Here is a 125,621-nt window from a genome sequence, read left to right as displayed (position 1 = left end):
GCCACGCCTGGGCCCCCGACGAGCTCGTTATCCGACCCGGTCCACAGCGTGGCCTCCCCGGGCCCGGGCTGGGCCGACCCATGCGCGCCGGGGCCGCGGGAGCGCCCGGCCAAGAGCGGATGGAACGGGCGTCGGGGCGACCTCGAGGGGCGTGCTCCCTGCTGGCGACGACACTGGGGCCCCTGCGCTGCCCTCGAGATGGACCCCGAGACCTCTGGCCTCGCGCCAGGTTCGCTGTGGTGCCCGCCTCGCAGCCGTGCTCCTTCCCGACCCAAGTCTTACCTTGCCCCCGACGCGGAGCTGAGGGCAGCGGTGAGTCCCAAGTTCAAGCAGCGAAACTAAGCCTCCGAAGTGCGAAAGAGGAACTTTATAAAGCTTAAAAGCCCCGCTTGGGGCGGGGCCTGGGGCGGGGCGGGGCGAACCGGGGGCGCCTCCTGGCGGGACTAGGGGGCTGCGGGCGCAAAGCTGGGCGCGCGGGGCCGCGCTGGGGACGCACCTCGAGTCGGGCGCACGGGAACCTCAGTCGGGCGGTTTCCTGCCAAGGGCAAGGCGCGAATGGGGACTTGGCCTGCGCGCAGGGACTGCGGGAGGCCCGCCGGTAACTAACGAAAGTCACGCTACAGCGGCGCTGTAAGAGCGGGTAGCAGGGCCTGTGCAGGAGCGGCAGTCCGGCGCGAAGGGGGCTTGGCGTAACCAAAGACGGAGGGCTGTCCACATCGAAGACCTGCGGGTAGCTGGGGGCCACCCTTGGCTCGGCCGCTGTCACCGAGAGCCCCGCCCCTCCGCGGTGTTTAGAGAACGTCACACTCATTGAAAAGAAAAAAGGAAATGTCCCAGATCCCTTGAGCTATGAACTGCGGCTCACCCACTGGCCGCATGTTTGAAACGCTCACATACTCGTGCGTCTCTTAAACTGGTGAATTGCAGTGACTCAGACAATGCACAGCCCCCGACGTCTGACGTTTTAATTATGGCAACAGGAAAGAACGGGAAGGATCCCCAAGCATCCAAGCGCTTAACTGCTTCTGGGCTTCAGAGTGACATAGCTTTAAGCTTAGCCTGGTAAGAAACAATTCACAAGTGGGGTTTTAAATGTCCAGAATAGGAACAATATTTAAGCGGAGTGATTTTACTTAATTTTCCAGGATCTCCTTAATATCGAAATAAACTCCCTGAGCACCTGCCCACTGAACTCCCCCAGAGCATCCTGGATGCTTCAGCATGTTTGTGTAGTTAACAATTTCAGGTAAACCGTCAGATCACTGGTTTCTATATGATTTTAGACCACCACCATCCCAGGTCAGCTCGCAACTTTTGAGAAGCTTCTGATTTCTCAGTTTTTCTTTTAATCTTACATATTGGGCCATTGTCTCCTACCCAAAGAACAAACTAAGTTCAGGTTAGAGCAAAACAGGCATGAGGTGCAGAGTGGGGATGCTCTTCCTCAAACCAATGACTTTCTCAGAAATTAACAGGATGCCATGTTTTTATTCACTTAAGTAAGTTTTCCATTATCAGAATCTATGTAATAAACAACAGGTTTTTTTTTTTCAAAGAAAATTATGGTCACAGCGGTTTTTCTTCTTCTTTCATGGATTCATTCATTCAACAAATATTTTTCGAACACCTCTGCTTATTACGAACCGTTCTTGGCGCCTGGGATACCTCAGTGAACAAAGGGCACATCTTTACACTTTAATCAGTGCTCACCAGCAACAGACGGGAGATTGCTAAGAACAAAAATGGCACACGAGCTTTTTGCACTTTCGCACACGTGTCCTCTGCCCAGACTTAGCTGTTTCAGCATTCTCCTCACTCATCCGCTTTCAGACGTTGAAAACCACGTTTACCTTGTTTTAAAATGTGATTGCAAACCTTCAACGCCATCTTCTGGTTTACTCATTTGTCATATAGATCTACCAGAAGTGGTATTTTCTCTCGTATCATGAGGCGGATACAAAGAATAGTGTATTTTAATCACTGAAACTCTTGGTGTCCTCACTGGCCCTGGGAAGTGGTGGGTGACAGGCAGGCCCCGCTGGCTGCTCACAGAAGACTTTTCCATCGTAGTCACAGTTGAAAGGGAAATGACAGAAGTTTTAAAGTTGGCCCTCCGCCCCCAACACTTGAGGAGATCAAAGTGCCCCTCAGTGAAAGACTAGACATTATCTTCAAACGTCACAGCTTGTAAAAAAGTGAAAACAAGTAAGGACGCAGGTCATTGAATGTCTCTCCAAAACAGGGCCGATCATCGTATTCTGTGAGGAGGTGACTTACTGCCGTGAATTGTCCAGACGTGGAAGTGCTGCTGTGGGTGCAGCCCAGTCTGAACGCCGAGGCTCAATTTTCCTTTCATATTTGTTGTAAAGAAACCGTAAGAGAAGCTTAATTTACGTAAATGCAATATTTTACAAATCAATCTTTTAAAATTATACATTCGTATGCAAGAAAAGTAGTTTAGAAAAACCCATACTAGACACAAAAAATAAATTATTGAAACCCTTGTTGTGGATAAACCTATTTTCTCACTAATTATTCTTTCAGAAGGAGGGAACTAAATGTATTAAAAACAGTGCAATGATATCATTGAAAACATTTAAAGGGCAGTGATTTTTAGTTACTTGTGAAAAAACAGGAAAATACTAAAAATGGTGCAGTTCGTATAAGATAAAGAGCTCCTCTAATGCTCTCTGGCTGTATGTGTATGCAATGCTAATTATTGCCTTTGACCGTGGCATCCTATATAGCAGTACTATTATATTATTATTGTATTATTATGTCTTCATATAAATAGTAATATATACTATGTAATAGCACAGTAATGTACAGCAATAATCAGTAATATAGTAATATGCTATGGTATATACCATACAATATACTCGATGCCACAGTGATATGGTGCTCGTGCATCACAGTACTAGTGAAGTAGAGCAGCGTCATATCGTGACATAATGTTGTAGTGTGTGATATGGTATTCTTACTGCATGACATTATTAATAATTAAATGCTCGGGTGTGGGACAGCTGCTTCAAGCTCCTGAGGCCTTGATGGACTATTTAAGGGAAGTCTCACCTTCCCGCGTGCAGCGGAGGTGACAGCTTTCTCGCCTCCCAGCGTGCTGTGATAACGAGACGGTGCTGAGCCCATGCCTGGCACATCCTGTGTTCAACAAGGCAAGACTATTATCACTTACATTGTGCTTCAGCATTTAGGGAAGTTTCATAGACTCTATCTCACTTGATCTCCAACCAAAGCTGCCCCAGGGGGCAGGGCAGGCAGTGCTCAGGCCCGGGTACAGATAAGAAAAGAGATTCAAAGGGGGTCTGCTGAGTTCCACATGGCTTACCCTAAGACCCATTCTGTCCTCTGCCGGGGTCTACAGGTCCTTGGCTGCCTGTCGCGATACTCTTTCAAAAGCAGCCTCTGAGCGCAGGCCTGTCAGCCTGGTGGCACTTGCACGGCAGCCTGGCTCCCTCCCGTGAGCGGGCAAGGCGCAGTCTTCCCCACCTCTTCTCCAGCCTCCGCTGAGGCTGGAAGCAGCAACCACTGAAACTTCTTCCAACCCTAAACAATTGTTTTCTTCTTTCGGCTCTTAGAACCAGTGGCCTTTCTGGTTACGGTAAGTTCAGAGTAAGAAAAACTGCCTTTTTTTGTTTTAAAGCCACTGACCTGTCTGGTCTCCACTTCATTCTTCTCCATGAAGCTATATTCACTCTGAGGAAACAGGTCCTGCTTTCAAATATTTAATCCTCTGGGAAAATCTAACCTTATAAGCTACTTATACAGGACAGCAGTTAGGGTGGAATGCTCTGGAAAAGAAGTTGTATGTTAAATGCTGTCATCACAGCGCACCCAGTTTATAGGAATTGAGTTGAACTTGGTAATGTGATGAACTCCTTGGCAATACCAACAGGGCACCTAAACCTGGATCTTTTTTCATGCAGAACTGTATACACTTTCCTAATTTAATTTGCTAAGTGCCCTGCATCTCTTCAATGAATGGGCTCTGCAGAACAGCCTCGAGCATTGGCTCTGGGACCCTGTAGCCCCTTGGCAAGAGGACAGCCCACTGCCAGGCATATAGGACACTGGACTTGTGATTAATGAGTTATGTAGTAAAAAGTCACAGAGTCAAATACACTGTGCAAGCAGCTGTTGCCTTTTGCCTCCTCTTCTTGCCAGTGTTCTGAGAAGTCTCCTATGACGCATCCTTTCTATGACTCTACATAAGCAGTGACGTGGCTTTAACAAGGGACCTTACGATTCTGCCAGCTCCCTTCACCAAGCCAACAAAGGGGCAAACGGTTTGCAAAGACTTTGGGCAATTTTCTGAAAATTGAAGCAATAGGTGAAAAGCCAGTCCCTCCCATTTGCAGCAGTTCACAGGCTGGGCTGTTCTCCAGCTCAACCCTCCTTCCAGCTGGACGCTGTGAGGCACACTGTCACTTGTCACATAAGAGGTGTCACTTCTGAGACTTGAGGGTCCTCTCGGTGGCAGTTTGTGACAGCCGGTTATGCCCCGGTACCCAGTCCCCCAACCTCAGGGGCTTGGAACCACGCAGGGCTGCGTCTTGCTCACGCGAGTCATTTGTCCTGCTCGTCACCGCTCTGAGAACTCAGGCCAACAAAGCCGCGTGCGTCCAGAACCTTCCTGGCCACAGGGCAAAGAGACGGGGTCAGAAAGGGCCAGTGCTGTTCTCTGAGCTTTCCTCTCCCCGTGACTCCTGCACCCCTGGTGGAAGGAAGGAGGGCCTGGTGTGGCCTGGCTGAGGCAGGAGCCCTGGGGGAGCCCAGGGAGAGCGACGGCCTCTCGGACCAGGGTGCGTGGAGGGTGGTCAGAGGAAGGCGGCAGCGCGCAGGGGGCGCGGGTGCATGTGCGTTGAGCTCGAGCTAACGTCACTGGAGTTTCCAGGATCAAAGATAGCGGGTGAGGGGCTTCCCTGGTGGCGCAGTGGTTGAGAGTCCGCCTGCCGATGCAGGGGACGCGGGTTCGTGCCCCGGTCCGGGAAGATCCCACATGCCGCGGAGCGGCTGGGCCCGTGAGCCATGGCCGCTGAGCCTGTGCGTCCGGAGCCTGTGCTCCGCAACGGGAGAGGCCGCAACAGTGAGAGGCCCGTGTACCACCCCCCCCCCACAAACACACAAAAGATGGGGTGTGAGGAGCAGGTTGGAGGGGGACCCGACGGGACGCGGGGGCACCCCTCCCTGACGGGTCTCTGTGAGTGACGACACTGCTGGGCCTAACCGCCCCCCCCCCCACCTCTCCAGGCTCCCTGAGCCACGTGCGCGGCTGCAGAGACTCCGGAGTATGCAGGTCCCGCCCCTTCTCCCACCACCCTCCCTGCCCGAGGCTTTCCTGCCCTCCTTGGCGCGGCCGTCGCTCTCTCCTTCCTGCGTGTGTCCGGCATCTCCGTGCTGGGTGTTCAGTCCTGTCTGTCTTCCCTGAAGGTCCCCCGCAGCGGCCAGGGGACCATCCCAGGTCCAGGAGCACCACCCCGCGTTCCGCTGGTCCACCCCCGCACACCCCCGCCAGGCTGTCTGGCAGTCTGACCCCAGCGGCCAGCCAGGAGGAGCAATGGGGCCGAGCCTGAGTGGGCACGTGTTGTCTGGCAGAAGAGGGGCCTCTGCATCGTTTCCAAATAAGGGGAGCAGTAGCCTTCGTAGGAGGGGGCACTCCTGCCAGCTCAGAGAGTCCAGGGCAGTCAGGCGGGTCGGGACTCTGCCGCGGGGCGCAGTGCATGTCTCCTCTGGACCTCCGTCCTTATCTGTGCAATCCGCCGACGGGATGCACCAGGCCAGTTCCCCTCGGTCTGGTGGAGGGCATGGCACCTCTCCCTGAGGTGGGAGCAGAAAAGCCCACACTGATCCCGGCTTCCAGCAGGGGAATCGAGGCCTGGTGTGGGAACTGAGGGGCGGTTGGCACGAGCAGGGCCACGATCCATCGGGAAGGGGAGAGGCTGGCCAGGAAGGAGCATCGTCCCTCTGCTGCTTGGGGAGATTCACAGATGGTATTTTCGGCTGGAAATCATTGGTTCCTCCTTTGCTCTGTGCTTTACATGTCAGACAGCCTCTGACACACAGCCGTTTAAGTGCTTTATACACATTAACTGATTTTAGCAAGAGTCGCTAACTTTACTTTAACCTGGATGTTAAGCAACTCAAAAAATTCTCTTTCAACTACTCTCCACATGTGGTTAGCTTAAAAAATCTGAGCGTATTTTCTTTTTAATGTTGTAAGGCTTCATTTATGAATGCAAATGGTTAGCTCTGTTGGAGAAGTGTGAGGGGGCTACCAGGCCAAGTCAGACGCGATCTGATTTAGGGGCTCAGCTACACGTCCCCCACCGATCCTGCCAAGCCACCCGCAGCTGCGGAAGCGGACACCCTGGGAAATGTGATGTGGAATTCCTGCTTCCGAGCTCTGAATGAAACAAAGCCTGGCACTGCGAAAGTGGGGTCTCCTCCAGGAGGGTGCATGGCACCTGACACTTTCCCTGGGACACTGAGGGCGAAGCGAGGCCTGCCCCATCTGGTTAGAAAGCCCAGCCCGGCCCCCAGACGTGGTCTGCCCTTTCTGAGCTCAGGGACGTGCCCTGGCGCTCCCCCCTCCCCACGCCCAGCAACGGCCTGACACGTCAGACAGGCTCTGTGACGTGGTCAAGGGTAGTTTCCCTGGTCAGTGGGGAAGTGAGGCGAGTGCTATCATTCCATGTGAGAGGTGAACACTTGTGATCGAGGGGTAATTAGAGGCACAGATGTCAGCAGAACAAGCTGGTCACTGAGGCCACCCACCTTGCGGATGCCCGCAGCCCCCTGGCCTCGGACCTTTCACCCGGCCTTCCTGCCAGGCCCCCCAGGACCAGCACCTCCACACCTCCACTTGCCCCTCCCTCGCTCAGCTGGCCCTAACTGAGGAGCAAAGCCACCGGCCCTCGGCCACCTCCTTCACATGGAGCCGAGGTGCTTCCTCTATCAGCGGGGTTCCTGCCCCACTTGCACTTGCCCACAGGCCACAGGAGTGTATGGAGGGGTGGCTGGAGGGGCCCACGCAGAGTCAGGTCCTAGTGACCCGACTGGCCGATCTGCCTCCAATCTTCAGAGTTCTGAAAGGTCCATGTGGCCAAGGTACTCATGGCCCCTGGGGAGTGACGGGGACAATCTGGACAGTGACAGATGTTTGGCTTTGTTGAAAGGCGTACGTCGTGGTAGGCTGATTTGCATGAGGCTCGGACCGCACCAGTAACAGCCCTGACGTGAGCGGCTGGGATGGCTCTGCCGAGACATGGCTGAGGTCTCTGGCAGGCGGCGAGCTGTCCTCCCTGCTGACCTTGTGGGACCGTCCTCCCCTTCTGCCCCTCTGGCCCTTTATGTTTGGCCTCGCAGCGCGCTGGAAACTGTCTGACCCCTGCAGCTCCTCCTGGGCCCCCAGCACCCCGGAGGCTCTCAGTGGTTACTGAACGAGCCTGTGTCCTTCGTCTCATTTACACTGAAATTTCTGTTTTGAAACTCCCTTCAGAAATTCCCTCTCTCTTCTAAACGTTGTGCTTTTTCTTTCAACTCTTTGCAGAATCATCATTCAAAGCCAGTAGGCAGTGCATTTTGAATAAACCCATGAACTTGAGTGTTCCTTTCTGCATACTGAATTCAGTTCTCTGTTTTTATTTGGTATCGTCTGTCAAATGTAGGAAAGAACCAACTTGGGAGATAAGGCCTCAGTGGAGCGGCACCGTGAATACCCTGATTCCGTTTCTTCGGTAGATGCTCTTTGCTTTTATCTTGAACTAAGTGTCGCCGGCATCCCTGATGGTCACAGGTTGTAAATGGATTCTTACAAGTACTCGGGGGTGCTCATCCTGGGTGACCTACATAGAACTTTCGGGAGCCTTAAAATTTGTGACTTATATAAACTTTTTATTTTATAAATTAACATGCCATCTTTTTGGGGGGTGAATTTTTGCTATTTCTTGACTTCTTTTTGTAGCATCTATAACAAAAGTCCTAATCCATTCATCGCTGCCTCCATCTTTATAAATTAAAAATCAATATTCCTTTTTAAAAGTTCATTGAAACTTCCCAATTCCTTCGAAATTTCTTCCTTTTGAAAATCAAATTCAGGTTCCATCAGCAAAGTTCCTGTTTATTTTGATTCTCAAGTTAAAGCACCCAGGTGGCGAGCAAATATTTAGTGGGTGCTGTTTTTTTGCATTAGCTTACTGAATAATGTTCAGGGAAAAAGCTTATTCCTGAAACACTGAAAATCACGCGCAGGTCTCAGTAATGTGGGCGCTTCAGTGCTTTGTGAGGAGACTCCATGAGCTCGCTGGCGTCTGTCCTTCAGTGCGTCCCCAGCTTTCCGTTCTGTCGTCCAGGTGTCTCAACCTGCAGCAGCAGAGCCTCAGGGCCCCAGCTTTGCCTCAGGCTGCGACCCCCACTTTGTGGCCAGGTCTCAGTATGAGCAGGTGCCCTGCCCGTGATCTGGCCCCCGTGCCCGCCCTGCGGGTCCCAGATGGGGTCAGGGGCTGGCCTCCCCACGTGGTAATGAACGCTCCTGTGACATCCTGAGACCCCTCTCCAGCCTGGCGCAGACGCTCCCTCAGTAAGATTCTGCTGCAGGCCCCCCTGTTCCAGGAAGGTGGGGCTTTGGAAAGCAGAGTCCCGAAATTGGAAGCAAGGACCCTGATTTCCCTCGCACGCGTTTCGGGCTGGAATTACACCCTGAATCTCAGCAAAGGTTTTCTTCTGAGATTCTGGGAGGCCTGGCACCAGGCACCTAGGAAGCCAGGAGGATGGCCTGCCTGGAGTCCCCCCAGCTGTGCCCTCCCCTGCCCCCTCCTGCTGTGCACATGTCCCGCCCTCCCCCCCAGAAGAAAATCTGATCAGACAGACAGAAAGGGGGCGGCCACGAGGGAACTCAGAGCGTCGTGAAGATGGTGTTTGACCTGAAACTTGAAGGCTTCAATGTCACAGAAGAGGCGAAGGACGTTAGAGGCTGGGATGCCATGGGGGAAGGTGCTCCGGAAGGAGGAGGACTCAGGGTAAAAGGCCAGGGAGGGGGCTCAGTGCTCCCCAGGAGGACCACGGGAGCCTCACGAACAGCCGAGGGACCTGCACTGCATGGACGGGACACTGGCCCTTCAGCGTCACTGTGAGTGCAGGGGTTCAGACTCAGCCGCTGGGCCCAGGAGCCTGCCTTTCCATCAGAGGGTGGGAGTTTGGCTCCAGGGTCCCAGCACCACTCACTTTGAACACAGCTGGGAGAAAGGGGGGCCATGGGGGGCACACTGACTGTTTTAGAGCAGAAAGTGACACAGCCCAGCTCGAGCTTCAGGAAGACCGCTTTGCGGCGGGGGTGAGGTGGGCCAGGAGGTGCGGCGCTGGTGGGCCTGGGGGCCCAGGAGGTCCCAGCGAGGGCGGCGTGGGTGCCAGGTGGGCCAGGGTGCGCCGAGGACCAGCACAGAGGGTGACCACGTGTAGGACGGAGGGTGGCAAGTCTGACCCGGGAACCGGACGTGGGCCGTCAGAGGGACGTTTGGGCGGGTGGGCCTGTAAAGAGGAGTGGAATCCGCTGCGGAGGGTGGCCCGCAGGGCACAGGCTGGCGGTGGGCGGATAGGGCCCTGGCGGTAAAGGAGGATCCTGCGGTTGGTGGCCGGTGAGCTTCTCTGTTTGTCCGCCCAGGACACTCAGGCTGGGGGCAGGGGGTGGTCAGGAGGCACTCAGCTTCCCCTGACCTTGGTGCCACACTTCCCTCCCAGGAGGTTTCACTGGCACGGCTTTGGGGTGTCCCTGGTGTGAGCCGCCCAAGATGACTTCCTTGAAGACTCCCCGGCCCTGGAAGGAGACGCCGCACCGGCCGCTCAGCGCAGACGCGGCAAGGGGAGGAGGGAAAAGGATCGGAGAGAAGAAGGGCAAACACGGCGGGGGGCGCCCTGTGGGCACAGCAACTCTGTGGAGGGTTCCCCCAAGCACACTCAGCCAGGAAGCTGCTCAGCCCGCCTGGAAGTGGGCAGCAGGGCCGTGTGCACTCAGGGGCTGGTTCCCACGGCCATGACCGTTCCCACAACTGCGGGGAGGTCAGAGGTCTCCACCAGGCTTCCCTTTGGGTCAGGGTTCGGGGCAATTGCAGAGCCCCAACCTTGTGTCTGGTCTGCGGCTGCCATGCGGGGCTCCCTTCTCTGCCTCCTTGTAGCCCACGGAGAGCTGGCGGGGAAGGGGGCAGGTGTTGTGATTACCCTTAGGGATGAACCCCTGAGATCAGACAAGCTGGGCACAGAGGCCCCTCGGCCACCCGCCTCCTCTGAGCTGAGCCCAAAGTGACCAACACTGAAAACTGCGGCTCAGGAGCAGCCCTGGATCGGACAGTCCTTCAGGTCCCACGCAGGGCGGCCTCTGCTGCCCTTCACCGTCCACGCCTGTCACCTCCGCTCTCCAAAGCGTGGCCCCGTGAGGGCAGGGCTGTGTCCGCACACATTAGATGGTCCGTGAACGAGTACATGAGTGAGTGATCATTGCAAAGGGATAGCAAGTTCACACCCATTTAAACGAGACCACGTGAGACAAGTGTGGCTGGACATCCTTGTTCAAAATGCTCACCTCAGCATTTGTTACTGTAACACTTGGAATTTAGTTAAATATCTAATTATTGGAAACAATTAAATACACGTTAGTACATCCACACAGTTGGGAAATTACAGTTCTGAAAATTTTTGTTAATTTTTGGAAAATGCTTATGATATGAAGTTAAAGGAGAAGAGTGGGGTGCAAATCACATGCACAGTGTGGCCTTAACAGAAAACACGCCAGAGTTAGGGACCCCATGGTGGGAGCTCTTGCGTTGCTCATATGAATTGTCCTTTCCTCCACGTTCTTTCTGAAGTTTACAGTTTTTTAGGGATAAAATATGGTATAACCAAAACCATAAAAACATGTTCTAAGGACAGAAAATCCACACACACTAAGACTGATTGCCCACGTTGGTTTATGTCAAACGCGATGATACCACCTCTTGACCTGCACGTTTCTGCAGCCCTCAGTCTGTGCCAGGCTTGCATTCTCTTCTTTCTTGCTGTACAATTCCTTCCTCAAACGTTTTTGGTTCAAGTTACTCCTGTTTTCACGCTGGTGTCTTTTTCTAGATTGCTTGAAGTCTGGCTTGGTTTGAAGCTCTCGGCAGGGAAACGCAGAACTCCACTGTCAAAGTTCAAAGATGGTCTCTGGGCAAGAGAGGTGCTTTGGGAAAATACAAAGATATATTAGAGTATGCTTCCTGCCCTCAATAAATTTTCAGTTGAATACCTCTGGTTCTCTGGTCTTTACCTTGGAGGAACTACTTTTATTAACAAACCACCAATGACATACTTGTGGCAAAAATCCAATGGCCTCATCCCTTTTCTGAGCTCTCAGCTCCTCTGCAGAGGCCCACCAGCCCCTTCTCAACGATGTGCTCGGGTCTGGTCTTCAGGGGCCTCCTGCTCTGTAATCATCTCTCTCATATTCTGTTGGTGTCGAACCGAATTCATTTCCTGCTTTTCAGCATCTCCAGGCCTCACAGTGCTCTGGAACCAACCATGATTATCTGACCAAATACTTCAGAGATGTTTATCTTCCTGACACCAGTTACCCTCATCACCTTGGGCCCGGTGGCCTATTCTGCTCTCTTCAACCAGAAAAGCAAACCCCACTGCTGCCTCTCACCTCTACCAGCTCCTCGTGATTCAGTGCTGTGTCTTCAGCAGAAAAAGGTAGGTCTCTCTCCATCCCAGAATATTCTCCTCGCAGCCTGAATTCAAGGATTCAACCACAGCTTTGACTTCCTCTTCCTGGGCTGGTCCCATCTGTCCCACTCACCTTTAATGGGCTGTCCCTTTGCTTAGCAGAAGTTCTACATCAGAGTATGTGTAATACCTATGGGCATGGCTTTTAAAATTAATTAATTATGTATTTAAATTTTAACCTGCTTTACTGAGGTATGTTTGACATGGAAAAAGCTGTACATACTTAATGTATGTAACTTGAGCTTGGGGATAAATAGAACCTGTGAAACCATCACCACCATCAAGGCCAGAAACATACCCGTCACCTCCCAAAGGCTCCTCCCATATCCCCTTTTATTACTACTGTTACTGCTACTATCGCTGCTGTTATTCTGGGGTAAGAACACTTAACATAAGGTCAGTACTCTCAGCAGCAGGCACCAGGCTGTACACAGGCTTCCAGGACTTGTCTGTCCTGCACAAGCGCAACTGTGCCGTTTGGCCATCACTTACCTCTCCCCTCCTCCTCCAGCCCCTGGCAGCCACTCTTGTCCCCTCTTCTGTGTGACTGAGATTCCACGTTACAAGTGAGGCCACAAAGGATCTGCCCTGTGTCTGCCTACCTCACTGAGTACAATGTCCTCCAGCGAGTTCTGTCCGTGTTGTCGCAAATGGCAGGATGTCCTTGTTTTAAGACCAAACAATATCCCATGTCTGTATACACGACATTTCTTTATCCATTCGTTATAAGCATTTTTAAACTTGTAAGACATTTTATTCACACAGCAAACATTTCTGAGTGCCTTTTACAGCATGCAAGGCACTCCCTAGGCTGTGAGAGGAGCCATGGATAGACTGACAACTGTCCTCAAACTATTGCAATTTAGAGGCAAAGATCAGACTGGTAGCTAACACTGAAGTTGAGGGAAGTGTGTGGTTAGTGCTTGGAGGCATATTTTAATCTTTGATTTGTGTATTTCTCTTGTAATATCTTATTTCCCCCCCAGTTCTAAAGGTTAAGTATCACATTTTCTAATTCTTTTATTTTTCGCAGGACTTAGACTAGCGCTCTGTACGAAGTAAGCTCTCTGGCAGCCAACGTGAAGTCAAGAATTCAGGTAATTTTTCAAATGAAGCTAATTTTTTTAAAATAAGAAATTTGAGTTTGCATTATCCTACCTGTCCATCTACGTCGGCCACATTCAGGTGCTTTTCTCTCATACTTCATTTCATCCCTGCAGAGACCTCAGGGCCACATTTCACTGGACTCTCAAGCCTTCCAGGCGACGCCCAGCTCCGGCTAGGGCTTACGGGCAGCTCTCCATCTCAACCCTCATCTCTCTCTTTTTTTTTTTCCCCATCTCTTTGTTTTTTTAGGTGAGCAGACAGATCACTGGATTTTTTTTTACGGTTTCTCAATCTTTTCTTGTCTTTCACACCCTTGACCCTTGATGGTTCTAGTCAGTGAGCTTTGCAGAAAGCCTCAGAGTGAGGACTTGTCTGATGTTCTCTCAGTATTGATTGGTTGAGTTGATGCATTTTGGCAGGAATCCCATGGAGATGGTACTTGGTCCTCCTCGGAGCATCACACCAGGGCTGCATCTTCTTCCTGGAGATGTTACTTTCCGCACCTGGTTACGATGCCTGCAGATGTTCTCCATGGGAAAGACTGTAAAGTGATTATTTTTCTCTTTCTAGTTGATCATCAATCCTTGTTTTTTGTCAGAGCTTAGCCCAGTGATCTTTGTATCCGTCAGTAGATCCTTCCTGCAGCGACTTTTACCGTAATGTTTGCCTATTGGTGATTTGGTGCTTTCCTCCTTTCTTCCACATTTGTTAACTTGAGTTCTGTAAGGAAGGGCTGCCCGTCTCTGCCGCTTGCTTATCTATTTATTTGTTTATTTACATCACCGTGGACTCATGAATACTTATTTTGTTCTGTGGATTAGGATCCAACTCTTGTAATTGATGTTTTAGGCGCCACTGTCCACTTGGCTGCTCACATCAGGCCGGTTTTGACCCTAGGGGGCTCCTTCGGGGGGCTGTCTGCGCCCTCGTGGCACCTCCCTCTGTTTTTCAAACCCATCCCAGTTTTCTAGCCCCACACGTCTCAGGCTCACAACCGGACCCCACGGCAAGGTCGCCTTGTTCGGAACAGACTGCAGGGCGGCCTCGCTGGAACCTCGCCCCGGTTTCTGAGTCTCCGGTTCACAGTCACAGTTGCAGCCAAACACCACCTTCCGGGGGAGACTCGGCCCGGAGCCAGGCCTTCTCGTCTGCTCAGCCCGAGCCGCGGGCGGTCCGGGCAGGGAGCAGAGGTGCCACCCCGCCGACCCCGGACTCGCATCGCTCAGGAGCGGCCGCTGGCAAGTGGGCCGCAGGCGTCGGGCTTGGAAACAGCTCCAGCTTCCGCCAGCCTGGGGCGCCGGAAACTAGGAACCAAGCGTCTGTCCTCATTTTTCTAAAAGTAGCTCCTAAGGAAACAGAATCCAGGAGAGTGTAAGTCACCTCCGCAGAACTGAGTGCCGTTCCAGCAGCCAGGAAAGAGGCACACGTGTGTCACAGGACCTCAGGGAGCTCGGCCTTTAACGCGCACACGCACGCGGATCCGAAAAGCTCCTTTGCCCACACGTGCCGGACGCAGGAGCCCACAGGAGAGCGGGGGCACCAGAGCCCCGGGGGTGGGGGGCGCGGGGCGGGGGCGGGGGTCCAGAGCCCCGGGGGCTGTGGGGGCGGCCCCAGGAGAAAGGGGGAGGCGCTGCCGCTGAGCATGGCTGTTGAATTCATCTACAATGAAGCACTTTAACATGTACCTTTATTATTGTGAGACACTCTGACGTCGAACTTTTCGAAAATAAGGTCTGAGTGAAGGTCTGAGTGACACGAGTGAGACTAAACCCCTCTCTTGGTTTGCCCATGATGCCCCGGGGCCCGGCGGACTCCCGGGTTCGCAGCGTCGGGAGCTGGGTCAACTCACAGGGACGCACAAGCTGTTCAGTGTCAGCCTGGCTCCCGACTCACTTTGAGAGGTGACAGCACAAAAGGCAGAGCCTAAAGACGGACACCCCCGAGTTCGCATCCCAGGCCCCGCCGTTACTCCCTGCACTTCCCGAGGCATCGTTTGCCCGCTCAGACTCCATGGGGCGCATGCGTGGAAGTCTGGCGAGCCTCCTGAGGGCCCCCAGGCCAGAGCGAGCTCCAGTCCCGAGACGACAGGCACTGAGGCTTAGCTCCACCTGACCGTTTATCACCTGCCACCACGTCAGTCTTTGATTCGTGAAGGTGACTTTGGTCCTAATTCCTACTCTCCTTCAACTAGCCTGTGTCGTGTACCTGCCACGTGCCCCGCGCTATTCTAGGGGCTGGGGTACCGCAGGTCCAAGTGAGTGCCTCCTTAGTCAGCAGAGCACAAAAGCATCTCCAAAAGGATATATCAGAACTTCTGTTTCTATTTGTTTTAATATAAAATTTAAAAAATGAGCCGAGGGCTTCCCTGGTGGCGCAGTGGTTGAGAGTCCGCCTGCCGATGCGGGGGACACGGGTTCGTGCCCTGGTCTGGGAAGATCCCACACGCCGCGGAGCGGCTGGGCCCGTGAGCCATGGCCGCTGAGCCTGTGCGTCCGGAGCCTGTGCTCCGCAACGGGAGAGGCCATAGCAGTGAGAGGCCCGAGTACGGCAAAAAAAAAAAAAAAAAAAAAAAAAAGAGCCGACCTCATGCTTAGCCTAGAGAGTGACAGTGGCCCCTCCACGGGGAGGGCCGTAGTGGTGACCGCCACCGGGCCCTGCGGGGCCCCTTAGGTGGATTTGCAGGTAGCATCTTCTGGTGTTGAGCAGACAGCCCCCAAAAGAACTATTAGCAAGAAACTGTGAATGAAAGATGGCGGTAATAAAGAGCAAGCAAACAGCAACCCAGAGCCTCCTTCACTCTGAGAACAAGCTCTTTGTCAGCTGTTTCCAGGTTAAAGACATGCAGTACTAATCTAACAGGAAATCAGTCCCCAACATTTGCGATTCTCAGAATGGCTATATGAAATGTAGGTGCTATAGACTGAATGTGTCCCCACGAAATTCACGTGTGAAACCCTAACCCCAAGGTGATGGTGTGAGGAGGTAGGAGGTGATCAGGTCCTGAGGATGGAGCCTCATGAATGGGATCAGTGTCCCTTCAGAAGGGACCCCAGAGGGCTCCCTCGCCCCTTCTGCCACGGGAGGACACAGCAGGAACACAGCCGTCTGTGAACCGGGAAGGGGGCCTCACCAGACACCATATCTGCCGACACCTTGATCCTGGTGTCACAGCCTCTGGAACTGTGGGAAATACACGCTTGTTGAAGCTGCCTGTGGTAGTTTGTACCTCAGTCCAGTCAAACTAATACGGTGGATTTCCGCCTTCTGTCACTAACATCAAACCTCACACCAGACATCCGCTTTACCCTAAAGTATCAGCTACTGATCTATCCCAGTGATCATGTAAAAGTCTTGCGTACACTGGCTTAGAATCACCCAAACGCCACACTCACTGAATGAATGACTCGTTTAATAACCTATACCAGACAGCATGTAAGAAGCTGGTGCTGAGCTAAGACACTGCCCTGGCTTAACGGAGCTCCCTCTCCACACACACACATGCACACGCGTACAGTGTGATAAGTGATATAGGACGAGGTTCTGTGGGCGCAGCAAGGGACGCACCTGGGGGAAGCAGGGAGGGCTCAGGGGGGGAGGGGCCGAGTCCTGGGGGAGAGGGAGCTCGGCGTCTTCCCCCCGAGACAGGCCCCCACGAGAGGGAGCAGGCCAGCCTGAGTGGTCAGCTGTGCAGAAGCAAGGATGCCTTAGGGTGCGTGGCACCCCAAGGGACAGCAAAGCAGCCTGGGAGGGAAGCGCCCAGGAGGCTCTTGGGAGAGGCGTGTTCATGCCACCAGTCTCTGCCACGTCATGCCCTCCACAGCCCGTTGCCTCACAGCCTCTCCCAGGGAGCTGAAGGCCTGTACCGAAGGCCAGGCGGACCTTCCGGAAGACCTTGTGATTTCAAGTGAATCTCTCTGTCCTGGGGGGGCAGGGGAGGTCACCCGCTCTGTATGGATGTTCCTGGCTTTGCAGTTTCCGCCCCGGTCCTGCCCCAGGCTCTCCCCAGAGGCACCACGACAGCAATTTGGGCCCATTATCTCCCCACCTATTTCTAGCCTTTATATGTACATCTGTGAATAGTATATGCTATTTTTTGCTTGTTTTTATAAAGGTTCTAGAAATTATATTTGTAGCGTTTTATAGAAAAGTAAACATGACAAACTATTAAGTACCAATACTTATAGTGGAAACCTGGCTGTTCGTTATATTGTACTTTGTATATTTTGGATTTCTTTTTTAGAAAAGCCAGCAAAGCTTGGGAACCCAGGTGGCTGACAGCCCTGCTCCATTCACGGTTCCTAATCCAGAACTTTCTCTTCAACTCCTCTGGGAGGCTTACCCGACAGCTCCCCAAGGGCAAGGGCGGGGCAAGAACTCGCCTGAAGCTGCCTGTGAGGTCCTGCCTGCAGGTCACCTGTGTGATCAGGACCCAAGTTCTCCACACTCCTGTGGGCCTCGTCCCTGGCCTGGGGCAGGGCAAGAGCTCATGGGGGCATTTCTGCCTCGGACCCAGCGCACAGCGGGGTCAAGGCCATGCTCGTCTGGGTCCTGGAGACACCGCTTCCAACTATGTGACCAACAGTCTGCCAGCGGAAGGGTCAGACCTACCCGACGCCAAGCGACGTGACGCGGGGCAGTGAAGCCCTCGGCAAGCGGGGCTGGAGGAGGGAGCTGGCACCACCCTCTGCTCTCCGGGAGGCAGCCAACAGGAAACGGCTCTCTCCCGGCAGGACCAATGAAAGGCACCTCTGCTTCCTAAGAGCAGTAGCGTGAGGGCTAAAAATCTCCTTAGAGAGCCGCGTGCTCTTTGTCAGAGGAGATGGTGTGTGAATCTGGAAACCAGGGGGCTCAGCATATAGAAGTGCCGTCAGCTAAAAACAGCAGTGATTGAAATCCTCTTTACAAAAGAAAAGGTCTCAAAGAAGACCTTAGAAGGAGAAGGAGGTCACAGAAGGGAGGCTTGAAAAGCGGAGGCAGGTACTGGGGAGGAGGCCGCGGTCAGGACAGAGCAGCTTTGTCCCGGGAACGCAGGTTTGGGGGTAAAGTTCCGAAGGGGAACAGTTTCCTACTGAACTGAGAATGCCCTGCACTCAGAGATTTGTGGTTTGTGCTGGCAGTGAGCATTTCCCAGGGGTCAGAGTATCACCATAATGGAAGAACAGACACATTCTTACAGGGGAGATGGTAAAAAGGACAAACACCTGCTTCTCTCTGAGGTTCTGGGAGCTTCATCCGTTAATCAATCGTGGAGCCAAGATGAACACAAAGGAAATTCTCAGAACACTTCCCCTCCGCCAGCGAACATCAAAATGCTTATGTCTACAATAGTTTGTTTTTCAGTGAGAGTGGGAAGGAGACCTTCACCTAGATCTCCTTCTTTTAATTACCTGTCTATACTCTAGTATCACTTATGTAAAACTCTACCCGCTTTCTCTGTCATCTATCTATCTAATCTGCCTAGAGAGACTGCAGGAGAGCTATGTGGATGTGTTCACATTGCTTATCTCTAGGTGAAGAGGTGGAGATAATTTTTACTTTTAAAAAATATTTCATATACATGTATACTACTTCAGTAATTAGCATATGTCATTTTTATCTTCCGGAAAAAAGCTACGTTTATTTTAAGAGAGACACAGACAGACCAAGGTTGATCATATTCCAGAGTTTTAGATTCAGGCATTTGATCAAGCAAGTTGAATCTTCTGTAAAGGGTGTTGAAACAACTGAGCTGGAGCCCAAGTGTGGAGTTATAGCTTTTTTTTTTTACAGACTTTCTTTATTTAGAGCAGTTTTAGGTTCACAACAAAATTGAAAGGTACAGAGATCTCCCATGTACCCCGCCCCTCCCCCCCACAGAGACACACACACACACACACACACACACACACACAGACACACACAGAGACACACACAGAGACACACACACACAGACACACAGACATACAGACACACACAGACACACACACAGACACACACACACACACAGACACACACAGAGACACACACAGACACAGATACACACAGAGACACAGACACACACACAGACACATACACACAGAGACACAGACACAGACACACACACACAGAGCCTCCCCTGCTATCAGCATCCCCACCAGATGATGCAGGTGTTACAATCGATGAACCTATATGGGCACCCAGTCACCCAGTTACGACATCAGCACCACCCATAGTTCGTATCAGGGTCCACTCGCGGTGCTGTGCGTTCTGCAGGTTTGGACAGATGTATAATGATATGTATCCACATTATAACATCATACACAGTATTTGCACTGTCTACTCATCTCCTTCCACTGCCACAACCACTGGTATTTTTATGTTGGGGTTACAGCTTTTTTTTTTTTTTTAATATTTATTTATTTATTTGGCTGCCTCGGGTCTTAGCTGCGGCACGCAGGGTATTTCATTGCAGCGTGCGGGCTTCTCTCTGGTTGTGTTGGGCAGGCTCCAGAGCCTGTGGGCTTAGTTGCCCCATGCATGTGGGATCTTAGTTCCCTGATCTGGGATTGAACCCACATCCCCTGCATTGGAAGGTGGACTCGTAACCACTGGATCGCCAGGGAAGTCCCTGGGTTACAGCTTTTTAAAGGCCAGATCTCCTTTTGTACTGCTTCTTTCTTTGGAATTTGGATTTACAGAAAACTCCGTTCTAATTTCTAAACTCTACTGCTTATCAGCTGTGTGGCCCTGATCAAATTGCTCAACCTCTCTGAGCCTAAGCATCCTCAACTGTAACACAGACACAAAACAACTATCTGGCAGCGATGAACAAATGTGTACAAAGTGCTTACGGTCATTCTGAGGAATGTGCGTGTGCATATGTGCCGTGCACACATGTTGTGTGTATGTGTATATGTGTTGTGTGCTGTGTGTGCACGTAGGACTGTACAGGCATATACTGCATATGCCCATCTGGATACATGTATGTTATATGTGTACACACGTGTGCATGTACATTTGCATTTTGCCCTCATTTTACTGCCGCTGTGTATTTCTAGCAGGCGGTGCTGATGAGACACAGAGGTGGTACAGGAGGTCAGATGCAGGGGAGCCTGCAGGAGACCCAGCTCTGCCGGCCCCTGCCAACCAGCACTCCTGCCCGGCACCCCCTCCCCCGGGGCTGAGGCAGAGCTGCCCACTGGGACCCCAGAGTGGTCGGAGTGAGAAGTTACCCAGGTCAGTTGAAATGCACTGTTTACTTGTTAAATTCCCAAAGGTAACCCTGCCCAGGATGGTTTACCGACTCACAGCACTTGGGTCTCCTCTTACATTATTAAGCTCCAGAGAACTGTGTTTCTTATTCATCATCACACAAAACTCAAAAGAACCAAGACAGAATCCCGCCTCCTGGCACCTCAACAACCCCAGAGGAAAAATCGAGCAGTCCGAGGTCCCTGGTCTCAGATAAAACAAAGTATTTAAATTCTGACTGATTTCTTCTTTTTCCCAAGAGGGGTTTTATGCTGGGTGATAAGAACTTCTTTAGTTTTTGATTTTTGGATCTGTTTCTTTTAATCCCTGGCCCCTGTAAACTTTATTCATTAATGTTAAGAATAACATAGTAGAGTCAAAATTCTGGAGCTGAAGTGGAAAAATATAACCAGAGTACGTAACATTGGACCCTAAGCCACAAAAATTATAGCACAATTTGTTGCTAAACAAACTTAATGTCCTTTATTAAATTCCTCTATTATAAGCCTCCCAAAGATTCCTGCAGTTCCTGGAACTTAAAGCTGTACAAGCCACACCATTTGCTACTTTTCTGTCGCTAAGTTTCCAAAACCAAGCAACGCTGAGATCTCAGCCAGGAAACAAGAATTGTACACTCTCTTTCCTCACCTTTCTCTCTGGTGGACAGTGCAACCCAATGAATAATATTTTAGGAGATTCCAAAATTTTCCCAAATGGTAAAAAAAATTACATTTAACAAATGAGTTTATATTTTAAACATACATATAAATTAGACAAACGGAATCCCAATTCAATGATATGCAGTGCAATCAAAGGGAAGGCTCCCGTCAGGCAACACTTGGCTTTAGACGTGTACCCTGAGGATAAGAGGGAATTTTGAGAAGCCCACCAGGGATTCTCAGTCTCAGCACCGCTGACGTTTTGGGAAAGGTCATTATTCGCGTGCGGGTGTTTAGCAGCATCACTGGCCTTCGTCCACCAGATGCCAGGAGCAGCCCCCACCCACGTGTGACAGTCACGGTGCCTCCGGACATCACACAGGCAGGCCCCATGGAGACCCTCAACTCCAATTTAAAAAAATCCAGGCTGTTCAATAAAAAGGAAAGAAACACCAACACAAGGTACACCGTGGATGACTCTCAAAAACTTTATACCAGGAAGGACGCCAGACCCAAAGACCACACACTGTATGGTCCCATTTATATGAACTAGCCTGCGAGGCAGCTCTACAGAGAAAGAAAGTGCATCTGTGGGCGGGTGTCAGTGTGGGAAGGAGGGGTGATGACACTGCTCTGCATCTGGTTATGGTGACAGCTGCACAACTGGGTCGGTGTTCTTAACCTCACTGAATAGCACACGGTAGATGTGTACTATTTACATATAGCATGTAAATTTGACCTCAATAAAGCTGTTTTTAAAAAAACATGAAAAAAACAATAGGAGGGTAAACGTATCGCCCAAGGAAGAATCAAAACAGGGGCCACCCTGATCCCAGCGACTTGCTTTGACTCCGGACAGCAGTCTCCCCAAACAGAGGTCAGAGCCCCGCCTTCTCCTGGCCCGAGCGACCGTTAGAACAAGCCTGAGGTGTTTTTGCCAAACAGCTGCATCGTCTGTTAGCACCTGATGCCATCCAACGGGCTGTGTAGTCAGTGCTGGTCTGTGTCTTTCTATGGAAAACATTGTGTATGCATGGTCACCCATGTCCAACCTGGCCAGGAAGAAGACGGGCAATCAGCAGGGGTCTGCCCTATAAGACCATCTCCGTCTTCTGTTAGCATGTGAAATAGTTCATGGTGAAGCATGCCTAGCGTGACATAAAATGCAAAGGGGAAAAAGGTTTGAAAGCCCCCAGAATCCCCCATGGCCGACTCAAACCTCTGTCACAGTAAAAAAAAAAAAACCAAGTCTATCTCCTTTGGTGTGCGTTAAATAACAGCTGTTGTTGCTATTCAAAGAAATTCTGGGGTCTCTTTTATTGTAAATGGGACAGCACATGCCTTCTTAGGGAACGGAAATATCTTCTTACCTGGAGGGCTAGTCGTTTCCAGGGGTTGGTAACCTGTCTCAGGCAGGAGAGCTTTCCCTGGTCAAGTTATAAATACCTACTGGACCCAATACACATACAGCCCTAAGTGTGTGTATTGAAATTTTTAGAATCTTCAGGTCTGATGTACCCAAGAAAATCGAGAAATGGGTTAGAAATTGAGGCTGTTGGGTAAGTTATCCCAAGACCTCATTGTGGCGAAGTTTTGGGTAAAGGAAGGTGTTGATAGTAAATTCACCCCTATCTCCTTTAGCTGGAAGCTGTGCGGCCTTGGAAGAGATAATTTCAACAATTTACATTTTCCCCAAAGGCCACGCACACAAAAAGATACTTTTCTCTTTTAATGACTCTACATCTGATTCGAGACAAAACACTGAAATTCTGAGAAATTCTGTATTTTAAGACCCGGTAAACTGAGGACAGGAGAACTCACACTGGCCCTGACGGATATGGCAGCTAGGAAGGTGGGTGACGCCTGCCAACATTTCAGGAAAAATAACTGAACGATAAATAATTCTGATTAGGCCCAACTTCCGAAGTGGGCTGAGGGCAGGAAGGATGATGATCTACCCAGTTAAATCCCACTGGTTTCCTAGAAAATTGTTTGTCTCACGCGTATTCTGGGAAATGTGCACAATTTTACAGCGACGTTTTGCTGAACAGGGTCCAGGCAACAAACACATGTTAAAAATAAGCATCTCCTAAAACATGGGAATAAGAAAAAGGTGACATTGCTAGAGAAGACCCAAAGTCATGGTTTTCTGCCTACCTCTTCTTGAAAAATACATAAATATAAGCTTCAGAAGTAATTTTGCAAGTTTTCTTTCCAGATCTTGGCAGTTGTCAAGTGCCAGGATCGGAGCGAGAGGCATATGGCTGGGGTAAAGCCCTCACTACCTAAGTGGCGCAGGTTAGGCGATTTTCCAAAATACGAAGTTGTCTTTTACTTCCAGAGGGCATGATGGTTCCCTGCTTTCTTAGCTTTGAGTTTTAAACTTATAGAAACCAAAGGGGGGGGGGTGGGGTTACTGATTCAACAACCCAACTGGGTTTATTCTAGCTAAGGAAGTCAGAGATGTATTCACCACTATACTTAACCATCGTCTGTTAAAATATTTACTCATTGCCTTTTTATAATGGTTGTTATAACTACTTTTCAACTGCCCCATTGTTTCCTTTCCTACACAAAGTTTTCTTTTGAAAAAGTTAATTCTTTTCCATGGACTTGAGAGCTTTTGTTTTGTCTTGTTTTGTTTGTTTTTGTTTTGTTTTGGGGCAAAACAATTCTCGACAAGAGGAGACTGATTCTTTGGTCTTAAAAGTATGTTAAGATATGTCTGACAATTTGGTGTTAGACGGAACAGCTGTCATTGGTCCAGGGTTGTGTTTGTGAGACCGTGTGACTTGGTGCCGGCCTATGCGGTGTAGACAGCAGCATCCCTCACTCCGCCTGGCAGGTCCCCAGGACCGCAGGGTCCATCCCAACCTGGCCCAATGTCCCTCCTTCCTGTCTGCTCAGTTCTTGGGCCACCTGCCCCACTGCTTCTCCCGGGCAGCTTCTGCCCTGCCTCTGGCTTATATTGTGCACCTTTGTCTTGGTTCTTCCAGCAGGTCCCTCCTAGACAGACACCATCTCTACCTGCTGCCCCTTCTAACCGAGATGCCACCCACTGGCATGTCTAGACCTGTTTAGTGGATCTCAGACACAACCAATTCAAGTCTACAAGCCTCAAGATGATTTCAGATCCACAGTCCTTGAGGAAAGACACTTCCCTGTGTAAATGTATCATGTGGAGACATGACCTGGTCTCTCGTGGACCAGGTAACTGTGGCCTCTTCTGCGATTCAATTCCACTTTATTAATTCATAAATCAATCCACTGGGACCCGACTATGTCACATGATAACGTTGCCTCAACCTTTGTTTCTAAATCATTTTGGCAGGTTATCTTTGATTTGCTCACATGGAGAGCTCATTGCTCATTGGTTCCAACATGGTATAGAGCAAAGAGCAATGGATTATGAGTCAGACCTGAGTTCTAGGTCCTGTTCTGCTACTGAGCAGCTGAACGTGGGTGCTGGTGATTCCACAGCTTTGCTGGGAAAATGAATTAATGTACGTGAAGGTGCTCTCTATATGGAAACACTTTATGAAGCGTTATAGGATTTACAAAATAAAAGTAATTTTCTGAATGGCACTGTAGACTTCTTTCATTTTGTGAGGGAAAACAAATTTTCATAATCTGAGGAAGAAGCTACTGAACAGAAAATCTAGAGAGTCTGGACTTTTCCCAGAGAAACCTGAAGAAAAGAGGGGTAAAATAGAACAGATACGTCTGGACACTGTAATACAGTAAAGCACTTCAGATCCGATCGAGAGGCTGCACAGGAGCCTTGCCGCCAGCAGGCTGGCTTACGGTGCAACATCCCGGTCGCCCGACGTCAGCTCGTGTCTTTTCCAAAGAGGTGTGTGCTTCTAGCACCAGAAGTTGTGCTTCTCTAGAGAGAAGAAAAGTGGCTTTAAGCAACCGTTTCAACTGGTACCGTGAACTTTGTCCAGAGCTAGTTTCACAGTAAACAATCAGCATCAAAACTCTTCTGAGAAATGAATGTAAATTGTGAGAAAGGCAGTGAATGAAGAAATCCAGGAAACAGAACAAGGCTATCAGATAGCAAGTGCATGGATTGGAGTGAAAGGTAACAAGAATAAGGTCCACGGTATTGTAAGAAATATGTAAGAGTTTAAAGATCCAAGCCACAGGAAGGTAGCTGAAGCCAGAAACGTGTGGCTGGGCTCTGGTTGGGGCTGCAGAAGGGAGCCGCAGAGGAGACCCCGGAACAGGCCTCTCCTCTGCACCAGAGGCACCCTGCACCCTGGGGGGACACATGGGCTCGGCTGGGCGGGGACCTGGCCCAGGGCTGTGAGCACAGCGGGGCCACCAATAGTTTTGACTGATTGACTTAAATACAGAAAAAGGAAATAAACATGTCAGCGGAATTATTTTTTTAGCTTAAGAAGCAAAATAAAATAAGATTAGGGTCCTAGTGGTGAGGCCTTGATAAAAAGAATGTTTAAGAGGCTAAGATTCATTTCCCAGAACATTTGACTTTTATGTATTTATTTTTTAAAGAAAGGCTCAGAAACAAATGATGTCAGCACACAGGGGAGGTTACGAAACTCCAGGTGGGCTGAACCGGGTCCTGCCTGGTCCACAGTGGGCTCAGATTCCTAGTTTCCAAGGTGCTAACTGTATGAGGGCAAACGAGGTCCTGAGCGCGTTTCTGAAAACTGGGTGGGTGGGTAGGCAGGACCCGGTGAGCAGAGGGGCTCCTGTCCTCCGTCGGATGGCTCAGCCCACCCTCTCGCGAGCCAGAAAGTGAAGATGGGGGGCTCCCACAGCGCAGTCGTGAGGGGCCAGGAGGGAAGCACAGACCGGAGCCTGGGGTCTGGGGAGCGAGCAGGGCAGAGCTGGGGCCTCTGAGGCGCCCTGCTCAGGGCAGGACAGCCTGATGGGAGCAAGACTCCGGGAGCTATGACCAGGAGACTCAGGCACCTGCCGCGAGCCAGGCCCCGCCCCCAGGCCCCGCCCCCAGGGAGCTGAGGGCCCGCTGCCGAGGCTGGCACTCCCACCTTAGAAATGCATTTGGTGAGCGACAAGGATTTACTGTGCAGCACAGGGAGCTCTACTCAGTATCCTGTAATAGCTTACAATGGAAAAGAATGTGGAAAAAGTACGTAAAACTGAGTCATTTTGCTGTACACTTGAAGCTAACACAATATTGTAAATCAACTAAACTTCAGTAGAAAAAAAAAGAAAGAAATGCACTTGGTGATTTTTGGCACAGGAGAAGGGCGTGCTTTATGACTGGGATTCATCAAAATCTCACAAACACTTAAATTAGGTCCCTCACCAAATAGAGGAACATCGTGATTTTTGCAATAGAGGAGACAGTCTTAATAAGTTGTATGTTTGTAGAATTATTATATATCTGAGTCTCTGAAATGCACTAGGAGAGAAGGCAATTTAAAGACACATTGACACTCGCGAGGGGGGATGCTTCAGCCTCTGCTCACGTCTTGTGAAGTGCAGATTCTCATATGTGAGCCTCTTAATGGAAGGGACACCCACAGGAGAACACTGCACAGGAAACATAGAGCAGCTTTCTCACCGAGGGTCCCCCCAAATAACAATAATAATCTTCAATTATCTTTGAAGAAAGGACCAGAAAAAATGAACATTTGAAAAATCAGAGAATTTTCATTATCTTTTCACTTGTGCCTCTACAGAGAATGAAACAGAAACAGATTAGTGAAGTCTCGGGTATTAGGAAACGTGAAAAAACCAAATCAGAATGGGGTCGGGAGACCCACGCACATAGGCTGCAGTAAAACCAGTGGGCTTCAGGGCCTCAGTGTTTCCTAGGGAGCTTGTGAGCACAGGTCCACACAGCATACATGACACCAGGGTCCTCTGTGTGACAGCCAGTAATGGTCACGGAATTAAACAAAAAAGAGTACGGGACAGAACATAAACACATGCTGTTAAAAATGTTCTTGTTGAATTTTATACTTATCGCTCCAATAAATAAATGAGAACAAAAATAAAATAAATATCACAGTAAAAAGAAGAAAAAAGTCGACTAATACTTTTCAATTGCAATAAAGTATATTTTGAAAATTGGGGAAATACATATGTACCTATACGTTGGTCTGTCACATTAATGAATAATTACAATTTGTTTTAAAGCCTTAACTTTTGTAAATTTGTTGCAAAAGTTAACAAATAAACATAAGGAGAACCGAACTTCTCTTTATGTCAGATTTGTCCATCCATCTTCTCTCATCATTGATCACAGACCTCTTTTGCTTTATTTTAATTTTGAAAAATTCCTTTCATGTTAAGCAACAGGTATATCGATACAAATAGTTAGGAAAAGTTTTAAAAGCATAAGATTGCGAAACATTTATAGAAAACCCATTTCACATCAAATTCCATAAATAGCATGTCTATGCGTCTTTGGGACCAATTCTGGTAGCTTTCAAATATCTCTCCAGCCCCAAAATTGTAAAGGCAAGTAAATGTTCAGGTGGTTACACAGGGGCTGCCCTTGGTTATTTCAAATCTACTCTGCAGGCTGGAGACCAAACTGCCCCCGTGGGGCTCAGATTCCAAGTCTTTCTGAATTTAGTGAAAAAGAAAAAGGCAAAGCTAAGCCTAGCTGATTCCCTCTGTGCCAGTGCTGCCTGTTAACTGGGATTCTCTACATTCACATCGTGTAGAAAACATCGTTAATTAAAGATGATGTAATAAAAACACCCACATCTAAAGGTGATGTAATATTATTAAGACTCTACAGCAGACACAGCCGTTATTTAGACTTGGGTCAACCAAAGAAATTTTGGGGGAGGAGTATTTTAGCACTGGAATGGTTTAGGATTGCTGGCTCTTGGTAGACAGATCAACGTTTAGTTGTTTATTACTAAAAGTTATTTGTAGTAAATGCTCTGTGGCCAGTGCGTCTCCACATCTCCTGCACTGGGAGCGCTGAGGCCCTGCTGCCCCCCTGGAGGGACGGCTGTGAGGAGGGGCAGAAGGGATCCCCCAAGTCCTGGTGCCGCACCTGGGGGCGGGGAGGGGACTTCAGGTCGCCAGGGGCACCTGGTGACCATGCTGCCTGGAAGCTCCAGCTCTGGAGTCTGGAGCGCGGCTGAAGCATTTCGGCGGCCCTGCCGGGGACACCCTTGTGCGGAAGTACCTCTGCAGGGTCGCATTGCAGCACCTGGGGACCCCGGAGAGCGGCCGGGCCGCCCCAGCCTGGGCGCACGGTGAGCGCCGCCAGGCTCGGGCCACTCTCTGGGGCCGCCGTACCGCCCCCGGCCTGATAGCCCCCGGCCCCTCCAGCCTCCTCCCCCGCCCGTTTCAGGTGCTACCCGCCAGTCACCTTTGGCGCCTGACCCTCTCTGCCTCTCGGGGACCCAAACCAGCACTGCCCGCCACTACTTCAAGGTGCCGATGACCTACCTATGTCAGTCCCCCGGCCTGGTGGATTCGTATTTGGGAAGGTCCCGCGAGAGCCCATCGGGCTGACGCCTGCCCTCCCTCACAGATCTTCCCCCGCCTCCAGCCCATCCTGCCTGCCAGTCATAGCCAGGCCCCCAGATGCCCTGCACATCTGCTTCCAAGTGCACCTGGCCGTGCCGCCCCCCTCCTTCGCCCTCCGCCCAGCAGGCCCTTGACTCCCCTCCCTTTCCAGCCCCAGCCAGCGCACCCTCCACTGCAGGGGCCTCCTGGCCTGCATTTGTGCTTCTAGCTCAGCATTTGCTCACAGGACATTCCGGAGTGACTGCCCCCTCTCCCCAACTCAGTTAAAAAGCCTTTGAAGGCAGGGCCGCCAAGCCTGGCTCCTCCCCTCCCCCATGGCGGCCTGCGCGAGCTGCTGGGCGCCTGCGCGAGCTGGGCAGTGAGGCCTGACTGAGGCACGCAGTCCCTCCTCCCCCGCCCTTCACAGGGGGGCACAGTTCATAGCAGATGTCAGAGGCCACCCGACCCTGCTGGCCTTCCCTTGGAGGGTGTCATTCCTCCAGATGGGCCACGGGAAGTACAGATCGGGGGGGCACACTGGCAGGCATGGATGCTTCTAGGATGCGTTTTAAAGATGAAAGCGGTGAGTCGCAGGCCAGGCCCCCGACAGCATGCTTCCAGGCCAAAGCGTGGGGGAGAAGCCGGGCTCCTCTCAGACCACGTTTAGCGTCAGCTGCTGACGCTGATGCTCTTGGAAGCCGGTGGTACTTCCTCCTCCTACCACGGACTCTCCGTCCCGCCCATGCTGAGGGCCAGGGCTGCCTGCAGGAAGGAGTCTGGCCCACAGCGAGCAGAAAACCCTGCCAGCCAGCATCCCATTGGGTCTGGGGAGTCAGGACAGGACACAGGATGGGAAACTTCTTCTGCCCCCAGCTTTCCCGTCCTTCTTGAAGACCTGCCCTGCCTCCCTGCCCCCAGCCCTGCCCTCAGCCCCAAAGTCAGAAGGAGGGCCCCTGTTCCTTCAACACACTGTTGCTTCCCCTGCCTCTGTCCTTGATGAGTCTCCACTGAGTTATCTGAGCTGAATAACAGCAAATCCCTGGGCTTCTTGCACAACCCCCCCACCCCGGAGCCCCTCAACTTGTGTAACGCTGCACCTCAAGGACAGAACGCCGTCTGCTTCGGGTGCTGGGCTCCCAGCACCAACCCCACTCTGGTCCAATTCCGTGTTCCTGAAAAGGGCCTCCTGGGGCGCCACGACACCCCAGGACTCTGCCCGCCACCCTGGGAGGTATCAGGAAGGCCCGGTGGAGGCACGTATGGCGGACACAGCGTCCACGCAAGGGGATGTGGTGGGAAGAAGAAAGGCTTCCCTCGTGCCTCACCTGTGTTCCTCCTGTCTCCCCACGAGGCCCCGACCTCAGGAGAGAACTCCAGCGTGGATGCCCGCACCCACTGGCATTGCCCCAGGGGTGCTGGCGTTTACAAGGAAGTGGCGACCTTAGCGCAGTGGGGTCAGGCTGCTTGGACTCCAGGCCTCACTCTGCCACTTCCTGGCCTGAGACTGGACAACACTCAAGTTCTCTAGAATTTCTAGAGTTTCTTCATCTCAAAATTGGGGATAAAAGTAAAACCTATGTGACAAGATTGTCGAGAGGATGCGCTTTCGGGAACATCACACACTAAGTGCTCAGTGACTGTCGACCGTCCAGAGGCTGCCTGTCCTGTCCTCCAGATGGGGGGAGGGGGGCCAAAGGGGCCTTCCTAGACCATCAGGGGCCACCCCGGGGGCTGCAAGGTGGGCTCTGGCTACACCTCTGCGCCACCAAACAGGGTGCCGTCCAACCCCGCTCACCCCTCCCAGGGAGTTTCTTTCAGGCGGGTCTGAGAAGAAGTCCCCATGGAGTGGGCTGCCTCCTCGGGGGCTCCCAAGGTGTTCCAGGGAACTGGGGTCGCAGTGGACTTCTACCAGGCCACCTGGTCACGGGTCCAAGGCCTCGGCAGCGCTCTCCCGGCCCGGCACCACCTCTGCCCCGAGCTGCGCATCGGTACCCGCAGCTCTGAGCTCCCAGCAGCGGATGACTCAGGAGGGGCTCTCGTGCCGCGGGAATGGCCCACCGTGCAGCACACCTGAGATGCACCTGATCTCACACCGTCCTGCTGTTCCTGTTGGCATCCGCGTGCTTCACACACACCAAGGGGAATGGAACGTCCGGCAGAGCCGGGACGGGCCTCTCTGGATGCCCTCTGAGGAAGCTGGGCGCCCGTGGCCTCTTGCCATGAAGGGCACACCCTTTGCAAAGCAGGTGACATTTCTCTGGGGCACATGTTGGCCTTTCGATTATTATTTTCCAAAAAGGCTCCCAGCAGTGCCTTGGGGAAACCCAGAGCCGACTGACAGGCAGGGCAGCTCGCCAGAAAGCACGGTTGCTGTCTGTGCTGGTCTGGCCACGTCTGGGGGCAAGTGGACTCTGTCCCTCTCTGTGGCCGGAGGGACACACACGTCAAGGTCCCATCACACACGTGCTCATCGTGAGAGTGTCCGGGGGGCCAGGCCCCGACCCCCGTGAGCTGATGTGTCTCCCTGGGTCGAGCTCACAGAACGCACTTGGCATGGTCTGCGTTGTTTCCAAAAACTGTCCCGAACTATCGATACTAGAAGGGATTGTCCTCCCCCAGAACCAGCCCCCCTGCCCCATCTAGTTTTCCTACACAGGCCTTGGTATAAAGGACGTTCTCAGGTCCGATCCCTTCCCCACAGACGCAGCACACCGCCGGGATCAGAACACCGGCGGCCTGTGCTCAGTCAAGGCCGCCAGAGCCCTTTACACACCCTGCAGGTGTTTGCTCAGCAGTGGATGGCAACGCTTCCCCGACAGTGAGCCCAGAGCGGCCCCGCGGCCTCGCGGCGGAGCCCAGGCTGCAGGAGAGAACGCGAATTCTGATACTGGCTGCGATAATCACGTCCCACTGTTGCAGCTAGGGGGGAAGCAAGAGAGCAAAGTGTCCTGGTGAAATGCAGCCGCCGTCACCGGATTCAAGCACCTGACAGCCTGGGTGTCCTAGCTGGGGGCCCAGCAAGACCCCAGTAAACCCTCAGAAGGGACGGTGAACGTTCTCAAGCCTCTGGGAACAAGTCAAAGGCCGTTTTTTTTTTTGTTTCTTTTTCCCTCCCTTTCTCTGGGCAACAAAAAGGAAAGGGAAGAGGAACTTCCCTCCGAAGTCTTGGTGATTTCTTCTTAAGTACATCTATAAATACAAGCGTGTTGAAAGCACATTCTCGATAAAATTATTAATAACGCAGGGTCAGGATGGGAGGGGTCACCTAATGTGGGATCACAGGGTATTGAGTCTTAGCATGTTCCCTATTTTCAAGACGAGATGCTGGTGTGCAGGGCAGCCTGTCGTGACCAGCTCTGACTTTCCCTGGGCTCCCAGGTTCTGCTGCCTAAGGTCCCAATGCCCCTTGACGTTGCCCACATGGCTCCCCTGAAGGCTAAGGAGTCCTCTAAAATAAAATTTAAAAACAACAGAACACAGCTGTGTGCACACACACGCATGCACAGCAGTCCCTGGAATTTGTAGGCTGTCTGTCTCATGCACCAGCAACAGGAAGCAGCCCCAGAAGTTGGAAGTAGGGTCCCCTGCTGAGACGGAAGCCGGAGAGAATCAGCACCCCATACATAAAAAAGCCCCCAGGGGGAACCTATCCCCAGGGGGAAGCCCAAGGTTCACAAAGTTGCTCTGAGAGACGTGAGTTAAGTCAGAGAACCAGCTCAGGCAGAGGGAGCGTGGACCAGGGTGGCTGCTGAGAACATGGACGGGGACATAGGAGGCTGGAGGCTGCAGAAATGCTCCAGGGCGCGATGGCAACAGCACGCCTCTCTGGGCACGCCTGTCAGGACACCCCGCCCCCAGGTCTCAGCCCCACATCCAGGAGCGTAGGGAGATACCTCAGGACTAATTTACAAGGTGCTTTACTCCTTTTCTTTTCCCGCTTTATTGAGATATAACTGACATATAACATTGTGTAAGTTAAGGTGTACAGCGTGCTGGCTTCCAAAAATCTGATAATGAAAGACAGCCTAGTTAGGGGATAAAATTAGTCTTCATAAAGCTAATGTTTTATCTTTCACAATAAATTAATAAATTGGACATTTGGATTGGACATGAATTGTCGCAAGTATGGTGCCTGGGAGTCTGTTCCGGGTCTGTGGACAGACTTGAGCCCCTGGTGCGCGAAGCTGGGTGCCAGCAGGGCGTGAGCCCCGTGGACGCCTCTGGCCAGCGGCCCCTTCAGTCTGCCCTCAACGTGCCAGAGTCCACACCCCACCTCGGTGTGGGAAGAGCCATCGCCAGGGAAGCAAGCCCCTCACGGGTTCTGGTCCTGGGAGCAATGGCCTCCCCCTCCCCAGTCTCCCTCAAGCCCCTTCGCCTCCGCACCAAAGCCCCGCTCTGGGCGCCACGACTGTCGCCTGGATGGCCGTGATTGCTGCCTCCCGACAGGCCCCCAGCGTGGGCCCCCTTCCCCCGCACCATCACGGTGCCTGCTTGCCCAGCACGTTGGGCAAGCCCCACTCCGTGCCTGCAAAACGGCATCCACGCGCTTGCAAGGCTCCACGCCTGGGGACCAGACCGCGGGAAGCTGCAGGGCACCCGCCCTCTGAGCTTGGTCAGCTCCAGGGCTGGCGTGAGAAGGAAACCAGTTACTGTGCCAAGCAGAGAGCGAAAGCCTGGGCCTTTGCCTGTTTCTGCAGCTTTGTCTGCACCTCTCATCAGCGCCCACCCCTGTGCCTACTCTGGTCACCCAGAGAGACTGTGGCCTCTCCTGCGCGCATGCCAGGCCCCTGCCTGGACTCCCCCGCACCCACTGTGCCAGCCAACTCCAGCACTCATGCTTCAGGCCCCGATTAGGTACCACCTCCTCTGAGATGCCGTCCTGGGACACGACCTCCCTCACCCAAACTGGAATGGCCTCTCTGTGCCTTCCCCACACACAGCACCAGGGGCACCTATACCAGTGCTTATGGCCGGCTCTGTAACCGCCAGTTTTCCTAACTGCCAACCCCACCAAGCTAGTCTTTCTGAGAATCAGGGGTGGGTCTGTGCACCCTGCCTGAGTCCCAGAGTGCCAGCTGGGATGAATAAGCATTTCTCAAGCAAACTGGCAAATGACTGAATGAAGAGAAGCAGTGCAGGTCTCTTCCACCATGGGCCACGATCCTGAGACCCAGGCTGGACAGACCTGTGTTCAAAGAACATCACAGAAAAGACAGCCTAAAGAAACTGCCAGGGCCACGACCCTTCCTCTAACAAGGCAAGGCCCTTGGGGCAGGGGGGTTCACCGTCCCCACGTCCATGTGACCTGAACACCTGCTCTGGTCTCGGAGAAGGGGCCTCTGCCTCTAACATCTAAGCACGGTTAATACCATCTAACGGAAACGTCCGTGTGCATTTGGCCACCACCCACCATGGCCCCAAACAAAACCCCCAGAGAGACTGCGGGGAGCGGGCAGAGGCTTTGGCTCGGACAGCCGTGCACACGGCAGCGGTGCTGGCTTTGGCTTGGACAGCCGTGCACACGGCAGCGGTGCTGGCTCTCCCAGGGGCCCTGGCGTTAGAGCCTCACAAACCTCTAAGTGCAAAGCCCAGGGCACTCTGCCCCTCCCTCTCACATCGCACACTGATTTGAGATCAAAACCTGGGTTCAGGCAAAGTAGCACTAACGTTTTTAGTTTTCGGTGTGTTTCTTGGCCTCTCTGAGCCTCAAGTGAATGAAATAATACCTTCTCTGTGGGTTTATACGGCTTCAAGGTGATAGTTCGTGACCCGCAGAGCACCGATTACTGGGTGATTGTCGTGGGTGCCACGAGGGGTAGGGGAGCCCACAGGGTTGGGGCCGTCGCCAGAAACCCTGCTTCCCTCATGCTGTTTCCTCACGCCCCCCGGCACGCCCTCACAGGTGGGCAGTGGAGACACCTCGGGGCCTCGAGGCCTGGCACCTCCACCTGGATCACCTGTTCTTCACCCAGGTAGGCCTATTAAGTCAGAATAAGCATTGTGGTGCCCGTCACCCCACACCCATCAGGGGCCGTTCTGGCACAAAGTGTCCTGCCCCGAGCCCTTGCCAGGAGCGCCCAGGCGCTGCAGACGCAGCACACAGGTCAAGCCTCCTTCAGCCACTGAGCCCACGCGCCTCAGCTCCCGTGGTCCCGCCAGACCTCTCCTTTAAGTAAAACGTTACACTTCCTTCTTCCCCCACTGGAGTGAGTTAGACGAGAGGACGCTGGGAAATCAACTTAAACTGCTCTTCACACCAGCTACTGTCCTTCACATTGAAGCTGAGACTGGAGTTGGGAGATGGCCCTGCGCACCCTCCGGACTTCCCTCTGCTCAAGCGGGGGACTCGCTTTCTCTCCCAGGGAAAGTAGTTCACGTCTCCTGCCGTCACTACCCTCCTTCTGGAGGATGGCAGTGGCCTTAAAATAAAGCAGCATCACTGCCAGGGGCAGCCTCCGAACGTGCCTCGTGGCGCCCGTGGAAGAGCAAGTGGGATCCACACCCCAGCTAAGGGCAGGCGCAGCGCGTGCAGCTGCCCTTCACCTCAGACGCATGCACGTGTGGTGGAGGCGAGACCCCAGGACGAAACAGCCCAGGAGACAGTCCCCAGGGGCAGGTGTGCCCAGCAGGGCCCTCAGGAGTGGCAACCGCGATCACCACATGGTCACCGGGTGGGGCAGCAGGGCCCTGAGATGGCCTGGGGGCAGCAGGGCTACGGGCGAAGAAGGAGCCACAGCAGGGGAATTAGGTAAAAATCCTTCCCTTGTCAAAGAGGACGCGTAGTTCCCAACGTGATGACACAATTGCATATGTTTAAAATGAAAACAGGTGAGTTCACAAATTACTTCTGGACACTGAAAAATGAACTCTGGCTGCTTTTCTTCCGGGCAGCACCTAAACTCTGGCTTTGCAATATTTCAGGTACATTACAGTCTTCTGAGAGAGGCCCAGTACTTCAGAATCCCTGGGGTGGCTGTGGAGAAAGAATGTTACTGGCAACCGATACTAGGACAACATTTCAGGTTACAGGAACAGATCTAGGCGTTCACATTGTACCCGCATTTAAGCCTTCAAGCTGACTCCTAAATACTTCTGTTAACATATTTACATTTGTTCTTGGTTTAAGGAAAACATTACTTTAGAGCAAACTGCCGTGGCTGTAGGTGAGGAGCTCCGCGGCTGCGCTTTCCTTTCCTGCTGCGCATCTGCGGCCCGCACGAGTGTGGAGCCTGGCCCCCGGCTTGGCCTGACTTTGGCTTTACCCACCACAAAGCACCCCCAAAGCCCGCATCAGAAGCTTCGAGTGGCCCAATGATACGATCCTTTTCCCGTTGGCTTCAAAAGCCATCGTGACCAAACGCTTTCACCCATGAGGCAGAGTTGATTGGAATAATGAAAAACACTTTTTCAAAAACCATTTCATGAGGTAGCTGAGATCAAATCCCAAATCCACAGCAGACACAAAGGCGCTTAATAAGTGCTCAGGCATTTTAAATGTATTTTTAAGCGCAAACCGTGACAGTGCCTGACGACTGCTCTTTCTTCCCAAATCCCAAAGGTGCGTGCAAGCCTTGTGAGGAGGCCCCCAGAGTGAGAGCGGCGGGGGGGCTGGGAGGAGGAGAAGCCGGACGGGGGCCGAGGGCGGGCGTCTGGGGTGCTCCCCACATGACCCAAGGGCAGGCGGTTCAGGCAGGCACCACCGAGTAGGGCGCGGAAGGGCAGGGCTGGGCAGGGCCGGCTGCAGCAGGGGGCCTTCCACGGCCACCTCCAAGTGCCTTCCAGCACGGGGAAAGGCAGTGAGGCCGACGCCGGCAGTGTGGCTTTCACGGCAGCTCCCGCAGCGCGCACATCCAGCACTCACGCTCACTCACACACACACACACACACACGAGCGCGCGTGCACACTCCCCAGCCTGTGGCGCAGAAGCTGGGGGTGGGGCTGCTGGGGTCTCGGGGGGGCCTGGATCCACCGGGACACCCCTTCCTGTCCGCGGGCAGGGGCGCCAAGGGCTCAGCTAGGTCTCCGTGGTGCAGCTGCCGTAGGCCAGAGGAGGTGAGGCCGGGAGGCCACCCCAGCGCCTGGCGCCAGGCGGGGGCTCCGCGCGCCCCTGCTCTTTGTATTTACCCAGAATGCCTCTGGCTTCTTCTGCATCCCGCAAAGGGCTCTCTCCGTACTCCTCCTTCAGCCACTGGCGGAACTGGAGAAGTGAAACAAACCAGGATGTCACACAGCTCATCCCCTACACTCTCACCTGTTACCTGATGGTGTAGGTTTGCCCCTATGAACAGGGGGCCAAGGGGCATCGGGCAGTCAGCTCTGAGGCTGGCCAGCCAGTGTCTAGCAAGAGAAATGACTGCTTCTTCCAGGTTCTGGCCTGAGAACGTGAAAGCAAGCCTGACCAAGGAAATGGCACTTGACCCCAAGGCAGAGAAACAGAAACTAACATGGGGCCTGAGGACAGTGGGAAAAGGGAATGACCGCAGCGGCTGGTGGACGAGTGGCCAGTGATACTGCAGAGGGGCTGAAGGGGTGTCCTCGGAACAGCCGACCTCTGGGGGCCTTTACAGCCTCCACAAGTCTAGGCGGGCACGGAAAGACGGAGGTGTGTTCCCAGCCCCTGAGCACGCTCACCTGACAGACCTGGTGTTCCTCAAACTCCTGCAGCTGCCTCTGGAAGCCCAGGTTGGGGTTTGCACAGGACCTCCCCGCACGCACAGTGCGCAGGGCATCTTCCCAGCCGAAGTCGGTGACCGTCATGATGTATGCGACCACCAGAGTCACACTCCTGGAGACGCCGGCCAGGCTGCAGGGCCAAGAACCACACAGGCAAGGGAGGGTCGGGGACTCTGAAGGCTTCACTGCGGAAGCCTGCCTGCCCTGGGGTGCGAGTGCACAGCAAGCCAGCACGTTACTAGGAAATTACTCAGAACATACCAGCTCTCTCTCCCTTATGACACTAGAATCTCAGGCATCCTTTACCTGTGTAGCCTCATTTTTTTATTGGTTTTCTACTGGCTGTGTCTCCGGACACTTCACTGTCTGATTCCCTATTGCTCCTGAGCTCCTCTTCAGATAGTCCCCATTTCCCTGGACAGATAAAGTAACTAAAGGACATCCAGGGACTGGAGGGGTCCAGGATCTGAGCAACAAACCCAGTTATAATCTGCAGCCGTTCAGACAGCTTCACGTTTTTAGAGTCTGGTTTTCTTAGGGATATAAGGGCCAAGTCTATAACTTAAAAAACTCATTAAATACAGAAGCCCTTACCAAATATTTTGTGATCCTCTTCACATACATAAGCAGAGTGCCAGCGTGGGCACGCTCTGCAGGCCATAACGGTCAATTTTCTCTCACAGGCTGAGTAAGGGACCGATTTTAAATGCACATGCAAATTACGGCAGTCACAGAGAGGTTGTGCTGCGTCAGACTTGGAGTGCTCAGCAACGGTTTAAGATGGGGAAGTTTAGCAAATTTCTCATTTTTAGAAAAGCCTACCTTCAGACTGACACAACTGTATGAGATACAAATTCCTAGAACATCAGGCCTGCACATATTCAAATATAAATAATAGTAATAGTAAAAAACCACTCTCAAGTAGCGGTTCTTCCTGCATATCAGAAAAACTGAGAGAGCGTTAAAAAAAATACATACTCTTGGGCTGCACCCGGGCAGATGCCCTCACCAGGCACAGGACTCCAGAGCCCCTTGAAACGGCCCTGACTGCGCCGCAAAGCGTTTTGAAGCAAATGTCACAAAACCTGCACTTTGTGTTTATCACATGTCCTGCTCCTTTTAAAAGTAAAATGAAAATGGGCAGCGATGAAACGAGGGCCCACATTCCCTGAGTGCTTGCGATGTGTCAGGTGCGGGGCATCGCTCTTGAGTTCTGTGTCTCAGAGGAGCTTTCTCTGCACAATGTGTGCACAGGTATATGTGTGTGTACCACACAGACGGCAGCTGAATGCAGGTGGATAGCTGCATAGGAACTGCTCAATTCTAAGAGTCTATTCAGTTCTCTTTAAAGCAAAGTATAAGCCCCAAACACATAAAAGCTCCAATCTATAAACTGAGAAGAAATGGTCATTTTGGTGTGACAGTAACGCAATGCTAAACACCCACACATGCAATCAAAACTCTCCAGCAAGAAGCAGTGTTTTGAATGGGCACTGGGCAGAGCCCATATTCTGTCGGGATCTCGGAGGAAGGCTGGAAAAGGAGTTTCTGTGTCGTGACCTCAACAGTCCCTGCAGAAACCTAACTGAGAAAATGAAAATCCTAAGTGGAAAGGAAAGAAAAAATGTACGGTTCTCTTTGCACAAAAGCAAACAATGACTAACAAGCAGGTGGGGTCAGGTGGGGTGTGCACTGGGCGTTTGCGGGAGGTAAGCAGAACAGGCCAGGGGTCATCCGGCAGGGGCACACGTACCAGTGAACAAGGCAGCCCTCACCTCGCAGGCGGCACTCGTGGATGAATTGAATACTTTCTTTGAAATGTCTTGCCCTGGGGTGAGGGAAAAGGAGAGACGTGACATCTCTGTACTTTACTCAACATACGATGAAAAGAAAACTCCACTGAGGTTTATTGTAAAGGTCTTGAGTTCACAGCTTCAGACCCCAGTCACCGACCGGGGCTAGAACGGCCTCGGCTTTGAATCCGACCCACACCGCTGAGGTCCGGGAGGGCAGCCCATCCGCTGGAATTGTCAGAAGTTCTCTGCAAGGGATCCCTGAAACACACAGTTGCCGCTGACTTGTGGGGGGTGGGTCCTGCCCAGCCCCATGGCCAGTCTGGGTCCCTCAACACTCTGCAGTACAGCGACCTGCCTACCAGCCACCCAGGCGAGGGAGGTGCCCACCCAGTGTGGGCTCCCTGAGCTCTAAAGCCAGTTCACTTCTGACCGTCTGTGGATAGGTCCTGTCTGCCCGTCCTCCAGGCCGGGGAAGGGGAACTGCTGCTCCAGTCCCGCTCGGCCTCACTGGATATGGGACTTTGGGAATATCACCTGGCTTCCCTTAACCTCACCTAGAAAGTGGGAGCTATGTGTCACAGGCTGGGACGAAGAAACATATAACAATGTGCTTTGCAAACTCTGAGGTCCTGCATGAAGGTGAAACCGTGATCTTTCCTCCTGACCCTCGGCTTTTATAGGACCCCCTTCCCCTGTCCCTGGTTCCTGCCCAGCTGCGTGCACCAGCATGTTCTAGATGGGTAGGTGGGTTAAGTACAAGTACTCTGAGGGGAACTACAAAGTACGTGCTTTTCGATGTCTCCTGCCTTTGAATGGCTTATAATGCAGCAAAACACCTAAAGATGCCCATGGACTAAAGTCACAACACCTACTGAGTACCGATTATTTAGCAGGGACTCTGCTAAGATGCAAGAGATTCAGAGCTGAATAAAATGTGGTTCCCAGCCACACAAACTAGGTCTGCTGTCTCATGTCAGGGTGAATGAATCCAGTAAGAACGGGGAAATTCAGGTGTTGGGACAAACAAACTCAGCCAGCTATCGACTGCAGAAGAAACTCAGCAACCTAAGTGCCGGTGCCCGGCTAGATTAGGGCAGCTGGCACAGAGGAGACTCTAGTGGCAGGCCTGATGCCGCCATGTGTGGAGGGGCCAGGCTCCCACCCACAGACTCTAGACTCTCACCTGAAACCTGACTATAGAGCAGGGCAAGGGGTGCTTCTGCTGACTTTCCCAGGGGCAAACGCTCCAGGTGTAAACGTACAAAGTAAGCAGGGCGCCGCGACGCTACTCCCCCAACCGACCTGTTGTAAAACAGGCAAGGAAAGATTCCTGCTGTGATCCTGAAATCCGAGGAGACCTCCTCGGAGCAGGGCTGTGAGGCAGAAGCCAGGAAGGCCAGGCAGCAGAGCAGGGAGGGGCGGAGGGTGTGGCCCTGGAGGCGAGGCTGCCAGTGCACAGGCAGGAGTGACGGTCCAGGGCGGGGAGCGCCGCGCATCCTGTCTCTCAGCAGGTGGAGCTGGCGGTGAACTCTTCTGATGATTGGGAAGTGCTGGGGCTGAGGGGGTCTCCTCCGTCACCCTGAGGCTGTCGGGGCAGCAGTTCCCAGTCCCTCGGAGGCCCGTCTTCCCTCCAGTTCCGGCCACAGAGAAGTAAAGGGGAGGCTGTGGGCTGGGGGCCCCTCCTGATAAAAGGAAGGGCATCTCTGCCCCAGGCTTCCTGCCAGGGGACTGGGAAGTGGCTCATGCCCAGAGTTGCGTCAGCCGCTCTGCGACCACAGGTGGCAGGCCTCCGGGGTGGAAGGGGGCTCCAGGAGCTGCTGCCCAGACCTGGAGCACCCACCCCAGGCTTCTTGGGCAGGGAGTGAAGTAAATCAATGTCTTTATAACTTAAAACACTGTCAATCAGATATTCTGCTATTTACAGCCAAGCACTGTCTACCTGATATTAACAAGTGCAACGGTTTTAAAGACACTGAGCCACTCATGTGGCCGAGGAGCCACTCATGTGGCCACCTACAGGCGGCCCGCCCACCCTCTGCCTCGTGGTGTCCCATGCAGACACGCCAGAGGGTGGGCAGGTTTGACTGTAGGTCCAGGGCTAGGCAGTTCGCCCAGGACCCAGGCTCACCTCAACTGCAGGCTAGTGGCCTCCGTACCCTAGGCTGGCCACACTGCAGTATCCAAGGGTTCCCAAGAGGCCTCTCCATGCCTGCAGCCCATGCTCTAGCCTGTGCTCTGTGGGGCTCTTTCTGGTCCAGGAGAGCTGTGTCTGAGATGAGACAGGTGCGAAGAACACCCTCCAAGCAAAGGAAGAGCGAATCAGGAAACGAGAGACAACGGCCTGAGCGCGTGGGGAGCACGGACGGCCTCAGAACACACTGTGGAGGCTACGCCAGGCAGGTGGCTTGTCCCGGGGACCTGTCGGCCCTGGGGAGGCCACCGACACCTTACAGAGACGACAAGTGAGCCCGTTTACTGGAACCCCAGGGTGGGAACCTCTTCTGTCTGCCTTTCACGCCTGCATGTCCGAAACCACACGCAGGATGAAACCCAGGTCCTAAATAAGGCGTGGTGCTGGGTTCAAGGGTCAGTTTTGCCACACCTCAGCATGAGAGACTGAGGTGGGGTGTGGTCAGCAGGGAAATGTCTAAAGTGGCCGGAGCCCAGAGCGTGTATGCGAGGGGCCCCCCGACAAGGGAGCTGTGAGGAGGGTCTCCCCCCAGCCTCTCCTCTTTCGGCTCTGTCTGCATCAGGCGTCAAGTCCAGGAAAAACCTACCGATGGCTCCTGCCCATCGCTGTGTTGGGACAAGGGCTCCGGCCCAGGAGCTTAATGATGCCCACGGAGGGCCCGCTCGGAGCCCCACCTCGAAACCTGACTCATGGGCAAGACCGGACACGAGGCCAAGCCGGACAGACACTCCTAGAAGTGCCTCTTCCAAGGAAAGCCAGGAGGCAGGTGTGCTCAGTGCTCTTGGGGTAGGTTATTTCCAGGGAAGCTCGTGACATAAGCCCTGGCCTGGCCATCACACCCCCTCCTCCACAGTGGGAAATACCCGGGGCTCCGGGCCGCACGTTGCTCAACCCTGGATCAAAGCAGAAGCCCAGAGGGAAGCACATCTGCCACAGGCTGTTCCACTGAACGCCGGTTCCCTATTCCTGATCTTCGTGCTGTACCTTTACTTCCACACAAAGACACGCGGTCAAGCTCTGCCGGAGGACAGCCACCTGGGCGCGTCCAAAAGCACGCGTGCCTACACGTGCCCGTGGCTGCCAGTGTGTAGCTGCCGACAATCGCCGAGAGCACGGGGGCCGGGCGAGAGACGCCCTTCCGTGGGGTTGGTACACAGCCCGGCAGCTGTGCCACTGTCCCCTTCTTCCTCCTCCCCAGTCTGTGCTGGTCCTCCCCACTGGGCAGTGCATCCCAGCCCGCCCTCTCCATCCAGACGCCCAAAGCAGGACCAGCTGGGTGTTCCTAACCTTCGGGAAAGGATGCTGGATGAATCTAGCAAAGCCGCACCACACGACGCTCATTCTTTGAGTCTGGACAATCTCTTCTCACTCCAAGACTGCAAGACTTGGAGGCTGTGGTCCCCACTGTTGGGAGGTCTGAGGCGGTCCTGTCCTGCTGGGAGGGACTCTGCTTGTGGGAGGTCTGGCCCAGCACCTCGGGGGGCAGCTGGGCTCACCCCAAAGCCAGCAGTGCCAGACCAGGCTGCGCTGACAGCACAGCCACAAGATCCAGGCCACTTCTCCTGCCCCTCATGAGAGTATGAACATGTGTGTGCACGTGTATGCGGTATGTATACAGGAAAGCAAAGGAGAAAAAGACCAGGAAAGGCCAGCACCCTTAGGGGTTTTTTCCCTCAGAAAAGAATGTTTAAAAAAAAAGCCTATGGGTGGAGTGTCCTCTCTGGGTGCAGGCTCTGGAGGGTGGGCTCAGATCAGAGAGCTGCTTCCTCCTGGGCAGAGTCAGTCCAGCCCCCCCAGGCCCTGCGCTGACCGGGCAGCTCTCACTGCACCCGAGGTGAGCGGGAAGGAAACTTCCCCACCCGGAGCAGACTGCACACAGCCTTCAGCACATTTATGTCAAGGCTTCCGCAACTTTTACATTTCCTGCATTGTCAACATTTAAAGAAAAATTGCGGGGAATATGTGTACTGTACTTTTCATTTTGCCAAATAAGGTCATTTTAAAAACAAACAAAAAAACATCCCCTCTCTACCATCTACTACAACATCATTTTACAAAGAACAGTTCCACCCCCAAAAAGCAAGGACGACATAGTCTAAGACTAAAAAATAGGTTTTTAAGTTGAATAAGTGAAGAGTCTTATGAAAAACGCAATACACGTTTTCCACATATTTCTCATTTCTGCGACTGCAGCGTCCTCAGGAGTCGTGTATGTGCAGGTGTGTATGTGCATCTCTGTCTGGAAGCAGGACAGAGCACATCAGGGCCCACTTAGCTCTGATCTTGCAAAACTGCCTTTTAATAATAAAAGTAAAGAAAAATGTAAATGAGAGAAAAAGAGAGCTGGAAGTACAGAAGACATGAGCTAAACTAAAGAAAACACACACAAAAAGACAGGAGGTGGAATAAAGCAAGGAGGGTTTAATGCAAGCTCTCTGCATTTCTGGTGCCTCTTCTCTCCACAAAAACCCCAGGAACCTGAGACCCTGCTCGACTCTCAAGCCACTGTTGTCACCAAGTTTCTGCTGCGAAGATGCGATGCTGCAGCTCCACAGAGAAGACAGAAAAGATAACCCTTCCCTTATGGTGTCTAAATCCAAACACCAATCTGATAAATACTAAACTAGGAATGAATGCAATAAGCTGCGATACCGCCAACCATTCACTCTCAAGACACGTTAACACTCCTTTCTTGAAGAGGCAGCATATGGAATCTGATTCTTTGGAGACACTTAGTGTCTTTTTACACACTTGCACTACCTCACCTAATGCTACAGAAATCGTGTGAGACAGGTATTTCACAGGGGAGACAAGTGAGGTTCAAACGACCTGCCCAGGGAAGCACAGAAAGAAAGCAAAAGCAAACATTTCCAAAAGCCTCAGTTCACTCAACCACTGCACGTCTGCCACTGGCAGAACGGGTGTGCATTTGATATAAACCCGACGATGCCTCCAATTCTGCAAATCACGCAGAACGCATCAGCCTGGGTTCTGTGGGGTTGTCTCACCACTGTGAGAACCTGAACTTTCATGTGTCCTGACTTTGTGAGGCAGGGTGGTAGTCGGGACCAAGCTAAAATTCTGATGTGTTACTGTTGTCTCTGGTCAGGGTTCTGCATTTCAAATTCCTGGAAGATCAGAGGGGAATTTGTGAGGAGTACGGCCAAGACAGAAAACTGACCTTTCTGGCGCGTCTGCGGTGGCCCAACGCAGGTAGTCTCCAAAGGTCACAACCCTCTTACTGAGCATAATTAGCAAGAAGAATTCCTGCTGGTGTCGGGGTTTGTGGGGAAAGAGTTAGGGTATAAAACCTTAAATTATATCCAAAGTTGGAAAGAATTTTTAAAATCTTTAAGTTAAAAAAAATAAGCAATACAGTTTTCTAGAATTTATTTTTGTCCTTAAATATAGGAACTCTCAGGCACCAGGAAGTAAAAGCTGCTAGACTAAAGGACCTCTGGTTCTAACTGGGCTTCCAGAGCAGTAAGAGGATTTGCCTCCTGACCATCTACATCGGTTGATGATACAGAAACTGAAGGTTCACGGTCAGCCTGCACATGCTCCTACTACTTGGTGAGTAATAAACACAAGCTACCCAAAGCGAGGTGGGTGATACAGAGAAGTCAAGAGTTCTGCCTGCCAGCGTTAACCGTCTCACTGTACAATGAATGCATGCTCGCGGTTAAAAGGCAGGCTGTGCTTTCCAATGAAATATCTGTAACAGGTAGAGAAACTCAAACTATTTCATAGGCTGTCTCTTAACATACGAAGTACCCTCGAATTCCAAGCTTAACTTCACGATCTCTATATAACTTCACTAAAGCAAGAAACATTTATAGAATCGTGCACATTTATGCACCTAAATCCCTACTTGTGTATAAGCTTTGCTATTACTAATGGATCAAAAATAAAAGTTTCCCTAAAGAATCACACACGCGCCTATGAGCACAACTGTCTTTCCCTGAGTTATGGTCTGGACCCCCTTTTCCAACTGAACCCGAGGTCAGGCTGCTGCAGGGCTTCACTCACGACGGCAGCAACGGCCACTGCCCAGCTTGACCTGTCACCAGCCCCGAGCACAGACGCCGCAGCACCCACCTGCTGGACCACACTCTTGGCCCGATTCCAGGAAAGGGTAAGAAGGCAAACCACACATCGTAACAAGACATCTGTACACACTTGGGACAGGAGAGAACAAGTTCAAATCTTATGAGCTAGTCCTCTGGCCCCAGGCTGACTGGGCTCGAGCTGGTTTTGCCAGAAGATCTGAACAGACCCAGGAGACATCGGAAGTCGGGGGAGCGGCTGCTGCACCCTCTGTCCCCGCCCTCCCCTGGATCACACCTTCCCAGCATCCGTAGTGGGCCTCCTGGGCACCTGTAACTCTCAGGACGCACCAACGCACTTGGAGTAAAAACACTCTTATTTTCAAAAGTGCTCAGAGGTCACAGAGAACACTTCCACACACATGGTCTCATCTCCACAAATCCTGGAGGCAGGCGTTTGCAGATGAGAGAACTGAAGTTCAGGGGCGTTAGAATGACTGGCCCGAGGCAGAGGGAGCTGCTTTTGAACCTGAGATCTCTAAGCAGTCTGGGTCTACCGCTCACTTGTCTGCACAGGGCAGGACCGCTGAGCGCTGTCTTCACCTGGTGAGCTAGGGTCCTTGCCCCAGATGTGGAGCACAGTGCCTGCCTCCACCGAAGCTGAAGCATCCTGGGGCGGTTCGAGCAGAGTGGCCATCTGCCCTGACCACGAACACCCACGGGCTGCTGCAGTCAGATTCTTCCGGAGGGTCAGAATGCCAATCAGGTACCGACAAGTTCAACAGTATGTTAGAATTTCGGTTTGAGATAAGAGCAGAGCAACCATTCTAAAAATAGCCACCAAAACATGGGCAGAAGACTGCCGTGGTCTCGAGAGAAAGGCAGCGGCTCGCTTCCTTCCGTATACACCATGCCCTCCAACCACTTCTGTTTCTCGACACGACTAGTAACCAAGGAGGTTCTCTGATACTTCTTCTCCTTCCAGATCTAGGCTACTACTGTTTTCCTGGTGATCCTATAAAATCTTTCCTCACCATCCTCGATCTTAAAGACTGACCTTTTCTGTGAAACATGGAGAGCTGTTGTGGAAACACAGGCTTTGGGTAGGAGGTTTTGGCCCTGCATCCAGCCTCCCCTGCCCCTTCCTGGTCTGACTCTACACCTCCTGCCCCTGCCCTCACCTTTACTCTTTCCCCCATCAGTCCATCTGACTATAGCCTCCCGTTTTTCCAAACAGGTAGACCTCACAAAATTATTGCGTAACCTGTGATTTCTCTGCTCTCCAGCAGTGAAAAACCAAGGTTGGCTGACATTCAGTATTGGACAGCCTTCAGAGTGGTAAAGTTGTACGGTCTGTACTTCTGATATGTAGGCCTTGCAGGCGATAAAGCTTGAGAACCATGAAGGTTCTCAATCCTGACAAGCCCATGGACTCCCAAATTCTCCAACACCACAGCCTCTTCCCTGATGAAATGCAGCAACATGTCATTCTGGAAGGGTTGTTGTGTCTGCCCTAGAACAGGCAGCAAAGGTGAGTCTGAGGCAGAGGCTGGGTTGCTGGACGTACTGAACAGCCATGTCCTCGACTCCTGTGGCTCTCAGCCTGCCTGGTTCAAATCCAGGCTCAGGAGAACTTGCATCTAGTCCACATCACCTCCACATCACCTCCAGACACCGAGGAGTGTGGTGTCACAGCTGTAACCTCGTTGGTCTGCAACCCCTGTCCCACAGGTCTCGTATGACTGTGGGGAATCTGGAAAGGAGAGCGACTATGAATCTCTCTTTGGAGGGACACACAGAGCTAAAGCGGCACCGGAGATGTATTCAGCTGTGGGGAAGAGAGGGCAGGATTTTCCTAACCAGAAAAACGTGGTCTCTCAACTCAGACCAGCTTTCCAAGGATGCTGTCCCTCAGGTGGCCACTGGCCACGTGAGGCTGCTAGGCACTTGAGACGGAGCTGGTCCGAATGGAATGTGATGTAAGTATAAAAAGCGCACCAGGTTTTGAAGACTTTGTATGAATAAAAGGGTATAAAATATCTCATTTTTAAAATGCTGAGCACATGCTGAGTTGATAGTATTCTGAGTATATTGGGTTAAATAAAACGTACTATTAAAATTATTGTCACCTTTCTCTTTTCTACTTTTTAGTGTGGCCCCTAGAATATCTAAAATTATATGTGTGGCTTGTGTCTGTGGCTCATATTGTGTTTCTGTTGGATAAAGTGCAACAGCTTCCAGGGAAAGGGTGAACATGCTAAAGGTTTGGTTTGAGGCACCCTGTACAAAATTAGGCTCCTCATACACACCCCACTGTCAGAGCTGCACAGGGGAAGGGCCGTCAAACGAGCAGCGCTGACCTCCTGGGCCTCCCCCCTCGCGGCCGGGCGGCAGCTGTGCATCGAGGTCCCTCTGCTCTGATGGCTTTAAGTCCTTTATCTTTAATATGTCCAAATAATACAGAAAAAAACTTACAGGTTTTGAGATGGTGAATCCGCTGCTGGAATGCACAGGTATTTAACCCCCTGTGGAATGATAAAAAATAAAATAAGATAAAAAGATGATACTCTGTGGAGAAAAGTATTTAAAGGAACTATTTACTCAGGTCAAAAAATAAAAAGTAAAAAGGAGAAGTTTTTCACTCAACTTCTATTGCCAAGGAACTGGAGGAAAACTCTTAGTTAAGTTCCTGGTCATTTTCTATGACCATGCACACAAATATTCATGCTCTCGTTTGTAGGTTAGACAGGGTTTATCAAAGAAGTGAGATGACTGAGTCCTTCCCAGGAAGTGTCTACAAGTTTCAAAACTATCATCTCTGATGCTTGTTCAAATACTCTACTCTTTAAATCTATTTCATTTAAGATCCTGAATGGCCAAAAAGGAAGCACTGATAGTAAAAACCTTATCATGATGACATGTTATACGACAGTCTTAGGAGGAGGAGAGTTACAGTTTCACTGATGCAATGGTAGGAGCTTCACACACTCGAAACAATTTGATTTATTTTGCTTGCTTTTCAGAAGAGTAAAAGTTTACATACCAAACTCATATATTTTTAAAAGAATGACCCAATTTGAAAAAAAATGAACTTCACATTGTTCACTATAAAAATCTATAAAAATGTTTATGTAAATTCATACTATAAAAAAATCATGCCAAATTTGAGTTTTATTAAAAGCTTGGTTGCCTCTTCTTTGGAGGGATTTAAAGTATAATTCAAAAGGTCTTCAATGTCAAGTAAAAAAACAAAGTCTAGAAATCTCAGCAAACTTTGCGAAGGAAAATGGCTTCATGAAGCCTTAAATAAACCACTTTTAAACCTTTCTCTCTTGATAGCCTAATCTAGCAGAATCTAGCCACCAGGTCATAGATAATTAACGGAGAAAACATTTTCAGAAACTAGAAAAGTAACCAACCTAAGAGAGTCAAAGAAGGAGAAATATGTGGAATCATGGTACAGACAACCACATGTCCCTTAGCAGTTGAAGGCATAAAATTATTATTCCTAGAATTATTTGCCATTTTTTTGCAGTTGATCATTAAAATTTTACACTCAACTCGTATCATTAGGAATTTCTGTGTTGTATTTGCTAGTGCAGTCTTGTGAGGAACATGTGGTCCTCCTCCACGTTGTGGATCCCACTTTCCAACACAGAAGCTATAGAAACTATGTTTCTCAACCTCCTTTGCTGCTAGGGTGCAGACTCGGGACCTGGTTGCATCATCTGACACACCTACTTGCGGCAGATTTGGAAACAGGACACGGGAAGTGTCAGATGGGTAAAGAGCACCTGCTCAACAGGTGCAGGTGGCGGCTGAGGCGGGAAGTGCTGGGCGGACGTGGCAGCAGGTCACAGTGGGCAGTTGTATGTTGTGCACTGGGTGTTGTTCCTCGAGCTGCAGTTGGCAGCCTGTCTCTCCAGCTCTTCTGAGGAGATCATAGCCCTCGGCTCTCTCTTAACAAGCCCCTTTCTGCTGAAGTGCCTCAGAGTGGAATCTGTTGTCTGCAACTAAGATCTGAGTGACACAATTCCCCTTCCTGTCCCCCACCATTATGAGAGGTCAGAAAAATCATTTCTCCTGCTTATTTCACACACACACACACACACACACACACACACACACGTATATGTATATATGTATATATATATTTTTCAGTTTTGAGTCAGTCATGACATCTTCTAACAAAGGCTCCTGTGGATCTCCAAGAAGATGAGTTTTACTGCTACTTAACCACAGCGGAACACTCCACATGTGGCCAAACGTGCTAACACGCCACGGGTTAGCCGCTGGGAGAAGAACGTGAAGCAACAGGCTGTCCGTCACTCAAGCTTCGCTTCGTCACCTCACTGTCCCCGTCCGTCCCCGTGCCCTGGACTCTGGGCATCTGCTCTGCTGGAAACAGTGAAGCGGCTGCCTGAAGTTCTAAGCATCTCCAAACCCAGACAGGTTTGACAGCCCTGATACGAAGGGAAAGAAAATGGAAAAGGCAACGACACTGTTAAAAAGAGTCATTTCACGCCTCCCCTCATGGAGGCCAACAGGCTTGCTGGTGTAGACACACACTGATCATCTTGTGATCCGCCATTGAAATGACTCATTTACTTTTTTCCTTTTACTCTGAAGTGAGAGTCGGCTGGATCAGGCCCAGAAGCTTGTGAAATGCTTCCCTCCCACACACTTCCCCCAATTTCCTTCAGACCAACCCTTCCCGAGGGACGGGAAGGGTTCTCAGGGTTCCACTTTCCCTTCTCCTGCGACTGTCAGTCTGAGCATCCTGCTAGTCAGCGATGCTGAGGCGGGTCCCTCTAATGTGGGATGAAAGCACCTACCGCACTTTCCGACCGACAGCCCCTTAATCCTGCAGAATCCAGAACCGGCCCAGTCCGTATGTCGGGAGGAGAGAAAAAAATGGAGAGAAGGAAGAGAAGGAGGGGAGGGTAAGTGGCTCTCAGCTTATCGAGAGCGTCCGCCATCAACGCCAGCATGGTGTCGGGGGGAGTGCTCTGCTGCTTCAGGGGTCTCTGGACGGGGTCTCGTTCCCCTCTGTGGTGCCTGACGTACGAAGGGAAAGAGGCCAGCCCCACACAGCAGGAGCAAGCCGGGAGAAGGTGGCAAGGGGTGTCCCCACTCCGTGCCTGCCGAGGGTGAGGAAGCACCTTTCGGCCATGTCGGTCCCCTCAGCCTCACTAGCTGGGACGGGCACGTGGCAATGATGGCTTCCCATCTGTGACGCATTTAAGGAGGAACAAAGGGTCTCCTGGCCACAAGTTTGGGGATCCCCTACTGCAAAGGAAGGACGCTGAAAATATACAATATAAGATCATGTTCTCTCAAAGACACAATAACAGCAGTAAGAACCTTCCCTGGAACGATGCCTGGCACACCACAGGCACTTACTAAACGTCTGCTGGATGATAAGAACGAGGTGAAAATCAGTTAACATGAAGATCACATCGTAAGAATAGTACAAGGGGAGAAAAATACTGTGAAGTGCCCAGGCCTTATTCTGGTGACCACAGAAACAAGAGGCACGCCACGATGGGGGCACGCGCACACACACGCTCCAGCGGGACACAGCTAAGAAGCAGCTCACCGTGATCTACAATAAGAAGGGAACAAACTATGCAAATACAGTGAAGAAAGGAGTCAAAACTGTCGAAAAGGTTCAGTTGCTCACCACCCAAGAACGTCTACTTATCCCGGCTTAGTCATTAACAAAGCACAAAAAGTATCTTTCTTGGAGGCCACAGACTGCAGAACATAAGGTGCCTGAAAAAAGGCTTCAGATGCCTGCACATGTGTACAATTCAGTTAATTACTAATTCAGAAAGCAGCAAGAGTGCTGGCAGCGTGAAGGACCTCAACGCTAATGAGAGAGCCGGACAGACTTAAAATTATTAAAGGACTGGGCTCAGCAAATGTTTTAATATGATGTGGAACAGAATTTTCCATCTACTTGGACCTGAACAAAGGACCTTTCTGTAGCGCTGGAGTTCAGAGAGACAGGTGTTTAGCTAAGTTGCGGAAAGTTTAGCAAAAAAATAAAGAACGTCTTATTATAGGACAAAATTCTAGAGCAATCTGAAAACTTCATAAGCAATAAAAACAGCAGCCATGTTCTCCCTTTTACTACAGCGTTTGCTAGGGGGGTATCTACTCCTTCGTATTTACCGCTGGTATTTTTTTAAAAACCCTAAAATCAGTTATCTTCTTTGAAACAAAATTCTTACTAAATAAATAAAAATTCAGTATTTCCATGATCTTCAAAGAAGTGATTGTTGGAAAGCTAATTGACATTAAACTTTTATGGAGCTAATAAATGTCGAGTTACAGACTCTCAACTTAGAGAGCTGGCCCAGGAGTGCCCACTGAAGTACAAAAAGAAGCTCAGTTAAGACGGCCACGGTTTCTACGAGGGACAAAGAAAGAGCAACCAATTTCTTTGGACTACATGACCTTCTGAATGGCCTCACATGTCCTGAGAATGGTACCAATACTGATGAAATGGGAACCAGAAGGAGGAAAAAGGCAAAAAACATATACACTAAATATTCACAATACCAAGTGACACATCGATTAGTGTGACATGATGTCACACTAATGTGACAAAACGTAGGAAAAACATCAGGAAAATACAGGAAGGAAGGAAGAGTTAGGTGGGGTTTGCCAAGGAGCGCTTTTTGGATGAAGTTTTTGTTTTTGTTAGGTTTTCAAAGAAGCGGTAGTCATCACTTGACTGAAAAGAAAGTTTAGAAAGTATTCCAGAGGCTCTTCTTGAACAAAAGGTTAAAGCTTTCTAAGTCCGTATTCTCAAAAGTTCTAATAATTTTCAGTTTTCTGTTTCAACAAGCATAGTAACCACCAAGAGTAAGGTTTTTGCCTTTCTTTGGGTCTGAAACTAAAGATTACACTTAAAACGATACGTAGGCAAGTACTTGAAAAGCAGGGCCAAGGTTCTGATTTCAGGACTACTGAAGGAATCAAACTCTCGCTTGTTTCAAGTACAATTTCTAAAATTCACTGTTCTTTTCTTTCTGAAACATCATAAGTAAGAGTCTTCTGAAGAACCTGGTTGACATTCTACTTTTCAAAGGAAAGGCCAAGCCCTTCAGAGCTGTCTTCTCTCTCCTAGGAAGCTAATGGAGACCAGTTACAGAAAATAACTCCTTCCTGCCTATTTACAACCTAAGAGGAAACATCAGTAGGAGAAGCAGGGGCTCACTTAAGGGGCCAGAGTCGGGAAATCCAGGCAGAAACAACATAATCAGAAATCTTGGTTTCTCATTTATCCCGTTCAGTGCCAGCAGCAACTTGGGTGTGCATGGGAGGACCCCTGAAGAGACTGCGTTTTTCCTTTGACCAGCATGTTTGGGGGCTGTACTGCACGGCTTGAGAAAATAAGCTGAAGACCCCATGAAAAGCTAGTTTCACCACATTCCCAAAAAACTCTGAGTCCAGAAAACAAACATAAAATTAAAGAGAATTAAATGTGGCAACTTCCCTGGTGGCGCAGTGGTTAAGAATCCACCTGCCAACGCAGGGGACATGGGTTCGAGCCCTGTTCTGGGAAGATCCCACATGCCGCAGAGCAACTAAGCCCGTGCGCCACAACTGCTGAGCCCCCGCACCCTAGAGCCTGTGCGCCACAACTACTGAGCCCACACGCTGCAACTACTGAGCCCATGTGCTGCAACCACTGAAGCCCGTGCACCTAGAGCCTGTTCTCCGCAACAAGAGAAGCCACTGCAATGAGAAGCCTGTGCATGGCAACGAAGAGTAGCCCCTGCTCACCGCAACTACAGAAAGCCTGCGCAAAGCAATGAAGGCCCAACGCAGCCAAAAATAAAAAATAAATAAATAAATAGGACTGGAAATACAGTGTTAAATAAAAAAAGAATTAAATTTGAACTGTCTCACACCTGATCAGAAGCAGGACCACAGCTTACATACTAATTTTAAAAAAGTCTTTCTCACTTGAGACAATCACTCTCTCCACTTTTTTGGTGTGGTAAAATATACATAACATAGAATTAACCATTTTAAGTATACAGCTCACAGGCATTAAATGTATTCACATTCACATCCCTGCCACCCATCTTCAGAACCTTTTCATCTTCCCAAATGGAAACTCGGTCCCCATTAAACACTAGCTCCCACCCCTCCCCAGCCCCTGGGAGCCTTCTACTTTCTGTCGCTATGAATTTGACAACTTCTGCACTTTTATATAAACCTAAAGGTAGGTAAACTCTGAAAAAATTAGTCTGGCCACACTCTTAAAGGTCACATACCCAAGAGATGGCAACTGCTGACTTGGAATTGCTTTTGGACAAACATACCAGGTTTGACAGCCTCACTGTCTGTTTCCAGGGCCCTTCCTGGCAGAGGCTCAGTGCAGAGAAGGCCCAGGAAGATGCCCAAATCGCTCATGTATGTGGAAGCCAAGCCCAGCTCCTGGCACATACACTTTGATTAGTATTTCTCCTCGATGTAAGAATTTTCACCCAGCCAATAACATTTTAAAAGGAAAAAGTACAGTACAAAGTTATATCCATAAAGAGGTTACATCTGGAAAACCCGATGTGCGTCTGCGGACTAAGAACTGGAAATCAGCACAAAACACCAGACAGGGAAGGTCCCGAGGGTGAGGCTCCGCCATCTCTCTTGTTTGGTTGTTTATACCGCAGCAAAAATCTCAAAGAAACTACTGTAGAAAATCACCCCAGAAGCTAAATGCGGCCCTTTAGTTGTGCCACATAATACACATCTTAAATCCAGGTTCTAAACCCAAGATGCCTTTTCTTAACGTCCCCATTTGCCACTGATTCTTCCTGCATCAGCTAAATTTAGGAAACACCACCACAAATAACAACTTCCAAGAACTCTGTGGCGCTTGGTGGGGAGGGGAGGGGTGGGAAGGTCAGAGTGGAGAGACAAGATTTAGCCCTCAGTTTGATTTTGTGAGAAAAAATGCAAATGAGAACCCTCCAGCACCTGCTGGCTTCTTTCAGGTTAGTCAAAAAACGACATACATTTGACTCGTCAGGTCAACAGGTGGAGAACCCAAAGGCTTATTTTTGCTCTAACTCCTTTTGCTAACACGGGCACAGTCCGCTGGAGTCCCTCAGGCTGCGAGGGCGGGCGATGGGGAGGTCACGCCAGCCTAACCACCTAACCCTCTTCCGCGACCTGGGTTCTGTCTGAGGACCTGCTGGTGCGCCCGATGTGACTCGTGAAAACAGGGCAGTTTCGGCAAAATCTCTCCAAATCGAGCAATTCTACGGTGTAACCTAACGGGTGTTAATGCTACACGACCACGTTGAAAGTCACCGTGAATGAAACACTCCTCAGGAGTGATCAGCAGTGGACCAAGTTTGCCTGTAAAAGACACAAAGGTGGATTTTTATCTGATCATGTGTCTCGGCTGGTGCAACACCCCGTCTGCAAAGTAAAACGACCCCCTCCCAAGCTCTGTGGCTCTGTTACGACCCCCCTTCCTCCAGCTCACCAAGCCCAGGCACCTGCTGCCTGAGACCCCCAGGCATCCTGCACTTTCCTGCTTACCCCTCCCCAGGCTCCTGTGGGTCCTTCTCTCCCTCAGGAGTCCTGGGGGGCACTTCCTCAGAAAGCACCCCCATCCCAGGCTGACTCCAGCGATTTCTCTAACTGCCACCCAGCACCCAATGGGCCGCACAGGGTGCCGGGGTCCCAGCACAGAGGACGGTAATTGACTTGAGGGTATCTCCCTTAGACCCCAGTTTCCTTCAGTGCCTGGGTCCCATCTCACTCATCTTTCTTGCAGCACCCTAGGCACCTCTCTCTCCAGAGATCATCAATACATGGTCACTAAGTGAAGGAAGGGAGATCCACCTTTAGAATATTAAATTCCAATGTGCCCTGAGAGTCCCGTGTCCGGGGGGCCAGAGGACCCTAGAGTTGGCAGGAAGCACCGCCCAGGGCAGGCAGGCAGGCCAAGCTGTTTTAAAGGGCGATGTCTCCATCTGCAGGGTCCTATGAGCTCTAAATCTCAGCAGGATGCTGTGGCCCACCTCACCAACAATGAAAAACTATTACTAAGGTGGAGGCTGGCCAGATGCTCAGAAATTTCCAGGAGTGCATTAAACTGGGGACTCAGTGGCCCCAAGTTTCATTCCCAACACAGGCCCCTGGAAACCGCTGGCTCAGTCCCTGAGGTGCACCCCAGCTACACTCCCTGCCACCTGGCCACCAAGACCAGAGGTGACAAACAGGCCCGTGTGTGTCCGGACACAGCCCGCCTGTTCATCTGCGCGTGGCCTGCAGCTTCTCTCAGGACACGGGTGGGAGGGGCGGCAGAGTGCTGCCCGGAAACCTCAGGGTCCTAGAGCCGAACATATTCATCATCTGGCCCGTGACAGAAGGTGTGCTGAGCCCTGGTCGGACAGTGACGCTTCCGAGGTCACTGTGACAACCTGGAGCTCATTAGGTAAATCACACGTCGCATTCCTCTTCCACACACGGGATATGAGGATCAGGCCTTGGGGGCTCAGGCCTTGGGATTGCCTGATTCTAAACCATCACTTGTGCCTGGCTCTCTTCCTCACTCTGGAGAGAGGCACAGAGGAATTTCTCTCCAACACAGGACTTTTTTAAAAAAGGAGATTTGATTCCACCTGTGAAGCACTGAGCGGCTGGAGGTGCTAACAAAGAAACAAGGTGCGTGTTGTCACCAGCACAGACCAGGCTACAGAGGTGTCGCCCGGGGGTTTGGAGGGCCGGGCTCACGCGTGGGTGCGCTGCCGGCTGGCCTCGCCTCTGTGCAGGAGGGTGCCCAGCCCCTCCTCTGCAAGGAGCTCAGCGTTTGGAATGTTGTCTGTGGTCCCTCTTGCAGGTTGCCAAGCAAATGAGTCCAGACTCCCTCCCTCCCAATGGGACGAGACCTCCCTACAGGCGAGTGGCCAACGCCGCAGATTCCACTGGGGCGCAATCCTCGGCACTTGAGGAGCTTTTTCTAAGCAGCATTCAAGGTCCCTCGGGCCTAACATCACATCCTCCAAATGGGGTCAGACCCCAGAAATGGTGTGTTTCGAGAATGAAGCAAACACTGACCCAGACCAGGGCACTGCCCTGCGAGATAGCCAGTCCTGCATGGGTGGGGTCAGGGTACGGACACGCAGAGGTGGGATGCGGTAAAGGCCAGCGCGTGAGTCCATGACTCCCGCTTCTCCTGGGCGTGAGGAAGGGCGCGCTCTCCAAGGCAGGTACGTGTGGACGGTCAGATTGCACTGGATCTCCCTGGCGCGCGGGTCACCGACATACCACAGTGTGGGGGTCCAACCTCCAGCACTACAGGGGAGGGGCGCCTTCCCTGCTCTGCTCTAAGACTGACTCCGCTCTGCTCAGTGCCCCAGGCCTTCCTTGAAGGGCAACACTTCACCAAGCCCTCCCTCCCAGACGGCTGCCACTGAAAGCAAGCCTACGGGCCATTCTTATTTTGACAGCTGCATCCTCTTGCAGTGGGCACAGAGGGGAGAGCTGTGTGGGGAGGCCAGAGGTCCTTCATGGGGGTGGGCAGGACGTCAAGACAACTGGTTGAAACCACTGGTCTTGACGCCACTGCAAGTGCAGGGGTGGCAGCAGGAGAGGGTTCCAGCGGAAAAGTGGGGAAGTGTCAGGTTACAGGAACACGGGAGGGGGCGTGGGAGAAAGGCAAACACTTGGGAAGGTCATTCTTCGCCATGAGTCGGGGTGTTCTACAAGGCCGTTTGAATTCAGTCCCTTTGGGTTGATCTGGGGATCTGGGAGTGCCTTCCACTTGGATTCCGTGGGGCTGGTCTGGTTACACAGGTAAGTTCAGGTCGGACCAGCTCCACCGTCGCTAGGCCCTGAGGACTCTGAAGGCCAGTACAGTCGGCAACGACCTCTGAACTACTCTGGTTAGGAAGAGTTTCCAGGCCTGGAACGCTCAAGCCGAAGCCCAGGCTCTACTCTGTTGTCTGAGACGCCTTAGGTGATCGCACAAGTCGCGGCAGGGTCCCTTTGCAGCCACTGGGACAATGCTGGGTGGCCTCTCCTTTCTCTGGCTCTGGCAGTAGTTCTATGGATGATGCTCCTTTAGTTGGGACAAAGTCTGGGAAGCCACCAAGCCTGTCCACAGTTGGCCCTCAAGAGGAGGGGGATCCCACTCAGAATGCAGACGCACCCGTGTCCTCTCCGTCAGCCAGCCTCCGCCCTCACCGCAGATTCAGTGATTTTCCCTTAGAAGACAGAGCAGAGCGGCTGCAGACGCCCTGCTCAGTCACGGATGTTGGAACCACACCTGTGCTCCTCTCGTGGTGATAGCTGAGAGGAGAGAAACAATTTCTCACTCCAGACCCGGGGCCTCTGCCAGTCTCTGCCCTGGCACACACGCAAACGTCCCGCAACATCCCAGGAGTCAGAGCACAGAGAGGGGAAGGCAGGACCTCGGCTGCAGCGAGGCGATGGCACCAGCTGGTACTGTTGCTTCACCCCCAGCTTCTGGAGTCAGGTTGGGCCACTTCCCTTGCAGGTGTGGCAGGCACAGGGCCCACTGGCAATGCCTACCTGGTAATGAATTATAGGAGCACCTGAAAATGGCAAATCTGCTTAGGGTTTTATAAGGTGCCCACAAGAATTCTATTTTGTCTGATAAGACTATTATGCCACCTTTCTTTTGGTTCATGTTTGCTGGAGACCCGTTTCCCATCCTTTGATTTCTAACCTTGCTGTGTCTCTTTGTTCAGATGATTCCTCTACTTCCTGGCGTCCCAGTTCAGCCCTCACGGTTTCTGACCAGGATTACCGTAAGAGCTTCTCAGCAGTTTCCTTGGTATCTGTCTCCCTCCCTCCATCCCATCCCCTAGTCAGAATCTTGGAAAAGAAATGTGAAGGAGTCACCTGACTTTGTTCATAAGTCTTTGCTGAGTCTCTGCTTCACACAAGACGAAGCTCAGGCTCCTCGGCTTGACGAATAAACCTTTCCTAATCTTCCCCGCGCCTCTGCCCCTCCAGCCTGGCTCCTGGCGCTCCTGCCCCGCTGAGCCCTGTGCTCTGCACACCCGGTGCCCTGCACACATGCCCTCACCCAGCCTCCATCCCCCGCTCCCCAGCAGACCCTCCTATCCTGGAGGGTCAGTCCACACTGCCCGCTCTGTGGCGAGGCCTGGCTGACCCAGCGGGGACGGTGCCCCAGGCCCCTCAGCTCTGACGTACACTCGCAGCTCCGCACCGTTTAAGGATTTCCGTGCCTGTCTCTTCTTAGTGCGGGGCCACAGCGTACTTCTCTTTGCATTTTATCCCCAATCCCTGCTACAGGTAGGTGCTCAGTTAACATTTGCTGAATCTGAAGGAGTAACTCCCAACTTAGCCAAAAGGAGAACTGAAGATGGCATCACCCTCACCCCCCACGCTGACCACCCTCTCCACTCTGTAACCAGACGACATCCACACGTGTCCTTATTTCCCCCTTCCTGACCAGCCCAGGGCTGGTCCTACTTGAGACACACCTCCCCACTGAAGCGGACATACCAGTCCTGCAAGGCTGCCTCAACACTCCTCTTCACAAAGTCTTCCCCAACCCTCAGTCCATAGGCATGAGGATGTTGTATAAACAGACCAACTACCATCCAGCGCTTACGGGCAATCCTGCCGCAGTGTGTCAGTGCATACTGCCATTCCAGCTGGAGCAGGGGGGAGAGACCACGTGTCACATGCTTCTCCTGAGACCTCGGTTTGGAAATCCTGGCAGATCCTGCCACTAGCATACTCCCTGTTGAGGACTCTGGGAGGGGTCTGAGCTAGGAGAGTCCCCTCCAGAAGCAGTGCTTGGCGCCCATGCACAGGACGTGATCGCACAGGGGCGTCTGCAGAAGAGAGAGGAGACGGAAGCTCAGCAGGAGATGCTCAAGAAACTGGGACTTGACTGAGAGGATAAGTCTAGGAAGAAGAGTGTTTTGCAAAAGTCTTCAGTTACGTGGTGGAGGCTGGTCAGTAAGTGTGAGAACTAGAGAGCGTGCCCACAGCTGAAGTGCCAGGAGCTCCAGGGAGCCGGGCAAAGGGAAGTTAACACACCTCTTTCACTTACAGACAAGAAGCACTGCTTTCCTGCCTGGAACCAACGCAGGCCTCGGCAATTTCAGCCCCTCTGGCTCATCCGCGCTGGAATTCTGGCTTCAGAATTCCATTTGTCACAGAAGGCCAGCAGCCAGGGGAGCCGCCTTCTTCGCGCTTGACGGCCCACACACGGGGAACTCAGACACGGCTGGATTCGACAAAGAGCGATTACTAGACAGTTTTCGATACCTACCATAATCATTTCTATTTGAGTCATTTCTATTTAAGTCTGGGGTTGGCTTCAAAGAAATTTGCCTCAACACATGAAAGCTGCAAACTTTTGGCACAGGAGGTGCCACCGATACTCAAAGACTTTACCGGAGAGATGGAAACAACTGTCAACCTGAGAACGATCCCAGGTCGAACAACGATTTGCTTTCAAAGGCCCTGGACCTCATCAGCAATTATGATAGTGTGGTGGTTTCTGTAATGCCAGTAAAGTAACAGAACTCATCCACACCGACCAATCTGACCAGGAAACCCTGCCCAGTGCTTCAAGCTGTATCACTAGGGGATCTGTGAATCCTAAAAAAGGATATAAACTCATTTAACTGAAATGTTCAAGTAGAAGTACAACATAACTGATATTGAAAATAAAATGTGCACAGTTGAGAGGTGTGTCATGGGCTTTCTTCTCCCTTTGAAGATTAAGATGACCAAAAGAGATGCTTTGTATCCACTGGCCCAGGAGGAAGACAAGCATGCAGTGTGTCTGAGGCCACACATTCACATGTGAATCCATGGGAAACATTGTTACCAAACACAGAACCCATTCCAGCCAAGCCTGGACATCCAAGTGCAATCTACCTGTCACCACTCCAGACACCAAGTGTGGCCACCTGCTTACCTTCCTTCCCTACCTCTCTTCCTTCAAAATGATACTATGAAGATACTCCCATTGTGGAAAATAAATAGAGAAAAAAGTGAAACTCATCCTTTCCACTCTCTTCTCCTATCCTACTGCTCTTTACCATTCCCAGGAGTCTGATATGGTCCTTTCAAGCTCTTATCTGTACATTTACACACTTATTTATGTACATACAGGAATACATTATTGATATGCAATTTTACACAAATGGGATCATATTATGTATATTATTCTACAACTTGCTCCTTTTGCTTAGCAATCAACCTTTTCCTGTGCACACATGTAAGCCTTCCTCTTCTGTTTGAACTGCTGCAGTGTCTCTTTCACACAGGTGTATCACAGCTGACAGGTACCCTTCTGCCGGATATGTGGGTTGGCTCCAATTTTTTGCATTGCAAACAGACCTGCAGTGAACCTCCCTGCCTACACCTGTGTGTACAGGACAAGGCATGTGGCTTTCAGCAATTCTCTTCCTCGTGCCAGGGGAAATGTGGCCAATAGCCCCTGTGACTTGAAGGTCATGGACAGGAGGGGCCTCAGAGTCCTAAGAGCTGAGCTGACATGGTCACCAGGTAGGCAGAAAGGCAGAGCTGGGTCTGCCTACGAAGCCTCCAGAGGAGGACAAGGTAACCAAGGTCTCCCTGATGAGTCAGAACACGGCCCCGGTGCCTGGAAAGTCCTCCCAGCCTTTCATGATCCGGCCACAAGCTCCCGAGATCCGAGAGGATGTCTCAGCCAACCCTCCCAACCTCGAGCTGCCCTGGCTGCGGCCAGTCTTCTTTTAATTGGTCGTCTACTGTCCGTGTCTTAGACTGCGCTTTCCTTGTAGGACCAGGCTTCCAACGCAGACCAAAGGTAGATGAAGCACCGCTGAGAGGTCAGCCAGAGAGTCACAGAAGAGTCACGTGGTTGCAGGAACTTAGCAAGAGGGAATTCTGAACTGGAGGCCACTCCAGCTGTGTATGGCAGAACATCTGCACCTGCCCAGGCTTCCTGACAGTGGGGGGAGGGCAGTGAGGCTACGCTGCATTAACAGACCTCTAGCCTCACAGATCACTGGTGGTCAATATACCATTCTTGACACTGCTCTTCTTTCACACCCTGAAGTCAGCCACAAATGACCGAAGACGTGGCTTCTCACTTGGGAGTGGAGCTTAAATGCACTCGGCTCTGAGTGTGTCAGCAAGCATCTGCAGAACCAGATCCAGGCGGAGTGCTGGGGAGACCAGAAGTCCAACACGGCAGAAATCCACTGCTCGCAGTGGCCTGAGACCAGCTGAGGAGCTAGACCATCAGACGGAGGTCAGACGGCCATTTGATGGCCTGCAGGGTCTGTCACAGAGCACTCACAATTCAGGGCCCAACAAAGAGTGCAAACTATAAGTATCATAGGAAAAAGGGAAGAATTCCTGAGGTTGGAGGTCACCGGGAGTGTCCTTCTCAGAAAAGGAGCTGGGCCAAGGTCTGAGGGAGGGTAGGACTTGGGTGGGCAAAAGAAGGGTGGAAGAAAGAAGTGGACACAGAAGCACAGTTTCTTAAACTTCAAATGCCATTTCACACCTTGGACTGGGCTTGTTTTACATTTAGGAAGCCAACAAAAATTTTGAGGGTGAGAAACGGGGTGGGTCACCAGACAGAAATGCAGCAGGGGAACGAGGTCCCTACAGGAGCCCCTCAGGCTCTCAGCACCACTGTCCAAGCAGACTGGGCATCTCTTGGAGATACACACCTATATGTACAGACACATAAATAACAGTAAGTGTCAGAACCAGGAGAAGTGGTCAACTACACAGAAAACTAACAAAATTAAATCCTGAGTCTGGATAACTCAAGAAAATGTCTTTTGTGTTAAAGGAAATATAAAACAGAATCACCAGGAGTAAATGCTGGCCTATGAAAACATCCTATTCTTGAAAACAGAAACAAACGCTTAAATGGTTCAAAATACGAAAGTCACAACTTAAAATGGGAAGAATATGCAAGCCGAACTCAAGCTCAGAAAATCCATGTGGCATCATGCATGCAACGCCCTGATTTGAATATATGTATATAAACGATTTGTTTTCTATTTAATCCTAAAATGTAAATCACTTAAAAATTAAATTGTTTCTGTTATTAGCCCAGAGAAAGAATGAGAATACTTTTTAAAGCATTTTTGTTAATAGTGAAAAATAGTTGTTTCCTGCAGGTGCTCTGGTTAAATACCCAACATGAAAGATGAAACAAACTCTGAAATTTTTACACTAGAAAGATAGACTTCTGGTTCTTTTTTCAGAGGAAGGGAGAAACCTTTCATTGCTCAATATTACTTCCTCAGCACCTACAAACAACACGGGGTTTCTGATTTGAAAAAGCACTGTCTTTGTGACAGGAGTTTTCACCATCCCTCAAATCTGGAGCAACCAGTAGGCACTGAAAACACAGCCCACAAATAAAGAAACACTTTCAGCAAACGCAGGCCACTGCCCCACCCAGTCCTCAATGTGGAATCGGAGGAAGGGATTTTTCCCCCTTAGATGTTATGATTACAGATTTCGGCTTAATTCCTACTTGAAATTCATCTACATGGCAATGATTTCTCCCCCGGCTCCGCCATCTGCTAGCAGGTGACGTGGGCAGGCCGCCAGGTCTGGTTATGCTACAAAGGAACCAGAACACTGCTATCCTCCAGGCTGGGTCCCCAGGATCCATGGGGGATGAGCAGGACCGATGTGATTCCGTGGAGTCAGGGCCCCACCAGAAGGCATATCCTGGTACTCTACCAGCCAGAGCGGTACCAACCAAATTTTCTAAATCCCCAGTTGTCTCCAAAGGCCCAGCCAAAAGCCCAGCACCGCAAATGCCTCCAGACTGACGTGGTAAAGGAGGAACCTTGTTCCCTGAGCGGTTCCTGCCCTGAGCCTGATGGTAATTATTAGTAATATGTATGAAAGAGTTACCGTGTGCATTTTGTTTATTCACTGAGGGCTTCACCATGGCAGACACTGGCATTCACTTTATCGCTAGCACCTGTTCCAGGGCCCTGCATGCGGCAGGAGCTCAAGAGTAAACCATCCACTCCCTGCCTTCAAATGGAAGAATTGTCTGGACAGGGGACTCGACAGTGTGAGGAAGGCATTCACAGAAAATAAAACAAAGCAAAAATACTGCTAATTAAAAGTAAAGAAGAGCAAAACTCTGTGCTGGTGATGGTTTGGGGAAACAGGTATTTTGATATACTGCCAGTGGGGGTACAAATGGTACAACCTTTCCAAAGCTGATGTGTCAGTATCTACTAATACTGCTAGCAAAGTCAGAAGTATCAGTCATGCTAGAAGAGGACCAAGGCAGTGAAGCCTTCTGGGAAAATCTCTGGCCTGGGAGAGAAGATCCAGGTTTCCATCAAGCTATCTAAAACAGCAGTGGGATTGTGAGAGTCCCTTCATGTCTCTGAACTTCAGCTTCCTGTCCACACAGTGATGGAGTCAGGTAGGTGATCTCTAGGACCCTGTTCAGCTGGGATTTCTACATCAAACAAAGAGCAGTAGGCATAAAAATGGAGCCAGAGCTCCTCAAAATCTCAGATATTAGTTTAGAGCTGACTCAGTGAGCATGAGGCTCCTAAGTTTCTGCCAAGTCTCTAAGACTCTTTATTCTGGAAGATCTAACCCTCAGATACTCTTCTGAAGAGACAGTAATTGGAGCCTTGGGCCTCTTTCCCTCCACTGACCACCTCGCCACAGCGTTCAGAGGATAAGCAAACCTGATCTCATCCACCAGAGAAGCACCTACGGTGCCGTGCAGGGCAGCAAGGCTCACAGAACTCCCGCATGGATGTGACAGGACTGAAACCTTTCTATTTTGGATAGTAACTACCTCCCCACTTCCAGCCCAGCCCAGCCCAGCCCAGCCCAGGGCTGCCCAGAGAAAGTTAGGGCCTGTTCTATAAACATGCATGGCTTTGAAGATCTCAGAAAGGGCACGAGGTGCCAGCTCCCTTCTCTCCTATCTCTTAGTCCTCCACCCTTTATCAGGGCCCTGAAACCATCTGCCCTCTCACCTCATTCCTGCCCTACTTCCATCCAAGGATCAGGGCCAGCAAAACATGGAGCTGCTGAAACATAAAAGCTATCCATTAATTCCCTACCGACTCCAAACAAGCAACTTCTCTGACTCATCTCAGGCTGGGTGAAATTATGGCTTCTGGAACTGAGTTTGAAACTTAAGAGAGACAACTGCCTTTATGCATCAGGCAGAGGGCTACACAAAGGTCCGGAGCTTCTGGGGCCCTGGCGAGCGTCCTCGGCCCCAACCACTCAAGGCAAGCACGCCCGATCAGATAACTTTTGACGCCTCAGTTTTCCCCACCTGTGCAATCAGAGAATCTATCGTTTTAATTTTTAAACTAAGAATATATTCATGAATTACTTGTGAAGTTAAAAATGAATAAAGTAAGAGGGGCAACGTTAAAGTATGTCATGCTATAAAACGAAGGTCTAACCCTTAATAAAATGAAATCACAGGAAAGTACTTACTATCAAGAGAGGTAATAAAAGCACCCAAAGGCTGAAACAGAATGTTGCCAAATAAAAGCAGTCCCATGGGGAAAAGGCAGTAGATCTGGTACCTGGAGGCTCAGACCTGTTTCCCTCCACTGACCACATCACCCCAGGGTTCAGAGGATAAGCAAACCTGATCTCATCCATCAGAGAAGCACCTCCAGTGTCGGGCAGGGCAGCAAAGCTCACAGAACTCCCGCATGGAGGAAGTTCTGTGAGCCTGAAGATCTGGTATCTGGACGGAAGCCACAGTGTGGACGGATTCCGGGGCCGTGTTCCTACCTGACAACGTGTTGTGCCGAACAGGGCACAAGGGTGCGAGGCAGCCTAGAGGGCGAGGGTGGGGAGGACATCTATGCAATTTATTAAAATAAAGGAAACCTCAAGCCTCATCTTGTGATTTAAGAGGAAGTAAATCATGACCAGTTTACGTTTAACTTATCATCTAGGCCATAGCTTGGCTATATGTTTAATATAAACTACTGTTGATATATGAAAAATGGAGTAGCTATTTTCTAGGGAAATGTTAGGCTCCAGAAAAATGATGTTTTGTTGTTGTTGTTTCCAATAAAATCACGCTGCAGCACAAATTATAGCACCTTAACAAAACCCATGAGCTGAAACAACAAAGGGAAGTGCAAGCTCAAAAATCTGGAGAAAGGAACAGAGGTTTGTTCACATCCCACCGTCCTCTGTATGGTGATGTCAGTAGAATCACTTATTACTCTATATCCTCATTTATTTGAAACTGACTGAAATCTGGCAGCTGTAATGGACAAGTAAAATAGATAAATTTGAAATAAAAATATATTACCTACTCTCGCATAATATGAATTTAAGTGTAAACTGATTGAACTAGGATTATTTCTTTCAGAACAAGCCACAGCTCCCTCTCCAATACCCAACCCTAAAATAGAAAAACATACACATCACAACCACACTCGCATTATAGTCTACAAAGAGGTAGTTTGGGCTCTGTCAAGGCTAATAAACAGAAATATATTTTGCTCCCAGCCAACAGCTCAAACCGTCCATTAGGGTAAAATTGAAGATGCTTTTGGAATTAGTGTGAAGGCAGACACACCCTGTTTACTCTAAAACCTAAAAGACAACAACAGCTTCTGCACTGACAGTCTGCACAGAGAAGCCCCGGAAAATCTCCAGGGACAATTTATCCTCCATTGCCTTTTTTTTCCTAGCAAATAATTGAGCTTAAATGGAAAAAATCAGGAAATGAGCAGACCGAATTCTTCTGGATTCTAAAACGGGAGATAATTTTGAAAGGAATTAAAATAGGTTTTAAATGTCCTTAAGATCCAAAGGGAAATGCAGCGTCAGCTTGTTCTTCGGCATTCAGCCAAGAAAGCCAAGCTAGCAGCGTAACAGAAGGACGATCAGGAAGAGAAGGCGTCCTCCCGCCACGCCACGGACCAGGCACAGACGTGGCCTGAGCGCAAGATTAACACGGCCGGTGACACAGGGGCACAGCGGTGCTGCACAGAACATGGCTGCTTCGTCAGTGCCCCCTGGACCCAGGAGCACAGTGCAGACACGCGTGCACCTCAGTTCTCTCACCTCCAGTGCTGGCCTGGCGCTGTCGTGCACAGACAGAATGTGTGTCACCTGGTTCTTGCTCAACTGCTCTGCATCTCTGGCATCTGTCACAGAAGAAAGAGGAGGACATTTTAATGTTTTCTGCAAGTGAAGTACTCCTTAAGTTTAGCCGGCAAAAGAACACAAAATGACTTGCATGTTTCTCTCTTAAAAATTCATAACTGACTAGACCAGAATAATCTAGACTTAGGGAATCTAGGATTATTGCTTTTAGGTATTCTGCAGATAACTAAGTTTATTTCTGATTGGCACATCTTCTGTTAAAAAGTAGTCATATAAAACTTGAAATATATTTAGATTAATAAACTTTATAATCATGAGCGTTACTGTTTAGAGGGAGTCACTTTGTAGTTGACACTTGTTAAGTTGTAGACCCTTAGGTTACTGTTTTACGTGAAACATGTAATTAGAAAGATGTTTCAAATATTTTTTAACTGCCTCTTAATGATTAGTAATCTAAGTTAAAATTAAATACAAAAAAGCAACTTACTATATAAGATACAGGAATCTGCCAGACTTATCAACCCTAATGTCAAACACCAGGGAATGGCTCCAGATGCAGATAAGACTGTGGTTTATAACATCTACATTCACTTTATGGCAAAACTAAAAATGGAACATTTTCTGGAAATTCCAAACAAAATAGTCCATAAGTTATAAGTTGGCTATTAAATTATCTGCATATGACACTAAGGAGACACCAAAATTACATTTCCTTCCAGTGATCATATGTGTAGAAGAAAGTTGGAATAAATCCCCTCAAGTTGGAACTTCTGCTAATCTACAAAACAGGGCCCAGCAAGAATCAAGGAGGTCCGCTCCCCCTCTGCCCCTGTTCTGGCCTGGGGCAAGCCTTTGAAAATGATAGAGGGTAAAATGGACTGAAAATCAAATGTTCAATTATGATGTTTCTGGAGAATACTAATGACATGGGAAAATGCTCAGGATACGGTATTAGCCGGGGAGAGGGGGAGCAGGTACCAAACTACAAATACAATATAAACTCAATTTGTTAAAACACATAAAGACAAACACACACAGTGGGGGAAAACTGCTCTAACGAATTAGTCCCAACGGTGATAATCTTGAAGAGATGGAATTACAAGTGTTTTAATCTTTTTTTCTTTATAGTTTTTTTGTGTGTATTCAACACAGGTGGTTGTAAAAGTTTAACATGCCTATGAACTACCTGGGTTTTTTTTAGAAAGGCAGATTCCTGGGCTCCAACTTAGTTCAAGGTCTATGGCAGGGCTGGGAACCTGCATTTCTAATAAGCCTTGGTGATTAAGCAGAAACTAAGAAACACCATTCTAAACATTTTGCAATTAGCATGTAACATTTTTAGAGTCAAGAGAATGATCTTTAAAAGTAATTTTAAAACGTCGGTTTTACTTTAAGACTCTTTTAACTGCCGCAACAACCCCAAGCAGCCTCCACGTCCATCACATAGGACCCGGCCCAGCAGACCCTCCGCCAACTACGCCAAGCCGGGGCTTCAGTGAGTTTTGAATTCGGCGGGAACTCAAATTATTTAGGGTCCCACAGGCAGGCAGACCCCACGTGTTCACCGAGTTGTGGTTTTCCAGTCCCCACCAGTACGTGCATTTTAGACAAGCAGTGAAACAAGGTCAAGCTGGAGCTGCTGGCGCCCAGACAAGGCGGGGCAGCGAGGCGTTCCGAGCAGCTGGGCGGGGTCTCCCCGCAAGGCACTCCAGGCCAGGCTCTTCCAGATTCTGACTCCACCCAGGACTTGAATTTTAAAGACTGTTTAAATATACGTGTTTTCCTTTTTTAAAAAACAGTGTTACTGAGATAATTCACATACCATAAAATTCACCCTTTTAAAGCGTACAATGCAATGGGTTTTAGTATATTCAGAATTGTTTAACCATCACCACAATCTAACTTTAGAGTATTTTCATCACCCCATAAATATACTTTTGTAACAGAGATTAAGATAAACAACAACAAAAAAGGTGGTTTGGGGATAAAATTGTTTTCGAATACAACCACCCTTGATACCACAGATGAGAAAACTGACTGTTGGGCCCCAGAGAAAACAGAAGTGACTCCTGGGGATGCTTGTGCCCCTTCTGCTCTGCGCTCCTTTCTATTCTCTTGCAGCGCCATCCGTCCGCATGCATACGCCACCTTCGGATTACTCTTTCCCATAAGCACAGGCTCTGTCCACCCATTTACGTGCATGAGTGCTCAGCCAACACTATTGGAATGATGACATTTATTCTTCAGGACTACATGTTATTGGTGGATGGCTGTCTAGGGCCATGGGCACCGTGGTAACGGTGTGAATGCAGCTGGAAGGTCTGCCGTGGGGTCATCAGCTAGCCCACGTGCACGTGCACAAGCTCTCCCCGAGCATGAAATCTTTGGAGAACTTAGTCCTTTGCTGCTCAAACCGAGGTCTGGCAAGCAGCAGCCTGGCACCATCTGTGAGCGTGATGGAAACTGTTGGCAGGAGTATTGAATTTGGTTGGTATTTATTACAATTTCTGATTTGTAAAAATATTCACCCAGCAATTCTACTTCCAAGAATTTATCCTAGATTCTGTTGTTTTCAAAAACAAAGACATTCCCCTCTCCCCATGAAAGCGTTAATAATAATTCACTAAATAACCATAAAGATGTTCATGCATTCTAGCACCACTCCCCTACCTGCCACAAAGCACTGCTGCTTTTTCAGAACTACAGAGCTTACTAATTTAGGAACTCCAGGACTATTTTTAACATGTTCTGGCAGCAATTAGCAGCTGTCAGCTCACTGGGCTGAATTCTCTTTGAGGCCAGTTAGCTGCCCTCGGAGCCCAGGGGGAAAAGGAAATGAACATCACGCAGAGAAGTCATTGAGACTGTTTTAACAGTCGATGTGAACCTGAGCTCACAGATTTAAGCAACAACCAGAAAACAGACAGGAGTGTGTTCTTGTTTGTCTGGGGAGCCAGGCGTGGTGAGGAGGGCCCTCGCCACCAAAACAGGAGGCTTGTTTCTGCACATGTCCTGGGCCAAGTCCATGGATGACGCACAGTCCATCTCCAGCGCGAGGCAGACCGGGCTCCCCATCACACACACTCAAACGCCTCACAAGGTGGGGACCAGCCCCTCCCCTCCGCATGCACTTTGCTCCGTGGGTTGCTACTCACCTTTGTATCTACAGAGCATTTTGAGACAAACGAGCTAAAAATAAAAGGTCAGTGGCAGACAGCATATCAACAAATATTCAACAAGCTGCAGAGACATGTGTAAGCAGAAAAGTCAACACAGGATAAGAATAATCTGCCGGAGATGAAACTGCCACTTGTTTTCCCCAGGTAATTAGAAAAACGGGTTTCTGAAAATTTATTAATAACTAGAAAATAAAAGTGACAAAGATGACAAACACATTACATGGCTGCTAAATGTGCCTTTTAGCCATCTTCTTTTGATAATAAAGCTCCAGCAAGCGTGCAGAGTTAAAAAAGGCAGAGGTCAAGGTGGAATCTGCAGGGCTCCACGCCACTCTGCCAGCCATTGGCCAAGGTGTCGGGGTACAAGGACCAGAGCACAGTGGTGGCCACGTCCAGAGCAGACTCTGCATGAACTGACGTCTACACCTGGGCTCCATCATGCGTGAGAGCCTAAAGGTAATCTTTAAAACAGTGAACTCACCACTAGCAGGGGCGTCCAAGTGTCCGTCCACAGGTGATGGACAAACACAGTGTGGTTCATCCACACACTGGAACGTTATTCAGCCTTAAACAGGAAGGAAATTCTGACACAGGCTACAAAAGTGAATCAACCTTGTTATGCCCAGTGAAATAAGTCAGTCACGAAAGGACTAATACTGCATGACTCCACTCATACGAGGTCCCCAGAGCCATCAGATTCATAGACAGAAAGGAGGGGTGTGGTTTCCAGGGGCTGGGTTGGGGCATGGGGAGTTAGTGTCCAATGGAGACAGATTCAGTTGGGAAAATGGGAGTTCTGTGGACGGATGGTGGTGACGGCTGCACGACGGTGTGAATGGACTTAATGCCACTGACCTGCACGCTTCAAAAGAGGTTAAAATGGCCTATTTAATAGTTTACATATTTTACCACAATAATAAAAAAGGAGAACTCACCTTTGAAGCTGCCGATATACAGGCCAGGCAGGATCTAGGGGGAGACACAGACCAGACGCGAGTGTTACAGGCCCGCGGCTGACGGCATCTGGCACGAGGCGGGGCCCTCCAGGAGGTGGGAGCGCAGCCCAGGCCTGTGCCCACCACACCCACCTCCCAGCACCTTCCCAGGTGGACAGCACGGACGACAAGCATCCTTGTCTCTTTCTGAGCCCAGCCCCAAACCAAGTGCCGCCAGCATCCCTTCCACGCGTCCTGCCTGCCCGCCCCCCGCTTCCCCCCTCCCACTTCTCTCTCAGCTCCAGCAAACCCGCCCTCTGCAGTCTGAGGCTTCGCACATGCTGTTCCGCAGCCAGGCAGCAGCTCTACTCCCGCTCTCCCTATCCTTCAGGCCCCAGCTCTGACCCATGCCCTGGGGAGGCCTGTCCTGAGCCCTGCTTCAGCGCCCACTGTCTTCCCCTTGCAGTGATGCTGTCATGGACGTTACTAGGTGGAGGCCTGTCCCCTCTGCTGGGCTGCACACCCAGCTCCTGGCCCAGGGCTTGGCCTGTGATTACCATTCAATAAAGAGTTGCTAAATGAATGAAAGAGCTGTCTAAACGTGCACGTTAATAAGAACACACATTTGCTGCAAAACATCTACTTCTAAGGCAGTGGTTCTCAAGCCCGACTATCCACCAGAATCAGTGGAATCTATTAAAACTTCAGGTTTCTGGGAAGCCCCCAGCCCCAGGCTCCACATAGAATGATTCAGTAGACCTGAGACGGAAACGGGTGACTGTAATTCTCACCTTAAAGCACCCCCCACTTTGCAAAACACGAAGCTAATTCCTGTCCTGCCACTACTCTGTATGGAACCTCTGAAATCCAAATATGGACACTGCTTTGGAAGCTACACCACGTATATGATTTCCAAGTGCACACAGCACACTGGCCTTGGGGACACTTCAGTGCAACCCCTGGTGCCCTGGCGACACCCTCATCAGCCCCATCTGCTTCACACTCTCCATTGTTTTTTTCCACTTCCACTAAGAAAGCTGAAAGCAGCAGGTAGTGCCGTCCTTCACGTGCTTGGATTCCTTCAAGCATCTTGCTGACAACCAGCTGCCTGCGGGGATGTACTGGGACACAGCAGTACTGGGTCCAGGGTCAGCGTCTGTCATGGGGACCAAAGAACTAATCGACCAAAATAGGACACTTGTGAGAGTGAAAAGGGGTACTATTAATAATCTAGGACAAAAGGCAAAATCCAGAAGTGACATCGTCGTCATGGAGACATGTGGTCACTCTGGCTGACTCAATACCCAGGGAGGCAAAACTGGCTTGGAGAGTGCCCCAGGGGACTGAGAGAGTCACAGCACTGAGGCTGGCAGGGTTAGCCCTGGAACCAGGAAATGGAAAACTGCCAAGGAACTAAAACACTTGACGGGTCTTTCTTGAAACATAATCAGTCTTTGGGATTCTCCTGGGAGGAAGGGTGGAGTAAACAGTTCACCATTCCTGTTTTAAAACAACGTAAGAACAATGCAAGTTCACCTGGGAGATGCCTCGAACTGATGCTCTCTGGCAGCTCTTGCCTGCACAGAGCTTTTTCACGTGTCATCTGCGCTTCTCCAGGGTCTCTCCTATCTTCATTAGATACTCAAGGGCAAAATCATCACCCAGCTCCTTTGGCTGATGGGGACACAGACTTCCTCCCTGACCGAACTTCGAGTCTTCTCCACCTGGCTGGTCCTTGGCCAGATTTAGCCAAGAACCCTGCTGAGCCAGGTGTCAAGCGCCCACCCGCTCTTGGTATCAGTCAAGCCCCTCTTCCTCCACCCTTGGCATCTGATCAAGCTCCATCAGTGATTTCCACCCACTCCCTCACCTGCCCCGGTTGCACTGGGAGTGGAGCTCCATCTCCCACTTGTAATGGTCTTGAATAGAATCATCCTTGCCATTTTCAATGTGTCAAAATTATTTTTCTTTCCTAACACTGACCATAGCAGTCTCCCAATTCATACAGCTGACAGTTACAATGGACCAGAACACAATCATGGAGCACGTTTGCTTCCCCAAAGTTGCAGAATGCATCATAGTGGCTGAATGGTTTCCTGAGTTCCTGTCACACACGGGTACCCTCTGGGCACTCGGACCGAGAGACATGGCCCTGCCAGTGTCCCACTTCCCTTGCTGAGTTGCTTGCCTAGGGAGGGAAGAGGCGCCTTGACCACTCTGGGGTCCCCGAGGACCTTCAGGAGGCGATGACACTCAGGGGCCCTGATGTCCAAAAGAAGCGGGCTGGGAGAGAGGCAGGACAGGCAGGGAGCGGTGGAGACAGCCAGCCCTGAGAAGGAAGGCCCGTCTCTCCTGGGAGCAAGCGTGAAGGAGGCGAGACGGAAGGGGCAGAGGAGGGGCAGCCGCTGCAAGTGTTCAGGCTCTAGGTTAAGTGCCACTGAGATGCTAGGTGTGTGTGGCTGTTAGAGAGAAGTATTTTTATCTACTGTATCTGGGAAAGATCATGATAAATATAAAGGAATGCTTTCCTTATTGTGCTCACCTCTGGAAGGGGACACTGGGGGCTGGGAGGTCTGGAAAGACCACTTCTAGATTTCCGTTGGCACTTTTACATATCGTGCACATGCATTACTTCAATTTAGTTTTTCCAGAAAGTCAAGTGGGGTTATTTGGGGAAAAGATTATGGCCCATTTTTGCTTTTCTTCTTTGTACTTCTACTACCTTCTCTACTAAACATAAGTGAATATATTTCATATTATTTTCAAATAAAATAAAACAGGGGCATGAGATTAGCTCATCTCTGGGCTCTACTGCTCTCGAACTGATTGTATGTTCCTTGAATCTATCCTTTGGAACTCACCTCCAGGGCGTCTTCCAGACCCTGCACCCCATTATCCTCCCACCCCCACTATTGATCCCACCTGTCCCCTCACGGTGTCACCTTCTCCCCGTCACCCAGAATGAAAAACGTGGAGCCCCCTCCCAGCTACCCCTCCCCTTGGTAGCTCTCAGTGAGCTACCAAGTCCCATCACGGCCCTTGCCCCTTGGTTGTGAGGCCAAGGGTCCCAGTGCAGAACCTCACAGGCTAGAGCAGTAGCCACTGAACTTCTCTGTCTCATCAAATTAATTTCTGAAAGCCATATTCTCATTGGGTCATTTTCTAGGTCAAAATGTTTGTTGGCAAACCCTTTCCCAAGAAAATGAAGGCCAAAACTGAAAATGAGCTGAGAATTTCAACGTGGCTTCCTGCCTCTAAAGGATTCCCCACTTCTCTTCAATCTCCAGTAAGGCCAGATAACCCCTATTTTCCCAATATCCCCTCCTGGTTCCACCTTGGAACATCACCTGCTCTGCTCCCAATACTCTCTCTAAACAGGGAAGAGATGCTCACTCTTTGGGGTCCCTCATCCCATGGGTATGTTTGAAAATTATAAACCCTGTAATTGACAGCTATTTTATTCGTTTCCTAGCCTCTGAAGCCCTTTCCTGTGTTTGGAGAATCCCCATCCCCACTCTGGAGTCTTAGTGGGAAGCAGAGCCCAGCTCTTCCTACATAAGATCCCCACTCCCATTTGCCTTCCTGCTACAGCAGGGACATGGGACATAAGTGCAACACGTCTCCACAGCTCCTCCAGACGAAGCCAGAGACAACTCAGAGCATCCTCTCTTGCAGTAGGGCAGGTGGAACACGCAGGACCCACTGGCAGCAGCAGTAGCATCTTGGGGCAGCCGCAGAAATGCTCTCACCAGACCAGTTCTAGGATCTGCTCCTGGCAGGTAGCCTAAATCTGGTTCTCCAGACTTCCCAGCCTTCTGACCTATTCTACCTAAAGGAGTCACATTTGGATTCTGTTGCTTACAACCAGGGACCCTGATGTTGGCCGTTCAACCCAGAAAAATGCACAAATGCAAATGAACTGCACAGACCTTCAAGCAAGTCACAGACTAGCAAAGCCCCACCCACCTACAAGGGCAGCCCCACTGGCACTCCAGGAGCCAACAGGAGACGCCTCCCTCCTCTGGACACCACGCCTGCCTCAGTCAGCACTAGCTTCCACTCCTCCACAGATCCCCAGTTAGTCTGCGCCTCTGGGCCCTGGTGCAGTGCCTTTGTTCAGCTCCTGCCTGACCTACTGCAACAGCTCTTAGAGACCTCCCTACCTCTGGACTGGTCCCTCCAAAGGATTCCTCAAGCCTCCTTCAACACACTAAAATCTCCTTAGGGCTCCAAGTAGCTATCAGAAATTCGACACCTCAGCAAGAAAGACCTTCAAGGATGGAGGTTTCTAGGTCTTTAGCCTCCGCCCCATGCCTGGCCAAGGTGATGATGCAGAGATGCAGGCCAGGATCCCCAATTCCAACATCTGGGTTTTATGGGAAACAGCCCAATTTTCAAATACTGTCAACTGTAGTTTTTTAAAACCTTAAATACTGTGATAAATAAAACATCTGTAGGCTGAGTATGGCCCATAGACATCTAGTTTATGACCTCTATCTGCTGCCTGCATCATATTTGTGAATATGTTTTCTCTAAACTTGAGTGGTTCTCCATTGACTGGTAGATACTTAAGTAAATGCTTCTTCAACAAACGAATGAACAAGTAGACAACGTGAGTCAGGTGGGAGGGGGCCAAGCAAGGAAGAGAAAGATGGAAAACCATGATGAGTGAGGCCTGAGAGATCAAGCTTTACCCCTTCCTGCTCTGGGAAGTTTTCTGTTCAGGGCCAGTGGCTCTGGGGCTGGTGTTAAAGGAGAGCAGCTCCCAGAAGAGACCCCGGGGCAGAGCGCTGGCAAGGACAGAGGTCTGAACTTAGCAAAATCAAGGAGGCAACTTACCAAAAATCATGTAAGATGCACATTTTACATGCACTTAAATATTTTAATTATAAGGAGAGGACAGAGTTGTGCCAGTAAACTTTTAACTCCATTTTCCAGACTAGGAGAATAAGCTACAGATTCAGGGGCTGGAAATAGAAAGCAAATTGCTCAATCCCAGTTTCTGTAGTTTCTTCCATATAAAATTACAAAACAAGATCCAGGAAGGCTGGAGAACTGGCCATTGCCAGACAGAGAAATTACATTTTTGTTTTCAAGGAGAAAAAAAAAGCCCGTAAATATTTAAATTTCTATACCAGTCAGCCTCAGTTCAAACTTAAAACTCAAAAAATCTGACTGGTTGACTCCCCTGGTATTATTGCTGCTGGTAAATCCCTAAATACAGAGAAAGAGAAAATGAAATGAAATCTTTTTCCAGCAGGCTCATGGCTCCTCTTGGCCCATGGGGGAGGCCAGGGAAGGGCAGAGTGGGCATCTGGGACAAAGCGGCTGACCAGTGAATTCGTGGAAAGTCTGAACTCAAGCCAGAAGCAAGAACACAGGGGGAGTGAAGTTATCACCACATAGTGAGAAGTAAGGATAGATCAAGGAAAGCGTCTGTAAATGCAACGTGGGAATGTTCTGTGGCTCTAAAAGAAAAGTAGAGAATTGGTCCCAACCATCCTTGGGCCTTGGAAACCATTGTTCTTTCCCTGTGCTGAGGATGTTCATGCCCCATCATCCACCTGGGTGGCTGCTTGTCTGTCACTCAGGTCTCATATGAGATAACAGCTCCCAGGGAGATCTTCCCTGACCATCAAACTCCCTGGCACCCTCTGTCACATTACCCTGTTTTATTTTCTTTATCACGTTGATCACTACCTAAATTTTTTTCATTTGTTTGCTTACTTTTTTGATTGACCTTAAAGCAGGGGTTGTGTCTGTCTTGTTCCCTGCTGTGTCCCAAAAGCCAGGCCCAGAGATGGGCACATGAAGCGATAATCACTGAATAAAAGGTGATGAAACACACCACAAAGGGAAACACTCTCTGACATTCTGCTGGTCAAAAATGATCCTTGTTTTCTACTAGAACACTGTCTGGGAGAGATAACGAAGGTTATCCTGCAGAAACCCTGCCTGACCATGGCTGATGGCTCCTCTTGGTCAGCCTCCTTCACAGCCACACTGTCCTAACACTGACCACAGACACATGGACAAAATCAAATCCTTCGCCAAAAAAAAGCACTTGGGCACAAAACAACATTGCTTCTAAGACAGGAAATATTTTAAGTTTATTTTTTAAACATTTTTCTTAGTACTTCAGGATGCCATGGAATCCGAGGGCACCCCCCAAACAGATGTAAGATCAAATGCTGATCAAGTAGCAGTACACGGTCACGGGGTGGGGCATCTTAATTCTTCCTAGGTTAGAAAGGACTCTGTGGGCTTCAAAGCCAGGGGCGACGGGGAAGACTTTGGTGGATTCCCTGAAGGTCTAAATGTCACAGACTTTCTTAATGCCATTTCACCATGAACTTAACAGTGTGCATTTATGAAAGGAAGAATCTGAGAATACTCTTGTGTGCACTTAGAACAGTGCCTTAAGCATCTATTTCTTTAAAATGAAATAAAACTGTAATGTTGAGAAGAAAAAACACTCAAGGGGTGGTGTGCAGAAGACAGAAACCACCAGCATGGAACCATGCATCCGCCAGGCCCACAGCCACGCCGCCTGCGGCGTGCTCCCTCCTGCAGGACTCCTCTGTAGGCTGCCTGTGACCAATTTGGGTGGCAGGGTCTTGTCTTTCACGCTATTTCCCACTACAGGATCTAGGACGGTGCCTTGACAATAGCAGGAATTCAATAGCCTAATTTGATGAGCTGGTGAATGGACAGACGCGTGAGTTACGAAGGCAGCCACGTCGGCTGCTCCGCTGTGGGAACAGCAGCATCTAACAGCACGAGGACGTGTGACCTTCCAGACGCTTCCCAAACTAAAACCATGCTTCCCAACCTCTTCAGCCTTATTCCACCTTCTGATAACGATTCAGTTCCATATCACACAGGGCTCGGGAGATTGTGAATGGAGAACCCCAGGCCAGTGGCTCTCAACTGTAGTTTTACCCTCCAGAGGACATCTGGCAGTGCCCAGAGAAATTTCTGGTTGTCACCATGACGGGAGAGTGCTACTGGCATCTAGCGGGTGGAGGCTGGTATGTTGTTCACCACAACGCCATGAAGCCCCCACTGGGCTCCACATCAAAGAATGATCCAGCCCCAAGTGTCAACAGTGCAGAGGTTGAGGAACGGGCTATGCCTAGGGGGACGTATTCTCCTTGCTCTTTGCCCTTGGACTATACTCCTTTCTCAACCGTACTCCCTTGTCTTCCTAAGAAGAGAAGTCATCCTAAAACAGGTGTCAACCATATCTAAAGCAGATGTCTTCGCTGTCACCGTTGATGGGAAAAATCCAAGAACACTAATAGCAGTGCATATTTGTACTTTACAGTTTGCAAAAATGTCTTCTAATACATTCTCATTTGCTTCTCCCAAGAATCTGGGTAGTAATTGGGGGAAGTAACATTATACTCATTTTAGAGCCAAATAAGGAGACTAGTTAAGCAAACCACCATCCCTATGAATCAAGGGCAATAAAGAAATTGATGCTCAGAAACAGAGTGACTTGTTCAAGAACACACCCATGCAGTAGCAGAGTGGTAGACACCACAAATCAGGCTTTCTGATAGCTCTGCCCCTCTCTTTCACAACAGTGGTCTTCTCATAGAAAAGTGATGCACCAAGTTAAGTGTTTGCCTCCCGCTGCCATGAGTAAGTTGCCCATGAAATACTGGGCAGCATCTGTTTCCACCAGGTAGGATGCTTTCAGGGGAAACAGGGCAGTGAGGAACGAAAAGGCCGCCAGACTGGGCAGCTGTGTGCTGGATGAACTGAACCAACGCTGGGTCCTTACAACCTGCCCTAGAATGGTAATGCTTCAGCCCACTTTTAGATCATTAGTTCAGGTTGCTCAAGATAAAAACATGCACATTTCTCTAATAGAGTGCTTGGCCAGAGAGATTAGATTTTTGTTTTTAATGGGCTATTATAGTACTTAAGACTAATAAGACGAGAATGAGGACTTTTCTTTATAGGCCCTCCCCCAAAAGATTTGGGGGTCAGACCTTTGAGAAAACTTCGACTCAACTAGGAATTTTCAAAGGCTCCACAGAAACACATTTGCTTGCAGCAGCCTGTTTAGTTTAACCTAATCCTACTAGAGACACTTGCTAGACTGGCCTTCAGCAGCAAGGCGGGGCAACCTGCATGACGCCAAGAGCTAGGCCACCTGGCTTTGAGTCCAGGCTCTGCCACTCACCCAGTGGGTGACTCTGGCCAGGTCATCTGTAAAGCAGGGATGAAAATGGCAGCACCTGCTTCCTGGAGTTGTGGTAGGGATTCAATGAGTTACTCCATGTGGTGAAGTCTCAAAACAGGCCTTGGCACACCGTAAGTTCATCAGTGACTATAATTTTGGTCACTTTAGAGGATCTATTTGGAAACTGCACAGAGAACAATGAAAAAATAGTTGTAGTTGCCTGACTTAACCCTCTCCTCCTTATATCAATATCAAACATGAAGGGAGAGAGGAGAAGGCTTTTCCTATTTTGCAACTAATTTGGGACTCCAGGGAGCTTTTTTCAGTGTCTTCAGAAACCACTTGGAATGAACTGGTATTAGTTCAAAGGAAGACTTCTACTATCTTCAACATCAGTGGGGACTGGGTTCAAAACCCAGTTCGGCCACTTCCTAGCATTAGGACCTTAGACATGCTACTTAACCTGAGTCTCCATTTCCTAATCTGCTCAGAGAGTAAGATAAGACAGACTGACGCCTAGGGCTATAGTGAGGCTTGGATTTTATAAACTGCAGGCACACTGTATGAGGCTCAAAAAAAAAAAAAAGATTACAACTGCTGTATTCTCTGTTTCCTCATCATCTTTTTTTTTTTTTTTTTTTTTTTGCGGTACGCGGGCCTCTCACTGCTGTGGCCTCTCCCGTTGAGGAGCACAGGCTCTGGACGCGCAGGCTCAGCGGCCATGGCTCACGGGCCCAGCCGCTCCGCGGCATGTGGGATCTTCCCGGACCGGGGCACGAACCCGCATCCCCTGCATCGGCAGGCGGTCTCTCCACCACTGCGCCACCAGGGAAGCCCTCCTCATCACCTATAATTGGCCAGAACACAGATGTTTCTTCCCCTAACACTCTCCAAGTAGCACGCTGTGTACACCTAACTGAGATGGGCACGATATTCTGCCACACAGGAGACTGGGGGCGTATTGATGAGAAGATCCTCCACGAGGACAAAGAATAGAAATAAAAACTGCTGTATTCAAAAACTGCTGCATTGTTTAGTTCATAAGTTTCCTTTTGCCAAGGATGACCGACTTTTGTGAGACTGGAAATAAATCTTGTCCCAGGCACCTCAGGGCACACACACGGCAAATAAAGTTTTCAGTTCCAAAGGCACTGCGTTTTTATCTATAAATGTTCTTAGAAAAGCATTTCTACGGCTAGCACCTTATACTAATTCCACTAGGTCTGCAAATCAACCATTCTTTTTTTAAATTTTTAACAGAAGAAATGAAGACTAGTTCCAAGTCACACACTAACACATGAGCAAATTCTAATTAAGGCTTTTAATTTCTCGCTTCCAGCAATCTACTTTGCCACTAAACAACCTTGCAACTTAGAGCAATTCTTCAGATCTCAGCTTAAACATCTGTTCTCCAGCATGATCCTTGGCCTGGACTGAATGCTGCTTCTAGGTTGTGCTCATCACACCTACTTACCCGACTCTCAAGAAATTGCCTATCATCCTCTGGAGCCCTCACTCCTCCCCACCTTGTGTTTGTTTTCTCTCTCTTTCTCTCACACACACACACACACACACACACACACTCACACAACCCGTGTTGTGTAATACAGTAGCCATTAGCCACAGTGGCTTTGAGTACTTAAAATGTGGCTAATCCCAAATGAGATGTGATTTAAGTATCAAATACACACCAGACTTTGAAGACTTAGCCCAAAAAAATATATACAAACCATTCTAAGAGTAACTTTATCATGGTTAAATGTTGAAACAACAATATTCTCAACATATTTCAGTTAAATATATTATTAAAATTAGTTTCTTTTTACTTTTTTAATGTGGCTACTAGAAAAATTTAAGTTACATATATAGCTCACATTATATTTCTATCGGGCAACTGCTGGTCTATACTGAAGGTTCTGTGAAAGACCTCTGTCTGTGTTTTTTACCATTGCACCTCTCCTAGCCCCTCAACCAATACAGCACCTGGCTAATAGTAAGTACACAATAACAATTCGTTGATTTAATGGTGTCTCTAAATCTGTCTGTATGTATGTTTCCCCGTCTCTACATTGGAGATAGTGGCTCTACGTACAATATAAGATGGTCATGAGAATAACATCATCAAGAAATGTAGTGCTTTCTCTGAAAGGTAAAAATCATGATATGAATATGACTGCTTTTGCTGAAAAGCCTGCAATTAATTTTGAACACTTAGGCAATGATTTGTATGCCTAAACACGTTCTTTGAGTTATAATAGAAAAATATTACAAATTAATGCTGAAAGAGGTGGAGAGTGAACACCTCAAGGGGAAATAACTGTAGGAAAAAAACAAAGTAAAGCTGAGGTGTGACCACAACTAATGGGAAGGCAAACAGAGCCCACAAACTCGCAGAAGCCCCTTTATTGTTCTGTTTGCATTAAAAAAGCAGAAGCGCATGGTGCTGACAGATTCCAGTGCTAATGGGGACATACATACTGCGAGTACTTATCCAAGAAAGAAAGAGTCTCTTTCCACCCACCCTTCCCACCGAAAAAGCCCTCACAAGGAATACCATTCTGGTTACCAAAAAACCTCCGGTACGCAGGCCTAAACCACACAATCCCCTTTTATATAAACTGAGTCTCCATGACAGTGAACTTGACGTGGCAGGTGAAGAGTTAAGTGGGTACCTTTCCTACCTGCCTGGGCTGCTAACACTCCAGCTGAAAGAACCCCAGGGCTGACAAATCAGCTTTATACCCACCCAGTAGGGAAGCTGAAAGTGCGAGGAGACGCGGGTGAGTGGAATACACCGGGGAAGAGAAGCAGACCAGAGACTAATCTCTGATCCAGGACCATTTCAAAGACCCGTGAAGATGAGGGCTTTAAATAAAAGAAAGTTTTGTAAGTCTTTTCTTTAAACCAGAAGTACCAGATCAAAAGCTCCTTAACCTTGCGTTTGACGTGAATACACCCCAAGCAACTCTCAACTGTAAGAGCTGGAATCTGGTCCCCTCCACCGGCAGGAAAGGCACAGACCATCCCACGGCCTCGGAAGAAGGGTCTGGGGCGCCGGAGAGCAGAGCAAGCCGGGTTTTCTATTCTAGAAGGCACAGGTCGCCCTGCGCAGAAACCACGCGATCCGGATAAATCAGCTCTGAATCTGTGCTCTCACCACCCGCCACCCCCCCGCCCCCCAGGGAATTAAAAGCACCTCAGGATTTAGGCCTCTGTCAACTTTTCTGTCCACAAGAAAAAGTTATCTGCGTACACGGAAAAAAAAAATCCGGGAAGAGGAAATTACGGAAGAGAAGACACTTATCTACTCCACTTTAGTAATGATGTGGGTGGTGATGCTTCAAGAGCCGAGTCTGGGGGTGAAGGGGAGGGGAGAAAAGGCAGAAACCACAATCCTTGTGAGCTCAGCCCAAGTCGGGGCAGAACAAGCGCCGGCGCCGCTAAAGGGCACGGCTAGTTCTCGGCCACAAGCCGGAAGCGGCGGGGCCCGGGGGCCTCGCACACGCAGGCACGCGGCGGCCCCCGCCTCTCGGGGGCCCGGGGGCGCGGACGGGGCGCGGAGGGCTCCCCTCGCCGGCAAAGCCCCGCGCAGGCAGGCTGAGGAGTGGAGGCAGAGGGCAGGAACGAGGGACACGTTACCTTGTTCATCCCATTCCCCATGGCGGCCGCGCGGTCTAGCGCCCGGGGCGCGGCGGCAGGCGCACTGAGGGCATGTTGGAGCGGGCGGGGGAGCAGCGGGAGGGCGGGCAGGGGTCACTGCGCGCCCGCAGCGTAAACAGCAACACGGACCGGCGGCGCCCAGGCCTCTCTGTCCGCTGCGCTCCTGGCCCCCGGGCTCCCCGGCCGCCGGACAGCGGCACAGGCGCCCCTGCGGGAAGGGGCTCGCGGCGCCCGCCCCCTCCCGGAGTGAGCCCGGCGCCTGCCACGCCGGCCCCCGGGACTTGTGGACGCGGCTCTTAGGGGCCCGGCCGGGGCGCAGGGATTATGTCTCCCGGAGGCCAGGGTGCAGGGACATGACTCCTGGAAGCGGGGGCCTCCAGGATTCTGGCTACTCGGGGGCCCGGGCGCAGGGCGCACGCGCACCCCCCGCCCCGACCGCCGTCGCCCTGCGCGTTCCGAGACGGGGCGGGGCCGGTGGTCACGCAGGCGCAGCCCCTACCCAGTGAGGCGTGTCACGGGTCGCTCCCCGGGGGCCAGGGTCACCAAAACTCCGGCAGGCCTTTCCCCGGGGCCACTGGGGGCCTGTTACTGGCAGTCGCCGCCCTGCCTTGACTGCCTGGGTGAATCAGGTGCTAATCGAAGCCTTGGTCTTGCAGGCTCCCCTGCCTGGGTTTTCTGAGTGCTACCGATTTAGGCCGGGTGGGGGGATTCCTACGGCCCTGCCGCACCCACGAAGAGCGAGAAGGCTCACCCGGTGGAGAAGGTGGGCTCGGTGACTCATCTCTGGGATGACCTAACCTCCCGACCCTGGCAGAGCAGATGTCCGGATGTCAGACGTCATACCGTGACTTTGGACGGCCAGTGTGTCCCCTTCAGATTGTAAACTGGCTCTAGTAGTTGCATGGGTATGTTGATACAATTGCTTCCGGAAAGCCCCTTTCCTTGCTAAGCAACACGGTAATGTCTGCGTTGTGGTTCTGCCTGGAGTGGAACACTTTCTAACCTGTAGCAGAATTGTGTTAAGTATTCTGTCACCCTTACTAAACTGACTTCTTCCCTGCGGACAGAATCCTTGAACTAGGCGTTTAGCCATTTCCTTTTTATACCCTCAGCAATGCCCTGCACATCGTGGGTGCTTGATAATTATTTGTTAAATGAACGGATGCCTCATTCTGATACGGCCGGGCTCACCTCCGATGACCTCATTTCATCTGCTCCTCCTTTCCCGAGTCGCAGCCACACAGACGTTCTGTGTGTCCCTTGAACGTGCCACCCTTGGCGCTTGATCACTTGACCATGGCCTTGAGCCTTTGTGTGGGCTGTGCTCTCCACCCAGCCGTCTCAGTCCCTAGCTGGCTCTTCCTTTCAAGCTCCCAGCCCAGATGTCACCTCCTCAAAGAGGCTTTTCCTGACCACCCGATCTAAAGGAGATTCTCCAGTCACCATCATATTACCCTGTATTGTTTTCTTCATAGCAATTAAGATGAGTGGACATTCTCGTATTTATTTGCTATCTATCTCACTGGAAAGCATCCTGCAGAGGAAAAGGACCTTGTCTGTCTTATTCACTGCTGCAGCCACATGGCCAGGGACAGGGCCTGGCACAAAATAGGCGTTCAGTAAATATTTGTGGAATAAGTTCACAAATTCCAGAAGACTGAGGAAACAGTAGTGAGGCTCTAAGGAAGGCTGACATTTTGAAAAGAACTTGCAGACTCCATCTTAGTCATTTCCCTCCTTGTTGATGTCTTCTGGGCCTTAACAGGCACCAGAGCCCCACGTGTAGGAAGCCCCCCTTGGTGTGCACCCAAATTGTCCCCCGTGGGTAGGATAGGACCCTTCCTATCCCTTGCTTCTGGGGTGTTCCTTCCCCACCACCTTCACTTCCTCTTTTCCTTCCCCCTCCCAGTCACCTGGACAGGCCACCTCCTCTGCCCCTCACCGTCATTACTTGTACTGCCTTCCTGCTTATAGACAGCACAGCATGGTTAGTGGGCTGCCTGGGGAATCCCAAGACCAGCCTGTGTCCCTAAATCTCAGAGTGCTATTGGGCAAGATGACCAGCTTTTCTGAACCATTTTTTTCCTCCTTAAAATAGAGCATTGGACTGTGAATTTTCAAAGGTCCTAGCCAGCAATCAGTGAACGATTATTTCCCTCCTCTGCTTGTGCTGTCGTTGCTTCCAGTTCAGATGAACTTTCGAAAACATGAACAATTCTTGAGTTAGTACTTGCCCATAAATGACAGAGCCACACCCAGTTTTTCTTCTGCCATCCATTTGGAACATTTTCTTTCTCTTACTCATTTCTTATAAACTTATTTTTCTAGCTCAGACCATCTGCTTAACAAGCTCTCCTAAGCTCAGAACCAGCTATGGTGTGTGCGTGTGTGTGCGTTTGTGTGTCTGTATTTGTGTGTGTGTGTCTTTGTGCGTGTGTGTGCACGTGTGTCTGTGCGTGCATGGGTGTGTCGGGAAAGTTTTCCACGAGGGACTCTATCTCCCTGCACTCCCGTCCGTCCACCTTATCCTTGAAGCTAACCCCAGCTCTCTGCATAACCCCAAAATTGTCATTGTCATGTGTTGCAATTCTGTGACTAAAGAAAAGGAAAAGAGAAAGTCTGATCCATTTTGACATGTCCTGATTTTCTCTTTTAATTTTCATAGCACCACCTCAGAGATTTTCAGGTTCAGCTCTCATGCTGAACAGGTGACATACTCATTTCCAAGCTCCTCCCTGTCTTCCTCTTTCATCTTTATAGCTGCTGATAATGGAAAGAAGGGAGGGAAGAAGACGCCTAGACGAAGCTGGAGTAGAATTTATTCAGATTCACGTTGAGGGTAGAATCTATTCACTTGCATTCTTATTCGTAAAATTGTTAAGGCATCATAAGCCAGTGGAATTTCACTCCATGTAAGATTTTTACTCCTACTTTTCTTCCTGCTGTTTTCCTGTCTCAGCACAGCCAACACCACACATTTTGGCAGCAACTCCCAAACAAATAAAGCTTTCATGTGTGCACAGTGCGGAATGGTTACCAGTCACGTGGGCCAGCAGGGACCATACGCATGTGGTTAAGGATAACCAGTTAGTGGTGTGTTTAGTGAGCAATAACTTTGAACTTTAAGGTGGGAGTGTGTAAAAGCCCACAAGCAGAAGTTCAGCCATTAGAGCCACAGCCAGGTCATTACGGGTGTTGCTGGTAATTCAGAGAATTGAGATAAACCTTGGCCCAAGTGGGAAGTAGTTAAGTAATCTTCCTTGGTCTTTTGAACATACTGTAATCTGGAGTGTCTCAGCCTCAGCACTGCTGACATTTGGGGCTAGATCTTTTTTTTTTTTTTTCTTGTGGGGCTGTCCTGTGCGTTGTACGATGTTTAGCAGTATCCCTGGCCTCTACTACTGGATGCCAGTGGCACCCCTCTGTCATGATGGTCAGAAACGTCTGCAGCCCTTAGAGAGCAAATGCAGCCCCTGCCAGTGTTGTTTGTGCAGTGGGCGCATAGCGGTGAGATCTTTTAGGGACGAGATTTCTTTCTCTGTGTGCCTCTTGCCCTCTCTCTTTCTCTCACTTGGTAACCACTTAAATGTACACTAACAGGTGATGTTAGCCCTCTGCAGAATCCTCAGGCCACACGGTCAAATTAGAACCAATTAAGAACAAGAGGTCAAGGTGAAGAGCTAATCTAGCCAAAGCATGACTGAAAGTTAAAAAAAAAAGCTAGAACCTAATGAATTGTGGAAATAAGTAAAAAAAAAAAAAAGAGTCTATAACTACTGAAGCAAAAGCACAAAACAGTTTTCTCTGCTTCTCCAGAACTGTCCAGAAAGAGAGTGGGTATCCAGTTGAGTGCTTGGGGCCATGCCGAGCAGTGTGAGCACAAGGATGGCCCCTTCAGTGACCTCAGCGTTTGAAAGGCCACTAATTTCCAGCCTCCAAGCAGTCTCCTGAACATGAACTTGGTTTCCTTCTTCCACTTAAGAGGTTTGGGGACCGCGGATCTCAGAGCACTGACAACTGGAGAGTGTGGCGTCAGGGGAAAACAGCAGGAGGAATGAATACCCAGGTAGGTAAGCAGGGCGGAGAGACGTGGTGGAGAGTCTGGGGGGAGGAATGAATACCCAGGTAGGTAAGCAGGGCGGAGAGGCGTGGTGGAGAGTCTGGGAGGAGGAATGAATACCCAGGTGGGTAAGCAGGGCGGAGAGGCGTGGTGGAGAGTCTGGGAGGAGGAATGAATACCCAGGTGGGTAAGCAGGGCGGAGAGGCGTGGTGGAGAGTCTGGGAGGAGGAATGAATACCCAGGTAGGTAAGCAGGGCGGAGAGACGTGGTGGAGAGTCTGGGAGGAGGAATGAATACCCAGGTAGGTAAGCAGGGCGGAGAGGCGTGGTGGAGAGTCTGGGAGGAGGAATGAATACCCAGGTAGGTAAGCAGGGCGGAGAGGCGTGGTGGAGAGACTGGGAGGAGGAATGAATACCCAGGTAGGTAAGCAGGGCGGAGAGGCGTGGTGGAGAGTCTGGGGGGAGGTAAGTGGAGAGACGCCGGCAGGCATGTAGTTGGGTATCAATCAACTACGTTGACATGTAGAGCTCCCAGCTGGGTTGGCAGAGGCAAGGCCTGCCCAGTTGTGGAGGAATGGAGCTGTGAGGCAGATTGTAAGGCAGAGTATCAGGCAAAGGGGGAATAAGACAGAGCCCGGGTCCCTAAAGACTGGAGGAAGGTGACACTGCTGTCAGCCTACAGGTTGTAGCACGTATGCCTGCGTGTTGTCAGTATACCTAGTTTCCAAAATTGTAAGCTTCATGAGGGCAGGGACAAGTTGTCATCAATCTTAGTATCCAGCACCTGAAATAGCCCCTACTATGTGGGGAAACTTTCAGATGTTTGTTGATTAAGGAGAGAAAACGCAACTGGGAGATTGTTGCATTTATCCAGATGTAAGGTTCACAAATAATTCATCCCTTTATATGCCAGATACTCTGTCAATGCTGTATCTACTTAGCCTGCCTTTTCTAGAGCAATGCAATTTCCATGTGGGATGGCTGTGATCTAGGAGTGACCAAAGTCCTACTGTGCTTTGTTTTTGAAACTGATGCAGTATATACTGGTGAGAGAGAGACAGAAAGACAGAGAGAGAAAGAGAGAGAGAGAGAGAGAGAGAGAGAGAGAGGGGGGGGGGGGGGGGGGGAGAGAGAGAGAGAAAGAGAGAGAGAGAGGGAGGGAGATTGAACACAGTGCTTGCATGTGTTGCTGTGCCCTTCCTCTTGATTTGCAGCCATAGCTGTGGTTGGCAGAGCCCAGCACTTTCTGTAATTCTGCCCTTGACATCATGCTGTTCTTTGAGCTTTGGTTAGGAAAGCATTCCTGGTTTATGAACATCATCTTGCAGGTTGGCTATGGTTCTTTTTCTTATCTGGAATGGTTTGACTCCACCTCTGCACTCCCCTCTCTCTACTAAGGAAGGTCGACCTGAGACAACAAACAGGTCCTTTAAAACTCTTCATGGTGAAAAAAACAGAAGCCTTTCATGGTTGATGATCCCAGCCCAAAACAGCTGACAGAATCTGAACAACTAATGTATTTTAGATTCAGTAGAATAATTGTCCTTTCCATCTGTGTGTGACAAGGCTGGCATAAGATACAACCTGGGCCTTACTTTTTATTCTAGCTCATCTGGGTGCAAGGAGACACACCAAGTACTTCCCTGATGATGGTCAGAAACGTCTGCAGCCCTTGGAGAGCAAATGCAGCCCATGCCAGTGTTGTTTGTGCAGTGGGCCCATAGGGATGAGATATTTTAGGGATGAGATTTCTTTCTCTGTGTGTCTCTTTCTCTCTTTCTCTCACTTGATAACCACTCAAATGTACACTAATAGGTGATGTTAGCTGGTTTCATGTGTGTAGCTAAGTGATTCAGACTGTTTTCACGGTCTCCAGATTTTCCTAAAACCCTATTCAAAGTGACTGCATGGCCTGCAATCTAGTGGAGAGTGGGATAGCCCCTGAGTGTCCCTGGCCAGAGGATCCGTCTGCATTTACCACACCTGCATGCCCAGCTGCCCTCTGGGAGGCGTACTTCTGCTTCTTCAAATGCCTTTGGTGGCTGGGGGCAGCCCTGAAGTGAAGACACGAGAGAACATGGCAAGAGAAGCCCCAGCTCTGAGAAACAGCTGGGCAGGGGCAGCTCCCCTTAGAGAGACTGATCCGCACCTGCGGAATGTTACTTTAGAGTTCTTTCCTACTGAAGAGCTTCATGTTGGTTAGTTTTGTTTGTTTTTTTCCCCCTTTTATGTGAAACAGAAATTGAACTAGATCTGAAGATATTAAAAAGTGTCTGGGTAGGGGGCTGGATGGAGAAGGGGGTTTCCTCAGAGGATGGAATGTCCCAAGAGAAATTTCACTTGTTGTGAGAGGGGAAGTCCATTTCATATGACATAGTGGTGTCATTGTTCAACACTCTGTTGGGCAATTTGTTAATATTTATCATTATTTTGATTTGTCATTCATCATTAAAACCCTGTGAATTACAGAAAGACCATTATACATAAAGTGCTACTCAGGCTAAACAATAGATCAGGATCATTTTCTTTCTTATACACGACGGGGCGTTTGTGTTTTCTCACTGACCATCTCTTGGTCTGCAGGAGACCACCTGCCTCCACCCAGACAAGACAGTTTCACTCAGAGCTGCGTATTGCTGTTCAAAGACTGGCACCTTTCCAGTGCTAGTTGGCCTGCACTTTTTACCATCTCTGTCATACCTGTGTGTCCTTTCTATGCAGAGCTTCAACTCCAGATCTGCATAGACAGCCACTAGCACAGGAGCAACTGCTGCAAGGAGGATCAAGCCACGGTAGCACGAGGTGTATTCAGTTCACAGGAAGTTAGGGTGTGTTTCTCTTTCACCTCTCATACATCCAGTAACCCCTGAAAGAGGGCAGGAAAGTCTGAGGCAATGCTCGCCCTGATTCACCAACACACAACTTGCATACTGCACAGACTAGAGCAATGTCTCAATCTAAAAACATTTATATTTGGCTTCATAATGACATCAGTTTCTCCCCATTCTGCTTCAAAATACAAGGGAGTCCTTACTTTACCTCTCTTGTAATTAAAGGGTTCATGATGGTGCTTTTACCCTATCAAAGGCACAGTTTGTCTTCAAGGTGATGTGAGATCTCTGTCTCTAAACATAGAAAACTTTGTGACTTTTAAATAGCAGTCTCCTCTCCTGCTTGTCAAGGTTTTGTAAGGCAGCCCAAGGGCAAGTGCAGTGGTTGGTTAGAGAGATAATTGATATATAAGACAGTATGGTATGTGGACGTCTTTCCTCACTGCAGTGCTTCTAAAAATGTGTATAATTTTTTGAAGTATAGTCATTTACAATGTTGTGTTGGTTTCATGTGTATAGCTAAGTGATTTAGTTATATATATTACACATTTTCAGATTATTTTTCATTATAGGTTATTGCAAGATATTGAATATAACAAAAAAATGTACAATTTAAGGTGAACTTTTGCTTTTAAAATCTCACTATGTTCATTGCGGTCATAACAACCAAGCAAATGGGGCAGGAAGCTCTCTGCTTTGTGGTTATTTTATTCAAGCCATGTATGAAGTTTCCTTTTGGTATAAAGGTATGTGTGTGTTTTTTTTCCTTGAGTAACAGTAACTCTAGGACTTCAGAGTCGGTGTAAGTGTTGATTCTGATCTCCAGAATTACATATCTGGCTATGACAGGGCTGCAGAGGTAAAATGTCTGCTGTGTGGTAGAGGCAGAACTACCTTGAAACAGACCGTGCTCCCTTCTGGTTGTTAAGTGCAAAGTTTCACTGAGTCAAGATAATAACCCCTTAGCCCTCTTTACCTATTTCCTAAAAAAAATATGGTTTTAGTTTGTATCCGTCACTTTCTGTTCTTTTTAATTTTATGAAATTTCTTATTTCTAAAATGTTTAGTTATCACATAAAAAAGAGGGGACAGGGCTTCCCTGGGGGCGCAGTGGTTGAGAGTCCGCCTGCTGATGCAGGGGACGTGGGTTTGTGCCCCGGTCCGGGAAGATCCCACATGCCGCGGAGCGGCTGGTCCTGTGAGCCTTGGCCACTGAGCCTGCGCGTCCGGAGCCTGTGCTCCGCAACGGGAGAGGCCACCGCAGTGAGAGGCCCGCGTACTGCAAAAAAAAAAAAAAAAAAAAAAAAAAGGGGACAGTTTGGTCCCTTCACTCAGTATAAAGCATCTGTTATGAGTGTTACTATCTTGTCCCAGTTTGCCCAGGATTTCCCTCATTTTAGAACTGGGAGTCCTGTGTCCCAGGAAGCCCTTTAATCCTTGGCAATCCAGGACAGCTGGTTACCCTAGATCTATGATGTATTTTGGGGAAATACACATTAGCTTTAAATAAGAAAAAATACTTAATTTTTACTTAAGCACCTTCCTCTTTATTTACAAATAGTTCCAGGTGTGAAATGTTGGAAAGGAGCAGTTGTCTCCCATTACTGGACGGAGCCAGGCTGTCTTCAGCTGCTCCTATGTGGCAGGAACTGGTCTCTCCTTAACAGTTATAGCAGCTGCTACTTTCCAGAAGGGAAGTATTGGCTAAAGAAAAGTCAATGTCAGTATTTCTCCCTGAAGAAAAATGCATATTGATCTTCCCCAAAACAAGTCAATAGTTGTGTTAGGTTCAATTTGAATATTTTCCCTAGAAACTATCTCAGAGTAACCATGAGAGCCTAATAGATTTTCCTTATAGTATTAAATTGACGAGATCACAATGCTTGAAAGAGTACTTATTTCAAGGAAAATGGACAGTTTCCTAAAAGCAGTTAGATTTTCACAAAGCGGAGGGTTTGGGTACATAAATGCTTTAATTGAGCATCTTCTTTCTCCTCGTAACTCCCCCTCACTGCCTACTGTCCCTCAGCCTAGTTACTGCTCCCCAGGTAACACGGCCTTAGATATCCTTCTGCAACCCCATTTCCAAGCATTAAGGTGACATTTTTATTCATTCGACCAACATTTATTGAAAACCTACTAGGTTCTAGGCATTGTGCCAGAAGCTGAGGATACAGAAATAAAAACAAAACTGCCCCACACTCAACTCACATTTATTTATAAGTTCATTGGAAATAGGGACTTACACATAAATAATTTCCATGTAATATGGTATATTCTGAGTTTGTAAAACTTGCTTTTTGGAACTTAGAGGAGGGCACTCAGAACTGCCTTAGCTGGCTCTTCTTTTCTATAAAAATAAGCATCCTATCTTAAGAAGGAAGAGGCGATTAGGACACAGACACACACAGAGGGACAGACCTTATGAGGACACAGGGAGAAGACCGCTGCCTACACACCAAGGAGAGAGGCCTCAGGAGGAACCAACTCTGCTGACACCTTGGTCTTGGACTTCCAGCTTCCAGAACTGTGAGACAATAATGTTCTGCTGTTAAAAGAAATAACAGATGTTGTCTGTCCAGTCTGTGGTACTTTGTTATGGCAGTAGTTCTAGAAAACTAATACAGAGAAGGAAGCAGCCACTGCCAGAACCGTGACTTTGTCAGGGAAGCCATGGGGAAGAGATACCCTAGCCTCTCTCTCCAACTGCTCTCTGATCTCACTTAAAAAGTAAACCTACCTGGAGGCCAGCAAAGGAGCCCAAGTGATTTGTTCCATATGTACACTCTCCCAGGGCACTTGCAGGACGGAGAAGGGTAAGAATGGATTCGGGGGGACAAACGGAAAATGATCAGCAAAGACATCTCATCCAGTTTTGAAAAGAAGGGCTCCATGGAGGAGGTGGCTCTTGAACTGAGTGTGGAATAATAAATGAGTTAATATGAATAAAGTACTTAGAAGCTTACTTGTACCGTAATATGAGTTGTGTGTGTTGTTGTTTTTACCACCATACCCTTTCTATTTATTATTTCTAGTTCATCCTAGCAGTCCAGGAAGGTTGGTATTATTTTCCCCTTTTTACAGATAAGAGAATTAGGCTCAAAGAGGTTGAGCAAATGGCTAAGCCAGTTTTCATACTCAAGCCTGCCTAGCTCAGAAGCCACCAGTCCAGGTTGCATCCCTGATAGCCATCAGCCACATGATGAAGCCTGAATAAAGGACAATTCCGAAAGAGGATGTTACAGGCACAAAGGCATGTTGGCAAGAGAGACTGTGGCACCTTTGGGGACCTGAGGTGGTTTACCAAGGTGGCAACATAGAATGCAAAGTGGAGAGAGGCAAGACATCAGTGGAAGGGGGGCAGAGCCAGTTTAAAGACTTCTTCATATGCCATGCCAGGAAGTTTAGGCTCCCTCTCAGAGATGTTGGGGACCCTTTGCAGGATTTGGATTTTAGAATGAGCATCTTGAGGGCTTTTTGGAGTATGTCATATTTTAGTAGGTGAGACTGAAGATGGGGAGATCACTTAGAAGGCCATTGCCTGGTGAAAAATAATGAGAGCCCTAAATAAGATTGGCAGAGGGGATGGAGAGAAGGGCTGGTTGGGGAAAAGGGAAGAGGGAGAATTCGTAGGACTTGAAGATTAATTGGATATAGGAAATTGGAACGGGGGAAGAGCAAAGGGTTACCCCCAGGTTTCTAGCTTTGGTAACTGTATAGATGGTGGCGCCATTCACAAGGGTGGGAGACAGGAGGAGGGGCAGGGCTAGTGGGAGGGTGATGGTTATTGTCTGGACATGCCAAGTTTCACACACCTCTGGGTTATCCAGGTAGAAAACACGGAGCTAAATTACTCCAGGAAATATAGAAAGCCCAGTGATGACTTAAATTGTGTTGTGTCTTACAGCATAAATCACAGTATTTTGATGGCTCTAAAAAGTGACTATTTTTCCTACCTTTGTTCTGAGAGATAAGCAAATACCACCATGATTAGGTCATAGTGATAAGCGTGTTATTTCAATAATTTTTTAAACAAGCAATTATTGTTCCAATTTTACATAAAGTACTAAAATAGGTATTGGGAGATAGGAAGGTAATAGTGAAAGATGAATAAAATAGAGTCTTCCAGGAATAACTGATGGAGCTACAAAAATGAAACAAAAGAGTGACCCAAAGAGGATGGAATTAAATATGGACATGGTATATGCCTCAAGTTTTCCAACTGAACACTAGCGTGATGACCAAGCTACTCATAAATCACATTCCAGTTATGTTGTCAGCAATAGAAAATAATAATAGGAATAAGGGCCAGATAAAGGCAACAACTCTTAAACCCCACTGGTACAGCAAATTATACATGTCACGCAGGAGGCCTCTTTCTAGTGTATCATCTCAAATTAGCTCTAATAGGCAACAAATAATGAGGAAGTAAACTATGCAATGCCGAAACTTGTAAAGATAATAAAGGTGCCTGTGTATTCTAAATAAGAGACTCCAAAGATGGTTTTATGAGATCTTAATTCGAAATAATTTATTTTATCATCCACCTCAACTTCAGTGGCTTGGTAGTTCTGACAACCCTAATTATGGTCAGCAGGTATTCCTCAGGTGCCAAGTAGTATAAAAGAGAGACAGCCTCCTTGAGAAATGGCTCTCAGTCCTCCTAAAAGTCCCTTGCAAAAACATCTGTTTGGTTATACTGTTGGTCAAACAAATGCCCCTAATATATACTTGGATAATAAGAAAGATAAGGCACCATGCATTTTCTTTATTGCAATAAAATAACTATGTACTTTGTTATATCCTAATTGAAATTTCACTTAAGACATAAATAGAAAGGCAAGGAGTTCTAAACATACAGAAGACAAGGAGTATTGCTCCTACTCTAACAAGTAAAAACTAGATAAACTATATAATTATAACTCACAGCCTCTTCCCCACAGACTTTCATCAGATCCCTATCGGTGCGACTGGGGCTGGGGGTAGGAGGTGGGAGGCAGCCCCTGTGGGGCGCAGACGTGGACGAGGGGAGTGCCGCCAGCCCAGGGAAATCCGAGTCCCATCCAGGCCTGTCTCCCCTTTGCGACTAAAGCTCTACGTCCCTGGGAGAGGGACATGCACAAAGGAGCATATGTTGTGTCTGAGGAAAGATTAAAAATAAAAACGATCTATCTCTGGGGGAGGGACGGGAAACAGTCCTGGCCCAGGATCCCATACCAGTACCTTGGAGGGCTCCTGCCACTGGGAGAGGGCCGGGAACTGCAACACGAGGGTTACCAGGTTTAGCAAGTAAAGCTAGAGCTAAATCTGAATTTCACAAAAACAATAAAAAAAATTCTGTGTAAATATGTCAACTCCCAGTGGTAGACGGCCGTTGCTTGTTCCTTAGCGCTCACTGTCTTTGTGATGGGAAACGGGAGAATGCTTTGTTGTCCTGGTCTAGCTGCAGTCTCAGATGGGTCCTGTGTGCCTGGGACTCCAGGATTGGGCTTCCCCTCTTCCCATGGAGTCAAATTATTCTGCATATCTTTGGCAGCTCAAGTATGGGTAGGGTTATCAGAAAAAAAAAAATTAAATTTGAATTTTACATACACAACAAATAATTTTTTAGCATTAGTATGGGTTATTAATGCTTACAGTTCTATGATTCCCATTTTAACTGACCAAAAACTAAAGTTAAAAGAGGGTAACTCCCCGTAATCATGTGCTGAGTAAGTGGAAAGTGTGGTGTTTCTACCAGGTGGTGTGTCTTCAGGGCACCAGCACTTAACTACTACTCCAATGTGAATTCTTTCTGTACTGTGCACACTTACTTACAACACTGTATTTCATTAGAGATAATTACAGAGCAACCCCACATGGATTTCTAACAACCATTTTTTAAATAATAAAATTGTTTTTAATTTTTAATAATATTAAAAATTTTTCCTTACGTTGAGCTGATTAATAGAATCACAGATTAGAACTTATTGTTTTTTATTTCACACACTTATATTTCTAGACATCTACTGTGATTCTAATTCTGCTAAAAGAAGAACATCTAAATATTTGTCTCTGCTTGGCTGAGTTTGTCTAAGTTGATGGAGGAAGCAACAAAGAGGAACCACAACTCCAGATATAATTCTGAAGAATAACAGAGAGAAATATAGAAATTTCCTTGTCTTCTTAGAGTGTAGACTAACAAAAAAAACTAAAACAAAACAAATAAATGATAATACTGGGCACAGCCAGGCACATGTCTGAGAGTCTCGGGAAAGCATAGTTTCCTTTTAATGCAGAGAAGATACGGTTTTAATTTTATAAAACTGAATTCTTGAATTACAAAAATTCTTCTAGTTCTAGGGGAGAGAAATTGAATTTCCTGAGATAATATTATGTTAATTAATTTTCTCTTGCTGCTTTAACAATTTACCACAAACTTGGTGGCTTAAAACGAAACAAATTTATTAGCTTACAGTTTTGCAGGTTAGAGGTCTGACATGGGTTTCACTGGGCTAAAATCCAGGTGTTGGCAGGCTGCCTTCCTTTCTGGAGGTTGTAGAGGAGAGTCTGGTTCCTCCTCATTGGTCTGCTGGCAGAATTCAGTCCCTGCAGTTGTAAAACCTATGTCCATGTTTTCTTGCTGGCTGTAAGTTGAGGGCCATTTCTAGCTTCTGGAGGTCACTAGATTGCTTTCTCCATCTTCAAAGCATTAGCAGCCTGAATCCTTTGCACTCTGCGTTTCTCTGAACCACTCTTCTTTCATTGTCTTCCACTTTTAGGGATTCACATGTTTAGACTGGGCCAGGATAATATCTCTGTCTCAAGGTTCCTAACCTTAATCACATCCGCAAAGTGCATTTTGCCATGTAAGGCGGCAGTGTATTCACAGGGGATTAGGATATGGACATCTTTGATGTATTCTGCCTGCCGTACATAGAGATTAGTTAAGAATTTTGAAGCTGCAAATAGAAAACCTGACTGCTAGTGAGTTAAAGCAATAGGAATTATTTTTCTGTGATAGAATGGGGTCTGGAGGCAGTGAGATTAGGTTTGGGTGCCCATCAGGGTCTGGCCTCTTTCATCTTTCTACTCTACCATCTTTAGTGTTTTGACTTGCTGATGTTGCTGCAGTCCCAGGCAGTATGTCTACTTTCAAGGTCAGAAAACAGAGGGAGAGCTATTACAGAATCTCTCCTTCAAACTTTCTTGTATATCTTTGATCAGAACAGGGTCATGTGGCCACACTTGTTGCAAGAAAGGATAAAAAAATAGAGTACCTGGCAAAGATGAACTATATTGTCTGGAAAGTCTTAGAGCAATTATAAGTCATCTCATGAGAGACCATCTTGGGAAATATCTGGGGGTTTTAAGCAAAGAAGAATAGGGGAGGGTTCTTGAGTAGGCAGTGAACAATGAGTTACCTCACAGAATCAAATGAAAAATAAAGCAACCAATAGTCAGAAGAGAAATTCCCAGCATGTCTCCAAGGATCTGAGCAGGAGGGATTTGTGAAGCTTTTCCCTAGATAATACAATAATGTGACTCTCCTCCAACAACTCCTAATATAAATCTGCATTTTTACTTCTAGACTTTAAATCCATGGGAGAAAAAAATTTGATTGGCCCAGGTTAGGTGAGATGCCCACCCCTGGGTTTATCAGTTATGACCCTGAAGTCAGGGACATTTAGTGCAGACAAGGCCTAACCCTGGACATCTAACCCTGTGTATTGAAGACTATTCTAGAGCAATGGTAATTATTAGATGAAGCTTTAGCAAAGTGATGTCTGTGAACGCTAAAAAAGTAAATATGGATGAAACTTAAAAATTGAAATTCTGACTAGATGACTGGGTCATGATTTTATTATGTGATAATGATGGCCAACACAGTGTAGTGGCAGAAGTTTTTCCAAATAACATTGAAATATTATTTGATGAGAACTAAAGTTAATGGGCTAATGCAAGAAATGTCTAGTGATGATTCTACCAAAAATATGAAGCATATGAATGAGATTTTACACTAATACTTCAGAAGTGGTAACCTTTACTGTTGCCTGTTTATCCCTCTCAAAACTATTTACCTATATGGAGGATTCTATTGACATCATACTCAATGGTGAAAAGCTGAAAGCTTTTTCTCTAAGCTCAGGAACAAGACAAGGATGCCTCCTCTTGCCACTTTTATTTAACATAGTACTGGAATTCCTAGCCAGAGCAACTAGGAAGAAAAAGAAATAAATGACATCCAAATCAAAAAGAAAGAAGGAAAACTCTCTATCTGCAGATGACATAATATTATATATAGAAAATCCTAAAAGACTCTACCAACACTGTTAGAACTAATAAACAAGTAAAGTTGCAAGATACAAAATCAATATACAAAAGTCAGTTGTATTTCTATACACTAGTAATGAACTATCAGAAAGAGAAATGAAGAGAAGAATGCCATTTACAATTGTATCAAAAAAAATTAAGTACGTAGGAATAAATTTAACCAGGAAGGTGAAAGACCTATATTCCGAAAACTATAAGACATGGAGAAAAGAAATTGAAGATGACACAAATAAATGGAAAGATATTCTGTGCTCATAAATTGGAAGAATTAATATTGTTAAAATGTCCATGCTACTGAAAGCAATCTACAGATTTATTGTCATCCCTATCAAAATTTCAATGGCATTTTTTTCCTAAAGAAATAGAATAAACAATTCTAGAAGTTGTAGAGAACCACAGAAGACCCCAAATAGCCAAAGCCATCTTGAGAAAGAAGAACAAAGCTGGAGGCATCACACTTCCTGATTTCAAACTATATTACAAAGCTATGGCTTTGTAATACAGTATAGACTTGGCATCAAAACAGAAACATAGATCAAGGGAGCAGAATATAGAGCCAAAAAATAAACCCATGCACATATGGTCAATTCATTTATGATGAAAGAGTCAAGGATATACAATGGGGAAAAGATAGTCTCTTCAATAAGTGGTGTTTGGAGAACTGGACAGCCACATGCCAAAGAATGAAACTGGGCCCTTATCTTATACCATACACACAAAAAACCAGCTCAAAATGGATTAAAGACTTGAACATAAGAACTGAAACCATACAACTCCTAGGAGAAAACATTGAGGGTAAACTCTTTGACATAGACCTTGACAAAGTTTTTTTGTATTTGATACCAAAAACAAAGGCAATGAAAGCAAAAATAAACAAATGCGACTGTATCAAACTAAAAAGCTTCTGCACAGCAAAGGAAAACATCACCTAAATAAAAAGGTAACATACAGAATGGGATAAAATATTTGCAAATCATATATCTGATAAGGGGTTAATATCCAAATATATAAAACTCATACACCTCAACAGCATAAAAACAAACAATCTGAACTACAAAGTGGGCAAAAGAACTAGACATTTTTCCAGAGAAGACATACAGATGGCCAATGAGTACATGAAAAAATGCTTAACATCACTAATCATCAGATAAATGCAAACCAAAACCACAGTGATTTATCACCTCACACATATTAGTATGACTGTCATCAAAAAGGTAAGAGATAACAAATGCAGGCAAGGATGTGAAGAAAAAGAATCCCTGTTCACCATCGGTGGGAATGTAAACTGATACACCACAGTGGAAAATGGTGTGGAGGTTCCTCAAAGAGCTAAAAATAAGACTACCATATGACCCAGCAATTCCACTACTTGGTATATGTCTGAAGGAAATGAAATCACTATATCACTATCTCTAAGAGATGGCTGCATCCAATATTCACTGCAGCATTTTCAAAATAGCCTAGGCTGGGAACCAATCTGAGTGTCCATTAATGGATCAATGAATAAAGAAAATGTGATTTTATAGATCTATATCTATAATGGAATATTATTTAGCCATTAAAAATCCTGCCATTTGTGACAACATGAATGGACCTTGAGGGCATTATGCTAAGTGAAATAAGTCACGCAGAGAAAGACAAATACAGTATGATCTCACTTATATATGGGAAAAAAAAAAAAAAACACCTCAGAGAAAAGGAGAATAGATTGGTATTTGCCAGAAGCAATGGGTGGGTGTGGGAGAAGTGGGTGAGGGTTGTCAAAAGGTACAAACTTTCAGTTATGAGATAAATAAGTTCTGCAGATATAATAATGAACAGCATGGTGACTATAGTTAATAATACTATACTGTATATTTCAAAGTTGCTAAGATAGTCGATCTTAATAGTTCTTATCACAGAAGAAAACATTTGTAACTATGTGAGGTGATATGTGTTAGCTAAGCTTATTGTGATGTCATTTCACAATATATACATATATCAGATTATTATGTTGTACACCTAAAACTAATACAATGTTATGTGTTAATTATATCTCAATAAAACAAACAAACAAAAAAGAATTAGAGAAATGGAGGAGGAGCTGGTATTACAGGAACCACAAAAATAAAAGAGGTTCTTACAAAAGGGAAATTCTTGATATATTTTTCCATTTAAATAAAACACACAGTACAGCCAAGGATATCAAGGGGAAACGCTGGAAAGAGAGAAAAAAAAACACCTACAAAGATTAAACTTTTGTAGCATTTGTTAACTTATCACACAGTGGAAAGAACATGGGCTATGGCATCAAACAGATTTCAGTTTAAATCTTGCTACACTCAACAGCCATGTAACCCTGGGCAAGTTGCTAAAGTGAGTCAGTCATCTCAGGCATAGTGTGTGACAAGATACCACCTAGCACAGTTATGAGAACTAAGTGACATGCATGAAAGTGGCTAGTGTAGCTAGGAGTCCAGGAATCCACTGGTTACCTGCCTTTGGTTCAGCAGGTCTGAGCCTAGACCTGGGTATCTGTGTTTTAAAAAGTTCCCTGGGTGATTATACTGCATGGGCAGGGCAAAGAAACATGTAAACAACTCAGTGTCTTGCCCATGGTAAGTACTTGGTGGTCGTTTTTATGTACAGAGTATAAGGATTCTATCATTTTTATTAAGGCTGTTGTGACTTTTTAAATTAAGCACAATGACAAGACCTGTCCTAAATAAGCAGCTCAGATTTTCTTTTTTCTGCCATGAGAGAGAGAAAGAGGGATGGAGGGAAGGATGGAGGAAGGCAGGGAGAGAGAGAGAAAACTAAAATGAACAAAGGAAAAATATAAATGCTACTTATGGTCTAAATCTGTACAACAGCATTTAAAGATTAAACATGAGAGATGTCAAAGGTCTTTAACATATGGTCATGTATAATTGTGCTGAGGCAAATTTGAATCATTTTTGCTTTATAATGTGTAGTACCAAGTCACTTAGTTGATATGTGTGCTTACCCACTGATCAGTATCCAAATTTCGTTTAGGGTTTGTTGTACTCTATTCATCACCATAAATAGATAAAAGCTTTGTTCTTTGTGAGATGGCCTCAGAAGAAATTCAACTGCTATGACACAAAGATATTTGCAAATTTGGGGAAATGGAAAAGGTCTCAAAATAATCTAGCAAATGTCAAAGATTTATTACACTATACATTTTTTAACATAAGGGAAAGGTCTCATTCCATTTCACAAATAGTTTTCAGCAATAAAATGTCACATGTAAAGGTCAGAATGCATGGCATATGATGCTCCCAATATTTCAAAAGTTTGTCTGCCTTTCTTCATAGGGAAAAAAACCAAAACAAAACAGCAGACCTTGGGGAATGGAGAGAGTCTAATTTCCAGAGTCACCGTATTATAAGATTCAAATGTCCAGGTTTCAACAACAACAACAAATTATAAGGTATACAAAGTAACAGGAAAGTATGACCCATGCAGAGAGACAAAACATATGGATAGAAGTGATTCCTGAGGAAGACCAAATGCCAGACTTGACAAAGTCTTTAAAGCAACTTTCTTAAAGATGCTCAAAGAGCTAAAGGAAGACATGGACAAAATCAGGAAAACAATGTATGGACAGAATAGAAATATCAATAAAGACACAGAAAGCATAAAAGGAACAAAAACAAATCCTGAAATTGAAAAGTATAACTGAAATGAAAAATTCACTAAAGGGATTCAAAAGCATATTTGAGCAGGCAGAAGAAAGAATCAGTAGACTTGAAGAAAGGACAATTGAAATGATCAAGTCTAAGGAACAGAAAGGAAAAAGGTTGAAGAAATAGGAATAGAGCCTAAGGGATCTGTGGAACATCATCAAGAAAAGGAACATAAGCATTGTCCCAGAAGAGGAGAGAGAGAAAGGTGCAGAGAGGTATTTGAAGAAATAATGACTAAAAACTTCCCAAATTTGAAGCAAGGTATGAATCTTCAAATCCAAGAAGCTCAATGGACTCCAAGCAGGATAAATTCAAAGACATTCACACTGAGGTAAGTTACACTCAAACTGTTGAAAAACAAAGGCAAAGAGTATCTTGAAAGTAGAAGAGAGAAGTTATTCATCATACACATGACACCCAGAAGCCTTGGAGACCAGAAGGCATTGGGTTGAGATAATTAAAGTGCTGAGAGAAGAAAACTGTCAACTGAGAATTCTACGTTTAGCAAAACTCTTCTTCAAAAATAAAGGAGAAATTAAGAAATTTTCAGATAAACAAAAGCTGAGGGGAATCATTAGCATCTGACCTTCTTGCAAGAAATGCTAAAGGAAATTCTTCAGGTTGAAATAAAAGGATGCTAGACAGGAACTCAGAGCCATTTGAAGAAATAAATGTTTCCAGTAAAAGTAAATACATAGACATTATAGAAACTAGTATTATTGTATTTTTGGTTTGTAACTCTTCTTTATTTTCTACAAGTTTTAAAAGACAAATGCGTAGAAAAACAATTACTAGTCATTGTTTTAGGAAACACAGTGTGCAACTTTGTAATTTGTGACATCAGTAACTGACAGAGGGTGGGGACAGAGCTGTATAGGAGCAGAGATTTTGTGTGGTATTAAACTCAAACTGGTAAACCTCAAATTAGAATGTTATAACTTTAAGATATTAAATATAACCCCCATGGTAACCACAAAGAAAATAGCTATAGTATGTACATAGAATGAGAAGAGAAGGCAAATGTTTCAATTAAACACAAAATAATACAGTAATGCAGGAAATGAAGGACAAAGAAGCAATAAACCCTACAGAAAACAAATAGCAAAATGACAGAAGCAAGCCCCTCCTTATCAGTAGTTTAAATGTAAATGGATTAAACTCTCAAATGAAAAGACAGAGATTTGCAGAATGGATTTTTAAAAATAATCCAACTATATGCTGCCTACAAGGAATTCACTTTAGATTCAAAGACACAAAAGGATTTAGGGTGAAAAGATGGAAAAAGGTATTCTATGTAAATAGTAACCAAGAGAGTTGGGGAGGTTATACTAATATCATACAAAATAGACTTTAAAAAGCCTGTAAGAGATAAAAAACTCATTATATATTAATAAGTTTCAGTACAGCAAGATTATATAACCATTATAAATATTTACACACCTAATAACAGGCCCTCAAAATACATATGAAGCAAAAACTGACAGAATTTAAGGGAGATATAGACAATTCTACAATAATAGTTGGAGATTTCATTACCCCACCTTCAATAATGAATAGAACAGGGCCTTCCCTGGTGGTGCAGTGGTTAAGAATCTGCCTGCCAAATTCAGGGGACACAGGTTCAAGCCCTGGTCCAGGAAGATCCCACATGCCGTGAAGCAACTAAGCCTGTGCACCACAACTACTGAGCCTGCTCTCTAGAACCCGTGAGCCACAGGTACTGAGCCTGTGTGCAACAACTACTGAAGCCCGCATCCTCTAGAGTCCGTGCTCTGCAGCAAGAGAAGCCACCGCAATGAGAAGCCTGCGCACTGCAATGAAGAGTAGCCCCTGCTCGCTGCAACTAGAGGAAGCCTGCATGTAGCAACAAAGACCCAATGCAACCAATAAATAAATAAATAAATTTATTTAAAAAAAAATAATGGATAGAACAACCAGACAGAAATAAGTAAGAAAACAGAAGACTTGAACAACACAACAAACCAGCTAGATCTAACAAACATACACAGAACACTTCATCCAACAACAACAGCATACACATTCTTCTCAAGTGCACATGGCACATTCTGTAGGATAGACCATACGTTAGGCCACAAAACTAGTCTCAATAGATTTTAAAAAATTGATATCACACAAAGTACCTTTTCTAAACACAAGTTGAAGTTAGAAATTAATAACAGAAAGGAAACAAAATTCTATCAACAGATGAATGGGTAAAGAAGATGTGGCACATATATACAATGGAATATTACTCAGCCATAAAAAGAAATGAAATTGTTATTTGTAGTGAGGTGATGGACCTAGGGACTGTCATACAGAGTGAAGTAAGTCAGAAAGAGAAAAACAAGTACTGTATGCTAACATATATATATGGAATCTAAAAAAAAAAAAAAAGTGGTTCTGAAGAACCTAGGGGCAGGACAGGAATAAAGGTGCAGATGTAGAGAATGGACTTGAGGACATGGGGAGGGGGAAGGGTAAGCTGGGATGAAGTGAGAGAGTGGCATGGACATATATACACTATAAAATGTAAAATAGATAGCTAGTGGGAAGCAGCCGCATAGCACAGGGAGATCGGCTCGGGGCTTTGTGTCCACCTAGAGGGATGGGATAGGGAGGGTGGGAGGGAGACGCAAGAGGGAAGAGATATGGGGATATATGTATATGTATAGCTGATTAACTTTGTTATACAGCAGAAACTAATACACTCTTGTAAAGCAATTATACTCCAATAAAGATGTTAAAAAATTTTACAAATATGTAATCATGTAAAAGTATAGTCTTTAACAAACAAAGATTTCTTCTTTCTTGTTCAAAGAAGAAATCACAAAAGAAATTAGAAAATACTTAGAATTGAATTAAAATACAACATACCAAAATTGATAAGATGCAGTGAAAGCACTGTAAAGAGGAAAATTTATAACTGTAAATGCTTACTTTAAAAAAGAAGAAAGATATCAAATCAACAATCTAAATTTATCCTTTAAGGAACTAGAAAAAGAAGAACAAACTAACCTCAAAGCTAGCAGAAGGAAGGAAATAATAAAGATTAGAACAGAGATAAATAAAATAGAGAATAGAAAAACAATGGAGAAATTCAATGAAGCCAGAAGTTGGTTCTTCAAAGAAATCAACAAAATTGACATACCTTTAGCTAGCTGGACTGAGGCAAAAAGAAAGACTCAGATTACTAAAGTCAGAAATGAAAGTGGGGAAATTACTACCAAATCTACAGATATACAAAAGATTATAAGAGGGCACATAAACAACTATATACCAACAGATTGGATAACCTAAATGAAATGGACAAAATCCTAGAGACACAAAACCCACCAAGACTGAATCATGAAGAAATAGAAAATCTGAATAGATCTGTAACTAGTGAGGAGATTGAATCAGTAATCAAAAACCTCCCTACAAAGAAAAGCCCAGGAGCAGATGGCATCACTCGTGCATTCTACCACACACTTAAAGAAGAAATAACAGCAATCCTTCTCAAACTCAAAAAATTCAAGAGAAGGGAATACTTCTAAACTTATTCTAAGAGGCTAGCAATGCCCTGATACCAAAGCCACAGAACGCTACAAGAAAAGAAAACTACAGACGAATGTCCCTTATGAATTATTGATCCAAAAGCCTTCAAGAAAATATAACCAAACTGAATTCATGAGCATATTGAAAGGATTATACACCATGGCCAAGTGGGATTTATTCCTGCAATGTGAAGATGCTTCAACATATGAAAATCAATCGTGAAATACACCTATTAACAGAATGCAGAGGGAAAAATTACATGATCATCTCAATTAATGCAGGAAAAGCATTTGACAAAATCCAATGCCCTTTCATGGATAAAAACACTCAACAAACTAATAATAGAAGAAAACTACTCAACATAATAAAGGCTATATATGAAAAACCCACAGCTAACATCACACTCAGTAGTGAAAGACTGAGAGCTTTTCCTCTAAAATCAGAAACAAGACCAGAATGTTAATTTTTACCATTTCTATTCAACAGAGTATTGAAAGTTCTAGCCTGTTTTAGTCAGTTTGGGCTGCTGTAACAAAATACCACAAATCAGGTGGCTTAAACAACAGACATTTATTTCTCACAGTCCTGGAGTCTGGGAAAGCTAAGATCAAAGGCAATATGGGTCCTGGTGAGAACTCTACTTTTGGTTTGCTGATTGCCTCCCCCTTGCTGTACCCTTACTTTGCTGAAAGAGAGAGATCATCTCTCTTGTGTTTTCTTTTTTTAAAAAAATAAGGGTATGAATCTCATTCATGAGGACTCCTCTCCCATGACCAGATTACCTCCTAAAGGATCCATTTCCAAATATCAGCAGTTTGAGGATTAGGGCTTCAACATATGAATTTGACAATGGGGGCGGGGGAGCATTCAGTCCATAACATAACCATAGCAATTAGGCAAGAAAATGAATAAAAATATTCAAACTAGAAAGGAAAAAGTAAAATCATATCTATTCACAGATGGCATGATTTTATATGTAGAAAACCCCCAAAATTTCTTACAGACACACACACACACACACACACACACAGAGCAAAAGAGAGAGAGACAGAGAGAAGCAAAAACTGTTAGAACTAATATGCAATTTCAGCCAAGTTGCAGAATACAAAATCAACACACAAAACCCATTTGCTTTTCTATACACTTACAATAAACAACCCAAAAAGGAAATTAAGAAAACAACTTCATTTACAATAGTATTGAAAATAATAAACTACTTAGGAGTTAACCAAGGAGGTGAAAAACTTGTACTGAAAACTATAAAACATTGTTGAAAGAAATTAGAGATAAATACAGATACATCCCATGTTCAATGGTCATATTTTTAAGATGTCACTACTCCCCAAAGGGGTCTATAGAGTCAATACAATCCCTACCAAAATATCAACAATTAGTTTTTGCAGGAATAAAAAATTCATACTAAAATTCGTATGGAATCTGAAAGGGACTTTATATTGCCCCAACAGTCCAGAAGAAAAGACCAAATTTGGAGTACTCACACTTCCTGATTTAAAAACTTACTACAGGGCTTCCCTGGTGGCGCAGTGGTTGAGGGTCTGCCTGCCGATGCCGGGGACACGGGTTCGTGCCCCGGTCTGGGAAGATCCCACATGCCACAGAGCGGCTGGGCCCCGTGAGCCATGGCCGCTGACCCTGCGCGTCCGAGCCTGTGCTCTGCAACGGGAGAGGCCACAGCAGTGAGAGGCCCGCATACCGCAAAAAAAAAAAACAAAAAAAAAACAAAAAAAACTTACTACAATACAAATTTACAGAAGTCAAAGCAGTGTGGTACTGGCATGAAGACATATGCATAGACCAATAGATGAGACTGAGAGCTCAGAAATAAGCCCACAAATATATGGTCAAATGTTTTTTGACAAGTATACTCAAACCATTCAAGGGGAAAGATGTTATTTTCAACAAATGGTGCTGGGAAAACTGGGTATCCATATACAAAAGAATGAATTTAGACCCTTACCCAACACCATATACAAAATTAACTCAAAATTTCATGACATTAGATTTGGAATATCTTGGATATGACACCAAAATCACAGGCAACAAAAGAAAAAATACACAAATCGGATTCCATCAGAATTTAAAACTCTTTGCATAAAACCCTATCAATACAGTAAAAAGGCAACCCACAGAATGAGAGAAAATATTTGCAAACCACATATCTGATAATGCATTACTATCCAGAATATATAAAGAATGCCTAAAACTCAACAACCGTAAAAAACAAACAACACAATTCAAAAATGGGCAAACGTCTTGAACAGACATTTCTCCAAAGAAGATATACAAATGGCCAATAAAGTTCAATATCACTAATCATTAAGGAAATACACATCAAAATCACGAGATACCATGTCACAGCACTAGGATGACTATTATTTTAAAACCCCAAAATACAGAAAACAACAAGTGTTAGTGGGAATGTGGAGAAACTGGCACTGTTTAACACTTTCGGTGAAAATGTAAAATAGTGCAGACGCTTTTACATTCTGTGTAATTACATTTAAACACAGACTCACCATATGATCTAGGATTCCACTTCTGAGTATATACACAAGGGGATTGAAATCAGGGACTTGAACAGATATTTGTACATCCATGTTCATAGCAGCATTATTCCCAATAGCCAAAAGGTGGAAACAACACAAATGTCCATCAACAGATGAATGGGTAAACAAAATGTGGTATATTATGCACTCGAATGATATTTAGCTTTAAAATGAAATGAAATTCTGATATATGCTGTAACATGGATGAACCTTGAAGACATTGTGCACAGTGAAAGAAACCAGAAACAGAAGGATAAATATTGCGTGATTCAATTCACATGAAATGTCCAGAATAGGCAAATCTATACAGACCAAAAATAAATTAGTGGTTGCCTCAGGTTGAGGAGCGGGCATGAGGACTGACGGCTGGTGGGTACTGGGTTTCTTTTAGGTAATTAGAAATATTCTGAAATTAGATTGTGATGATGGTTGCACAATTGTCTGAATATATATACTAAAAACCATTGAATTTTACACTTTAAAAGGGTGAATATTATGGCAATAAATTGTATCTCAATAACGCTGTTGGGGGAAATGCTGAGAAGATTTAAAGATGACACAAATAAATTTTATACATATACAATTTCAGTAGAGTGACAGAAGTCAGTTCCTGGATCCCTTCCCGCACTCAGATCAGCTCCTCTCATCCACCCGTAGTTTCCGCCTTGTCCTACTTGTTCTTATTTTTTCCTTTGCTCAGGCCACAAATAATTCATTTTTCTTTTCTTTCTGCTGGTAGTTAGACACCATCCTTTCCAACTCTTGGGATTTTTTAACTCTGAAACTCAGCTTAAGGGCTAATGCTAGGGTTTCCTGTATTAACCTCTTCCTTGCTAGGCAGAGTTCCTCCTTGGGTAGCTAATTCTGCTCTGGACTTCGTCAGAACTGGTTTTGAATTCCAGCTCCTCCACTAGTGATGAGTGGTATGAACTTGGGAGATTTATTAAATATTTTAAACTTGGCTTCCTCATCTGCAAAATGAGGACATAATACCTGTATTAAGTTTCTACGGTGTGTGAGAATCAAAGGATATAATGCATCTGAAGCACTTAGCAGAGTCCCTGGGACATCTTAGTGCTTAGTAAGTGCTTTTATGATTTGATTTTCTAAAGTGGAACACTTTCTTCTTTTGTTTTTTACAGTGTCACTGCCAATCATAACAAAACTAATCACTACAGAAAAAATGAAATGAGGTAAAACAACAAATAATGAATGTAAAGAAATTACAAAACTTACGAAGTTCCTGTAGTGTATTAAAACAAAACTTTTCACTGTATAATTTGACTCATTCAACAAACGTGGTGGTAGGCAGAAAAATGCTCTCCCCCCAGACATGTCCACAGGCTAATCCCTGGTATCTGTGAATATCTTACCTCAAATGGCAAAACGGGCTTTGCAGATATGATTAAGGTTAAGAACCCTGAGATGGGGAGATTATCCTGGCTCAACCCTTAAAAGTGGACGATGACAAAAGAAGAGTGAGTTGGAAAGATGCAGTGTGAAAAGTGCCATTTCTTTAAAGATGGAGGAGGGGGGACAAGAGCCCAGGAATCCCATGGCCTCTAGAAGCCAGGAATAGCTCTCAGATTACAGTCAGCAAGAAAACATGAGCCTGCATCCATCCTACAACTGCAAGGAACTGGATTCTGCCAGCAAGCCAAATTAGGAGGAAACAGATTTCCTCTATAAACTCCAGAAAGGAATGTAGACTTTCTAATACATTGATTTTATTCTAGTGAAAACCATGTCAGCTTTCTGACCTACAGAACTGTAAGCTAATTAATTTGTGTTGTTTTAAGTTACTAAGTTTGTGGTAATATTAGGGCAGAAACTAATACAAAATATTTATTGAGTGCAAGGCACAAGGTCAGAGTGGGTTGAGGGGAGTGGGGAAGGATACAGGCAGAGACATGACCTTCATGGAGTTTACCATCTGGCTAGGGAAAGAAATACTAACTAAATAATCACAGGTGCCAAAATGGGATATTTAATGTGTTTTGAAAGCAGAGTAGGGGATCTAACCCAGTTGGAGGATACAGGAAATTCATGATATTTCAGGGAGACTTAAAATACGACAACAGGGAACTTCAAAGACTTGTGTTCTCAGCCTTTATTTCTGATAGTGGAGATCATCCCCCCACCCTCTGTCCTTGGATAAAGCCTTCCAGCACCTTTCTTCTAAGGCTTCTCTCCCCAACTGGAAGAAGCCATCAACATAATCTGCTTCTCTGGGGACCTTCAACAAGTTCACTAGACCCCTGTTAGCCCACCAATGATTTCCTTTATGGAACTTCATTTACCAGGTTGGGAATACTAAGAAAGACCTCAGATTTAAGCTATAAAACGTTGGGAATTTAGTCAGTAACACCCAGAGCCAAGTGTTAGATTTGGAATAGGAGGACTTTCTCTTCTTTTCTCATGAGATATCACTTTGAGATGAACAAAGTTGATCTTGGCCATAGTTTTTACTTTGTTTTTGTTTGTTTGTTTTGGTTTGGTTTGTAATAGCCTGCCTAAAGATCAGAATAAGGTGGATAATACTTTTTTAAATAAACATTTTATTTTAGAATAGGTTTAGATTTATAGAAAAGTTGCGAAGAAAGGGCAGAAACTTGCTCTGTCTTTCCCCATTGTCTTTTATCTCTCTATTTAATTTTTATTGAAGTATAATTGATGTACAATATTATATGTTACAGGTGTACAACATAATGTTCCACAATTTTTAAAGGTTATACTCCATGTATAACTATATTCCCTGTGTTGTACAATATATCCTTGTAGCTTATTTTATACCAATAGTTTGTACCTCTTAATCCCCTAACCCTATATTGCCCCTCCCCTCTTCCCTCTCCCCACTGGTAACCACTAGTTTGTTCTCTATATCTGTGAGATGGCTTCTTTTTTGTTATAGTCACTGCTTTTTTTTTTTTTTTTTTTTTCCGGTACGCAGGCCTCTCACTGTTGTGGCCTCTCCCGTTGCGGAGCACAGGCTCGGGACATGCAGGCTCAGTGGCTATGGCTCACGGGCCCAGCCGCTCCGCGGCATGTGGGATCTTCCCGGACCGGGGCACAAACCCGTGTCCCCTGCATCGGCAGGCGGACTCTCAACCACTGCGCCACCAGGGAAGCCCTTTCTTTGTTTTTGATAACCTTGAAAGTTTTGAGGAGTATTAGTCAGGTATTTGTAGAAATGTTCCTCAATTTGGGTTTGTCTGATGTTTGCTCATGGTTAGACTATGGTTATGGGTTTTTAGAAGGAAGACCACAGAGGTGAAGTGCCATTCTGATCATATTAGGGTTACATGTTATCAATGTGACTTATCAGTGATGGTAATCTTGACCACCTGGCTGAAGTAGTGTTTTCCAGGTATCCTTACTGTAAAGTTACCCCTACCTTGTCCTTATTCTTCTCCTTGGAAGCAAGTCATCAAGCAGAGCCCATACTCAAGAGGAGTCTGGGGCAGGGAGGAAGGATTAAGCAATACCTCTTGGAAGGCAAAGTATCTACATAAATTATTTGTCATTCTTTTATATATAAGATCCCTTTCTTTCTTTCTTTCTTTCTTTCTTTCTTTCTTCATTTATTCACTCATTCAACCACTTATTTATATCAGTATGGACTCATGGATGTTTATAGTCCAATACTATGTTATTTATTTTGTTGCTCAGAGTTTTCCAAATTTTGCCATTGGGAGCTCTTTCAGCTTGGCTCTTGTGTCCCTGTGACATGATTGAATCATTTTGCTTCTTGAGTACTTCCTTTACTGCTGGCACTACTAGATGCTCCAATCTCACCTTGTATTTTCCCTGCCACAGACTTAGCCTTTTCTCCAAAGAGCCCTTGTTCCTTTTGTCAGAGAATGGTGTTGTTAGAAATCAAGATCTGAGTATGCTCATTGCTACTATGGTCCCACTGCTTCTAGGCCCTCTTAGTAGACAGAGTTAGGACATATACGGTATATATATATATATGCATACATACGTACACTAACCCATGTATACATGAATATCTATAATTTCTTTATCTGTCCATCTATGTCTGTGTTAAGCTAAACATGAGCTCATTCTGATGTCTCTAACTCTAACCTAGTACCACATAGCTCATTCTAGGGAGTAATAATTTGAAAAAAATTTCCCATAAGTATCAGTTTCATCAATTCAATTATAAATTTACATATAGCCCTATGGGCATCACCTTTCTCTCAAAACCTTCCTGTGACTTGCTTATTGCATACAGACTCGAATATCAATTCTCAGCTTATATACCTATCTTTTACAACTTTATTGACATAGGTGTAATTGATATACAATAAATTGTACACGTTTGAACTGTATAATTTGTTGTTTTGCCTCTGAAGCCATTGCCACAATCAAGTGAGTAAATAAATTTATCCATCATCCCCAAAAGTTTCCTCATGAACCTTTTAGTAATTTCTCTCTCGTTCCCCTCTCTGTATACCTTCCATCCCCAGGCAACCACTGACCTGCTTTCTGTCACTAAAGATTAGTTAGTACTTTCTAGAATTTTATATAAATAGAATCATGAGTTTGTACACTTTTTTGGTCTGTCTGCCTTCACTTTGCACAGTTATTCTGAGATTCATCCATATTGTTGCATGTGTCATTATTGATTTCCTTTCTATTATTGAGTACTATTCAACTGTATGGATATACCAAATTTGTTTATCCATTCACCTGTTGGTGGACATTTAGATTGTTTTCAGGTTATGGCTATTACACATAAAGCTGTCATAAATATTTATGTATAATCTTTGTATAAACATGGCTATATTGTATGGTAGGTGTACGTTTGAATATGTTTGACTTACATTCCCACCAAAAGTGTATGAGAGGTCCAGTTGTTCCACATTTTTACCAACACCTACTTTGGTCACTCTCTGTAATTTTAGACATTCTAATAGATGTGAAGTGGTATCTCATTCCTTAATGACATATGATACTGAACATGTTTTCCTGTGCTTATTTTCTATATGTCAATCTGCTTTGTTAAAATGTCTATACAAATTGAACATTTTGATAGGGTAGTTTATTGTCTTATTATTGGGCTTTGAGAATTACTTATGTATTCAAGATACAAGGTTTTTTTTTTTTTTTCTTAATTGGGGTATAGTTGCTTTACAATGTTGTGTTAGTTTCTGCTGTACAACGAAGTGAATCTACTCTATGTACACCTATATCCCCTCCCACTTGGACCTGCCACCCCCCATCCCGCCCACCTACATCACCACAGAGCACCGAGCTGAGTTCCTGCTCCATACAGCAGGTTCCCACTAGCCGTCTGTTTTACACATGGTAGTGTATATATGTCAATCCCACTCTCCCAATTTATCCCACCTCCCCTTCCTACACCCCTTGTCCACACGTCTGTTCTCTACATCTGCGTCTCTATTCCTGCCCTGCAAATAGGTTCATCTGTGCCATTTTTCTAGATTCCACATATATGTGTTAATATTTGTTTTTCTCTTTCTGACTTACTTCACTTTGTAACAAAGGGAACCCACTTGCACTGTTGGTGGGAATGCAAATTGATACAGCGACTGTGGAGAATAGTATGGAGGTTCCTTAAAAAATGGAAAATAGAACTACCATATGACCCAGCAATCCCACCACTGGGCATGTACCCTGAGAAAACCATAATTCTAAAAGACAGTGCACCCCAATGTTTATCACGGCACTATTTACAATAGCCAGGACATGGAAGCAACCTAAATGTCCATCAACAGATGAATGGATAAAGAAGATGTGGTACATATATACAGTGGAATATTAGCCATAAAAAGGAGTGAAACAAGGTGTTTGTTTGTTTGTTTGTTTGTTTTTAGCAGATGTGTGATTTGCAAATACTTTCTCCATGGAGCTTCACAATAGAAAGTCTGAGGAAACACCATTCAGAGGTACAGATCAGCTGATAAATGGTTGGCCTTAGAGTATTCTCACTACCAGTTATAATAGGGCTCCATTTCTCAGTCATGAAGGAAATAAGGGTACTAAACAAGTTTTCAAGGCAGTGGCCCACTCAAATCTGTACAAAATAAAGATATGGTCCTGAAATGGGGTACAGATGGAGTCTTGACTACGAAAGCCCATTTACTAAACTGGAACAGGTCAGAGTAGAACAAACAGGAATATTGACTTGGTGACAAATTATCTACCTTAGGGATCCATAGATGCCTTTTCTACTATGGACAGATTTGGTAGCAAAATATAGGACAGAGTTACATTCTTAGGTGGGCTTTTCTTAAGTAATGCTGTGGTGAGTAGAAATCTGCCTGATCAGGGAGAACAGCAGATTGTTAAAGCTAAGTCACATAAAAGCTTGTTGTCAATACATAGTCTGGGATAATTGGAAAGCCATCTGGAAAAATAAGTAAGTATGAATCCATACCTTACACTTTGCACCAGCATACATTCCCAAAGGAACTTATTTAATAATAAGTCTGAAAAAAAAAATGAAACCAGAAGGTACAAAACAAAACAAAACAAAACAACTAAAGAAACTAAAAACTAAAGAAAAAAAAGTTTTTAAAACTACCGTTGAGTGAAGTATCCCTGGCTAACTATTATACTAAACTCAGAAAATATTAATAAATTTAGATACATGAAAGTCAAACATTTCTGCATAGCAAAAGCCATCATAAGCAGAGTCAAAGAACAAATGATACACTGAGTAAATGGATATTTACAAATCACATTGAAACAAAGGACTAACTACTGCAATATATTGTGATTTTATATATACACATATATATGTATATGTATATGTATATATATATATGTCAGTAATATTTAAGTAGCAGAAAAATGAGCTAAGAATATGAGCAGAGGGTTTATAGAAAAGAAAAAACAAATGACTTTTAGCACATAAAAAGATGCTCAATTGCACTCATAATAAGAAAAGTTCAAATAAACCAAGCATATTGGCAGAGATGAAAGTATGATAGCACTGTGTTGGCAAGAGTATAGGGGTAGGTTCACGAAAAATATCTAATAATTATAAATATATGTGCATAAAACAGCAGAGTCAAAATATGTGAAGCAAACAGTGACAGAATTGAAGGGAAAACATTTCTATAATAATAGTTAAAGATTTCAATATATCATTTTCAATAATGGGTAAGACATAGGGAAAGAATATCAATAAGAAATAGAGGACTCAAATAACACTATAAACCTACATCTAACAGAGATATGCAGAACACCCCACCCAACAACATCAGAATACACATTCTTTTTAAGTACACATGGAACATTCCCAAGGATAGAACATATATTAGGGCACAAACTGTCTCAGTAAATTTTAAAAGATTGAAATAATACAAAGTATCTTCTCCAATCTCAGTGGAATAAGTTAGAAACAAAAAGCAGAAGGAAAATTGGTCACAAATATGTGGAAATTAAACAACATGCTCTTAAACAACAAATGGCTCAAAGAAGAAACCACAAGGGAAATTAGAAAATACTTAGAGATGAAGAAAAATGAAAACTCATGGGATGCAGCAAAAGCAATGCTCAAGGGGAAACTTATAGCTGTAAATATCTACATTAAAACAGAAAAAAGATTCTAAATCAATAACCTAACTTTACACCTGGAGGATCTATGAAAAAGAGAGAGAAAGAGGGAAAACTACACATCCTTCTGCAAAACTAAAAGAAGGAAGAAAATAATAAATATTAGAGTGGAAATAAATGAAATAAAGAATAGAAAAATAGAAAGTCAACAAGACCAAAAATTGTTTTTTTGAAAAAATAACAAAATTGACAAGCTTTTAGCTATACTGACAAAGAAAAAAGAGACGACACAAAGAAGTAAAATAAAAAATAAAAGTGGCAAAGGAGAAAAACCATATGATCATCTCAATAGATGCAGAGAAAGCTTTCGACAAAATTCAACACCTATTTATGATAAAAACCCTGCAGAAAGTAGGCATAGAGGGGAACTTTCCTCAACATAATAAAGGCCGTATATGACAAACCCACAGCCAACATCGTCCTCAATGGTGAAAAACTGAAAGCATTTCCACTAAGATCAGGAACAAGACAAGGTTGCCCACTCTCACCACTCTTATTCAACATAGTTTTGGAAGTTTTAGCCACAGCAATCAGAGAAGAAAAGGAAATAAAAGGAATTCAAATCGGAAAAGAAGAAGTAAAGCTGTCACTGTTTGCAGATGACATGATACTATACATAGAGAATCCTAAAGATGCTACCAGAGAACTACTAGAGCTAATCAATGAATTTGGTAAAGTAGCAGGATACAAAATTAATGCACAGAAATCTCTGGCATTCCTATATACTAATGATGAAATATCTGAAAGTGAAATCAAGAAAACACTCCCATTTACCATTGCAACAAAAAGAATAAAATATCTAGGAATAAACCTACCTAAGGAGACAAAAGACCTGTATGCAGAAAATTATAAGACACTGATGAAAGAAATTAAAGATGATACAAATAGATGGAGAGATATACCATGTTCTTGGATTGGAAGAGTCAACGTTGTGAAAATGACTCTACTACCCAAAACAATCTACAGATTCAATACAATCCCTATCAAACTACCACTGGCATTTTTCACAGACCTAGAACAAGATCTTTCACAATTTGTATGGAAACACAAAAGACCCCAAATAGCCAAAGCAATCTTGAGAACGAAAAACGGAGCCAGAGGAATCAGGCTCCCTGACTTCAGACTATACTACAAAGCTACAGTAATCAAGACAGTATGGTACTGGCACAAAAACAGAAAGATCAATGGAGCAGGATAGAAAGCCCAGAGATAAACCCACGCACATATGGTCACCTTATCTTTGTTAAAGGAGGCAGGAATGTACAGTGGAGAAAGGACAGCCTCTTCAATAAGTGGTACTGAGAAAACTGGACAGGTACATGTAAAAGTATAAGTTTAGATCACTCCCTAACACCATACACAAAAATAAGCTCAAAATGGATTAAAGACCTAAATGTAAGGCCAGACACTATCAAACTCTTAGAGGAAAACATAGGCAGAACACTCTATGACATAAATCACAGCAAGATCCTTTGTGACCCACCTCCTAGAGAAATGGAAATAAAAACAAAAATAAACAAATGGGACCTAATGAAACTTCAAAGCTTTTGCACAGCAAAGGAAACCATAAACAAGACAAAAAGACAACCCTCAGAATGGGAGAAAATATCTGCAAATGAAGCAACTGACAAAGGATTAATCTCCAAAATTTACAAGCAGCTCATGCAGCTCAATAACAAAAAACCAAACAACCCAATCCAAAAATGGGCAGAAGACCTAAATAGACATTTCTCCAAAGAAGATATACAGACTGCCAACAAACACATGAAAGAATGCTCAACATCATTAATCATTAGAGAAATGCAAATCAAAACTACAATGAGATATCATCTCACACCAGTCAGAATGGCCATCATCAAAAAATCTAGAAACAATAAATGCTGGAGAGGGTGTGAAGAAAAGGTAACCCTCTTGCACTGCTGGTGGGAATGTAAATTGATACAGCCACTGTGGAGAACAGTATGGAGGTTCCTTACAAAACTACAAATAGCACTACCATATGACCCAGCAATCCCACTACTGGGCATATACCCTGAGAAAACCATAATTCAAAAAGAGTCATGTACCAAAATGTTCATTGCTTCTCTATTTACAATAGCCAGGAGATGGAAACAACCTAAGTGTCCATCATCGGATGAATGGATAAAGAAGATGTGGCACATATATACAATGGAATATTACTCAGCCATAAAAAGAAACGAAATTGAGCTATTTTTAATGAGGTGGATAGACCTAGGGTCTGTCATACAGAGTGAAGTAAGTCAGAAAGAGAAAGACAAATACCGTATGCTAACACATATATATGGAATTTAAGAAAAAAAATGTCACGAGGAACCTAGGGGTAAGACAGGAACAAAGACACAGACCTACTAGAGAATGGACTTGAGGATATGGGGAGGGGGAAGGGTAAGCTGTGACAAAGCGAGAGAGAGGCATGGACATATATACACTACCAAACGTAAGGTAGATAGGTAGTGGGAAGCAGCTGCATAGCACAGGGAGATCAGCTCGGTGCTTTGTGACCACTTGGAGGCGTGGGATAGGGAGGGTGGGAGGGAGGGAGATGCAAGAGGGAAGAGATATGGGAACATATGTATATGTATAGCTGATTCACTTTGTTATAAAGCAGAAACTAACACACCATTGTAAAGCAATTATACTCCAATAAAGATGTAAAAAAATTTAAAAACAAATAAAAATGGGGACATGTATTTTATAGAAATAACAAGATTATAAGGGGATACTATGAACAATTGTAACCAACAAATTAGATAACCCAGATAAAATGGACAAAATGACTGAAGAAGAAATAGAAAATCTGAACAGATCTGTAATAAGTGAATAGATTTAATCAGCAATCCCCAAATCTCCAAACAATGAAATGTCCAGGACCAGATGGCTTCACTTGTGAATTCTACAAAACACTTAAAGAAGAACTAACAATCAATCCTTTATCAACTCTTCCCAAAATATAGAAAAGGAGAGAATACTTCCTAACTCATTCCATGAGACCAGAGTCACGCTGACGTCAAAGTCAGAAGACATTACAAGAAAGAAAAATTATAAACCAATATCTTTTATGAACATAGATGGAAAAATCCTCAACAGAATATTAGAAAATGGAATCCAATGGCATATTAAAAGGACAATACACCATGACCAAGTGGGATTTATGCCAGGAATGCAAATGTGTTTCAAAATAAGAAAAGCAATCAACATAATAGGTTGATCACATTAAAAGAAGGAAGGGGGAACATATGATCATCTAGATTGATGCAGAAAAGGCATTTGACAAAATCCAACACCCTTTCATGGTTGAAAAATCACTAAGAAACTAGGAACAGAAGAAAACTTCCTAAACAGTATAAAAGTCATTTATTAAAAACCCACAGTTAATATATTACTCAATTGTGAAAGACTAAAACCTTTCCCCTAAGGTCAGAAACAAGACAAGCATGCCCATTTCCACTCCTGCTATTCAAAATTGTACTGAATGTTCTAGCTAGAGCAATTAAACAATAAAAAGAAACAAAAGGCATCCAGATTGGAAAGGAAGAAGGAAAACTATCTGCATTTGCAGAGGACATGATTCTATATGTACAGACTCCTGAAGAATCCACAAGAAAACAAGTGCAGTGAAGTTGTAGGTTGCAAGATCAACACACAAAAATTCAGTTGTGTTTCTGTATGCCAGCAGTGAACAATCAAAAAGGACATTTAGAAGTCAATTTTATTTACATTAGCATCTAAAATAATAAATACCTAGGAATAAATTTAACCAGGAAAGACTTTACACTGAAAACTATAAAATATTGCTTAAAGAAATTAAAGAAGACAAAAATAAGTGGAAAGGCATCCTATACTTATGGGCTGGAAGATTTAATGTTGTTAATATGTTAATACTACTCATAACAATCTACAGATTCAATGAAGTCCTTTTCAAAATACCATAACCTTTTCTGCAGAAATGGAAAAGTTGATTCTCAGAATCATAGGGAATTACAAGGGGCCCCAAATAGACAAATAATCTTGAAAAAGTAAAACAAAGTTGGAAAATTCACACTTCCTGATTTCAAAATTGACTGCAAAGCTACACTAGTCAAAACAATGTGATACTGGCAGAGGAATAGATATATAGACAAATGGAATAGAATCAAGGGGCTGGAAATAAACCCATACATCTATGGCTACTTGATTTTTGACATGGGCACCAACTGCATTCAATAGGGGAAGAAATCATCTCATCAACAAATGGTGCAAGGACAATTGAATTTCCATATGCAAAAGAATGAAGTTGGACCCCTACCTTACACCATATATAAAAATTAACTCAAAATGGGTCGTGACCTAAATATAAGGGCTAAAATAATACAACTCTTAGAAGAAAACATAGGAATAAATGTTCATAACCTTGAATTTGTTAATGAATACTCAGATAAGACACCAAAAGCTCAGTCAACAAAAGAAAAAAATAGATAAATTGACTATCAAAATTTTAAAATTTATACATCAAAGGAGATTATCAAGAAAGTGGAAGACACCCTACAGAATGCGAGAAAAATATTTGCAAATCGTATATTTGATAAGGGATTGATATCCAGAATATATAGAGAACTCCTACAACTCAACAACACAAAGACAAATTAAAGAATAAATAAAATGGGTAAAGGGCTTGAATAGACATTTTTCCAAAGAAGATATACAACCAGCCAATAAGCACATGAAAAGATTTGCAACATCATTGAATGATTAGAGAAATGCAAATCAAAATCAAAATGATACCACTTTACACCTACCAGGATGACTATAACTAAAACAATAGAAAATTATAAGTGTTGGCAAGAATGTGGAGAAATTAGAATTAGAATTAGAAATTGCTGATGGTAATTTAAAATGGTTCAGCCATTGTGAAAAACAGTTTGGTGGCTCCTCAAAAGGTTAAACATAGAATTACCACATTACCCAGGAATTCCAGTCCTAGGTATATACCCAAAAGAATCGAAAATAGGAACTCAAACAGATACTTTGTGCCAGTGTTCACTGCAGCATTATTTACAATAGTCAAAAGGTAGAAACCATTCAATTATCCACAAATAGATGAATGGATACATAAAATGTGGTATATACATTCAATAGAATATTATTTGGGCATATAAAGGAATGAAGTTCTGCTTCACGCTACAACACAGATGAACCTTGAAAACAATATGCTGAATGCAATAAGCCAGACACAAAAGGACAAAAATATCACATGATTACTCTTATTTGCAATATCTAGAATAGGCAAATACACAGAGATAGAAATAAATTAGAGGTTATCAAGGGCTGGGTGGGGGTGGGGAAGCAATGAGGAGTTATAGCTTACTGGGTACAAGGTTTCTGTTTGGGGGTGATTGAAAAAGTTTTGGAAACAGTGATAATGGTGGCAGAGCATTGTGAATGTAATCAATACCACTGAATTGTACACCTAAAAATATTTTAAATGATAAATTTCATGTTGTATAAATTTTCCACAATAAGAAAGAAGGAGAAGAAGAAACAGTGCCCTCAAAAGAAAAAAACAAAAAAAACACCTGGTGGTTAATGTGTCATTTTTCCACTCACAATTCTCAGCTGCTATTTGTAGTAGAGGTTTCAAGCATACAACATATATTTGCTTATATATGCATAGGCAACTAAAGTATAACTGGAATTACATACAAGAATTTGAGAACACAGGTTGTTTTTCGGAAGGAAGCTGAGTAGAGGTGAGAGGAATACTTTTCATTGTATACCATTTTGTTTCTTTTGAATTTACGATTTGTTTTAATTAACTAAAATTAACTAAAATGGATCAAAGCAAAATTTTTGAAATAGAAGATTACCTTCTGTGCAGTAAAGGGTTAACTCATACAGACTTGTAGTTTCCAAAGGAAGGTCAGGCTCCTGCTGGGCTCCCAGGAGATAGCCTCTAAGCCCTGTCAGTTAAGAGTACCTGAGGCCACACCAGAGGGTTTATGCTGATACCCTGATTTATGGTTGGGCCTTAATGGAGACCAAATTCAGCCACAGAGTCAGCCTTGTCTACATGACTGACCCTGGATAAAAACCCTTGACATAAAGCCTTGGGTGAGCTTACCTGGTTGGCAACACTTTCTGCATGTTGTCACACATCATTGTTGGAAGAATTAAATGTTATCAAAAAGACTCCAGTGGGAGGGGACACCTTGAAGCTTGTGCCTGGTCTCCTGCATTCTGCCCTATGTGCCTTTTTCTTTTGGATTTTAATCTGTATCCTTTGCTGTAGTAAATTGTAACCATGAGTATAACAGCTTTGCCAAACTCTGTAAGTTCTTGTAATTAATCATTAAATCTAATTCTTTATTTTTATATTTGTTGGATTTATTTATTGAATGACAATTAACATACAACATTATAGTAGTTTCAGGTGTACAACATAGCAACATAGTGATTCAATATTTTTATACATTATGAAATGATCACTACAATAATCTAATTACCACATGTCACCAAAGTTTTTACAATATTATATCCTATGTTGTATGTTACATCTCTGTAACTTTTTTTTTTCCCTTTGGGAAAAAATTTTTTAAATTTTTTATTGGAGTATAGTTGATTTACAATATTGTGTTTGTTTCTACTGTATAGAAAGGTGAATCAGTTATACATACACATATATCCACTCTTTTTAAGATTCTTTTCCCATATAGGTCATTACAGAGTATTGAGTAGAGTTCCCTCCTGTAGTGCTATACAGGAGGTCCTTATTATGTATCTATTTTATACAAAGTTTATGGAAAGCCTTATTTTTTTTTTATAGCTGGAGGTTTGTACCTCTTTATCCCCTTCATCTTTTTCATCTGTCCCCCACATATCCCTCCCCTATGGCAACCATCTGCTTGTTCTCTGTATCTATAAGTCTTTTGTTTTGTTTATTTTGTTTTTTATTTTTTAAAATTTATTTATTTTTGGCTGTGTTGGGTCTTTGTTGCTGCATGCAGGCTTTCTCTAGTTGTGGCGAGTGGGGGCTGCTCTTCGTTGTGGTGTGTGGGCTGCTTATTGCAGTGGCTTCTCTTGTTGCAGAGCATGGGCTCTAGGCACACGGGCTCAGTAGTTGTGGCTCACGGGCTGTAGAGTGCAGGCTCAGTAGTTGTGGCGCACGGGCTTAGTTGCTCTGTGGTATGTGGGATCTTCCCGGACCAGGGCTCGAACCCTAACCTTAACCCTGCATTGGCAGGCAGATTCTTAACCACTGCAGCACCAGGGAAGCCCCTGTTTTGTTTTTTAGGTTCCACATATAAGTGAAATCACATGATGTTTGCCTTTCCCTGTCTGACTTATTTCACTTAGCATAGTATCCTCCAGGTCTATCCATGTTGCCTCAAATGGCAAGATTTCATTCTTTTTTATGGCTGAGTAATATTCCATTGTGTGTGTGTGTGTGTGTGTGTGTGTGTGTGTGTGTGTGTGTGCATCACATCTTCATCCATTTATCTATCAGTGGACACAGGTTGCTTCCATATCTTGACTATTGTAAATAGTGTTGCAATGAACATAGGGGTACATGTATCTTTTTGAATAAGCTATTTTGATTTATTTGGATATATACCCAGAAGTGGAATTAATGGGTTATATGGACGTTCTATTTTTAGTTCTTTGAAGAACCTCTATACTGTTTTGCATAGTGGCTGGACAAACTTACATTCCCACTAACAGTGCATAAGGGTACCCTTTTCTCCACATCTTTAGCAACACTCGTTTCTTGCTTTTTTGATAATAGTTATTCTGACAGGTGGGAGGTGATATCTCACTGTGGTTTGATTTGCATTTCACTGATGAATAGTGATGTTGAGCATCTTTTCATGTGCCTGTTGGCATTTGTATGTCTTCTTTGGAAAAATGTCTATTCAGGTATTCTGCCCACTTTCTAACTGGGTTGTTTGCGTTTTTGATGCTGAGTTGTATGTGCTGTTAATATATTTTGAATATTAACCTCTTATCCATACCATTTGCAAATTTTTCTCCCATTCAGTAAGTTGTCTTTTCATTTTGTCAGTGGTTTCCTTTGCTGTGCAAAAGCTTTCAAGTTTGATTAGGTCCCATTTGTTTATTTTTGCTTTTATTTCTTTTGCCTTGGGAGACTGATCTAAGAAAATATTGCTATGATTTATGTCAAAGACTGTTCTGCTTATGTTTTCTTCTAAGAGTTTTATGGTTTCCAGTCTAACATTTAGGTCTTTATTCCATTTTGAGTTTATTTTTGTATGTGGTGTTAGATAATGTTCTAATTTCACTCTTTTACAGGTAGCTATCAAGTTGTCCCAGTACCAAGTATTGAAGAGACTGTCTTTTCTCCATTGTGTATTCTTGCCTCCTTTGTCATAGGTTAATTGACCATAAGTGGGTGGGTTTATTTCTGGGCTCTCTATTCTGTTCCATTGATCTATGTGTCTTTTTTTGTGCCAGTACCATACTGTTTTGATTACTGTAGCTTTGTAGTATAGTCTGAAGTCAAGGAGTGTAATTCCTCCATCTCTGTTCTTTTTTCTTAAAATTGGTTTGGCTATTTGGGGTCTTTTGTGTTTCCATACAAATTTTTAAATTAGTTGTTCTAGTTTTGTGAAAAATGTCATGGGTATTTTGATAGAGATTGCACTGAATCTGTAGATTGCCTTGGGTAGTATGATCATTTTAACAATATTAATTCTTCTAATCCATGAACATGGTATATCTTTCCACCTGTTTGTGTTGTCTTCAATGTCTTTCATCAGTGTCCTATAGTTTTCTGAGTATAGGTCTTTTACTTCCTTATGTAGGTTTATTCCTAGGTATTTTATTCTTTTTGATGTGATGACAAATGGGATGACTTCCTTAATTTCTCTGATAGTTCATTGTTAGTGTACAGAAATACAACAGATTTCTGTTTATTAGTTTTGTATCCTGCAACTTTATTGAATTCATTGATGAGCCTTAGTAGCTGTTTGATGGTGTCTTTAGGATTTTATATGTGTAGTGTCATGTCATCTGCAAACAGTGACAGTTTTACTTCTTCCTTTCCAATTTGGATGCCTTTTATTTGTTTTTCTTGTCTGATGGCTGTGTCTAGGACTTCCAATACTATGTTGAACAAAAGTGGTGAGACTGGGCATACTTTTCTTATTCCTGATCTTAGAGGAAATGCTTTCAGCTTTTCACCATTGAGTATGATGTTAGTGAAGGGCTTGTCATCCATGGTCTTTATTATGTTGAGGTATGTTCCCTCTATACCCACTTTCTGGAGAGTTTTTTATCAAAAATGGATGTTGAATTGTGTCAAATGCTTTTTCTGCATTTATTGAGATGATCATATGGTTTTATTCTTCAATTTGTTAATGTGGTGTATCACAATACATGAGGGAACTTTCTAACAATCACATCTGGACAACAATTGAATAGTTGTTCCTTCTCAGAAGTGCATGTGCTCACTGGGGCCCTGTAGCCACCAAATAGATGACCATCTCTCAGGTATGTTGCAGGCAAGATTGGACTTCATGGTGTCTCAGGCTCCTCCCATGCTGAGTCTATAAGTCTACATACAGACAACAGGCTGCAATCTGACAAAAGTGTCTTTCCTTTGGATTGCAAAATAAATAAATGGTTGTTTATAAAGAGCCAGTAAGGGCAAAAAGCATAGGCAGCCTGAGGATGTGGGCTCCAAGAAACAATTGTCACTGGGCACAGATCAATAAAGTGACTTGGTTAAAGAATAAGTTTGAAAATCTGCCTCTCAAACTTGTCTTTATTTGAAAGAAAACAGAAAAGGCCAAAAGCTTTTACTATTGCTTTTTGGCTATCTGTTTAAAACAAAGCAGAGATGTGAGTTCAAGGTTTATTGTCCACAATTAAAAAGGAATCAGGTTTTGGTTTTAATATACTTCCTGCAATATAGTAAGCTTTCAAATGAAAGTGTTTGTTGCACAGCCTGAATGGTCAATAAATCAATTTTGTGTATCTGTGTTGGTGTCTGTGATTTGTCACTCATGCCTTCTTACAATAATCACTCCTCAAAGAACTGTCTCAATGACTGTCTTTGAAGTAACTGAAATATGTCTTATTAATGTACTGGTTTATGTGAAAGCATGTAAAAGGCAAACACACACAAGCAAAATTATCTCCAAAAATTAATCACTTGTTCACTGCTGCTTCCTTCCACTAGAATAGAAACCATTTTGTTTGGTGTAGCATATCTGGCACCTAGAATAGCACATAGTAAGTACTCAATAGGTCACTGCTGAGAGAATTCCAACACTTATTGGAATGGAACTCTTCTACCTTCAGCTTCCTAACTACGAATTTGGATGCTAGAGACAAGCAGCAGGGAAAATTCCTCAAATCAAAAGAAGCATCAGGGTATGCAGCCGGCAAAGGGAAGGGGAGAGGAAGAGAGGGACACTCCCTATGCCCAGAGAGGGACATTGAGTCTCTAGTCCCATAATCTTTGCTGGTTCCCAGGCTGGCCTGAGACTTGATCTGGGCTCATGACCTCTTCTGGTGAGGCTATAGTGCTGGTGGCAGAGTATTTGTTGGGGAGGTGGGATTTAAATGCATGCACAGTCTTTTTTAAATGATATTTAAAACTTTTGCTGGGCTCTCAAGTTTTGGTGCATTACAAGCAAAGGCCTGTTAGGCAAAGCCTAGTTTCAGTTTTGGCTCACAATAACATTCTCGGTGACCTACTGGAATCATCCATCAAAGGGAGACATCTCCCTGACCCCACCTGCTCCTGCCTCAACCCAACTTTTCAGAAGTATTGGAAAGGACCTTTTCCCTCTCTTCTTTTTCCCTTCTCTAACTCTTCAGCAAGGCTAACTACTGATGCTACCCACTACAGATCAGGGTCAACATATAGTTCTCTTCTCCCCCTCCTCCCTCCCCTTGGTGCTCTGTCTCTCTCTCTCAACATTTTTTAAAACAGCCTGGCCACAGGATGCACCTGTCCTCGTCCCCTCCTGGGGCGAGCCCAAGGAGC

General features: G+C 46.5%; 2 protein-coding genes across 8 annotated transcripts in view; both read right to left on the bottom strand.

The window, feature by feature from the left end:
* The window catches only part of IRF4 (interferon regulatory factor 4), a 17,478-nt gene extending 17,141 nt beyond the window's left edge, over positions 1-337 (bottom strand). For all 4 annotated transcript variants that reach the window (XM_029242634.1, XM_029242636.1, XM_029242635.1 and 1 more), the window contains exon 1: positions 283-337. The gene's annotated coding sequence lies outside the window, so the exon portion shown is untranslated. The remainder of the gene's footprint in view (positions 1-282) is intronic.
* Positions 338-10,278: 9,941 nt separating this feature from the next.
* Positions 10,279-82,435, bottom strand: DUSP22 (dual specificity phosphatase 22). Of its 4 annotated transcripts, none has more exons than XM_029241654.1 (8): positions 82,010-82,435; positions 70,177-70,210; positions 66,021-66,103; positions 47,400-47,449; positions 38,645-38,719; positions 36,850-37,021; positions 36,343-36,415; positions 10,279-11,227 (listed from the first exon to the last, which is right to left on the bottom strand). In XM_029241654.1, the coding sequence occupies exons 1-8, from the start codon at positions 82,028-82,030 to the stop codon at positions 11,199-11,201; spliced, it is 537 nt and encodes a 178-aa protein (XP_029097487.1). In that variant the 5' UTR covers positions 82,031-82,435; the 3' UTR covers positions 10,279-11,198. The 4 variants fall into 4 exon arrangements, with proteins under 4 accessions (XP_029097487.1, XP_029097488.1, XP_029097486.1 ...); XM_029241655.1 differs by lacking the exon at positions 10,279-11,227 and adding an exon at positions 18,591-24,633; XM_029241653.1 differs by lacking the exon at positions 10,279-11,227 and adding an exon at positions 28,029-35,190.
* Positions 82,436-125,621: the final 43,186 nt, after the last annotated feature.

Source organism: Monodon monoceros, unplaced genomic scaffold, assembly GCF_005190385.1.
Source record: "Monodon monoceros isolate NGI ecotype Baffin Bay Population unplaced genomic scaffold, NGI_Narwhal_1 Super_Scaffold_3, whole genome shotgun sequence".
Lineage (NCBI taxonomy): Eukaryota > Metazoa > Chordata > Mammalia > Artiodactyla > Monodontidae > Monodon > Monodon monoceros.
This window is presented reverse-complemented; position numbering and strand designations above follow the sequence as displayed.

Excerpts from the sequence above, each read along its gene's own strand:
- DUSP22 (XM_029241652.1), bottom strand. The coding sequence starts at position 82,030 with ATGGGGAATGGGATGAACAAG. Across the intron at positions 38,720-47,399 it reads GATTCACCATCTCAAAACCT|GGCAAGACATTTCAAAGAAA; the intron begins GTAAGTTTTTTT and ends CCCTCACCCCAG. Across the intron at positions 36,416-36,849 it reads AGGAACACCAGGTCTGTCAG|TTCCGCCAGTGGCTGAAGGA; the intron begins GTGAGCGTGCTC and ends TCACTTCTCCAG.